We start from the raw sequence: 115,893 nt of genomic DNA on the forward strand, positions 1-115,893 counted from the left end.
GTTATATAACATTTCAGTTATGCAACATCTACCCATCTGAAGATCTGTTTTGCTTCTCCTGACAACTATGTCACATTTGTGACCAAGAAGGAGTTCTGGATGAGCAGCAGCAGTTCTCTTCCAACAGTGAAGTCATCAAAGCGAGCCTTGAAGTTATCCACAATTGGCCCAGCGTTGTCCGGTTTAGGGGCGGGTTTGGCCTGCAGGGGTGTTCTTGTCCTATCACGCTCTAGCGACTCCTGTGGCAGACCGGGCTCAATGCACGCTGACACGGTCGCCAGGTGTACGATGTTTTAAAAAGACAACTTAACGTCTATACTGATACACCATACTAGGTACGTACATACACTTCAATCATTAGAATATTTTTGTGCACTCTAGAAAACAACATATACTTAGTTTTACACATATTCAATAATAATTTAAGGTCAATAAAGGTTTTCTGCAAAATAATGAAAGCATACTGTTGTTCAGATAGAGCATGATCAGCAGGGCGGGCAAAAGAGTACACAACTGTATCGTCTGCATACAGGTGCAGGTAAAACTTTATTATTATTATATTTATATATTTCTGACAAAACAATATTATTAATGTATACAATATAGTTGTTTATTAGACCTTTTAACATATAACACAATATCTAGGTAGTAACAAATGTTAGATGCAACATTTGAACAACAATTTATACCCCCCTCGGGTTATGATGTACAGTTGAAGTCGGATGTTTACATACACTTAGGTTGGAGTCATTAAAACTAGTTTTTCAACCACTCCACAAATTTCTTGTTAACAAACTATAGTTTGGGCAAGTCAGTTAGGACATCTACTTTGTGCGTAACACAAGTAATTTTTTTAAACAATTGTTTACAGACAGATTATTTCACTTATAATTCACTGTAGCACAATTCCAGTGGGTCAGAAGTTTACATACACTAATGTCGTGTCTTTGGCATCATTAACTCTGAAGACATGTTTTTATCAAATAACTCTCTGTATTTATTATTACGTGATTAAACTGATTAATCATGTAACTGTAATTAACTAGAAGGTCGGGGCACCAAGGAAAATATTCAGATTACAAAGTTATAATTTCCCGAATATAACTTCCAGATATTATAATATCTGATCGATTTGTCTCCTCATTAAAGATGTGTTAGTTTACCTCGCGTCAGTCTCATTCCAAACGTCGTAAATTGTTGTTATCTGCATGAACCCAGTCTTCACTAAGTCATCCATATATCAATTGTCTTAAAATCATTATTTACTAAACTAAGTAATTCACAGAAAGCATACAAAACAGTAGGTATCGTTACAAAGCAATGGTAGAGGAATGTGCCCTAGTGGGCTAAACCGGCATGGCGGCTTGTTAAACAAACAAGGGGGGTGGGGGCAGCGGAGAAGACACTACAGAGTTGATAAATATTAACAATTGATATGCTAATCCTTTGCACATGAATGCTCACTCATTCGGAAACAATTGCAATCAATATATATATTAAGCTCAGTGTGTCGTCGTGATCTTTGTTGGAGAGTTTCATCCTCTCTCTCTCTCTCTCTTGGTTAGATGGATCTTTCAAAGCGACATTCATTAATGTCGTTATAGAATGGATGTTTCGTCGGTCTTCGCGTTCAATGATACCGAATCCCTAGCTGCAGACTAGTAATTAATATCAAAGACTTGTTATTATTCTGTATCGATAGTTTAACCACGTGGTATGGTTAAAGTTCAGTAGAGGAATGCATGGTCAAACCTTGGCCCTCTCTTCTCGAGGTAAGCTGGTCTTCAGAAAGAAACCCTGGGTGGGGGATCATATACTGAACGTAGAAAAGGCTGTCACATGACGCCTTGTCCTGTCTGTGTCCCTGGGGGCGTGCCGGTGACTTAGTTAAGCTTTGAACAGAAATACAATTATCTCACATTAACATCAGTACATAGCATCTCAACATATTCCAAATAGGTTTATCCTTATTCATTCAGTTGATACAACCATTTAGATGTAAGTCCCATAGCTGAGGCTATTATATAAACATTATTATGGTAATATGGCTATATTGTCTCTCATGAGTTTCACAACATTGTAACCAAACGGACCAGTTCGTAGCTGGATTCTTCACCGATCTTTTATACCTTCTCCAGAACATAAATGTTGTTCGGTTCCCCCTGTCCTGTGAGGTGGAAGAATTCCTTTGTCTCTCTATGAAACCCCTCTCTCTCCATACTGTGGCCATGAGGCAGGATATTCTCCTTCGGAATTTATGGCTGCCTTCACACAGCCTTGTGTCAGAAGTATAGAGATCGGGGGATGGTGCATAGAAAAGGCCTGGTGCAGAGGGAGGGGGTTTCAACTGTGCTCGCTGTACCCAAAGAGGGCAACGTCATGACACTAAGTTGACTGTGCCTTTAAACCTGCTTGTAAAACTCCAGAAAATGATGTCATGGCTTTAGAAGCTTCTGATAGGCTAATTGACATCATTTGAGTCAATTGGAGGTGTACCTGTGGATGTATTTCAAGGCCTACCTTCAAACTCAGTGCCTCTTTACTTGACATCATGGGAAAATCAAAAGAAATCAGCCAAGACCTCAGAAAAAAAATTGTAGACCTCCACAAGTCTGGTTCATACTTGGGAGAAATTTCCAACGTCTGAAGGTACCACGTTCATCTGTACAAACAATAGTACGCAAGTATAAACACCATGGGACCACGAAGCCGTCATAACGCTCAGGAAGGAGACGCGTTCTATCTCCTAGAGATGACCGTACTTTGGTGCGAAAAGTGCAAATCAATCCCAGAACAACAGCAAAGGACCTTGTGAAGATGCTGGAGGAAACAGGTACAAAAGTATCTATATCCACAGTAAAACAAGTTCTATATAGACATAACCTGAAAGACCGCTCAGCAAGGAAGAAGCCACTGCTCCAAAACCGCCATTAAAAATGCCAGACTACAGTTTGCAACTGCCCATGGGGACAAAGATCGTACTTTTTGGAGAAATGTCCTCTGGTCTGATGAAACAAAAATAGAACTGTTTGGCCATAATGACCATTGTTATGTTTGGAGGAAAAAGGGGGATGCTTACAAGCCGAAGAACACCATCCCAAACGTGAAGCATGGGGGTGGCAGCATCATGTTGTGGGGGTGCTTTGCTGTAGGAGGGACTGGTGCACTTCACAAAATAGATGGCATAATGAGGAAGGAAAATGATGTGGATATATTGAAGCAACATCTCAAAACATCAGTCAGGAAGTTAAAGCTTGGTCGCAAATGGGTCTTCCAAATGGACAATGACCCCGAGCATACTTCCAAATTTGTGGCAAAAAGGCTTAAAGACAACAAAGTCAAGGTATTGGAGTGGCCATCACAAAGCCCTGACCTCAATCCTATAGAAAATTTGTGGGCAGGTCTGAAAAAGCGTGTGTGAGCAAAGAGGCCTACAAACCTGACTCAGTTACACCAGCTCGGGTCAGGAGGAATGGGTCAAAATTCACCCAATTTATTGTGGGAAGCTTGTGGAAGGCTACCAGAAATATCTGACTCAAGTTTAACAATTTAAAGGCAATGCTACCAAATACTAATTGAGTGTATGTAAACTTCTCACCCACTGGGAATGTGATGAAAGAAATAAAATCTGAAATTAGTCATTCTCTCTACTATTATTCTGACATTTCACATTCTTAAAATAAAGTGATGATCTTAACTGACCTAAAACAGGGAATTTTTACTAGGATTAAACGTCAGGAATTGTGAAAAACTGAGTTTAAACGTATTTGGCTAAGGTGTATGTAAACTTCCGACTTCAACTGTATATGACATGATGATACATTGGCTATTTTAGTATTCCTTTTTATTTTTTATTTAAATTTTAATAATCCAAAAGTATATAATACAGATTATATTACAACTTCTTGTGTTTCGTCTTAATGATTGCTCTTTAGTAAATAGGAAACTCAACGTTGTGTTAGTTTGAGAAACATTAACTAGATAGTTGTTTTATGTTTGTGAAACCTTGAAATGTACACAATGAGAAGTGATTTTGTAACAACAAATTTTAATCTGTAATTGTATCAAATTTTGTATGTTTCAAACATTGTATGTTTGAATTAGCGCTCATAAACTATTTTCATCACTTCCTTGTAAACACATTCTTGTAAGTTGGAGCTACTCTACGTGATTATATGGGGCTGTTGTGCAGATTTGAGCACTTGACAAGACGTTGACATTTCTGGGTATGTCTCACCTGTAACATAATAATAATAATAAAGATTGTGCTAATAATAATATTGTTATATTATTTTTTTTAAATAATACAAATCTGTCAATCAACCAAATGTATTTCTTAAAACCCCTTTTTGCATCAGCAGTTGTCACAAAGTGTTTTGCAGATACCCAGTTTAAAAATGTAAGACCCATCAATGCATATGCCGAAGCACAGCATCTAGGAAACACTCCCTAGGAGTCATAAACCTAGGATTAAAACTAGAGAGGAACCATGCTCCGAGGGCTGTGCTGAGTGGACATTTAAGAGTACATGTGCACCTTATTGTTATTCAAGATGTTCCAACGTTCGTAGATGACCAACAGGGTCAGATAATCACCAGGGTGGCTTCTTTCATAACTGTTGCAAAACATTGAGACGTTGCTAAACATTTGTTACGCTGGTTACATTGAGAGAGATGGTAGAGAGAGAGAGAGAAATATTACCCGATTAAATAATAGATCATCACTCACACACACAGACATGGCTTCATAGTAGTTCATAGTTTCTAATCATAGTTTCTAGTCTGAGAGATTTTGATATAATAAGAGGATCAAATAGAACCTAAGAGAGCAGAAGCTATTGCTTGCAAACAGTATGAATAAAAACAATGGCTACTGCTCAATGGATAAATAGACTTCACTTCAAAAAAAACATACGTCAATGAAAACAATTAATACATATCATTCTTAAATAATGGATATATATCTATATACAAACATCACATTGAATATTCAACTCACCTTCAAAAAGCTCCATGAGGAAGGAAGGAGCACTGGAGCCCCCCAGGGGTGCGTGCTCAGTCCCCTCCTGTACTCCCTGTTCACCCACGACTGCATGGCCAAGCACGACTCCAACACCATCATTAAGTTTGCAAACGTCACAACAGTGGTAGGCCTGATCACCGATTCTGTTTGAATCATCCAACCCAGTTCTAAAAACTTTAGAAACCCTTTAATGGATTCCCTTTCATGCCTAGCCTATGAATATGTTAACTGATGACATTCCACCAAACCATGTTGTTCTCAAAACAGTGACTTGTATGGAGAAATTACAGTATCCACAATGACAGTTAGACAGGTTTTCATGTTTTTTCATGTTTCATACTTCTAGTCAATTCAAGAATGTTAGTAATAAGAAGTCATCTGCTCAGACTAGCCTAACTTGATATATAATCAAATTGAACTCTGGGTGAGGATTGATCTTCTGGACTTATCACAGAGAAACCGAGATCTGACATCAAATTTCATTCATTCGCAATCTATTTCCTTGCTTCAAGGAAATAGGCTCCCAAGTGGCGCAGCAGTCTAAGGCACTGCATCTTAGTGCAAGAGGTGTCACTACAGTCCCTGGTTTGAATCCAGGCTGTATCACATCTGGCTGTGATTGAGAGTCCCATAGGGCAGCGCACAATTGGCCCAATGTTGTCCGGGTTTGGCTGGGGTAGGACGTCATTGTAAATAAGAATTTGTTCTTAACTGACATGCCTAGTTAAATAAATCAAATAAAAATTAAGGAACAAATTTGCATACAGTATTGAAATAAACAAGTTCCCTAATCCCTAGAAACAAATAATATATTTGGTGAAATAGTACATTGTCAAATGCACAGTCTACCTGTGCTCCATGTGTTGGACATTTTCAACAATTACTGAACATGTATCAAATAATTTCGAACAATAAATGTGAGAAACCAATAATGGATTCCCAGTTTTCATCAGCAGTCCTTCGAATCACATTGGGGAAAGTGCAACTGCAGGTCACTGCGGGCTTGTGTTAGATTGTGTGACTTCTTGCAAACACTAGGTAACTGATTAGATAATTATTTAATGCTGCATTCATAACAATTCGGAAAACTCAGAACCTCCAAGTTAAAATGAATGTGTAAGTTATTTGCGTATAGCTTCCTATTGGTTGATTCTGATACTTTCCAAGTGGGCAACTCAGGTATTATTGCCACATTCAAGACAACTTGGAAACTCGGAACCTCTGAGTTCAGATTTGCCTAAGTTGTTTGCGTAGAGCTTCTAATTGATTGATTTTGATATTTTCTAAGTGGGAAACTTGGATCTCATATTCCTACAACGAGTTTCCAAGTCCGAAATGTTAGAGTATTCAAGTTCCGAGCTGTCTTGAATGCGACACATCTTCCTACAACGAGTTTAAGACAGAAATGTTTGAGTTTCCTAATCATTAATGCAGCATAACACCAGTGCAAAGTTTTAAGGTCTTATCCTCCAGGGTAAAAATATAATAAATATCAAGAGAAGGATATTAATAAGGTTGAATATTACAAAAGGCACGTCAGATCATAATGGCAGAGAAAGTGAAATCTTATGAAAAACAAATCAAGGGAACGATCATAGAAAACCTGAGCTTTGCTAAGCTTTGCTAATTGCTCAGTTCAACTTAATGAATAGTTGATTTCCTGCTGCATTAAATCAAAGACTGTGCTATTATGGTCACCTAGTTTACCATCAGTATTATTTTTAATCACATAGGGTTGAGTGCAACTGCAGAAACCCGGGGGCCTCAGGGGCAGCATGCACCCTGACTCTGGATGAGTGGTACCTCATTGGCCCAGGTTTTTAAATCCAGATCAAAATTACCCTGTGTTGTGTTAAATGTGGTCCCTCATTTTTGGATGTAGTTTTAAGACAAAATGGAAACAAATCTCTAACATATCACCTCATGTGCTATTTCCTCTCAAATTCTATTTTAGTGGTCAACAATGTGGTTTTTAAAATCTGTATTTTGTATTGTCAATTATTGTATCATTGCAGAGTGACACTTAAATATTGTATACCTTTCTAATGCTATGCTACAAAGTTCATGTTATACAGTATGATCCCATGACATTTGGTCTGAATATTTTCTGTCTTAGATTGAGGAACAAATTTGAATGGAGAAACAGGACTGAGACAACAAGGGATCATTTTGATCTGGATAAAAATGTTGCCCTGTAGGCTACCATCAGGGCAGCCAGGAGACACACAGCAGCAGTGACCCCCAGGACAGCAGTCACAGTCGGTCTGTACTGAGGAGAGAAAGTGGCTCTGAAGTTGAATTTCCCCCCTCTGTTAAATCATGTGATTTCTTTGAAACAGTAGATACCTGAATCACAAGCATTTACATCAGTATAAAGGTTTGACACACTCCACGGGGATAAACATGAAGAGCAGACCATAGTAAAGACCAAGTGAAGGATGTATAAAATATTACTAAAGACAGGGGAAGGCAGGTGTGCGTAAATGATGGCTCGAGAGGTTTGAGTGAGTGCTTAATGCAGGGCAGCCTGTGTTGGCTGCTGCATTCTGTAAGGAATGACGCTGGAGAATAGAAGCAGGTACGGGGAGTTGACATTTAATTAGGAACGGACATGCAACAGGACAGGAACAGCGTCAGAACTGGGAAACACAAAGACAGACGACAAACAATGCAGCAGCGGGGGACAGAGCTGGGGAACTGACAAATATAGGGGAGGTAATAAACAGGAGATTGAGTGAGTCCAGGTGAGTCCAATATCGCTGATGCGCATGACGAGGGAAGGCAGGTGTGCGTAAATGATGGTGGCAGGAGTGCGTAATGCAGGGCAGCCTGGCGCCCTCGAGCGCCAGGGGGGAAGAGCCGGCGCAGGCGTGACATATGTATTGATTTGAATATCAGTTTGACTCATGCAATTACAGGAGTTAATTGTGATATCTGTTTCCATTCTAAATAAATGTGCAAACATTTCTAAAAACATGTTTCCCTTTGTCATTACGGGTTATTGTGTGTAGTTGTCACGGGTGTCGTTGTGTAGCGATGACCAAAACGCAGCGGGAATGTGGATGCTCATCTTTATAATTTATTAAATAAAGAGAACCTCAAAAACAACTAAACAAAAGAACGACAGACGACAGTTTCACAGGCTAAGAACACTAGCAGTGCAAAAGACAACTACCCACAAAATCCCCAGGTGAAAACAAGCATCTAATATATGACTCCCAATCAGGAACAACGACGTACAGCTATTCCTGATCGGGAGCCACACAAACCACACAGAAATAGACAGACTAGAAAACCATAGAAAACCAACACTAGAACATATACTCAAACCCCAGACTACATAAACCAAACACCCCTTAAATAACACACACAACCCCAACCATACAAAACAAATACCCTTCTGCCACGTCCTGACCAAATTATAATACAATTACTCCCTCTGCTGGTCAGGATGTGACAGTAGTTGGGTGAGAGATTATATATATTTTTTATACATTTTGAATTTAGGCTGTAACACAACAAACTATGGAATAAGTCAAGCCACTGTAAGTATAAAGCAGACCTTATTAACAACAGGGCCTATTTTCAACAGTCTCTTTGACAGGTGACCTAAATCAAATACATTCTTACCCTGACCATATACACCATCGTGAGGCAGGGTTGTGCAGTGTTTCTCAACGTGATTTTTCTTCCTTGTGAGACGGCCTACATTAAACTAGCACTGTAGAACTGACTAAATGAGTGTCCATTAACCATCTCAGGGACCAGCTAGCAACATCCTATGAACCAGAGTTTGAGAACCAAAAAATTGGTGTTAAAAACAACACAATTTGGGGTATTTGGTAACCCAGCGCTGGGTAAAAATTAAGGACAAATCACACCCAGTTGAGTTGCATGGCTAATCCAACAAATTGGGTGTCTTGGATTACCCAAACAAGGGTTAATTTAACCATCAGTTGGGTATTTTTAACTCTCATGTTGGGTTGACAAAGCAGCTGGGTCATTTTGAATGTAAGGTTTTTTTCAAAAGGGGTCGCTTTTTAGGGGTGTGGCATTCAGCTAGATCTTATTGGCCACACTGTGAGAGTGAATGTCATCCCATTTGATCATAACAAGTTTACATACCGCAAATTCAAATTGTCCTTTATTTTATTTGCATTTTACACATTGGATGAATTATTACATATTATAATAAGGTATACCACCTTATTGTATCCCAACAATGGTTTAAGGGAACTCATACACCAATACACCCAGCATCAATAATCCAGCACCCAGCATCAATAATCCAGCACCCAGCATCAATAATCCAGCACCCAGCATCAATAACCCAGCACCCAGCATCAATAATCCAGCACCCAGCATCAATAACCCAGCAGTTTTTAAAGAAAACAACCCAACCCAACGCCTGCAACCCAGGATCAACTAAACAACCCAGCATTTCTTTGAGTGTAGTGTAGTGGGATGATGTGACTGGTGAAGACACTCTATTTTCTATATTTATCAAGCACTAGATGAATGAGAGACTTGTCCTGGATTCCATAACAGGAGAGCAAGCGTGAGTCTTCCAGAGTCTTGTATGTGTATTTCATCGTCAGGGTATCTGCATAAAGAGGTGAGAGTTCAGCGTACAGTTGTCGTTAATAAGGTGGTACACACATTGCTATAAATGTTATTATGAACTGTTTATCACAATGTCGGGAGTTCCCTTGTTTCCCTAGTGATAAACCATCAAATTCCATAAATATCATTATGTACATTGCCCAGTATGTTTGTTCTAATTCTGTATTGTAGAGTTCAACCTGCCTACCTATGTCCCAGCCTGGTAGTCTCTGGGAAATTTTCTGTTTCAGCTGCAGCACTGTGGTATTGTTCATCTCCTCCTCTGAATGGCCCACGTCGATTTCCATTATCTCCCCTCTCAGTCCATTCACTCTAACGTGGAATGTTGCTGAATGTGATCAAAACAAACGTTATTAATTCACGAATCAAGGTTTAGACTAAATTACATTCAAGGGCATTTATGTATATTTTGCAAGTCATGGTCATAAACATATTGAATTCGTGTAGATTTTTTTTTCTTTGAGACTTATCATCAGGGGTCTCTTGAGGCCCTGCCTGACTACAATAGTGAAGCATTCCAGATTTTACAACGCCTGGATAGGTTTTAAACATATCAGCTAACCACATCATCTGATATATCCATCTGATGCCCGACTACACAGTCGATGATGTGGTATGCAACCATTACTTGATGCAATACAACGTCTGCAATGTAGTCGGACAGGAACTCTGTGTTTGCTTTGACAGAGATTCATTGCTTGAAGGGGCAATCTTGTTAGACACAGAAAATCAATGACAAAAGACAGAAATAGTGCTGAGATGTTTTTATGAACATAACATTAGGTCAGGATCGAAATATTTTCTGTTATACCACAATGCTGAGTAGCTAACCCGCCATGTTAAGTCTATGGGAATGCTAACAGGCTTATGTTGACTTTGTAATGCTTATACTACTTGAAAATGCACGTTATTTGTCGCCTTTCATTTTTTCATACATTGATATCTTGATATTGCCCAGTGTATTGTACTCTGCATTCTACAGTTCCACCTGCCTACCTGAACTCCTCAGGTATTTCGCTGTTGTTTTTATATTGCCAAGCAATTCTACGTTTCATTTCTAATTGTAGCTTTAATATAGTCTATCATCATTGATTTCTTGACGTTGCCTAGTAAGTATGTGTGTTCAATTCTGCGTATAGTTCTACCTGCTTACCTGACTTCCTTGATGGTCTCTCTGGTACTCGCTCGACAACATTCTGTTTCAGCTGCAGCGCTCCGGTATTGTTCATCTCCTCTGTATGGCCCATGCTGATTGCCATTCGCTCCTGTCTCGGTCCTTCCACTATAAAAATATACAAATATAAATGCAGGAGCAGACTTAGCAACTTGGGTGCTCGTTTAAAATGCTGTTTACGTGCCCCCCATGGCCGCTACCCCCCAAAAGAAACATTTTCTTACAGACATTACCTGCTACGATTATTATTATTATCCCACAATTTAAATTTCTTTCATTAAATAATTATATATATACTGTATATATATATATGCATGCATACATACAGGCAGGCCATACAAAGCTGTTTCTACACACTTACAATTCTACTGACAATTATAATTTGACACTCACCTACTTCTCATTTATTCATTTGAAATGTTTGTAATGAACTCTGACTCTAACTTAGCCCTGGATGCATCTTCTGGCTGAACTTTGCCATTTTAATTTCTGTTTTACGTGTGTAACAGAGAAGTTAGACTCAGAAGGAATATCTCTCACCAAGGATTGTGTTTCCTGATGCACTCCTCCCAGCACAAGTTTTTCCCAGCGGCAATATCCTCATTCTATCTGTTTTAATAGAAAAAACACACCATATTTGAGAAACTAATGCACTTTAAATGACTGCCTTACTCATACAATGACTACTCCATGTTATCTGATACCAAACAGTTTAATACATTGTAATAGTGATGTTTTTCCCGGTGATTCAATGTTTACAGTATATGTGCAGTTCCATTTTTATAGATCTTGATACAGTACATTAGGTTCTGTTCCCTCTATCCAGGGCCGGGCCTAGCCTTTTGGGGGCCCTAAGTGAGGCAAAACATTTTAAAGGCCCTCTCTTTGGCAGGGGAGATAAATGTGCAGTTTAAAAAAAATGTCCTGCAATTCTACACATTTTGCCATGGGGTGGGGAGAAAAATGTGCAGTTTTAAAGCAAATTTCGTGCAATTCCACATGACTTGCGCCGTGGTCATATGAAATCATCTGACTGTGAGTGACTAACAATATCATTGGGGGCCCCGGAAATCAGGGCCCCTAGGTGCATGCCAGGTGTGCCCAGTCGGTATTTCAGCCATGATTACTACAAAGTTTAGACTACCTGAATACTAAATGATTTTACAATTTTAACATCAGAGTACCTGTCACATTTGACGAGTCAGTCAAGCCATATTGTATTGACCTGGTTATCAGATACCAAACAGTTTAGGCTACACCTGGCGACACATACCTCGTTAGAGTGATTCAATCATCGGGCTGAATTGTCAGGTTTGCACATGTTGCATTGTTGTGTTAAGTGAAATGCTTCAATACTAAATAGGAATACGAAAAGTATAAATATATCTATATTTTCATATCAGTGCGCATGATTCATGCCAATTCATTTCATGCAATTCTATTCATTTTGCCATGGGGCAGAGAGAAACATTTTCAGTTTTACAGCTAATTTCCTGCAATTCTACACATTTTGCCATAGGTTGGAGGCAAATGTTTACAGTTTTTAATATGATAACAGCTGATCAATGGGCTCCACCTCAGTCAGTAATTCAACCATGCTTATACAAGTTTAGATAGTCTAGCGGCCAGCTAACTTACCAATCTAAAAACAATGTTGCTTATATATATATATATATATATATAAGTTTGGACACACCTACTCATTCAAGTGTTTTTCTTTATTTTTAATAGTGAAGATATCAAAACTATGAAATAACACATATGGAATCATGTAGTAACCAAAAAAGTGTTCAACAAATCAAAATATATTTTATGTTTGAGATTCTTCAAAGTAGCCACCCTTTGCCTTGATGACAGCTGTGAACACTCTTGGCATTCTCTCAAATAGCTTCATGAGGTAGTCACCTGGAATGCATTTCAATTAACAGGTGTACCTTGTTAAAAGTTAATTTGTGGAATTTCTTTCCTTCTTAATGTGTTTAAGCCAATCAGTTGTGTTGTGACAAGGTAGGGGTGGTTTACAGAAGATAGCCCTATTTGGTTAACGACCAAGTCCATATTATGGCAAGAACAGCTCAAATAAGCAAAGAGAAATGACAGTCCATCATTACTTTAAGACATGAAGGTCAGTCAATCCGGAAAATGTCAAGAACTTTGAAAGTTTCGTCAAGTGCAGTCGCAAAAACCATCAAGCGCGATGATGAAACTGGCTCTCATGAGGACCGCCACAGGAATGACAAGAGTGTGCAAAGCTGTCATCAAGGCAAATATAAAATATATTTTGATTTGATTAACACTTTTTTGGTTACTACATGATTCTATGTGTGTTATTTCATAGTTTTGATGTCTTCACTATTATTCTACAATGTAAAAAAATGGTAAAATAAAGATAAACCCTGGAATGAGTAGGTGTGTTCAAACTTTTGACTGGTCCAGCATGTGTGTATATATTGGTCCACAGTCCCATGGGCTGCCAGTTGCCCATCCCTGATCTACATGGATCATAAAGGAGCTATTGTGTAACGGAGACATAGACTGAAGAGGAAGCGAGACATCCCACTCGCTGTTTTATATAAAGTGAATGAACTATGCAGACCAGACCCAGCTGCTAATGCATTGGTGTCAAAGGGAGAGCCACCCCCATTCTTCACTGGTAAACGGCCTGAGTGGGACATCTTCATTTATCCACCATCTTTGACGGAGATAAGAATGTGCAGTAAACTCACTCCACAGCTAGCTTAAAATGTCATCAATGGTGCTATCGAATTGGCTCCTTTTGTATAGCTCAACTGGTTCGTACACTGTCAAGCAGACCTGAGATAACTATAGTTTTAAATATGCTTTGTGGAAAGTAACTATTTTGGGAAAGTAACAAATAATTACTTTGGAGGTGACCCAGAAATTACTAATTTTAAAACTATTTGAATACAGATCTTAGAAAGTGACTACCTTTTTAAGAGTTTGAATTCCAATCCATCTGGCAGTGGATCATATTAGATCTACACAATACATGTATGTTTGAACATTCTGTACATTTCCATTCTCCTACACAGGACCCAGGTTTCTAAAGTCCTCTGCAACAACAACGTTGCTATTGTAGTAATCACAAAGTAATGTTTTAAAGATTAATATCTTAAAGCCCTCCAAACCATGTGCTAATGATCATATATTTAGACTAATTCAACTAATTGTTGTAGTTTTTCGTTCTTCATCAAATACAGCATTTGGCAGCCACCAAATAAATGACTTTTGTTTTCAAATCACTTAAATACCTTAATATTATTTTTATTTTTTCTGAGATGTATTCAATATACTTTCAAATATTATTAGATTTTCTGAGACCTTTATTTGATTATCAAAGGAAATAATTGCCTTTAGTTGATTCTCTATATTCGACAACTTTGAGTATTTGAAAGGTTGGTATTTTCAAATAAACGACAAAATGCAACTGTTTTCTAACCAGGTCTGGTGTGCATACTGTATGCAGAGAGATAACGGTACCTGATGGCTTAGTGGTAGCTGACAGAGCCGATACAGCTTGTGATACTTACGGATTTCCTGAGTGACCCAAGAATAGTCCTTCACCAGGATGTTGTAGAGTGCCTCCTTCTGGGGTTGAGTGGACATGGCTTCGTATAGCGCCCTCATTTTGTCCTGGCTGGTTCTGGCAGCCAGGATGTTAGAATTAACCTCTGGATGGATCAGTCCCTGTGAGAGCATGACATCTGCAATGGGCTCTACCGGACTGACCCTCTGAATAAGATCTGCCCTGTGATCATCTATAAACTGGGCTCCTGGTAAATATCATAGAGGTTGTGTCAATATGGAAGAATGCTAATACAAAAACGTAATATGTACTTATGTGTGTGTATATATACACACATATCTACAGAAGTGGTTCAAATTGGCATTTGGAATAAAATTCTAATTTGTATCCTATTTTTCCCAAAACTTTTAGCACATCTTACAACATACAGGTAGGTAACTGCCAAAATAAATGAAGCACTTGAGTAAATGAGGAATACAAAGTATATTGAAAGCAGGTGCTTCCACAAAGGTGTAGTTCCTGAGTTTTAAGCAATTAACATCCCATCATGTTTAGGGTCATGTATAAAAATGCCCAGTTGCCCATTATTTTGATTACCATGACTTTGAAAGAGAGGTCTCAAAGGAGCATACAATAGGTGGTTTAAATTGTGTGTGTGTGTGTGTGTGTGTGTGTGTGTGTGTGTGTGTGTGTGTGTGTGTGTGTGTGTGTGTGTGTGTTTCAGTCACCAGATCTCAACCTAATTGAACACTTATGGGAGATTTTGGATTGGCCCCTGAGACAGTGTTTTCCACCACCATCAACAAAACACCAAATTATGGAATTTCTCGTGGAAACATGGTGTTGCATCCAATGTTCCCTATTATTGTTAAGGGCACTGAGCAAATTTTAGGTCTTGTGAGCGGAAATGTCAAAGTTTCCGGCGCGTTTACAGTGAACACTGAGGCTGTACCCTTAATGTTTTAGCCAATAAGCTATTATGGCTATTTGAGCGTAATGTAGGCCTACCAACAAAACCAATGTGGCAAATCCCATAACATTGGAAATAGCTTTGAATTACTTTGATATAGCCTATATGGGGTGTTCAATGTAGGCCTACATCGCATGAGACTTTTAAAAAACGAGCTTGACATTAACTAATGATATTTTACTTGGTCTGTCACACCATCGGCCAAATAGGCAGTGGCGACCCGTCATTCAGGGCAGGTGGGGCACAACGCAACCTGTTTTGTTATTTTGCATGTTATTTTGGCATTAATATGTGTTCACATATCAGTTTGCAAACAATATAAAAATATATATGTCATTGAGTTAATAAAGACGCATACAAACAAGGCAGAGTTCCTCTGTCCAGTGTCTGTGTTCTTTTGCCCATCTTAATCTTTTATTTTTATTGACCAGTCTGAGATATGGCTTTTTCTTTGCAACTCTGCCTAGAAGGCCAGCATCCCGGAGTCGCCTCTTCACTGTTGACGTTGAGACTGGTGTTTTGAGGGTACTATTTAATGAAGCTGCCAGTTGAGGACTTGTGAGGCATCTGTTTCTCAAACTAGACACTCTAATGTACTTGTCCTCTTGCTCAGTTGTGCACAGTTTTCAGCTGTGTTAACATAATTGCAAAAGGGTTTTCTAATGATCAATTAGCCTTTTAAAATTATAGACGTGTATTAGCTAACACAACGTGCCATTGGAGTGATGGTTGCTGATAATGGGCCTCTGTACGCCTATGTAGATATTCAATTAAAAACCAACCGTTTCCATCTACAATAGTAATTTACAACATTAACAATGTCTACACTGTATTTCTGATCAATTTGATGTTATTTTAATGGACAAAAAATGTGCTTTTCTTACAAAAATAAGGACATTTCTAAGTGACCCCAAACTTTTCAACGGTAGTGTATGTTGTGTAGTAAGATGTCAGTAGCCCATGTACCTCCCCCTAATAATTTGGTCTATTTAACCCTCTTAATTTCGGCCTACTGTTCTGACTTGGTGGTGCACATGTAGCCTATAACCTGTTTTAGAGAAATGTAATCATTGAATATTGTAAGAGCTTTCATTTTCTGCTTATATGCCCCGTTTATTTATCCTACGGTTCTGACTTGGTGTACAGGGAGAACACTGTAAGAATGGTCCATGTTCTGAATTCTGTCGCTGTACATTTCAAAAGTGCTGAATAAATAGTTGTATTGACTACGCTCATTAATGTCTTAATCAAAATTACGGATTGTCTCTTATCCGCTTGTCGTCCCCTTATGCCATAGTTTGTACATCTCAATTGTCATTAGAAACCACATTTGTTTAAGCAAGTCAGCCATATCAGCTGTGTTTTTTTAAAGGCAGTAAATGATGCTGAATGAACTGTTTCGCTGCCAGACAAGGCTCTGCTGATAACCAGGTGTAGCAGTGGTAAGATGTTGGGCCTGCTTTGGAACAACTTTATGTAGGCCCTAACAGTCTGTGGGTACCGTTTGTCACCGTTATAGTGCAATTAATTACCAATTTCATGGTATCCATTTGATAGTTACAGTCTTGTTTTATCGCTGCAACTCCTGTACGGACTCGGGAAAGGCGAAGGTCGAGAGCCGTGTGTCCTCCGAAACACAACCCAAACAAGCCGCACTGCTTCTTGACACAATGCCTGCTTAACCTGGAAGGCAGCCGCACCAATGTGTCAGAGGAAACACTGTACACCTACCTGGTGACTGTATCAGCGTGCACTGCGCTCGGCCCACTACAGGAGTCGCTAGAGCGCGATGGAACAAGGAAATCCCCTGCCAGCCAAACCCTCCTCTAACCTGGATAACGCTTGGCCAATTGTGCCCTGCCCCTTGGGTCTCCCGGTCGTGGCTGGCTGCGACAGAGCCTGGACTCAAACCAGGATCTCTAGTGGCACAGCTAGCAAATGCGATGCAGTGACTTAGACCACTCCGCCACTCAGGAGGCCTCAATTAATGTATTGTTTAGTGTTGTGTTGTGGCTTTGCTGACATGCATCCCACTTTTTCATTTTTTTGCTCCACCAAGATTTACATGCTAAAATTGCCCCTCCAAATAGGTGACTATAAATAGCATTGTATTGTGTTTTATGATGAAGAAACCACTTTTCAAAATACAATTAATTATTATTACCATACAGAGAATTAGACAATGTAGGCTACCCCTCTGCCTATTGGCTTATTTGCATATTCAAGTCTGTCTCAAAATACAACACTGCCCCTTTAATTAAGATACACGCTTTTGACCTGCCTGGCTTTTCAAAAACAGCTTGAAATGTAGCCTACGTGTTTTGTGCTCTTGAAGGAAGCAATAACTCCTCCTTGCTGACCTATATTTATCTACACTTTATCAACAAATGCGGACACCCGCGGCACTGCGCTCTGAACTGATCTGAAAAGTGCATTCATTCGCGGGTGATTGAACGACCGCTCGTGGACTACCCCCGCCAATAGAATTCTACTCCGTTGCGCTCTGGCTTTGCCTACAACAAAATCAAAGACTCAATCTTGCAAAGTTAGATTTCTTTTGGTTTGTTGCATTGAAAAGGGGCTGATATGATGTTGATTCGATCACAGGAAAAAACGTTGATGTAAATAGAGCAAACTAATGGGGCGAACTCAGTGAAGTCCAATCTCTTGCGTCTCTGCGCGGCATGACATTTCTTCTGCGCTGGCAGTCCTGGGGTGAGCTGCGCGGCCGCGCACGTGCGCAGTTTATAGGGAACATAGGTCGCTGTAATATTCATATGTGAATACATACTGAATTATAATTGGATGCATTTTACCGCCGTACCATACTGTGCGGTGATTGGTTAAGACCACCCAGACGGTTAGGTCAGGGGCAGTTGATCGTGGTTGGAGATAGGCTAACAGGTAGTTGTAGCTAGTTAATAAAGAGTTATGTTAAGAAACATCCTGTAGTTCTGCGTTTTATTATTTTGTACAAAGTGTACAAAACAAAACATGGTGTCAGAGTAAATGGTCTTAAAAGATGGATTTTTCTGGAGTTCCTTCACCTCGAATGGACTGGGAGTCTACAAACATACCCGATGCATGGCGTAAGTACAAACAGCATGTGGAGCTAATGTTCACGGGTCCCCTGAAGGAAAGAGGAGAAGAGGGAAAATGTAGCTACCTGCTCCTCTGGATCGGTGAAAAAGGGAGAGATATTTACAACACATGGACACTTACCGAGGCTGAATCAAAGGTACTGAAAACATACTACGATCGTTTTGAAGCATATGTTGTGCCGAAGACTAATACAATTTTCGCTAGGTACAAATTCCATGAGAAAGTACAGGGAGCTAGCGAGTCTTTTGAACAGTTTGTGACTGAGCTGCGTCTGCTTGTGAAAGACTGTGATTATGCAAACAAGGATGAGATGGTCAGGGACCGTATTGTATTTGGAATACACTCACCGCGAGTGAGAGAGAAACTTTTGAATGTTGGGTCTGAGCTAACGCTGGACAAAGCTATCGACATAGCCAGATCTCACGAGCTAGCACAGGCTCAGATGAAAACCATTTCGCGCCGCAGCACGAGCGCATCACGTGAACAAGCAGTGCACGCAGTCAGGCAGACATCAAAGCACACCTCCGGTGCCCAGAGAGAGCGTTTCAGAACGGAGAGAGACATAACTCCAAAACAGAGCGACACAGACTCAAAACGCCCCAAAACATGTGGATATTGTGGATACAAAGTGCATGGCGAACAAGGAAATTGCCCAGCTAAAGGCAAACAGTGTACTAAATGTGGTAAATGGAATCACTTTGCAAAAGTGTGCAGAGCTTACCGTGGAAAAACAGTACACACAGTGAGTGAAGATGAAATGTCAATCAAAGAGTCAAATGATGATGAACTGTTTATTGATTCAGTGACACAGAAAAGTCACATATCAGAGACAGAGCAAGCCTTTGCTGACATTGAGATAGGAACACAAGGCACAAAACTAAAGTTCAAACTAGACACTGGTGCACAAGTAAACATTATTCCTCTGAATAAGTACCGCAGCTTGACATCTGAGTGCGAGCTACAGCCCACCATGCGCAGACTGACTGGTTATGGTGGTGAACAGCTCCCAGTAAAAGGCACATGCACTTTCAAATGCAAATACAAAGAAAGTGACATGATGTTGGACTTTTACGTTGTTGACACTAGAGCACCTGCAGTGCTAGGTCTTAAAGCATGTTTAGACATGGACCTCATCAAGCTAGTTTTATCAGTAACAGCACCAGTAGAGACAGAAAATGTACTGGAGGAGTTTGCTGATGTCTTTACAGGAATAGGATTATTCCCAGGAGAATGTACCATTCACCTTGACCCAGACGCAACCCCTGTGGTCTACCCACCGAGAAAGATTCCCCTTGCTCTCCGTGCCCGTCTGAAGAAAGAGTTGGAGAGCATGGAGCAATCTGACATAGTCACCAAGGTTACAGAACCGACTGACTGGGTAAACGCGTTAGTGGTGGTGGAGAAACCACGCACAGGCAAGCTCCGAGTATGCCTCGACCCAAGAGACTTGAACAAGGCTATCAAACGGCCCCATTACCCTTTACCGACACTAGATGGTATCACGCACAAGCTAGCGGGAGCACGCTACTTCAGTGTCATGGACGCTAGATCAGGCTACTGGGCTATCAAGCTCACAGAAGAGTCATCTAAGCTCACAACATTCAACACACCGTTTGGACGCTACAGGTTCCGTCGCCTGCCTTTTGGGATTATCTCAGCCCAAGACGAGTTTCAGCGAAAGATTGACGAAGTATATGAAGGCCTCGACGGAGTTGTGGCAATTGTGGACGACATCCTTGTTTATGGTCGAACCAAAGAGGAGCACGACCGAAACCTCCGCGCGATGCTGCAAAGGTCCCGCGAGATAGGAGTCCGGCTCAACCCGAGAAGAGCACAGTCAGCGCTACAGAGGTCAGCTACTTCGGACATCTTCTCACAGCGAATGGAATCAAGCCAGATCCACAGAAGATCTCAGCCATAAAAGAAATGGAGCCACCAAAGAACCGTGCAGAGCTGGAAACAGTGCTTGGCATGGTCAACTACTTAGCCAAGTTCGCACCCAGCCTCTCCAATGCTAATGCACCCCTGCGTCAACTGCTAAAGCAATCCAGTGAGTTTCTTTGGGACAAGCAACACGACATTGCTTTCCAGAATGTGAAAGACTTGATCACGAGAGAACCAGGACCAATCCTTGCCTACTACGACCCAAACAAAGAGCTCAGACTCCAAGTGGACGCGTCGAAGTATGGACTAGGTGCAGTGCTACTGCAAGAAGGAAAGCCCATCGGCTACGCTTCCAAATCTCTCACAGACTGTGAAATCAACTACGCCCAAATCGAAAAGGAGCTCTATGCCATTCTGTTCGGATGTAAACGTTTCCATCAGTACGTATATGGACGACAAGTCATTGTGGAATCCGACCACAAGCCCCTTGAGTCAATCATGAGGAAACCACTAGCTGCAGCCCCGCCAAGGCTACAGAGAATGATCCTTCAACTACAAAAATACGACTTCACAATCACTCACCGTCCAGGCAAAGACATCCCTGTCGCAGACACACTCTCCAGGAAGTTTCTTACCTACAAGGACAGCAGCCTCAGTGAGGGCATGGACATGCAAGTGCACACTGTGTACAGCAACTTACCAGTTAGTGACACGAAACTGAAGGAGATCCAAGCTGAAACAGACAAGGACTCACAACTCACACAGCTGAGGGAAGTCATACAGGATGGATGGCCTGAGGAGAGGAGAAAATGCCCTCAGAGCGTCTCAGAATTCTGGAACCATCGTGATGAACTATCACAGATCAACGGAATCATTTTCAAAGGAGAGAAAATCATTATTCCTACCAGTCTCAGAGAAGAGATTTTGACAAAGATCCATGCTGGACACATGGGCATGGAAAAGTGCAAACAGAGAGCACGGGACATTTTGTTTTGGCCTGGAATGTGCAAACAAATAGAGGACATTGTTGGTAGATGCACCATCTGTCTTGAAAGACGCCCCTCAAACACCAAAGAGCCAATGTTACCTCACTGTATCCCAGACCGACCCTGGCAGGTTGTGGCAACCGATCTGTTCACCTGGAACAACGAGGACTACATCGTAACAGTGGACTACTACAGCAGATACTTCGAACTCGACAAGCTTCACAGCACCACATCTGCAGCTGTGATACACAAGCTGAAAGCAGCCTTTGCCAGGCATGGCATTGTAGAGACTTTAATATCTGACAATGGGCCCTGTTACAAATCAAATGAGTTTGAATCCTTCACAAAAGCATGGGAGTTCACACATGTCACCACAAGCCCACATTACCCTCAAAGTAATGGCCTTGCTGAAAAATCTGTGCAGATTGCTAAATCACTCATGGACAAAGCAAAAGCAGACAAGAGAGACCCCTACCTCAGTCTCCTTGAATACCGCAACACTCCAGTTGACAATTTCAAATCACCAGCCCAGCTGTTGATGAGCCGCAGACTTCGCTCAACCCTTCCCAGCACCAACCAGCAGCTGCAACCTGAGGTCGTCAGCTACAAGGAAATGCATGAAAAACGTGCACAGAGACAACAACAACAAAAGCGATACTACGACAGGTCAGCTAGACCACTGCCACCACTGATCGACGGAGAGTCAGTTAGAATCCAGGAGCATGGCCTCTGGAAACCAGCAGTCGTCATCCAGCCAGCTGACACTGAACGTTCATATCACGTCCGCACAGCAGAAGGAGCAGTGTACCGCCGCAATCGTCGTCACTTACTGAACACAAAAGAACAACACACTGATGAGATGAACTGTTCCCCTGAAAGAGAATGTGATGGACTAAACACACACACAGCACAACATACACCATACTTACCTGCAACACCACAAGAGCTGTTGACTGACACAGAAGCATGCTCAACATCATATCGCACAAGGTCAGGAAGAGAGGTCAAGCCCAGAGCTCTCCTTGACCTATGAAATGTCAAAGGGTGTAGGCGGATCGCTGCCCTAAAAGAGTTCCAGACTGTAAACTTGTTATTGAAAGTTGACTTGACATGCTTTGGTATTGTATTTGTTTGAAATGTTAAGATGTAATTTCTACAGTGAAGCTGAGTTGCTGAGAATCCCTTGTTTGAAAAGTAACAGTATGTTGGATCATTGTTTCAGAGTCTATGTTGATTCAGTTGGTGTAGTATGCAATATAAATGGTTACTTACCTTGAGTTCAAACTACAGAGCATGTATCCAAAAGAAAAGCTTAGAATATGTAAAACATTTGTATTTTGTTTAAAAGAAGGGGGATGTAATATTCATATGTGAATACATACTGAATTATAATTGGATGCATTTTACCGCCGTACCATACTGTGCGGTGATTGGTTAAGACCACCCAGACGGTTAGGTCAGGGGCAGTTGATCGTGGTTGGAGATAGGCTAACAGGTAGTTGTAGCTAGTTAATAAAGAGTTATGTTAAGAAACATCCTGTAGTTCTGCGTTTTATTATTTTGTACAAAGTGTACAAAACAAAACAGTCGCATCCCTCCAATTGAGTACGACACTTGCATAATCTATGCCAAGGCGTATTAAAGCTGTTCTTGCCGCTCCTGGTGGCCCAACGCCCTATTAAAACACTTTGTTCAAGTTTCCGTTATTTTGGCAGTTACCTGTATATTTCATTTACTGTATATTCAAGCTACAATCAAATCAATACTGTCAAATCTGCATACAAAATGCCATTACCTATTAAGCAATTCCTATTTTACTTGAAATCATAAACTAAGGTTGAGCAAGAGAGGCTTAGATACATTTTACTAATATCATCGTGTCTAGTGACGAACTTGAGCGTGGTGTCTTTGGGGTCATAGCGCTTCTCACACTCCTGCTGCTGGGTTGTCATCGTGTTGCTCTCTGTCTCCAATGTCTATCAGTCGTTGCCTCATACACACAGGGCGGACTGTGAGATATGAATAAGAGAAGCCGATTTGACCCTCAACTATCCCTTGTACGTGTTTTTCCAACATAACTAGATTTCACTTTCTTTTTCACCTGCCATTTGCAGGAAGTCACATGGTATGAAGAAAATGCATGCTGTTGATGCCCAAGTATTTTACTCCTAGCTAGTGTTTGAAAAGTGTATTGTTATACTTTGTGCTGCTGAACTGATTCCTAGAGGCTAGCACCTATGCATATTGTCAAATTTCATGACTGTCCAACATTTGTATTATCTTGATCTTTGAGCATAACCGATCACAGTCACTGCAGATTAACTTCTATCAACTGACATTCTCTGACTCAGGGCCCATTTTAGCCTTTTGGGGGCCCTAAGCAAGCAAAACATTTTAGTGCGCCAAAACATTTTAGTGACCCCCCCTCTTTATGGCAGAGATTAAATGTATGTTTTAAAGTGAATTTCCTGCAACTCTACACACTTTGTCATGGGGCAGATAATTGTCTGTACAATTCTTTTACAAATTTCATGAAATTATTTAAAAAATTGCCATGGGGCAAGACACTGTTTTTTCTCAGCTTTACAGCTAATTCCCTGCAATTCTACCCATTTTGTCATGGGGAGAGACATTTTTCAGTTTTAAAGCAAATTTCCTGCAATTCTACACATGTACCATGACTTATGCCATGTTAATGATATCTGACTGAGAGTGACTAACAAAGTCAATGGGGGCCCCTGGGCTTTTGCCCTGCGTGCCTGGTCAGTATTTGTCCATTATCACAAGTTTAGATAGGTGGCTAGACTAACTTACCAATCAAAACATTGCTAGCTGGTTAATTGAGTGAGAAAATTTGCTGAAGCACAACCAAATTTTGAACTTTTACATTGTGTATTCTAACTGTCAACAGTTAGTTGAGACCCGGATTGAGTACCCCACCCACCCCGCCTGAAAATAAATATATACACTACCGTTCTTGTCCTTGTTTTTGAAAGAAAAGCAATTTTTTTTGTCCATTAAAATAACATCAAATTGATCAGAAATACAGTGTAGACATTGTTAATGTTGTAAATGACTATTGTAGCTGGAAATGGCTGATTTTTTTGATGGAATAGCTACATAGGTGTACAGAGGCCCATTATCAGCAACCATCACTTGTGTTCCAATGGCATGTTGTGTTAGCTAATCTAAGTTTGTCATTTTAAAAGGATAATTCATTGTTATTACAAGTTAACATAGTGTTAAAGCTAAATCCATGTTGAACAACAAATCCAGGGGACAATTAGAATACCTCAGCATCGCATTGCATTGCTCATTGCTTTAGTGTACTTTTTTCATTTGTACTGTTCAACACTTAATGAATAGTCGATTTCCCCCTCTGATAAATAATGTACAAACACCACCTACTTGATTAAGTAACAATTTATACCAGTGAACAAGACTGTGCCATAATGGACACCCAGTTTCCATCAGCAGTTATTTGACTCACTTTGGGTCGAGTGCAACTGCAGAACACTGGGGGCCTCAGGGGCAGCATGAACCCTGACTCTGGAGGAGCGGTACCTCCTGTAGGCCACCATCAGGGCAGCCAGGAGACAGACAGAAGCACTGGAGCCAACGTGGAGTCTGTACTGACCCCTGGTTCTGCACAAGTAGGGCCAGGGTCAAAGGTCAGGCTCGGGTCAGGGATTGTGTTCTGATGTAACAGGGGATCGCTGAGGGAGAGAAGACAAGAAAATAAACACTTTATTTATACTGATAAATAAATGACGTATTGCTCTCTGAGAAAGTGAAAGACCACTTAAAACTTGATAAAATAACAAAATGACACGTTCATATTGTGCCATACCAAAGATACTGAAATACTTCCTACTCAGCCATACTCACTTCTCAGTAGTCACTGTGCCTGTAGTAGAGGCAGCTGGAGAGTGGGGGTCCTGGTTGTCGATGGAGAGACCAATGTCAGGGTAATAACACAACCTCTTGTCAGGACAGAACACTAAACCCTTGTATCCTGTCACCTGGATGAATTAATGAATGAATGAATGTGAAATAATGTCATATCATGGTAGAATCTAATGGCCAAAATGGCAAAATCGGTGAATGCTCAAAAGTTACCTGAATGGTGCTTCCTACTGGGCAGTCCAACCAGTCAGAGCCCGACACCAGTATCTGATAGCGGTTCAGCCCAGTACACCTGTGTCTATAACAACGCCCCACCACGGAGTCACTGACAGACAGGGAGACGTTCTGACAGAAAGAGGAGATGGAGAGAAAATAAAATAAAATGGGTAGGTGTCACTTTCATACACTTTTTTCACAAATATATGTGGTGTGAGTCCACATAAAATACACACACACTGACCTCTCTGCTCAGGTTAGAGAAGAAGCATCGGCTGTCTATGCGGTACAACTCTCCACTCCACTCTGTTTCAGTCTCTCTCTCGTTCTCCTCTTTCCAGCACTCACTCTTAAGAAAACACAGAGAGAGAGGAGTAAAGGAAGAGGAGGGAGAAGTTTAAATAGAGCGAGAAGGTGAAGCTTGAGGAAGAGTGTTTGAAATACTGTTTTGTCATGGAGAACAGAGTTCAGGGAAACGGTCAAACTGAAGTGAATAAGAGCAGAAGACCCACCATTAGAGGTTTGTAAATGCGGCATCCGTCCAGGTGAGGGTCAGTCTGGCACTCCCCCTTGTGGCGGTGAAGATAATGACACCCTAAACCACTAATGGTAGAACACAAGTCAAACAGAGAATGAGGTAGAGGAACTGGACAGCTTTAGACAACGTTGGAGAATGGGATTTATTTTTTATTGTATGGTTAAGTGTGGGATATTCAAATAAAATAATAACACTACCTGCCCGTGCAGAAAAATGAGGAGGAGTTGTCATGGCAGGTGGACAGTAATCCAAACATTGCTCCCTCACCTACGAAAGATATACAAACAATAAATCACTATGGCCATTAATCAGGTACACACAGAATCACTCATACCACACGATATTCCTCTCTTACACTCTTTATCAATGACATATATTCTTTCTAACCCCCTTATCTGTTTGGTTCAGTTATATCCGTCTCAATGGACAGGCCGTCCCTCACCCTTTCCCCACACCAGGCTCTGTGCTCGGCTGTGGTTGACAGAGTACCAGCCCGTGTCCTGTAGGGCGGCCAGGGTGACCGGGTCGACACGCACCACAGCTGGATCCCCCAGGGCTGCAGCCATGATGGAACCCTGTAGCACCCTGGACTCCCAGTGAGAGGACAGACCACTGTAACCTACATCCTGGGAGATGGGGAGAGGAGAGGAGTGGAGAAAGAGAGAGAGAGAGAGAGAGAGAGAGGGAGGGGCAGAGTGTGTGTTAAAGAGCAGGGGAGAGAAAGAGAGAGATTGAGAGAGATAAGTGTGAGAAAGGAGTTATGGGTAACGAGGTAGAGAGAGAAAGGTAAAGCACAATATAAGACCACACAAACATATTAGGAACGACTCTGATATGAATAAAGTGTGAGAGTCCGGTATTCCATGAGTGTGACTACAGCGCCTATATTTCTGCACTACTATATAACATGTGTTAATGGCTAATGGCCCGGTCCGTACCAGGTTCTCCAGTGGTCCTCCCAGCTCAGGGTCAGTGGATAACAGGTGGTCCTGCAGGGCTCTGATCACTGATTGGGTGTAGATCCTGACCTGACCCGTCTCATCTGTGTTAGTCACCTGACCCCAGGGGGAGCATCCCATCCCAGCTACACAACACGACAACACAGAATCACATAACCACACAACACAACCGAGTATAACTCAACCACACAACACAACCGAGTATAACTCAACCACACAACACAATACGACAACACAGAATCACATAACCACACAACACAACCGAGTATAACTCAACCACACAACACAATACGACAACACAGAATCACATAACCACACAACACAACCGAGTATAACTCAACCACACAACACAATACGACAACACAGAAAAACATAACCACACAACAACCGCACAACACAACCGAGTATAACTCAACCGCACAACACAACCGAGTATAACTCAACCACACAACACAACCGAGTATAACTCAACCACACAACCACACAACACAACCGAGTATAACTCAACCACACAACACAACCGAGTATAACTCAACCGCACAACACAACCGAGTATAACTCAACCGCACAACACAACCGAGTATAACTCAACCACACAACACAACCGAGTATAACTCAACCACACAACCACACAACACAACCGAGTATAACTCAACCGCACAACACAACCGAGTATAACTCAACCACACAACACAGAATCACATAACCACACAACACAACCGAGTATAACTCAACCGCACAACACAACCGAGTATAACTCAACCGCACAACACAACCGAGTATAACTCAACCACACAACACAACCGAGTATAACTCTTTTTCTCCTCCAACCGCTTTCATTGGATTTCTCAAGATTCTAAAGCGCCCCGTTGTGACGTCATCACGTCCAACTGACATTCTATTTAAGCGAAATCATGCAACTTTTGACACAAATCAGCTAATAACTCAACTTTGCAACCACTTAGACAACATATTTCAAGCTTACCAGCTTCGTCTACTTCTCTGCTACACAAATCTGGCGTTTTGACCACTAACACTATTACATACCACAACTGTACAACTTCTAACAGCAACCACACAACGGCTTACCATATCTAGTGACAACAACCACACAACTTCTGACCACAACTACTGAACCACATAACTTCTGACCACATCTAGTATCCACAACCACACAATTAGATACCACAGCCGCACAACTTCTGACAACAACCACACAACTGCTTACCATATCTAGTGACAACAACCACACCATTTGTATTTTTTTTATTTCACCTTTATTTAACAAGGTAGCCCAGTTGAGAACAAGTTCTCATTTACAACTGTGACCTGGCCAAGATAAAGCAAAGCAGTGCGACACAAACAACAACACAGAGTTACACATGGAATAAACAAACGTACAGTCAATAACACAATAGACAAAAATCTATATACAGTGTGTGCAAATAAGGTAAGATTAGGGAGGTATGGCAATAAATAGTGGCGAAGTAATTACAATTTAGTAATTAAACACTGGAGTGATAGATGTGCAGAAGATGAATGTGCAAGTAGAGATACTGTGGTGCAAAGGAGCAAAAAAGAATAATAACAATATGGGGATGAGGTAGTTGGATGGGCTATTTACAGATGGGCTATGTACAGGTGCAATAATCTGTGAGCTGCTCTGACAGCTGATGCTTAAAGTTAGTGAGGGAGATATGAGTCTCCAGCTTCAGTGATTTTTGCAATTCGTTCCAGTCATTGGCAGCAGAGAACTGGAAGGAAAGGCGGCCAAAGTAGGAATTGGCTTTGGGGGTGACCAGTGAAATATACATGCTGGAGCGCGTGCTGCTACGGGTGGGTGCTGCTATGGTGACCAGTGAGCTGAGATAAGGCAGGGCTTTACGTAGCAAAGACTTATAGATGGCCTGGAGCCAGTGGGTTTGGTGACGAATATGAAGCGAGGGCCAGCATACGAGAGCATACAGGTCGCAGTGGTCAGAAGTTTACATACACCTTAGCCAAATACATTTAAACTCAGTTTTTCACAATTCCTGACATTTAATCCTTGTAAAAATTCCCTGTTTTAGGTCAGTTAGGATCACCACTTTATTTTAAGAATGTGAAATGTCAGAATAATAGTAGAGAGACTTATTTATTTCAGATTTTCTTTCTTTCATCACATTCCCAGTGGGTCAGAAGTTCACATACACTCAATTAGTATTTGGTAGCATTGCCTTTAAATTGTTTAACTTGGGTCAAATGTTTCAGGTAGCCTTCCACAAGCTTCCCACAATAAGTTCCTCCTGACAGAGCTGGTGTAACTGAGTCAGGTTTGTAGTCCTCCTTGCTCGCACATGCTTTTTCAGTTCTGCCCACACATTTTCTATAGGATTGAGGTCAAGGCTTTGTGATGGCCACTCCAATACCTTGACTTTGTTGTCCTTAAGCCATTTGCCACAACTTTGGAAGTATGCTTGGGGTCATTGTCCATTTGGAAGACCCATTTGCAACCAAGCTTTAACTTCCTGACTGATGTCTTCAGATGTTGCTTCAATATATCCACATCATTTTCCTACCTCATGATGCCATCTATTTTGTGAAGTGCACTTGTCCTTCCTGCAGCAAAGCACCCCCACAACATGATGCTGCCACCCCCGTGCTTCACGGTTGGGATGGTGTTCTTCCGCTTGCAAGCCTCCCCCTTTTTCCTCCAAACATAACGATGGTCATTATGGCCAAACAGTTCTATTTTTGTTTCATCAGACCAGAGGACATTTCTCCAAAAAGTATGATCTTTGTCCCCATGTGCAGTTGCAAACCGTAGAATGGATTTTTTATGGCGGTTTTGGAGCAGTGGCTTCTTCCTTGCTGAGCGCCTTTCAGATTATGTCGATGTAGGACTCGTTTTACTGTGGATATAGATACTTTTGTACTTGTTTCCTCCAGAATCTTCACAAGGTCCTTTCCTGTTGTTCTGGGATTGATTTGCACTTTTCTCACCAAAGTACGTTCATCTCTAGGTGACAGAACGCGCCTCCTTCCTGAGCAGTATGACGGCTGCGTGGTTCCATGGTGTTTATACTTGCGTACTATTGTTTGTACAGATGAACGTGGTAGGCCTTGAAATACATCCACAGGTACACCTCCAGTTGACTCAAATGATGTCAATTAGCCTATCGGAAGCTTCTAAAGCCATGACATCATTTTCTGGATTTTTCCAAGCTGTTTAAAAGCACAGTCAACTTAGTGTATGTAAACTTCTGACCCACTGGAATTGTGATACAGTGAATTATAAGTGAAATAATCTGTCTAAACAATTGTTGGAAAAATCACTTGTGTCATGCACAATGTAGGTGTCCTAACAAACTTGCCAAAACTATAGTTTGTTAACAAGAAATTTGTGGAGTGGTTGAAAAACTAGTTTTAATGACTCCAACATAAGTGTATGTAAACTTCCGACTTCAACTGTATATTCTCTCCAATTGCAATACTATTCTCTGTGATTCCACAATGATTATTTTCTTTAATTCCTCTTTCATTTTCTGCCATTCCTCTTTTATTATCCTCAGTTTGTAACGTGGGTCGTATAAAGGGGACCAAGGTGCAGCGTGTATAGTGCTCATAGTCACTTTTATTATGAAGACACTAGAACAAAACAACAAAACGACCGACAACAGTTCCGTCAGGTGAACATACACTAAACAGAAAACAACTACCCACAAAACCCAGGAAGAAAAACCCCTACTTAAATATGATCTCGAATCAGAGGCAACGAGGTTCAGCTGCCTCCAATTAGAGATCAACCCAAACAATCCCAACATAGAAATAGAAAAACTGGAACTAAAACATAGAAATATAAAACATAGAAAACCCCAAAACATAGAAAACCCCAAAACACCCCCTGTCATGCCCTGACCAACTCTACTATAGAAAATTACATCTTACTAGGGTCAGGACGTGACACAGTTCTTCTATTTTCTTCCATTCTTCTTCCGTACACTTTAATTCCTCCTCTTTTTTTCTTAGTTCATCCGGAGCATGTGCTTAGAATTACAGAGGGAAATGCATACATAAGTTTGACTGTAATTGGTCAAAAAGAGTTTAGATGAAGGAAGCATAGTTCAGTTTAGCCAAGCAGAAGGAACATTTAGGGCCACAAATCTGAAGGGACTGAACAGGAGCTGTTGAATTCAGGATAATTGAAGACATATAGGAGGATCCTTTAAGATGTGTGCTACAGTACGGGATGACTGTATGACAGAATGTTATCGCTCCAATGCAGCTGTTTCTTTCTCAATATCAAATCATTTCTGGGTAACAATTAAGTACCTTAGAGTGATTGTTTTAAATTAAAATGGTAATAAAATAAACATAAGTTGTTTCTTAGTGAAAAGCAATTTCTCAAGCAAGAATTTTGCTAAGACTGTCTGAGAATGGTCTGAGTGAGGGACATAATTGGAGAAGCCTAATGGGAGGAAAATGTAACCTGAAAACGAGCTGTTATTGGCAAAGAGGAGGGCAAACTTTCTTTATTATTGGCCTATTGTCCAAAACCCCACCCATGCAAAACAAGCTAAAATTTCAGGCGGTATTTTCAAACAGCTCTTACATAATTTTCACAATTTCACAGTATTATTCCAACCTAATAGTGTGGAAATATACAGTGCATTCAGAAAGTATTCAGACCCCTTGACTTTTTCCATATTTTGTTACAGTACAGACTTAATGTAAAATTGATTAAATTCATTTAATTCCTCATAAATCTACACACAATACCCCATAATGGCAAAGCGGGAATAGGTTCTTAATTTTTTTTGCAAATGTATTACAATAAACAAATATAATACCTTATTTACATTAGTATTTAAACTCTTTGCTATGAGTTTGGAAATTGAGCTCAGGTGCATCCTGTTTCCAAAGAGCATCCTTGAGATTGTTCTACAACTTGATTGGAGTCCAATCAATTGATTAAACATGATTTGGAAAGGCACACACCTGTCTATATAAGGTCCCACAGTTGCCAGTGCATGTCAGAGCAAAAACCAAGCCATGAGGTCGAAGGAATTGTCCGTAGAGCTCTGAGACAGGATTGTGTCGAGGCACAGATCTGGGAAGAGTACAGCATTGAAGTTCCCCAAGAACACAGTGGCCACCATCATTCATAAATGACCTGAGCACTCTAGAGCAGGTTTTCATCAAGGATCTCTCTGTACTTTGCTCCGTTCATCTTTCCCTTGATCCTGACGAGTCTCCCAGTCCCTTCCGCTGAAAAACATCCCCACAGCATGATGCTGCCACCACCATGCTTCACTGTAGGGATGGTGCAAGGTTTCCTCCTGATGTCGCTTGGCATCAGAGTTTAATCTTGGTTTTATCAGACCAGAGAATCTTGTTTCTTATGGTCTGAAATGTGCCTTTTGGAAAACTCCAAGCGGCTGTCATGTACCTGTTACTGAGAAGTGGCTTCCGTCTGGCCACTCTACCATAAAGGCCTGATTGGTGGAGTGCTGCAGAGATGGTTGTCTTTCTGCAAGGTTCTCCCATCTCCACAGAGGAACTCTGGAGCTTTGTCAAAGTGACCATCAGGTTCTTGGTCACCTCCCTGACCAAGGCCCTTCTCCCCCGATTGCTCAGTTTGGCCGGGCGGCCAGCTCTAGGAAGAGTCTGGGTGGTTCCAAACTTCTTCCATTTAAGAATGATGGAGGCCACTTTGTTCTTGGGGACCTTCAATGCTGCAGAAATCTTTTGGTACCCTTTCCCAGACCTATGCCTCAACACAACCCTGTCTCGGAGCTCTATGGACAACTCCTTCGACCTCATGGCTTGGTTTTTGCTCTGACATGCACTGTGAACTGTAGGACCTTATATAGACTGATGTGTGCTTTTCCAGATCATGTCCATCAATTAAATGTACCCCAGGTGGACTCCAATCAAGTTGTAGAAACATCTCAAGGATGATAAATGGAAACAGGATGCACCTGAGCTCAATTTCAAGTCTCAGAGCAAAGGTTCTGAATACTTTTGTAAATTTCTTTTTTTTATTTTCAATAAATTCGAAGAAAGATTATGGGGTATTGTGTGTAGATTGAGGAAAATGTTTTATTTAATACATTTTAGAAAAAAGCTGTAAAGTAACAAAATGTGGAAAAAGGGGTCTGAATACTTATTATTTTAGCCCCCTTTCTACACAATTTTGTCATATCCAATTGGTAGTTAAAGTTTTGTCCTTTCCCATCGCTGGAACTCCCGTACGGACTCGGGAAAGGCGAAGGTCGAGAACTTGCATCCTCCGAAACACAACCCCGCCAAGCCGCACTACTTCTTGACACAATGCACGCTTAACCCGGAAGCCAGCCCTGCCAGTGTGTCGGGGGAAACACCGTACACTTGGCGACAGTGTCAGCGTGCATGCGCCCGGGCCCGCCACAGGAGTTGCAAGATGGGACAAGGACATCCCGGCTGGCCAAACCCTCCCCTATCCCAAACGATGCTGGGCCACTTGTGTGTCGCCTCATGGGTCTCCCGGTCACAGACTCGGAAGGCCATGTATATATATTTGACATAGAAACACTGGATTTAAGGCATTTTATTTTTTACATGTTCATTAATTATGAAATTATGAAAAATATTAACATTCCACCCATGTGGCCACTAGGTCATTTGACTGCAGGAAAGGAATGTATTATACTTTTTAGAATTTATAATGCTAATAGAGCCCTTGTATATTTATAAAAGTTAGGTAAAATATATACTTTTTCTCAGCAGGATATCAACATCAAACTCACCAATTCCAATGCCCAGTATGGATAAGATGTCCTTTGTGTGAATTTCACTTGTCTTTAATGTCTTAAATAGGCTTTTCAGGTGAAAATCAGCAGTCTTCTGATCTTGACCACAGTGACTGTGGATATAGATGTGATATCTATAGCTTCTCTTATTGCATATTATTATAGTTTAATGTATTGATTTTAGATTGTAATCATTGTGTTAAGTGGGGGACTCAATCAGAAAATGTAAATACCCAAACCTTTCCACAGCCTCTCTGAAGTCCTTAGTCATGAAGAGGACCTGCAGAACACTGTTCAAATAACACGTTGCTCATTGATTAACTAAGCCATTGTAGTCTAAATAAATAAAGAATAATTCATTATTGTAGTACTATAACTGATCCACTTCAATGTAGACCTATAATAGTTCGATCTTGAGACAGAAACGTACTTCTTGCTTACCAAATATGCGGTCAAGTCTCATTTAAAACTTCTTCACGATGCCTTTGTCACATCCTTTTTTCTTTGGATGATTTTCCTTGGAATTAATTTTTTCATGTCTGAATAATCAAAAACTGTTCTGTTACAGAGAAAACAATAAAGCCATAATCTGTTAGATTTAAATGTCTATACCCCTTAATTTGACAAAAATATATTTAGGCCTACCTTATTGTAAACACATAATAGACTAATAATAATAGTATTATTATCACAACACTATAACAATTATAACATTGTAACAACAATGATACAACTACAACAATAACAATAATAACCACATTATTAATATTACTATGACTATCAGGCTAAATCATTTATGAAATAACAATGAGAATGTCGTAATGTATCTGGGCATCCTGTTTCGAAACTTGAAGCACAAGCATTTTGCTACACTCGCATTAACATCTGCTAACCATGTTTATGTGACCAAATACATTTGATTTTATTTTATTTACTAGGCTACTTACTTGGAGTTTTAATTTTATTTACAATAATTGTTCAGACCTATTTCGATAACCCAGCCCATCACCCCGTAAAGATGCACCATAGATTCATTTTTGTACATCTGTTTCGTTTTGAGGTTACTTCTGCAGCAACACTCATTTGTGGACAGCGATATGGAAAATGTCGTCTGTAATAAAATCTAATTGTAGACCTCGCATATGGATTCAAATTCCAAATATTTGAAGATTCGCCACAACAATATGTACGCATACATGAATAACTTACTAGTAGCTTCAGCAGTGCTGAAATAAAGCCTGGAAACGGACAGCAGGCGTCTTACAACACCGATATTCCAGTATGATTACTTGACTTGATTACTCTGTTAGTTTCATGTACATTTTAGCACTGAAATAACACTCAAAAAACCGTAGCCTACCAACAACTTACCGATTTCACCGATTTTTCAGCTTCGAGAAAGAGAAGTGCGACATATTTGTTTTTCAAAATTTCAGTTTCGATTTAGATTCACCTTACCTCGCTTGAAATCTACAGTAATACGCATATGTGGACAGATGTGGCGTATTGTATACGGGCAATTGAAAAAAATAAAACAAATATTGAGAGTTGTTATTAATAATGTGTATCCAAACAGATCGTTTTAAATTAGTATTCAAATTCCTGATTCTATGATCCCCTCTCTCACACACATATACACACATATATTTTTTTAATGAAGAACAACTTTTAGGTCATATAAAATGTCTAAGGGAGATTATAGAGCATGTAGCGAATCGTCGATTAAAAAAATCATGAAAAATAAAACGATAGAAGTGTCACGTCCTGACCAGCAGAGGGAGCAGTTGTTTAGTATTTGGTCAGGACGTGGCAGAAGTTGTGTGTTGTATGTAGTTTCTAGTTGTTCTGTTTCTGTGTTAGTCTTGTGACTCCTGATCAGGAACAGCTGGATATCGTTGTTCCTGATTGGGAGTCATATATTAGGAGTGTGTTTTTCCACCTGGGGTTTGTGGGTTGTTGTTTTAGCACTGCTTTATGTTAGCCTGCTAACTGTGCATGTCGGTCTATTGTTTCTTGTGTTCATTTTATTCGAATTAAATAGAAAGATGAGCATTCGCATCCCGTCTGCGTTTTGGTCATCCATTCACCACGACAGCTGTTACAAGAAGAGGAGAATAGACATTTCCAATCTTCCTTCTGGATCCCATACAAGGAGAACAGGCATGAGTATTCCAGCTGCATGTCTGTATGGTACTCCTACTGTTCCCTAAATAAAAAGGTGAGGAGGGTAGAACACATCATAGGATAACTTCACATATCAGCATTAGTTCATTTTAATTGACTTCACATTTATTTCCCTCTCATCAAATTATACTCAATACAATTGTAGTTTCTTTGTTCAGTGTGTAAACATTAAATTGGCCAACAGTCAATTCTCAGAGTGTGTTTTTGTGTGGTAGTTTTAACTGCCTACCTGAGCTCTGGGGTACTTTCTCAGTAATTGAGTTTCAGCTGCAGCACTGTCAATAATGATCATCTCTTTTTCTGTTTTGCTCACATCAATGATAATCAGTCAGTAAGAGTGCCTGTGAGGTACTGAAGTTTGTCTTTGTTAATGTCTATGTATCTGTAAGGAACCTGTAAAGCATCAGCATGCTTCTTCCGTTCGGCTGGCGGCTAGCCGAAATTGGCTAGGCAAACCGAAATAGTGTGCTCGCATACTCCATTTGAACATGGTTTCCCAAATTCTGTTATTTTGGACGCAGTATTTCTAGCTTACTGCAGTTATATTGCACTCTAACTGCAATCTTTTTTGTAAGGGTGCACCCGGGGGGGGCCAGGACCGAGTTTGGGAAACCCTGCCTTAAAAGACCTTCACTTGAAAAACGAGAAAAAAGCAGCAATAGTGCTGTTTGTCCATTTTGAGACACACTGTAGCCTCAAAATGGTCAGAATTAATCAAAGATAACTCAAGAAATCTGTCATTAATTTTGAAGTTTTTGCTGAGGAGATCTTAGTCGCACAATTTTACATCTAACTAAGATGTATTTCTCAATAAAAAAATGTGTTCATGAAAACGATTCGTCTCTCATTGAATGACAACAAAGAAGTCTACACCCCTTCGGTGATTGGTCAACTTTGCATTTCTCACCACTGAAATCTTCACAAGCATTATTGTGTATTTCCAGCGGCAGTACAAGTTAATTTGTCCTGCACTCAAGGGCAATCAGAGGTGTGGTGTGGTCTTATCAGGAAGTGCGTAGGCTGGCTGCTCTGACTGCCAAGGAAATACAGTGTTTTGAGGAGATCATTGCAACCTTGGCTTCCCCCAAGTACTGTGAAACTAAACCTGTGAGTACCCTTTAACTGGACTGCATGCAGCTGTCACTGACATGCGTTGACAATATTACATTTTTTTTAAAGCACTGCTTACAAGGTTGCAAATGTAGTTCCTTTCCCCGCCCCCACCAGCTCCATCTTAAAGTGCCCAGGCTGCAAGTCACTGTTACTAAGACCAGACACATCCAGTTTACGAGTTCATTGCAGGAATATTTTGAAGACAAAGGCCAGACCTACCAGTTATGCTGACAATGTCATAGGCAGTGGAAAAGTCCAGGGCTGGGCTTTGACCCCTGTGGCAACACTGGCTGTTCAAACCAGAAGCTGCAGCTGCTGCGGAAATGTCCAACCGTCACCTTATCGCAGGTACAGGGGGTCATCGACTGCCCGTCTATATGTGCCTGTCCCACCTGTGGCATACTATTGGAGCATGACAAGACCAGTTATAAAAATTTTGCAAAACACTTGGGTGAACTGTTGGAATCATGGAAATAGAATGATTATTCAAATTCTATAGTTAGAATATAATAGTTGGCACTTTGAATACAGTGTTTGACATGACAACAAATGAAAATACCAGGGAGGAGTTATTGTGACGGGGTAGGAACCAAAGTGTTGACAAATGTTTCCTATGGGCAGTGGTGGAAAAAGTACCCAATTGTCATACTTGAATAAAAGTAAAGATACCTTAATAGAAAATGACTCAAGTGAAAGTCACCCAGTAAAATACTACTTTAGTAAAAGTCTAAAAGTATTTGGTTTTAAATATACTTAAGTATCAAAAGTGGAAGTATAAATCATTTCAAATTCCTTATATTAAGCAAACCAGACGGCAAAATGTTCTTGTTTTTTTAATTTACGGATAGCCAGGGGAACACTCCAACACTCAGACATAATTTACAAACAAAGCATTTATGTTTAGTGAGTCCGCCAGATCAGATACAGTAGGGATGACCAGTGATTTTCTCTTTAAGTGCGTAAATTGGAAAATATTCCGATCCTGCTAAGCATTCAAAATGTAACAAGTAATTTTGGGTATCAGGGAAAATGTATGGAGTAGAAAGTACACTATTTTTCTTTGTGTAAAAAAATATAAATCGTAAAGTACAGATACGACTGAAGTAGTACTTTAACGTATTTTAACTAAGCACTTTACACCACTGCCTAGGGGACTCTATAATCTTTGTCTACATTTCATGTTTTCTCTTAGCTACTTCATGTAGCTAACATTCTTGCTTTGCGAATTCCTCTTTTATTTTGAAGATACTGTTGTGGAATATCTTGAGTCAAATATTTGCACAGGTACCGGAACTTGTGAAATCACTTTAGACTTTATTACAAATGTAACAGAGCTGAGCCCTTCCATGGAAAAGACTAAATTCTCATATTATAGAGTCCTGCCTTTATAGTATTCTGTCTTTGCATAACGTATAGAGTCCCCTCCCTCTATATGAAAATAGCTTCCCTTGACCTTTCGCCACCATTATCTTACCATCTCAGTTCTTGCTTGTTAACGCCCACATCTGACAGCTGTGTAGGTTATAATGGTAGCAGGCCCTGGTCCTATATGTTCCATTCCTTATATAGCCATTCTGTCTCAGCTCTTCAAAGTGGACAGCCTAGATGCTGCTAATAATGGAAATGTAATCATAGTCATGAGTTTAGCTCCCACAATACTGATAAAATAACATGCAGATGTAGGTCTGGTATTTATAACTTTTTAATTTAATTTTTTCATCACTGGTATTATCAGGCTGTATAGCTAGTTATGTTTGCTCTGACTCGGTACATTTATTAGCTAGCTACCAATTAGCATTAGCGGATAACAACATTCAGGCCCAACTTACTAAGACGAACTAGCTGTTTGTGATGTAAGAAACACAAACTAATAGTGTAATTATAGAACACTAGTGGATTTATATTAAGAAGCAAAGTGAAAACAGCATCATTGTCATCAACATTGTTGCATGTGCTGCATTGATCATGCAGAGACTGAACGCAAGAGTCTCATACTGAAGGAACAACAAATGCGCTCCTTGAGTGAAGAACATGGCTATGTGGAAAGTGGCATGGAGAGGAAGAGAGCGGAGAGATATGACTCAAGTAGCGAAGTAAACTATAAAAATTGCGTATTACATTTTAACAAACCAAACATTCAAATACCATTATAGAAGGTAAAGTAAAAACTGCAGGACACTGGGGGCCTTGGGGGCAGCATGCACCCTGACTCTGGAGAAACAGTACCTCCTGTAGGCGACCGTCAGGGAAGCCAGGAGACAGACAGCAGATGTGACCCCCAGGACTGCAGCCACAGTGGGGTCGGTACTGACCCCCAGTACTGTAGGGGTCAGTAAGTTCAGGCTCGGGTCAGGGGTTGAGTTCTGATGTCATGGAATTACTGAGCAAGAGAAATGTAAATAGGGACTTAGCAATTCATGCACAATGGAGCAGCATTATATATCAATATTTTAAAAATGTTTTATTTAACTTTTATTTATCCAGTAAAAATCCCATTGAGGTCAGAAGACCTCTTTTACAAGAGAGACCTGGTATGTAGACCTCTTTATCCATCACATTTACCAATTGGGTATAGAACTGTGATTGCTCTCTGATGGAGAAAGAGTGTTTACTATTTGACCCAATGGTAGACTAGCCTGGTACCAGATCTGTTTGGGTGTTTAGCCATTTCAGGTCAGGGTTCCAAACAAATGGCATGTACTGTATGTATGGAATGTAGTACTAACTAACAGGAAGCTGGCTAAAGTGTGTATTTCACACTTATGGTAGACTTCTAAAATACTTATCCATTAACAATGTGGAAATAAGGTATTGACAGTAATTTAAGTTCATATTAAGAAAAACTCACTTCTCAGTAGTCACTGTGCCTTTAGTCGAGGCAGCTGGAGAGTGGGGGTCCTGGTTGTCGATGGAGAGACCAATGTCAGGGTAATAACACAACCTCTTGTCAGGACATGCAACTAACCCCCTGTATCCTGTCACCTGGATGGATGAATGAATGAATGAATGAATGAATGAATGAATGAATGAATGAATGAATGAATGAATGAATGAATGAATGAATGTGAAATAATGTCATATCATGGTAGAATCTAATGGCCAAAATGGCTAAATGTGTATGATCAAAGTATTTTCTCATCTCCAAGCGCATCAAACTTACTTCAATTGTGCCTCTTACTGGGCAGTCCGTCCAGTCTGAGCCACAGTCTGAGCCAGATACCTTTACTGGCCCAATCAGCACAAGATTTAGCAAATCCTTATTGGGACAATGGTTAGGGTGTTTGTCATCAATGCTGGTGAGCTGAGTTCAAGACCCACCACGCGAGTCACCCTGCTGTCATGTTCTTAGCAATATATATTAATGTCATTACATGGCAACAGTTACAACACACCAATCTAATTAAATTGAGTTTCTCCTTGATACAGTTGAAGTTGGAAGTTTACATACACTTAGGTTGGAGTCATTAAAACTAGTTTTTCAACCACTCCACAAATTTCTTGTTAACAAACTATAGTTGTGGCAAGTCGGTTAGGACATCTACTTTGTGCATGACACAAGTAATTTTTCAACAATTGTTTACAGACAGATTATTTCACTTATAATTCACTGTATCACAATTCCAGTGGGTCAGAAGTTTACATACACTAAGTTGACTGCCTTTTAAACAGCTTGGAAAATTCTAGAAAATGATGTCATGACTTTAGAAGCTTCTGATAGGCTAATTGACATCATTTGAGTCAATTGGAGGTGTACCTGTGGATGTATTTCAAGGCCTACCTTGAAACTCAGTGCCTCTTTGCTTGACATCATGGGAAAATCAATAGAAATCAGCCAAGACCTCATAAATTATAGACCTCCACAAGTCTGGTTCATCCTTGGGAGCAATTTCAAAATGCCTGAAGGTACCACGTTCATCTGTAGAAACAATAGTACGCAAGTATAAACACCAGAGGTGGGACCAAGTCATTGTTTTACAAGTCACAAGTAAGTCTCAAGTCTTAGCACTCAAGTCCCAAGTCAAGTCTCAAGTCAAGACTGACAAGTCCCAAATCAAGTCTCAGGTCCTAAACAAGTCATAATGTGTTCTTCACCAAATGTAATACCATTTCATATTTTTAAGAAGAGAAAGAGATAGCATATTAAATTTACGCAAATCATGAATGATTTTAAAAATATATACAGTGAGGGGAAAAAAGTATTTGATCCCCTGCTGATTTTGTACGTTTGCCCACTGACAAAGAAATTATCAGTCTATCATTTTAATGGTAGGTTTATTTGAACAGTGAGAGACCGAATAACAATTAAAAAAAATCCAGAAAAACGCATGTCAAAAATGTTCTAAATTGATTTGCATTTTAATGAGGGATACCGCCGTGTTCTGTCTCCTAGAGATGAACGTACTTTGGTGCGAAAAGTGCTAATCAATCCCAGAACAACAACAAAGGACCTTGTGAAGATGTTGGAGGAAACAGGTACAAAAGTATCTATATCCACAGTAAAACGTCCTACATTGACATAACCTGAAAGGCCGCTCAGCAAGGAAGAAGCCACTGCTCCAAAACCACCATATAAATGGACAATGACCCCAAGCATACTTCCAAAGTTGTGGCAAATGGCTTAAGGGCAACAAAGTCAAGGTATTGGAGTGGCCATCACAAAGCCCTGACCTCAATCCCATAGAAAATTTGTGGGCAGAACTGAAAAAGCATGTGTGAGCTAGGAGGCCTACAAACCTAACTCAGTTACACCAGCTCTGTCAGGAGGAATGGGCCAAAATTCACCCAACTTATTGTGGGAAGCTTGTGGAAGGCTACCCGAAACGTTTGACCCAAGTTAAACAATTTAAAGGCAATGCTACCAAATACTAATTGAGTGTATGTGAACTTCTGACCCACTGGGAATGTGATGATAGAAATAAAAGCTAAAATAAATAATTCTCTCTACTATTATTCTGACATTTCACATTCTTAAAATAAAGTGGTGATCCTACCTGACCTAAGACAATTTTTACTAGGATTAAACGTCAGGTATTGTGAAAAACTGAGTTTAAATGTTTTTAGCTAAGGTGTATGTATGTAAACTTCCGACTTCAGCTGTAGATGGGAGTCTGTAGGATTTTCCCTTGAGCATGAATTATGACCACATTTCCACTACCTCAAACATTGTCAGTATTTATTCATTCCATATAGCTGAGAATTCTATCAAAATCTAGACCAAACAAACGTGTCATTGACAAACTCATTTTAATTAATCAGGTGTGTTGTAACTGTTGCCAAATAATTGCATTAGCTTATATTGCTAAGAACATGAGCATAGGGTGACTCCCATAGTGGTTCTTGAACCCAACCCACCAACACCAAGGATAAACACACTAACCACTGTCCCAATAAACAATATTGCAAGTGCATGTACTTATTGGGCCAGTATAGTTAGGCCCTGTCCAGACAAAACCATAACCTCTCCTCCCTAGGCACTTATGTAGATGAAACAACTTGATAGGTGTAAGCAATTGGGTGGATGCACTTGCCTTGATAGACCGTTCCAATGCACTTGATAGACCGTTAAAAATGAACCTTCACCCAGTCTCTCAGACAGTTTTATAGAGTTGCGGTCAATCTCCCAGTAGTCAACAAACTGTGGATGGAGGCGCAAGACGGAAATGCAAGATCAAACAGATTATCAGCACATCAGACCCCAATTTGAGTCACCTAAAATGCTAATGTGTTAGCGTCATAGTTTTTGTGGAAATAGGTTTTATTTGTTCGTTTTTTATGTATCCGGCAGTTGACCAAAATAACTTCTCTGAGGAATCTCCAGTAGAAGGCACCATTGAAGTTAGTTTGATAAGCTTGGAAATGAGACAATATTTTTAGCAAACACATTTTAACTTTGGAACAGTCTATTTAGAAGAAGAGTTCTTCCCTCCATATAAAAACGTCAGGTCTTGTTAAGAGCATGACCATCACCCCGTTCATGAACACCAGGAACGGCAACATCATCCACTCTTGCCATCTCTGCCTGGGGTTACTGGATAAATTCCAGCTGTGAATGTTGATGACAAGAAAGCAAAAGCATAAAATGATGTATCGGGCAGCTGCTGTAGCCTAGATCGCCATACCGACTAAAGAACACGTTTTCATTCTATATTCATTATTTCTCATTAGAGATGTAATGAATTGTATTTTCACCGGCAAGTACAGTATCAGTCTCATCAGTATCATGTGTGGTTAAAGGGGCAATCCGCAGTTGAAACAATAACAAAGTGGTGTCCCCGGGGGGGCTGGAGAAATGTAACCACTCTCAAATTCATAGATAGAGCTATGGATGCAAGGTCTGATTAACCACGATATCAAAACGATATGTTTAAGCATGTTTTGAGGCTATGTGTACCAGTGTACCTTGGTCTCTGTATGCAGTACTCCACCCAGTACTAAAGTTGTTATCAATGATATAGTCTCGAAAAAAACAGACCTAGGCAACAGCACTACTTTATGACGGAACATTGTGTGGGACGCAACCCATCTGCCGAGGAAGACTATTAATGATACCTAAAAATAATCTGTCTTTAAACCTGAGCTGTGAGGCTGTGATTTGACAACCTGCAAAAGTACAGTTTCTTTATGCTTATTTAAAGATGGTGGCAGTTAGCCTAGTGTTGGGCCAGTTACCGAAAGGTCGCAAGCACTTAACCCAAATTGCACTGGATAAAAGTGTCTACTAAAGGGCCTCCTGAGTGGCGCAGTGGTCTAAGGCACTGCTTCACAGTACTAGAAACGTTATTACAGACCCGGGTTCATGTGACACAACCGGCTGTGGACGGGAGTTCCATAGGACAGCGCACAATTGGCCCAGCGTCGTCCGGGTTAGGGGAGGGTTTGGCCGGGGTTGCTTTACTTGTCCCTGGTCTTAAGTTGAGCGGTGTTTACTCAGACACATTGGTGCGGCTAGCTCCATGTTAAGCTGACGGATGTTAAAAAGTACGGTTAGGCGGGTCATATTTCAGAGGTTGCATGACTCCACCTTCGCCTCTCCTGAGCCTGTTGGGGCGTTGCAGCGATGAGACAAGTTTGTAATTGAAATTGGGAGCAAAACAGGGGGTGAAAAAATTAAGTGTCTACTAAAATGTAAGAAAAATATTTTGCGTTTTAAAATGTCAGACCAAGGATTATCTCTAAACCTCTTGTGAAGTATTTCAAGAATTAAGATGACTAAGTTATTTTCTACATACAAAGCATCTTTAATATACAGTACTTTGTAAACACTTGGACAAGAAAGTAATCTGAGTAAAATGATGAACGATGTTGAACATTAGAGGCTAATAACAGGACTTCAGTTAAAGTTAGTTGTTAAACATATATAAAAAGATAAGACGGGTTAAATACAGCATTGTTCCCAAAATCAGAATATATTCCATACATTCCTCTTTCAGTTTTCAAATTGGACAAAACAGAAACATCAAATTTAGCCATCTCACTTCTTTTCCATTCCCGCCTCTCCTTCCCTGTAACGGCTGTCGAAGGGATTAGACCAAGGCGCAGCGGGTTGCGTGCTCATCATATTTTATTTATAAAGTGAACACGACAGAACAATAAACAAAGAACACCAGTCCAACAGTTTCGCAGGCTATACACAAAAGCAATGCAAAAAAAAAACAACTACCCACAACGAGACAGGTGAAAACAAGCTCCCTAAGTATGACTCTCAATCAGAAACAACGATGTACAGCTGTTCCTGATTGAGAGCCACACCAGGCCAACAAAGAAATACACAACCTAGAATCCTAGAATACCAAAGCAAGAACATACACCAAAAACCCCGGAACACATAAATACAACACCCCTCTACATACACATAACCCCCAAACCACATAAAACAAATACCCCCTGCCACGTCCTGACCAAACTACAATAACAAATAACCCCTATTACTGGTCAGGACGTGACATTCCCTGAAGTTCCTCTTTCTTCTTTTCTTGTCTTTAACCAAAAGCTCCATCTCTTCTACACTTCTCTTTTCATTCTTCTTGCATCGTTATTTTGTGTGTGTGTATGTGAACCGTAGCATTTATTGACACATGTGGAGTCGGGACATAGTTTGCTTCTTCTTAGACATACCAACGGTGCGACCACTGCAACCAATGATCTTGGTGTGCTTGCCACGGACACCCCAGAAGCGCCTGAAACCACAGTGAGCCTTGTTCTTCTTCTGCCTCTCAAGAATCTCTCTCAGCTTGTTGTCCTGAACGTTAGCAAGGACCTGGCTGTAATTGGCATCCTTTTCGTCCTTCTCCATCAAGAGTTCATTGAACTCTTGATGGATGTGAGAAGAATGTGATGGGATGGTCTCACACCTGTTTGTAGAGCTGGAAGACTCTCCGTACTTGATCAGACTTGTCTTTGTCTCACCGAGATGCGTTTCTCCCTTTACCACGACACCCTCACTGTCCTTATCTACCCTTCTCACTACATCATCCTGTTCTATTTTCTCCACAACATTATCCTCTTCTTTCAATGATGAATACCTGATGGGCAAAATATAGTCATGATAAAACACACGGAGTTTGCCTAATTTCTGACATATCTCTGGACTCTGCTGTTTCTCTGTTATCAAAGCCACATCATATCGTCTTGTTTCATCCACATCCTCTCTCCTGTGTGCAGCATCCTCCTTTCTTCTCCCTATCAAATCATCATCATCTCTTCCTGTATCTGCCTTTCCTACATTTTCCGTTCTTCTGACTGCAGCATGTTGTCCCTGTCCTTTATTTCCATCAACACCGTGATCATCATCTCCACTTGTCTTTACTTGAACATGCTCTCCAACCTCTGTAACCTCATCCTCTCGGATTGAACCGTGAACTTGGTTGGTTCCGTGGTTCTCACGATCTGAAGCATGTGCTTTGCGCGGGAAGGAAAATGAAAGACATCAGTGATACAGTTTCAAGGCAATTGATAAAAAGAGCACAGTTCATGAATAGTTCATAAATGAACTTACATTTCCTGTACATCAGTAGATAAGCACTCCAAGAACTAGAGAGAGAATAGTTTGTTACCTTACTTACTAATTGATTACTAATTGGAACGCCTGTTAATGTTCTGGTTCATACATTTGGCGATAAACTTTGGATACATAACTGGAAACACAAACACACGTGAATAAAAAAATCGTACCTTTCAATCAGTGGAGCTGGTTGGAGCTGTAAGGGAGGAGCAGCAATGCGTCAAAATTAAATAAATAAAACACATTGCCAATGGCCTTACATAGGATTCTGACAGAGTAGCATGGTATTTGTGGTGATTCCCCACCAAATATATGCAAATATGAACTATAATCATATCTGTTCTTGAAGTGATAACCCCCTTGTCTGATTCACTCCAGCGGTGATTTTATGATGTCAATCTTGGTGGGCAAAACAACCAATTTCTTTAGATGCGTGCCAGCGAAGCCACTGCACAACTCTAAAAAAGACATAAAATGCACTATGACGGTGACCACAAACTGTTAGGGTCTACATCAAGCTGTCCCAACAGGGGAGCTTATGGCTGACTTGCTTAAGTAAATCTGGTTTCTACTGACTCCTTGTGGATTTGTGTAACTGGATAAGAACCGCATTCTCCTTCAATAATAACCAATGTCGACATGAGTTTAGACTTTAGTTTAGATACACCAACCTTATTACATTTATGTTCAGTAAATTCATGATGTTTGTTCTTTTATAATCAACACGTAACTGTAAGTATAAGCAAGTGCAAGCAAACGAGCTGCGACGAAGTAGGCCTATTCATTCAGCACTTTCAAAATGGACAGCGACAGAAGTTCAGATAGATGTTAGTTCAGGTCATTTCAGCAAGATGTTGAGGCCTTAACTTTACTCTTCTTTAAGTCACAACGGAAAAAAGAAAGAGAGAGAGACCCAGACTCAGCGGTTAGCCTACCATTTGAAGTATTTTATTTGGCCTACGTGGTCTAAAAAGGAAGGACAATTCAATTACAAGGATCCACTTTTATAGACAATATACAGATGCACTGACAGCGCACTGCGCAAACAAAACAACCCTCACAATGTCAACTGGAATTGCAAGGGTCTATTACTAAACTTTTGTTGAACAAAAGTATTTGAATGGGAAGAAACTGTCACTGGCAAACATGGTTACGAGAAGGGGATACTATAATATACTGTTGTTGGGTCTGTAACTTACAATGCAGATGTACAAACTATGGCGTATAGAACGATAAGTGATTAAGAGGCAAGCCGTAATTTGAATTAAGACATGAGCGAGCTGAGATGGATGTAGTCTATATGCCGCCTATTCGTTCAGCACTTTTGAAATGGACTGCGACATAATTCAGAACATGGGCCGTTCTTACAGTATTCTCCCTGTACACCAAGTCCCAACAGTAGGCTAAATTAAAACTCATACAATGGGGGCACGTAAGCAGACAATGAAAGCTGTTACAATATTCGATGATGACATTTCTCTAAAACAGGCCATAGGCTACATGTGCACCACTAAGGCAGAACAGTTGTACAAACAGGCCCTGCAGTGCTGCCTCACAATTGCCACACAATGTAATGCATGCTATAATTCTGGCAAGCACATACCTATTCTCCTGTTGTTGGTTGTGAAGGTTGATAGCTCATCTATATGCGGTGTCTAGCTGAGCCACAATGTTTGATTTCCCCAGCAATCCGAGTTTAACCTCCCTGGGCAAGGTGGGACGTTTGTTATAAATGCTATAACTTCAATTTCTCAAACATATGACTATTTTACACCATTTTAAAGATAAGACTCTCGTTAATCTAACCACACTGTCCGATTTCAAAAAGGCTTTACAGCGAAAGCAAAACATTAGATTAAGTCAGGTGAGTACCCTGCCAAAAATAATCACACAGCCATTTTCAAAGCATGCATATATGTCACAAAAACCAAAACCACAGCTAAATGCAGCACTAACCTTTGATGATCTTCATCAGATGACACTCCTAGGACATTATGTTATACAATACATGCATGTTTTGTTCAATCAAGTTCATATTTATATCAAAAACCAGCTTTTTACATTAGCATGTGATGTTCAGAACTAGCATACCTACCGCAAACTTCCGGTGAATTTACTTAATTACTCACGATTAACGTTCACAAAATACATAACAATTATTTTAAGAATTATAGATACAGAACTCCTTTATGCAATCGCGGTGTCAGATTTTAAAATAGCTTTTCGGCGAAAGCACATTTTGCAATATTCTGAGTACATAGCCCGGCCATCACGGCTAGCTAATTTGACACCCACCAAGTTTGGCCCTCACCAAACTCAGATTTACTATAAGAAAAATTGGATTACCTTTGCTGTTCTTCGTCAGAATGCACTCCCAGGACTTCTACTTCAACAACAAATGTTGTTTTGGTTCGAAATAATCCATAGTTATATTGAAATAGCTCTGTTTTGTTCGTGTGTTGAGGTCAGTATCCGAAGGGTGACGCGCGGACGCATTTCGTGACAAAAAATTTCCAAATATTCCATTACCGTACTTCGAAGCATGTCAAACGCTGTTTAAAATCAATTTTTATGCGATTTTTCTTTTAAAATAGCGATAATATTCCAACCAGGCGACGTTGTATTCGTTCAAAGAGACAAAGACAAACATGGAGTCCTCTCGTGCACGCGCGCTCCAGTGTCAGTGTTCCCTGCCTGACCACTCACAAAATCTCCTGCTGTTTTTCGCTGTTTTCTGCAGAGCTCTCATTCCACTTTCTGGCGCCTTCTGAGAGCCAATGAAAGCTTTAGAAAATGTCACGTTACAGCAGAGATGCTGTATTTTTGATAGAGATGCCCTAGAAGGACAACAAATTGTCAGACAGGGCACTTCCTGCATGGAATCTTCTCAGGTTTTGGCTTGCCATATGAGTTCTGTTATACTCACAGACATCATTCAAACAGTTTTAGAAACTTTAGAGTGTTTTCTATCCAAATCTACTAATTATATGCATATTCTCGTTTCTGGGTAAGAGTAGTAACCAGTTTAAATCGGGTACATTTTTTATCCGGCCGTGAAAATACTGCCCCCTAGCCCCAACAGGTTAACAACATTGTCTTTATGTGATGCACAATTCTCATGTTTTGAGCTAGACAGATGTTTTAAATCCTTGAACCCAGACTTGGACCACACACCCTCCCCACTGAATAGCAGGCAGGGGAAGCAAAATAGGGATTGGTTTGAGATGCCAAACCATTCATTGTTGAATTTGCGATTTCCGACTTGTTGTGAAATGTTTATGTCCAATTAAGTTTTATCCTCAATTTCTCTTCAAATGACAAGGATTGAAAAGGATGTGCCAGTAAAATGTCAACATGATTCATAATGATGACTGCTTGTCAATCTTGCGAGCTAAGATTTTGAAAATATGATGTTGACATAATCAGTCTAATCAAAGCTACGGTAGATAAAACATGATTTGACGTCTTTTTATCAGTGGCCAATGACCTTGAGCCTTCTTGGATGGGCAGTTCTAATGTAACTCTATGGCAGCACCCAAGGGGCTTGAATTTTCTAGCTCTCCCAGTAGAGTTGGCAGTGACATAGTGTCCCCTTGAGTGACAGAACACTGAGCCAATCACAGCACAACTAGAGAACATTACCAACCCCTACGCTCCGTATTTTCCGCTGGCTGCCCCACCACCACAGAAATCACTTAGCTAGGCTGAAACACCTGCATTTTGGAGCTGCCTTCCTCAAGAAAGAAAAAAATAGACCATGTTTGTATGCGGCTTTATCAACTCAACGATTTTTAGTTTTTACATTGTTTGTAAACTGACGTCTGACACGTATTAATGCCACCAGCCCTGAACAACGGGTTGCCACTGATTCACTCACAGACCCAAATAAAATGGCAAATACAATTTATGATATTAGAAAAATGATGGTATAGGCTGTATTCAATGAAATAAATAAAATAATCTCGCATACCTTTGTGACATATGAGTCATTGAATTCATACCAGTTATAATCTTCAAAGGACTTGATCTTAGCAGTGTAGTGTCCACCTCTGAGACTTCCGAAATGGTCCACAATCGCATAGAGTTCATAGTCACATTTCTGTTCAGATAAATCAAAAGACATGCCAATAACTGAACTACAGATGTAAAAACAGACATCACTAAATATGTTATTTTTCTGATGGGCAATAAAGTGAAGGCGATATACAGTACGACATAATTATCTGTTTAATTTAGTATAGCTACATTGCGAAGACCTAAATGTAGACTTGTATGAGAACAGAACCTGTTGAATAAAGGTTTTGTAAGTAGTCTACCTCTGTCTTTAGTGTGTGAGGCACATCCACGTAGCAGTTGATTTTGACATATGACATGCTGTAGTAGTCAAATTCAAACCGCTTGAGGAGCAGAGTAAGAATTTCTGGGTGATATTCCATCTTGCATTCCTATAGGTGACAGTGGGAGGCATTGTAATACAATACCTTCTACAGTGAAAAGCTTGATTTCCATTTTTAAGAACCTTTGGTACAATAATTAAAGCTGTACTAAGCAGAAATGCTCCGCCATTTCCTGGTTGCTTAAATTCTAATAGGTTGCCTAATTTCAGTTTGTGTCAAAGTAAGCACGTATAGCATAGAGAATAATTGTACCATCTAAATTGCTGTGAAATACTGTATCTTTTCCATACCCAAAAATATAATTTTTTCAGCTGTTTGAAGCTGGTGTACAACACTGAAAGTAAAAGATGCGAAAACTAAACTTCAGAACAGGAAGCATATTAATAGTGCACAGAACTACCGCTTCTTAGATATGATTTCACTGAGAATTTTATATATATATATAAAATTCTCTTTAATTTGGTATACTAAATGTCACTACTCACAATGGTTGCATCTGATTTCTTTTCACATTCATCACAGTACACTTGGTTTTCCCCACTGACAGTTGAAGACTTGAAGAACTCCTTAAAGCCATCTTTCTGAAAGCACAGAAACACAAAATGTTATCTTTCTCCAACATACTGATATATTTGCCTGAATTTGTTTTTATTGTCATATTATATCAACTTATAATATTAACTACAATACCATGATCATGAAAACTGAGACAAATAGTAGAGTAAGCCTACACACATGCCAAATTACGACATAATACATTCCCACTGGACGATTATGCTAATATTGAATAACAATAATATAGGCTATGGCATTTAAAGTGTTAGCCCTGTCATGATCATGTGATATCTGCCATCATAAAACAATGTTTTTTTGCTTTCGGTTAAGATATATTTTTCCTACCACACTGTAGGTTTTGTAAGAGCCAGAGGGATCTGCTATTGAGAGGGGCAGTGTCCAAAATGGACCAAATCCATCACTCATCACATGTTTTCCTAAACAGGTAGTGATGTGCCTCAGTTGTCCTTTGAAGATCTGGAGACAAACTTTTGTCAGTCTTGTCATATCATAACTTGTAAACATTGCATGGTTAGCTATCAGGTTTTGTCCAAGATGAGGTAAGTAATGCTGTATGCCTACCTTTGACACTTCAGGATTGACCATGCCTAAAATCTTCTCTAAATACTCAGCCGCATCACATTCCTTGTATACTGGGGGGGAACAATGAAGGGTCTTCTACTACAAATAACTGCAAATACAATACTTAATACTACATAACATCACAAGCTGTACATCTAACAAAGTGTATTATTTAGCATCTACGAAAGCTCAACTCACCATCATCAATGCCTAGTATTGATGAGATGCCCTTTGTGTTCGTTTCAATTTCACGTAAAGTTGTAAACAACTTTTTCAGCTGAAGATCAACAGTGTCTTCTTCTTGGTGAGGCCTATTACTGTAAAAAAAAAAAAAAGACTGATTTTGTTAAGATATACAGTATACGAGATGTTTAGTATTAATCTCAATGTACTGTGTAATGATAATGTTTCAATAGTAGAGACATGAGACATGTATTTAGTTAGATACATGTCTCTGGTATGACTCAATCTATTTCTAATACTTTCACATACAGTATCATTGGCACACAGAGTAAGAATGAAAAACCTTTCAACAGCCTCTCTGAATTCTTTAGTCATGAAGAGGACCTGCAGAACACTGTTCAAATAACACGTTGCCCCTTGATTAACCAGGCCATGCATGGTGTTCTAAAAAGGAATAGAGTTATCAATTAGTGCATAAATGATCAAATACAGATATAGCTGCATTGTGTTGTACTGTACATACAGTAAATCACATACCTGTTCCTGGGGTGGGAAGTATTCTTTTGAGCCTCGGTAGTGTCTTGTTGAAATGTTCAGCTCCATTGTTTTCAGTAGTTTTCACAGTCCAAATAAACGCAATAGAACACCCACTTGATGACCTGTAAATGTAAGATTTGATAAACATGAATTGCGCTTTAGGTTATATGGAATTCACATACGCAAGATTTCCAACTCCAGAATGTTTCCACTTGCATTGATAGGCTAATGAAAGAATGCAATGGGATTATCAAATCAAATGCAGTATTTCAATTTGTCAGTTGAGTTATCCAAAAGTGTTTCTAGTTTGTTTAGTCAATAGAGCAATACAAGAAAATCGAATTTAGGCTAGACTATACATATTGTAACGACCCTGGGTTTATAAGCGCGGAAATCGACTCGGCCGCTAGAGCATGCTTTTGCGGCACAGTCGATAGCGCGCCGGACTTCGGGCTTGAAGGTCGAGGTTTCGAAACCTGCTCGCTGCTGTTTCATTACAATATTATTCATTCCAAATGTACCGATTTATTCGTGTATTCTTGTAGCCGAAAAGCGTCCCTTCGAGTTGTCACCTCTAAGGAAAAACAACGACGATGAACCGGCTAAGCTGCTACTGTCACTTCTAAAACTTCACTTTCGATTTCGGCTATTCCTGTCAGTATCACACGGCTGCAATAGAACAAATATGAACGCCTTTTTAAATGTTCCTTTTTAGCAAAGTTGTCCTTGTGAAGGCACACTCAGAAAATAATTCAACGTTGAATTGTTTTTCAATCACATCAAACGAAACTCTATCCTTAAAGGGGCAATCTTCGATTGGCACATACATTTTGGACTTGAATTTAAGATATATAGGCTTGGCTCTATGATTCTTGAAGAATATAACTTTAAATGCATGAGTTGATCAGATAATGCAATGTTTTAATCGTTTATTGAATAATTACAGTTAGGTTTCAGGCGGCCCAACTAGTGTTTCTAATCACACTTGGACACACATTTATGCTTCTGCATTAATTCTCTGCATGGACGAAAATAAATGAATAAATAGTCAACCAAAATATTTAAATATGGATACTGTAACTGTTATTTTTCCAAATGAATGAGTCACAGAAAGAGTTCAGAATTTGGAGAACATTAATTTATTGTTGTTGTTGAAGACTTCCCTACAGTAAAGTCACAGATAAAAAGAAAATATAGTTGAGAAGTTCTGGTACAGGTTCAGAGAATAAACAAAAATGCTTTCTGGCCACATGTTGTTTATATTTTGGTTAAAAAAGAGGCCATACATTTATCAACATCCGCTCCTTCGTGTGCTTTGGCAATGGGATTGGCAGTGAGATTAATATTACAAGCCTACAGTATTAAAAAGACGTCAAAATGCAGGCAGAGATGCTCTCTTCTGTCCATTCGTCAATGTCCCCATCCTCCAGGCACCCTCATCACTAGCTGAATGACAGACTGGTTCTGGATCCCATATGAGGAGAGCACGGATGAGTCCTCCAGCTGCTTATCTGTGAAGATCAGTCGCAGGGTCTCCAGATTGTCCCCTAAAAAGGTCAGATGTTTTAGTCAATACAGTTGACAACTAATATCATTTCCTTCATCACTGCTCAACCATTACCCCGCAATTAAACGAAATACTTAATTTAGTTAATAATCGAATTACATTTAATGAAACTCTCATAATGATTAATGATTCCACTGTGGAATGAATATCTCTCTACCTGAGTTCCCCGGGAGTCTTTCAGAAATTTTATTTTTCAGTTGCAGTACTGTCATACTGTTCATTTGTTCTTCCGTATTGCTCAGGTCTATTACCATTTTCTCCCCTCTGAATCCAATCACTACGACCTGGTAGATCTTTCCCATGGTTCTGAATATGTGCGCGAGCTGCTCAGGTCTCCGAGTTTTTCTGTCGATTGGTGTAACTGTTTGTATGCGAGAGAATGAGGAAGGCAAAATGCTCCTCCTTCTCAGAAGCAACGACAAGTTGTCTACCTTATCACATGACAAATAATAAACAGACCTACGTTTTGAGTACATAAACTAAACTGAAAGTAGGTACAGTGACTTGGGATCTCGGGGGGATACCATCACACTCAAATAAATGACCAGTAAACAAGTTTGACTGACATTTGGTAACTGAGATCCGCCAGCTACTACAGGTGTATCTGCATTACAACGCTGCAGTTTAAAATGTTATGAGAACATCCTCAAGTGAATGCAGTCAACATAATTTACCGTATATCACGTGTCTTCTTGAAACTTGAAAGTGAAAGCTTCTGATTTTGAATAACAAGTCCAAGGGATATACAAGGGCTTAGCGGGACTCACAGCGGGACATTTTATCCCGCGAACGCGGTACCGGCACAGCATTCAAGGGAGAGCACACCTGCCTCCGGTGGTCATATCATCGTCCCACGAGTGAGCGTGAAGAAGTAAGATTACTGTACAAGACGGTGAAGATAGAGAGCAACACGATGACAACCCAACAGCAGGAGGAAGAAAAGCGATATGACCCCGGAGACGCCACGCTCAAATTCGTCAACCGACAGGACGATTTAGATCGTAAGCAATCCATTTAATCAATAAACCAACACTAGCCAGGTAAAATAAAACAAGAAAAATGTGGTATTCATTATTACTTGGCCCCAACTAGTCAATGTCCTCTTCGTTCCTGGAGGAAAAGAGTCAGTGGTGTAATGTGCGCAGGTAAAAATACTTTAAAGTACTACTTAAGTAGTTTGTGGTATCTGTACTTTACTTGACTATTTATATTTTTTACATCTTTTACTTTTACTCCACTACATTCTTAAAGATAATGTACTTTTTACTCCATACGTTTTCCCTGACACCCAGAAGTAGCTACTCGTTGTATTTTGAATGCTTAGCAGGACAGGAAAATCGTCCAATTCACGCACTTATGAAGATAACATGTGGTCATCCCTACTGCCTCTGATCTGGCGGACTCACTAAACACAAATGTTTCGTTTGTAAATTATGTCTGGGTGTTGGCGTGTGCCACAAGTAAATCGTGCAATCTTGTTTGTTTAATATAAGGAATTTGAAATGATTTACACTTTAACGTTTGATACTTAAGTATATTTGAGCAATTACATTTTCTTTTGATACTTAAGTATATTTAAAACCAAATACTTTTTGACTTTTACTCAAGTTGTATTTTACTGGGTGACTTTCACTTTTACTTGAGTCATTTTCTATTAAGGTATCTTTACTTTTACTCGAGTATGACCTTTGGGTACTTTTTCTACCACTGAACATGTTTTCCAGAGTTTTCCATTATTCAATTTCCTCGTTTTGTTCTCAGCCCTAGATGATGACACTGAGACTCTGAAGGCAGAGATGTCTTGTGGTCATGCGGTAACCCCGGAGTCACTGACCGGATGGTGTCGCAGCCTACTGGACCAGGTAGAACCTACTCGCTATTCCTTAAAAGGGGCAATCTGCATTTGAAATAATAACAAAGCAGTTTTGGTAAAAAACGGAGGGTTTGGGCTGGAGAAATGTAACCTCTCTCAAATTCATAAACAGAGCTATGGATGCAAGGGCTGACCGTGATATCAGAATTATAGCTTTAACCATGTTCTGAGGCTGTACAGTGTTTATTTACATTTACTTTGTTTACAGAGTAAAACAAGTGTACATTTGGGGTTCTGATGGGGTATGACCAATGTGTAGAAACCCTGGATGACTGACAGGGGGCACTGTGTTGAAGCCACCTTGCAACTCCTCAATTGTAAAAAATATTTAGAAAACTATAGAAATGCATTTATTATTGTTTACATTTGTTTTTGACATGTTTATTTTATTACAGACACCTTAATGCATACTTTTAAATTATATTATGTGAGCTTAAAAAAAGAAAAAAATATAAGAACATTTTCCTTAGAGTATATATTTTTGGTACTAATGTTACTGGGGGAAAAAATACTTAAACATGTAATTTGTCCTACAGCATTTCATTGAAATACTGTAGGATTCCATTCATTTCTATGGAGGACTGCTCCTACTTGGGAGTGGCAATATGCCCAACCGGTGGCTTCAAAGCCGCTCAATGGCCCAAGCATAGCATCAGCATTGGGTATGACAGTTGAACTAAGCTCATATACTGAGTGTACAAAACATTAGGAACACCTTCCTAATATTGAGTTGTACCCCCTTTTCCCTCAGAGCAGCCTAAATTCTTTTTACAGGGTGTTAAAAGTGTTCCACAGGGATGCTGGCCCATGTTGACTCCAATGCTTCCCATGGTTGTATAAAGTTGGTTGGATGTCCTTTGGGTGGTGGACCATTCTTGATACATACGGGAAACGATTAAGCATGAAAAACCCAGCAGCATTGCAGTTCTTGACACAAACCGGTGTGCCTAGCACCTACCACCATACCCTGTTCAAAGGCACTTAAATATTTTGTCTTGGCACACATACACAATCTCAAGGCTTAAAAATCCTTATTAAACCTGTCACCTCCCCTTCATCTACACTGATTAAAAAGGATTTAATAGAATAAATAGGATTTAGTAGAATTAAAACCACCAGGTTTCCATCATAGACTCAATTGAATAAAAAATAATTACAGGGGGCAGTTCAGAAAAATGAATCCCATGCAAATCTTCCTCTGGAATAAGGCACTTTTGGAAAATAATTACATAACCAACGTCTCTAGTAATACTATAGCTGTCTCTCTCCCCCCCGCCAAACTTTCCATGTCAGGGCCCTGTTGCATAAAACAGCTTCATTTTCTACAATCAAGACAAGAACATAATAAACCACGTTTCGTGTAGTTACCTTTTTCCTCAACTTGTTCATATTACTTTCTAGTACGTCGAGCTAGCTTACAAAGTAGCTACAGCTAACTAGCCAGCTAGCTTTGTAGCCATGGATTGTGCACCTTCCATTGTTTAGATAAGTAGCTACTTAAGATAAGTAGCATAAGTGTCCTTATGACCTCAGTGTGGAAATATAATAATAAAAAATACGTGCACTGCCCCTTTAAAAATCAGTGAGTCTATAGGGCCTATCATTTATCATAAATTAATATTAAATAGGTGTCACGGTTGTCGTAGTGTTGAGACCAAAACGCAGCGGGGTTATGTGCACTCATCTTTTTATTAACTGGACAAAGGTAAACCACAACGACGAATAACAGGCCGGTAAGGCACAAAGCTATACACAGCACAATCTCCCACAAAAACCCATGAAAACAAACTCCTAATTATAGGACCTTCAATCAGAAGCAACGATAACCAGCTGCTTCCAATTGAAGGTCCAACCCCAATAAACTAAACATAGAACTAGACTAGACTAGACAGAACATAGAAATACACTAACATAGAACAGTGCCCAAAAACCCCCGGAATACATAAATCCAACACCCCTCTACATACACACCCCGAACCATATAAAACAAATACCCCCTGCCACGTCCTTACCAAACTACAATAACAAATAACCCCCATTACTGGTCAGGACGTGACAGTACCCCCCCCAAAGGTGCAGACCCCGGATGCACCTCACAATTAAACCCCCCCCCAAAAAAGGGAGGGAAGGGAGGGTGGCTGCCGTCAACGACGGCTCCTGTGCTACACCCCCCCTCCCCAAACCTCCTACATTGGAGGTGGCTTAGGCTCGGGCCTCAAACCACCCCCTGACCAGTCCACTCCTCCCAAGTACCTCGCCCTGACACGTCACTGTAGACCCTGTACTAAACTTTATGAGCTCTGGACTGTAGTACGACTCACTCGGTTCCGGACTAGACACTGTTGCCGGACACTCTGGACGAGACACTGTTGCCGGACACTCTGGACGAGACACTGTTGCCGGACACTCTGGACGAGGTACTACTGTTGCCGGACACTCTGGACGAGGTACTACTGTTGCCGGACACTCTGGACGAGGTACTACTGTTGCCGGACACTCTGGACGAGGTACTACTGTTGCCGGACACTCTGGACGAGGTACTACTGTTGCCGGACACTCTGGACGAGGTACTACTGTTGCCGGACACTCTGGACGAGGTACTACTGTTGCCGGACACTCTGGACGAGGTACTACTGTTGCCGGACACTCTGGACGAGGTACTACTGTTGCCGGACACTCTGGACGAGGTACTACTGTTGCCGGACACTCTGGACGAGGTACTACTGTTGCCGGACACTCTGGACGAGGTACTGTTGCCGGACACTCTGGACGAGGTACTGTTGCCGGACACTCTGGACTGACGCACTGAAAGCCTGATGCGTGGTGCTGGTACTGGATGTGCCAGTTTGGGGACACGCGCCTCAGGGCTAGTGCGAGGAGCAGGAATAGGCTGAGTTGGACTGGGCTGATGCACTGGAAGCCTAGTGCGTGGGGCTGGTATTGGAGCTACCAGACTGGAGACACGCACTTCAAGGCTAGTGCAAGGAGCGGGAACAGGCTGAACTGGATTGGGCTGACGCACTGGAGGCCTGGTGCCGGTACTGGATATACCGGGCCGTGGAGGCGCACTGGCAGTCTAGATCGCACCTCCTGCACAACCCGTCCTGGCTGGATGGAACTAGTAGCCCTGCACAAGCAAAGTGCTGGCACAGGGCGAACTGGTCTGTGCAGGGGCCTGATGGTTGCCGTGCGTAGAGCGGGCGTAGAGTAGCCTGGACCTAAGAGGCGCACCTGTGACCAGATGCGCTGCGCAGGCATCCTCCTACCAGGCTGGATACCCACTCTAGCACGGCACTTGCGAGGGGCTGGGATCACTCGCACTGGACTGTGCGTGCGTATGGGCGAGATCGTGCGCACTTCCGCATACCTCAGCGCCCTCCACTCCATACGTTCTTCCCAAAAAGCACGGGGAGCTGGCTTAGGGCTCACCCTTGGCCCAGCCAAACTACCCGTGTGCCCCCAAAAAAATAATTATTGGGGGTGCCTCTCCGGCTTCCTCGCCAGCCGTGTTCCCCGGTAGCATTCCCAGTCCTCACCCGACTTCCTCCATGGGCCCTCTCCAGCCAGAATCTGCTCCCATGTCCAAAACTCCCGATAGTCCATATTAGTGTTCCGTTGCTCCTTACCCCGCTGCTTGGTCCTTGGTTGGTGGGAGATTCTGTCACAGTTGTCGTAGTGTTGAGACCAAAACACAGTGGTGTTATGTACACTCATCATTTTATTAACTGGACAAAGGTACACCAAAAAAAAAAAAACACACCAACGACTAACAGGCCAGTGAGGCACAAAGCTATACACAGCACAATCTCCCACAAAAACCCATGAAAACAAACTCCTAATTATAGGACCTTCAATCAGAAGCAACGATAACCAGCTGCTTCCAATTGAAGGTCCAACCCCAATAAACTAAACATAGAAATAGACTAGACTAGACAGAACATAGAAATACACTAACATAGAACAGTGCCCAAAAACCCCCGGAATACATAAATCCAACACCCCTCTACATACACACACACCCCGAACCATATAAAACAAATACCCCCTGCCACGTCCTGATCAAACTACAATAACAAATAACCCCTATTACTGGTCAGGACGTGACAATAGGTTGACATAGATTCAAACTAACCATATTAATCGAACAAATTATATATTTTAATATGAATTACATCATGCATATTAAATATATTGCACTATTTTGATATCCAATGTCCATCCATTTTCCTTAAACTTTTCTTCTTTGTCCTCCCAGGGTCAGTTCAAGTTTTTGTGCCCTGCACTTGAGGATGGCACCTTTGTGAAGTGTGGTGCTGAGTGGTCTTACCAGGAGGTACGTAGGCTGGCTGTTCTGACCACTGAGGAGATGGAGCACTTTGAGAAGACCATGGCAGCTTTGGCTGCTGCCACATACTGTGAATACAAATCAGTGAGTGCATGTTTTATTGTTCAAATTCTTTGCAAGGTTGTTTTTACTACTGTATAGAATATTATTATTATTTTATTTATTAAACCTATATTTTATCAGGGAGTCATACTGAGACCAAGGTCTCCTTTACAAATGAGCCCTGAATTACATAAATTACAGAAAATACACACAACAATATAAATACAAAATGCAAGCAGAAATAAACAAACACATTCATCAGTAATAGGTCCTCAATCAGCTTTCTGAATGAACCTAGAGCAGGCCTGGGCAATTATTTTCCATGGAGGGCCACATTAGAATATATTTTTGCCATTGCGGGCCAGAATCATATTACAGGATTATACATCATGTGTATGACTATGTTGACAGATATATCTACGGTAAACCACATCCAGATATGCTATATATTTTACATTTTTAACATGCACAGAAATAAACTACCTCCATGTTCTCCTTTTGGTAGGTATTTCATTATTAAACATGCAATGAACTACACTGAGTGAAAAGTACACTGTGCATTCCGCACCACGGACAGAACTCTTCTTAATGGGTATGCACAAAAACACAAGAAAGAGAGAGAGCTCAACATTACATTTAAACTACTCAAGTGTGAGGAGTGAAGTCTCTGATGGGCATTGACTAGAGCAGTGAAGCCAGGTATAGTTTCTGACGCCGCTATGTGCAGGATTGCTGAGAGGTAAGAGTTAGTTGCAGGTCAGTGGGAGCGTTATCCACATTTGAAGGTGAAAGGAGAGGAAACCAACAGCATGTCATTTTCCAGCACTTTGAAATCCTTAAAATGACGAGAAAACTCACCGTTCAAAGCACGCAGCAGCGATGTATACTTCTCCCGCTTGTCGTCTGATTGGGAACAGACTAGTAGGGTCGGAAAGTCTGTGAGATTGTTGGCTTCTACTTGACGGGTCAGGAGGAGTAATTTTCCCTTGAAGGATTTGACAAGGCTGTACATCTGATGTGCAAAAAGGCCCTTCCCTTGTCATTTGGAATTCAGTTCATTCATGAGGGTCATGATGTCCACGGTGAAGGAAAAATCAGCCAACCATTCTTTATCTTGCAGTTGAGGGAAATCCACATATTTTCCATTCATTTTTCAAAACTCAGCAATCTCTGACTTCAGGTTCCACACCATTTTAAAGCATCTTCCCCAAACTCAGCCATCTCACGTTTGTGTGGTGGGGGAAATCTGCGTGACCCGACTCTGTCTCTTCCAACAGTAAGACAAACTGCCTGTGGTTTAAAGACTTTGCTCTTATGAAGTTTTCCACTTTAGTGACTGTATCCACAACATGGCTCATTTTCAGGACACATTTACAGAGCACCTCCTGATGAATAATACAATGCAGGAAAATAATTTGCTGATCTTGGTTCAGCACAGCTACTTGATCTTGTATCCTTTTCAAAAAGTCAACGTTTTTTCCTCTCAAGTTTGGGCACCCATCAGTGGTCACACTGGATAACTTTTCAAAACTCAGTCCCAGCTTTGCCACACACTTATTAACCTCCTCCAATAAATCTTTCACTGTGTTTGTGCACTTCATTGACTGCACTGAAGCAAGCTCTATAATTTCAAAGTCTGGAGTTATGCCACGTAAGAATATCAACAACTGCACCGCATCACGTGCATCACTGCTCTCATCCAAGGCTAAGGAGAAATAGGTGAAATCCTTTACCTTGTCCTTCAACTGTTGTTCCATATTCTCTGCAATGTCCTTAACACGTCGTGTCACTGTTCGTCTTGACAGGGAAACATTTTCAAACAGCTCTTTCTTGTCGGGGAAAAGTATTGCTGCAGAGTCAATTAAATATTCTAGCAATTTTGTGGGACAGAACATAGCTAGCTCTCGCAATTCTGTTGTTTGCTGAATGCAGTTTTGTGAAAAGTCCTTGCTGCTTTTGCAACTGAGAAAGCAACTCTTTCGATGCACTTGCCCTCTTCTCAGAAGACATATTACTGTATTTCTCTGCATTCTTCGTCTGGAAGTGTCGGGATAAGTTGTAGTCTTTCAAGACAGCGATGCACAATAAACACACAGCTTTCCCTGATACCTCAATAAAGAAATATTTTAATGTCCACTCTTGCTGGAACACACTACATTCATTGTCTACCTTCCTTCTCTTTGAAATGTTTGAAAAACTCATTTTTGCGCAATTTCTAGCTAGCTACTATTTGTAATTGTGACGTGTGGCAGCCTGTCAGTCACTTTCTGTCCTCGTGCAGTTGTTATTTATACGTGCCTTCACGTGTAAATCATTACACAAAGGAAAGGCTTGGGCTTTTAATTTGAATAGCAAATACATTTTTCAAAACTTTACTATCGCAAATTCTTTATGTGATCTGAACATGATTCCGCGGGCCGTATTGAATCAGGTCGTGGGCCCCATACTGGCCCCCCGGGCCGGCCTTTGCCCAGGCCTGCCCTAGAGTCACCAAAACATAAAATGTAAGGACATTTAGAAAATTGTTCCACAAATAAGGTGCAAGAAAACTAAAGGCTGATTTACCTAACTCAGTTGAGACCTAAGGAATTTACAGCATTAACCATCCCTGAGACCGGGTGTGGTAACTCGTATGTCTAAAGTTTAGTAAAGATGTTAGGTACATTGGAACTTTTTGTAAAAGGGATTTATAAATGAAAACATAGCAATGTATCAACCTAGGTGACATCAGAGGGCCAACAAATTTTCTGGTAGAGAAAGCAGTGATGAGTACTAAAATTGTTGCCTGTAATAAAGCGCAGTGCACTGTGATAAACTGCATCTAACGGCTTTAATGAAGTGTCAGTAATAATAAGGCATAATATACATACAACTACAGAGCTATGAACAGGTGGGTGGGGACAGATCACCTCTTAACTACAGTACATAGCTTTCCTCAGAGATTCTTTACTGTGTTATCCAAAACGAGTAATTGCACATGTTTTATTCAGTTATATCATTATGAATCTCTGCATGCAGACAACAATAGGGATTTACTCATCTCCCCCGCTTACCCTACCCTCTTTTATAACAGTGCCCTGTCTGCGAAACCTTCGTAGAGAGAGAGGACCTCACCAACCTCAGTGTCCTCTGCACAGTGTGCACTGCAGACAAAGGTCAGAGGTATGAGTTCTGCTGGCAGTGCCTGAAGCAGTGGAAAGGTCCCGGGCCACGCTCTGACCGCTGTGACAACGATGGCTGTATCAACCAGGACCTGGAACTGCTGAAGAACTGTGAAACCACGTCTCTCCCTCAGGTGGCAGGTGTCACCGACTGCCCCTCCATTCGCGCCTGTCCCACCTGTGGCCAACAGGTGGAACACGACAAGACTGGTTGTAAGAATATTCTCTGTCCAAGGTGCAATAAAGAGTTCTGCTTTGTGTGCCTTAAGCTCACGGAGGATTGCTTGGAGACCAGCTCATATTTCACAGCCTGCTCTGCTGGTGTTGCCCCAAGGCAGACCTCTATACCCACCTGGAAGAGAAACTGAAAAATTAGACACCTCTTATTCACTGCATATTGTAAACTCTGCTTACATTGTCTCCAACAGAACACGTAGGTAGAAATCTTGCTCCGCATACAAATTTCATCTCCATATATTGTACAACGAGAGTTTGTGTGCAGTGCTTCATGGGAAGCATAATGTTTTCTTTTACCATCTTATATTATAATCTTAGATATTATACAAAGCGAGTTTCATAGTGTGTAGACTCAGTGCTTTATGTTAATTATGATTTCCATATCATCTTATCATTATTATCATGTTGCTTATGTGCGTCGTCATGTAATGTAATAAACTACTGACAAAAGTAACAAACTTCATCTGTTTGTTATTGATGTTTTTGTACACCATAACAACAATGGAAATCAAACTGACGTCTTCATTTCGGGACACAGATTTGTGAGATCAGAATAATAAAAGGAGGAAAAAAATGCTTATACCAGTAGCAAACATCTACCCAATAATACAGTATTTTACTGGTAAAACAAAACCCTTAAACTCAAAAGTCCCATTTATACCGAGACTGTGCAGATCTTAACTGATGTCTTATCAAACATCCCATTATATGTAAAAGGACTAGGCTAACACATAATGCATGAAAGATGAGCTTTTAAGCATCAGTAACACGTAGCTTTCAATATACAGTAAATCTAAGTGGTATAGAAGTGGAGAAATGCTTAGTTTTAAAACAGTGACAGTAATAACTGTTCATTTTGTGCCACTAAACAATCCTTGACAATGCAACAACAATAATAAAATATTAGAATACGAACAAATTCAAGGACATTGTAATATCAAAGGGCAAATTCATGGACATAGATGTGGATGGACGAATATTTAAAATATGTATACTCTTCTGAGACAAATATCAAGAACAGTCTGACAGTGAGATCTGTAGGCCTATACACTGGATAGGTTATCAGACATGCAGGGACAGATAGTGTAGTGCAGGGGTACTCAACTACTATTTGAGAAGGTTCAGTGACACAAATTTCCTAGGTGGCAGAGGTCCGGATGGATATCTTCCTTTATCTGCGCTGTGGTACAGCATAGTAACAAACATAGTCGTCTACGACTTAGGAAACATGTTATATAACATTTCAGTTATGCAACATCTACCCATCTGAAGATCTGTTTTGCTTCTCCTGACAACTATGTCACATTTGTGACCAAGAAGGAGTTCTGGATGAGCAGCAGCAGTTCTCTTCCAACAGTGAAGTCATCAAAGCGAGCCTTGAAGTTATCCACAATTGGCCCAGCGTTGTCCGGTTTAGGGGCGGGTTTGGCCTGCAGGGGTGTTCTTGTCCTATCACGCTCTAGCGACTCCTGTGGCAGACCGGGCTCAATGCACGCTGACACGGTCGCCAGGTGTACGATGTTTTAAAAAGACAACTTAACGTCTATACTGATACACCATACTAGGTACGTACATACACTTCAATCATTAGAATATTTTTGTGCACTCTAGAAAACAACATATACTTAGTTTTACACATATTCAATAATAATTTAAGGTCAATAAAGGTTTTCTGCAAAATAATGAAAGCATACTGTTGTTCAGATAGAGCATGATCAGCAGGGCGGGCAAAAGAGTACACAACTGTATCGTCTGCATACAGGTGCAGGTAAAACTTTATTATTATTATATTTATATATTTCTGACAAAACAATATTATTAATGTATACAATATAGTTGTTTATTAGACCTTTTAACATATAACACAATATCTAGGTAGTAACAAATGTTAGATGCAACATTTGAACAACAATTTATACCCCCCTCGGGTTATGATGTACAGTTGAAGTCGGATGTTTACATACACTTAGGTTGGAGTCATTAAAACTAGTTTTTCAACCACTCCACAAATTTCTTGTTAACAAACTATAGTTTGGGCAAGTCAGTTAGGACATCTACTTTGTGCGTAACACAAGTAATTTTTTTAAACAATTGTTTACAGACAGATTATTTCACTTATAATTCACTGTAGCACAATTCCAGTGGGTCAGAAGTTTACATACACTAATGTCGTGTCTTTGGCATCATTAACTCTGAAGACATGTTTTTATCAAATAACTCTCTGTATTTATTATTACGTGATTAAACTGATTAATCATGTAACTGTAATTAACTAGAAGGTCGGGGCACCAAGGAAAATATTCAGATTACAAAGTTATAATTTCCCGAATATAACTTCCAGATATTATAATATCTGATCGATTTGTCTCCTCATTAAAGATGTGTTAGTTTACCTCGCGTCAGTCTCATTCCAAACGTCGTAAATTGTTGTTATCTGCATGAACCCAGTCTTCACTAAGTCATCCATATATCAATTGTCTTAAAATCATTATTTACTAAACTAAGTAATTCACAGAAAGCATACAAAACAGTAGGTATCGTTACAAAGCAATGGTAGAGGAATGTGCCCTAGTGGGCTAAACCGGCATGGCGGCTTGTTAAACAAACAAGGGGGGTGGGGGCAGCGGAGAAGACACTACAGAGTTGATAAATATTAACAATTGATATGCTAATCCTTTGCACATGAATGCTCACTCATTCGGAAACAATTGCAATCAATATATATATTAAGCTCAGTGTGTCGTCGTGATCTTTGTTGGAGAGTTTCATCCTCTCTCTCTCTCTCTCTTGGTTAGATGGATCTTTCAAAGCGACATTCATTAATGTCGTTATAGAATGGATGTTTCGTCGGTCTTCGCGTTCAATGATACCGAATCCCTAGCTGCAGACTAGTAATTAATATCAAAGACTTGTTATTATTCTGTATCGATAGTTTAACCACGTGGTATGGTTAAAGTTCAGTAGAGGAATGCATGGTCAAACCTTGGCCCTCTCTTCTCGAGGTAAGCTGGTCTTCAGAAAGAAACCCTGGGTGGGGGATCATATACTGAACGTAGAAAAGGCTGTCACATGACGCCTTGTCCTGTCTGTGTCCCTGGGGGCGTGCCGGTGACTTAGTTAAGCTTTGAACAGAAATACAATTATCTCACATTAACATCAGTACATAGCATCTCAACATATTCCAAATAGGTTTATCCTTATTCATTCAGTTGATACAACCATTTAGATGTAAGTCCCATAGCTGAGGCTATTATATAAACATTATTATGGTAATATGGCTATATTGTCTCTCATGAGTTTCACAACATTGTAACCAAACGGACCAGTTCGTAGCTGGATTCTTCACCGATCTTTTATACCTTCTCCAGAACATAAATGTTGTTCGGTTCCCCCTGTCCTGTGAGGTGGAAGAATTCCTTTGTCTCTCTATGAAACCCCTCTCTCTCCATACTGTGGCCATGAGGCAGGATATTCTCCTTCGGAATTTATGGCTGCCTTCACACAGCCTTGTGTCAGAAGTATAGAGATCGGGGGATGGTGCATAGAAAAGGCCTGGTGCAGAGGGAGGGGGTTTCAACTGTGCTCGCTGTACCCAAAGAGGGCAACGTCATGACACTAAGTTGACTGTGCCTTTAAACCTGCTTGTAAAACTCCAGAAAATGATGTCATGGCTTTAGAAGCTTCTGATAGGCTAATTGACATCATTTGAGTCAATTGGAGGTGTACCTGTGGATGTATTTCAAGGCCTACCTTCAAACTCAGTGCCTCTTTACTTGACATCATGGGAAAATCAAAAGAAATCAGCCAAGACCTCAGAAAAAAAATTGTAGACCTCCACAAGTCTGGTTCATCCTTGGGAGAAATTTCCAACGTCTGAAGGTACCACGTTCATCTGTACAAACAATAGTACGCAAGTATAAACACCATGGGACCACGAAGCCGTCATAACGCTCAGGAAGGAGACGCGTTCTATCTCCTAGAGATGACCGTACTTTGGTTTGAAAAGTGCAAATCAATCCCAGAAGAACAGCAAAGGACCTTGTGAAGATGCTGGAGGAAAAAGGTACAAAAGTATCTATATCCACAGTAAAACAAGTTCTATATAGACATAACCTGAAAGACCGCTCAGCAAGGAAGAAGCCACTGCTCCAAAACCGCCATTAAAAATGCCAGACTACAGTTTGCAACTGCCCATGGGGACAAAGATCGTACTTTTTGGAGAAATGTCCTCTGGTCTGATGAAACAAAAATAGAACTGTTTGGCCATAATGACCATTGTTATGTTTGGAGGAAAAAGGGGGATGCTTACAAGCCGAAGAACACCATCCCAAACGTGAAGCATGGGGGTGGCAGCATCATGTTGTGGGGGTGCTTTGCTGTAGGAGGGACTGGTGCACTTCACAAAATAGATGGCATAATGAGGAAGGAAAATGATGTGGATATATTGAAGCAACATCTCAAAACATCAGTCAGGAAGTTAAAGCTTGGTCGCAAATGGGTCTTCCAAATGGACAATGACCCCGAGCATACTTCCAAATTTGTGGCAAAAAGGCTTAAAGACAACAAAGTCAAGGTATTGGAGTGGCCATCACAAAGCCCTGACCTCAATCCTATAGAAAATTTGTGGGCAGGTCTGAAAAAGCGTGTGTGAGCAAAGAGGCCTACAAACCTGACTCAGTTACACCAGCTCGGGTCAGGAGGAATGGGTCAAAATTCACCCAATTTATTGTGGGAAGCTTGTGGAAGGCTACCAGAAACATCTGACTCAAGTTTAACAATTTAAAGGCAATGCTACCAAATACTAATTGAGTGTATGTAAACTTCTCACCCACTGGGAATGTGATGAAAGAAATAAAATCTGAAATAAGTCATTCTCTCTACTATTATTCTGACATTTCACATTCTTAAAATAAAGTGATGATCTTAACTGACCTAAAACAGGGAATTTTTACTAGGATTAAACGTCAGGAATTGTGAAAAACTGAGTTTAAACGTATTTGGCTAAGGTGTATGTAAACTTCCGACTTCAACTGTATATGACATGATGATACATTGGCTATTTTAGTATTCCTTTTTTATTTTTTATTTAAATTTTAATAATCCAAAAGTATATAATACAGATTATATTACAACTTCTTGTGTTTCGTCTTAATGATTGCTCTTTAGTAAATAGGAAACTCAACGTTGTGTTAGTTTGAGAAACATTAACTAGATAGTTGTTTTATGTTTGTGAAACCTTGAAATGTACACAATGAGAAGTGATTTTGTAACAACAAATTTTAATCTGTAATTGTATCAAATTTTGTATGTTTCAAACATTGTATGTTTGAATTAGCGCTCATAAACTATTTTCATCACTTCCTTGTAAACACATTCTTGTAAGTTGGAGCTACTCTACGTGATTATATGGGGCTGTTGTGCAGATTTGAGCACTTGACAAGACGTTGACATTTCTGGGTATGTCTCACCTGTAACATAATAATAATAATAAAGATTGTGATAATAATAATATTGTTATATTATTTTTTTAAATAATACAAATCTGTCAATCAACCAAATGTATTTCTTAAAACCCCTTTTTGCATCAGCAGTTGTCACAAAGTGTTTTGCAGATACCCAGTTTAAAAATGTAAGACCCATCAATGCATATGCCGAAGCACAGCATCTAGGAAACACTCCCTAGGAGTCATAAACCTAGGATTAAAACTAGAGAGGAACCATGCTCCGAGGGCTGTGCTGAGTGGACATTTAAGAGTACATGTGCACCTTATTGTTATTCAAGATGTTCCAACGTTCGTAGATGACCAACAGGGTCAGATAATCACCAGGGTGGCTTCTTTCATAACTGTTGCAAAACATTGAGACGTTGCTAAACATTTGTTACGCTGGTTACATTGAGAGAGATGGTAGAGAGAGAGAGAGAAATATTACCCGATTAAATAATAGATCATCACTCACACACACAGACATGGCTTCATAGTAGTTCATAGTTTCTAATCATAGTTTCTAGTCTGAGAGATTTTGATATAATAAGAGGATCAAATAGAACCTAAGAGAGCAGAAGCTATTGCTTGCAAACAGTATGAATAAAAACAATGGCTACTGCTCAATGGATAAATAGACTTCACTTCAAAAAAACATACGTCAATGAAAACAATTAATACATATCATTCTTAAATAATGGATATATATCTATATACAAACATCACATTGAATATTCAACTCACCTTCAAAAAGCTCCATGAGGAAGGAAGGAGCACTGGAGCCCCCCAGGGGTGCGTGCTCAGTCCCCTCCTGTACTCCCTGTTCACCCACGACTGCATGGCCAAGCACGACTCCAACACCATCATTAAGTTTGCAAACGTCACAACAGTGGTAGGCCTGATCACCGATTCTGTTTGAATCATCCAACCCAGTTCTAAAAACTTTAGAAACCCTTTAATGGATTCCCTTTCATGCCTAGCCTATGAATATGTTAACTGATGACATTCCACCAAACCATGTTGTTCTCAAAACAGTGACTTGTATGGAGAAATTACAGTATCCACAATGACAGTTAGACAGGTTTTCATGTTTTTTCATGTTTCATACTTCTAGTCAATTCAAGAATGTTAGTAATAAGAAGTCATCTGCTCAGACTAGCCTAACTTGATATATAATCAAATTGAACTCTGGGTGAGGATTGATCTTCTGGACTTATCACAGAGAAACCGAGATCTGACATCAAATTTCATTCATTCGCAATCTATTTCCTTGCTTCAAGGAAATAGGCTCCCAAGTGGCGCAGCAGTCTAAGGCACTGCATCTTAGTGCAAGAGGTGTCACTACAGTCCCTGGTTTGAATCCAGGCTGTATCACATCTGGCTGTGATTGAGAGTCCCATAGGGCAGCGCACAATTGGCCCAATGTTGTCCGGGTTTGGCTGGGGTAGGACGTCATTGTAAATAAGAATTTGTTCTTAACTGACATGCCTAGTTAAATAAATCAAATAAAAATTAAGGAACACATTTGCATACAGTATTGAAATAAACAAGTTCCCTAATCCCTAGAAACAAATAATATATTTGGTGAAATAGTACATTGTCAAATGCACAGTCTACCTGTGCTCCATGTGTTGGACATTTTCAACAATTACTGAACATGTATCAAATAATTTCGAACAATAAATGTGAGAAACCAATAATGGATTCCCAGTTTTCATCAGCAGTCCTTCGAATCACATTGGGGAAAGTGCAACTGCAGGTCACTGCGGGCTTGTGTTAGATTGTGTGACTTCTTGCAAACACTAGGTAACTGATTAGATAATTATTTAATGCTGCATTCATAACAATTCGGAAAACTCAGAACCTCCAAGTTAAAATGAATGTGTAAGTTATTTGCGTATAGCTTCCTATTGGTTGATTCTGATACTTTCCAAGTGGGCAACTCAGGTATTATTGCCACATTCAAGACAACTTGGAAACTCGGAACCTCTGAGTTCAGATTTGCCTAAGTTGTTTGCGTAGAGCTTCTAATTGATTGATTTTGATATTTTCTAAGTGGGAAACTTGGATCTCATATTCCTACAACGAGTTTCCAAGTCCGAAATGTTAGAGTATTCAAGTTCCGAGCTGTCTTGAATGCGACACATCTTCCTACAACGAGTTTAAGACAGAAATGTTTGAGTTTCCTAATCATTAATGCAGCATAACACCAGTGCAAAGTTTTAAGGTCTTATCCTCCAGGGTAAAAATATAATAAATATCAAGAGAAGGATATTAATAAGGTTGAATATTACAAAAGGCACGTCAGATCATAATGGCAGAGAAAGTGAAATCTTATGAAAAACAAATCAAGGGAACGATCATAGAAAACCTGAGCTTTGCTAAGCTTTGCTAATTGCTCAGTTCAACTTAATGAATAGTTGATTTCCTGCTGCATTAAATCAAAGACTGTGCTATTATGGTCACCTAGTTTACCATCAGTATTATTTTTAATCACATAGGGTTGAGTGCAACTGCAGAAACCCGGGGGCCTCAGGGGCAGCATGCACCCTGACTCTGGATGAGTGGTACCTCATTGGCCCAGGTTTTTAAATCCAGATCAAAATTACCCTGTGTTGTGTTAAATGTGGTCCCTCATTTTTGGATGTAGTTTTAAGACAAAATGGAAACAAATCTCTAACATATCACCTCATGTGCTATTTCCTCTCAAATTCTATTTTAGTGGTCAACAATGTGGTTTTTAAAATCTGTATTTTGTATTGTCAATTATTGTATCATTGCAGAGTGACACTTAAATATTGTATACCTTTCTAATGCTATGCTACAAAGTTCATGTTATACAGTATGATCCCATGACATTTGGTCTGAATATTTTCTGTCTTAGATTGAGGAACAAATTTGAATGGAGAAACAGGACTGAGACAACAAGGGATCATTTTGATCTGGATAAAAATGTTGCCCTGTAGGCTACCATCAGGGCAGCCAGGAGACACACAGCAGCAGTGACCCCCAGGACAGCAGTCACAGTCGGTCTGTACTGAGGAGAGAAAGTGGCTCTGAAGTTGAATTTCCCCCTCTGTTAAATCATGTGATTTCTTTGAAACAGTAGATACCTGAATCACAAGCATTTACATCAGTATAAAGGTTTGACACACTCCACAGGGATAAACATGAAGAGCAGACCATAGTAAAGACCAAGTGAAGGATGTATAAAATATTACTAAAGACAGGGGAAGGCAGGTGTGCGTAAATGATGGCTCGAGAGGTTTGAGTGAGTGCTTAATGCAGGGCAGCCTGTGTTGGCTGCTGCATTCTGTAAGGAATGACGCTGGAGAATAGAAGCAGGTACGGGGAGTTGACATTTAATTAGGAACGGACATGCAACAGGACAGGAACAGCGTCAGAACTGGGAAACACAAAGACAGACGACAAACAATGCAGCAGCGGGGGACAGAGCTGGGGAACTGACAAATATAGGGGAGGTAATAAACAGGAGATTGAGTGAGTCCAGGTGAGTCCAATATCGCTGATGCGCATGACGAGGGAAGGCAGGTGTGCGTAAATGATGGTGGCAGGAGTGCGTAATGCAGGGCAGCCTGGCGCCCTCGAGCGCCAGGGGGGAAGAGCCGGCGCTGGCGTGACATATGTATTGATTTGAATATCAGTTTGACTCATGCAATTACAGGAGTTAATTGTGATATCTGTTTCCATTCTAAATAAATGTGCAAACATTTCTAAAAACATGTTTTCCCTTTGTCATTACGGGTTATTGTGTGTAGTTGTCACGGGTGTCGTTGTGTAGCGATGACCAAAACGCAGCGGGAATGTGGATGCTCATCTTTATAATTTATTAAATAAAGAGAACCTCAAAAACAACTAAACAAAAGAACGACAGACGACAGTTTCACAGGCTAAGAACACTAGCAGTGCAAAAGACAACTACCCACAAAATCCCCAGGTGAAAACAAGCATCTAATATATGACTCCCAATCAGGAACAACGACGTACAGCTGTTCCTGATCGGGAGCCACACAAACCACACAGAAATAGACAGACTAGAAAACCATAGAAAACCAACACTAGAACATATACTCAAACCCCAGACTACATAAACCAAACACCCCTTAAATAACACACACAACCCCAACCATACAAAACAAATACCCTTCTGCCACGTCCTGACCAAATTATAATACAATTACTCCCTCTGCTGGTCAGGATGTGACAGTAGTTGGGTGAGAGATTATATATATTTTTTATACATTTTGAATTTAGGCTGTAACACAACAAACTATGGAATAAGTCAAGCCACTGTAAGTATAAAGCAGACCTTATTAACAACAGGGCCTATTTTCAACAGTCTCTTTGACAGGTGACCTAAATCAAATACATTCTTACCCTGACCATATACACCATCGTGAGGCAGGGTTGTGCAGTGTTTCTCAACGTGATTTTTCTTCCTTGTGAGACGGCCTACATTAAACTAGCACTGTAGAACTGACTAAATGAGTGTCCATTAACCATCTCAGGGACCAGCTAGCAACATCCTATGAACCAGAGTTTGAGAACCAAAAAATTGGTGTTAAAAACAACACAATTTGGGGTATTTGGTAACCCAGCGCTGGGTAAAAATTAAGGACAAATCACACCCAGTTGAGTTGCATGGCTAATCCAACAAATTGGGTGTCTTGGATTACCCAAACAAGGGTTAATTTAACCATCAGTTGGGTATTTTTAACTCTCATGTTGGGTTGACAAAGCAGCTGGGTCATTTTGAATGTAAGGTTTTTTTCAAAAGGGGTCGCTTTTTAGGGGTGTGGCATTCAGCTAGATCTTATTGGCCACACTGTGAGAGTGAATGTCATCCCATTTGATCATAACAAGTTTACATACCGCAAATTCAAATTGTCCTTTATTTTATTTGCATTTTACACATTGGATGAATTATTACATATTATAATAAGGTATACCACCTTATTGTATCCCAACAATGGTTTAAGGGAACTCATACACCAATACACCCAGCATCAATAATCCAGCACCCAGCATCAATAATCCAGCACCCAGCATCAATAATCCAGCACCCAGCATCAATAACCCAGCACCCAGCATCAATAATCCAGCACCCAGCATCAATAACCCAGCAGTTTTTAAAGAAAACAACCCAACCCAACGCCTGCAACCCAGGATCAACTAAACAACCCAGCATTTCTTTGAGTGTAGTGTAGTGGGATGATGTGACTGGTGAAGACACTCTATTTTCTATATTTATCAAGCACTAGATGAATGAGAGACTTGTCCTGGATTCCATAACAGGAGAGCAAGCGTGAGTCTTCCAGAGTCTTGTATGTGTATTTCATCGTCAGGGTATCTGCATAAAGAGGTGAGAGTTCAGCGTACAGTTGTCGTTAATAAGGTGGTACACACATTGCTATAAATGTTATTATGAACTGTTTATCACAATGTTGGGAGTTCCCTTGTTTCCCTAGTGATAAACCATCAAATTCCATAAATATCATTATGTACATTGCCCAGTATGTTTGTTCTAATTCTGTATTGTAGAGTTCAACCTGCCTACCTATGTCCCAGCCTGGTAGTCTCTGGGAAATTTTCTGTTTCAGCTGCAGCACTGTGGTATTGTTCATCTCCTCCTCTGAATGGCCCACGTCGATTTCCATTATCTCCCCTCTCAGTCCATTCACTCTAACGTGGAATGTTGCTGAATGTGATCAAAACAAACGTTATTAATTCACGAATCAAGGTTTAGACTAAATTACATTCAAGGGCATTTATGTATATTTTGCAAGTCATGGTCATAAACATATTGAATTCGTGTAGATTTTTTTTTCTTTGAGACTTATCATCAGGGGTCTCTGAGGCCCTGCCTGACTACAATAGTGAAGCATTCCAGATTTTACAACGCCTGGATGGGTTTTAAACATATCAGCTAACCACATCATCTGATATATCCATCTGATGCCCGACTACACAGTCGATGATGTGGTATGCAACCATTACTTGATGCAATACAACGTCTGCAATGTAGTCGGACAGGAACTCTGTGTTTGCTTTGACAGAGATTCATTGCTTGAAGGGGCAATCTTGTTAGACACAGAAAATCAATGACAAAAGACAGAAATAGTGCTGAGATGTTTTTATGAACATAACATTAGGTCAGGATCGAAATATTTTCTGTTATACCACAATGCTGAGTAGCTAACCCGCCATGTTAAGTCTATGGGAATGCTAACAGGCTTATGTTGACTTTGTAATGCTTATACTACTTGAAAATGCACGTTATTTGTCGCCTTTCATTTTTTCATACATTGATATCTTGATATTGCCCAGTGTATTGTACTCTGCATTCTACAGTTCCACCTGCCTACCTGAACTCCTCAGGTATTTCGCTGTTGTTTTTATATTGCCAAGCAATTCTACGTTTCATTTCTAATTGTAGCTTTAATATAGTCTATCATCATTGATTTCTTGACGTTGCCTAGTAAGTATGTGTGTTCAATTCTGCGTATAGTTCTACCTGCTTACCTGACTTCCTTGATGGTCTCTCTGGTACTCGCTCGACAACATTCTGTTTCAGCTGCAGCGCTCCAGTATTGTTCATCTCCTCTGTATGGCCCATGCTGATTGCCATTCGCTCCTGTCTCGGTCCTTCCACTATAAAAATATACAAATATAAATGCAGGAGCAGACTTAGCAACTTGGGTGCTCGTTTAAAATGCTGTTTACGTGCCCCCCATGGCCGCTACCCCCAAAAGAAACATTTTCTTACAGACATTACCTGCTACGATTATTATTATTATCCCACAATTTAAATTTCTTTCATTAAATAATTATATATATACTGTATATATATGCATGCATACATACAGGCAGGCCATACAAAGCTGTTTCTACACACTTACAATTCTACTGACAATTATAATTTGACACTCACCTACTTCTCATTTATTCATTTGAAATGTTTGTAATGAACTCTGACTCTAACTTAGCCCTGGATGCATCTTCTGGCTGAACTTTGCCATTTTAATTTCTGTTTTACGTGTGTAACAGAGAAGTTAGACTCAGAAGGAATATCTCTCACCAAGGATTGTGTTTCCTGATGCACTCCTCCCAGCACAAGTTTTTCCCAGCGGCAATATCCTCATTCTATCTGTTTTAATAGAAAAAACACACCATATTTGAGAAACTAATGCACTTCAAATGACTGCCTTACTCATACAATGACTACTCCATGTTATCTGATACCAAACAGTTTAATACATTGTAATAGTGATGTTTTTCCCGGTGATTCAATGTTTACAGTATATGTGCAGTTCCATTTTTATAGATCTTGATACAGTACATTAGGTTCTGTTCCCTCTATCCAGGGCCGGGCCTAGCCTTTTGGGGGCCCTAAGTGAGGCAAAACATTTTAAAGGCCCTCTCTTTGGCAGGGGAGATAAATGTGCAGTTAAAAAAAAAATGTCCTGCAATTCTACACATTTTGCCATGGGGTGGGGAGAAAAATTTGCAGTTTTAAAGCAAATTTCGTGCAATTCCACATGACTTGCGCCGTGGTCATATGAAATCATCTGACTGTGAGTGACTAACAATATCATTGGGGGCCCCGGAAATCAGGGCCCCTAGGTGCATGCCAGGTGTGCCCAGTCGGTATTTCAGCCATGATTACTACAAAGTTTAGACTACCTGAACACTAAATGATTTTACAATTTTAACATCAGAGTACCTGTCACATTTGACGAGTCAGTCAAGCCATATTGTATTGACCTGGTTATCAGATACCAAACAGTTTAGGCTACACCTGGCGACACATACCTCGTTAGAGTGATTCAATCATCGGGCTGAATTGTCAGGTTTGCACATGTTGCATTGTTGTGTTAAGTGAAATGCTTCAATACTAAATAGGAATACGAAAAGTATAAATATATCTATATTTTCATATCAGTGCGCATGATTCATGCCAATTCATTTCATGCAATTCTATTCATTTTGCCATGGGGCAGAGAGAAACATTTTCAGTTTTACAGCTAATTTCCTGCAATTCTACACATTTTGCCATAGGGTGGAGGCAAATGTTTACAGTTTTTAATATGATAACAGCTGATCAATGGGCTCCACCTCAGTCAGTAATTCAACCATGCTTATACAAGTTTAGATAGTCTAGCGGCCAGCTAACTTACCAATCTAAAAACAATGTTGCTTATATATATATATATATATATATATATATATAAGTTTGGACACACCTACTCATTCAAGTGTTTTTCTTTATTTTTAATAGTGAAGATATCAAAACTATGAAATAACACATATGGAATCATGTAGTAACCAAAAAAGTGTTCAACAAATCAAAATATATTTTATGTTTGAGATTCTTCAAAGTAGCCACCCTTTGCCTTGATGACAGCTGTGAACACTCTTGGCATTCTCTCAAATAGCTTCATGAGGTAGTCACCTGGAATGCATTTCAATTAACAGGTGTGCCTTGTTAAAAGTTAATTTGTGGAATTTCTTTCCTTCTTAATGTGTTTAAGCCAATCAGTTGTGTTGTGACAAGGTAGGGGGGTATACAGAAGATAGCCCTATTTGGTTAACGACCAAGTCCATATTATGGCAAGAACAGCTCAAATAAGCAAAGAGAAATGACAGTCCATCATTACTTTAAGACATGAAGGTCAGTCAATCCGGAAAATGTCAAGAACTTTGAAAGTTTCGTCAAGTGCAGTCGCAAAAACCATCAAGCGCGATGATGAAACTGGCTCTCATGAGGACCGCCACAGGAATGACAAGAGTGTGCAAAGCTGTCATCAAGGCAAATATAAAATATATTTTGATTTGATTAACACTTTTTTGGTTACTACATGATTCTATGTGTGTTATTTCATAGTTTTGATGTCTTCACTATTATTCTACAATGTAAAAAATGGTAAAATAAAGATAAACCCTGGAATGAGTAGGTGTGTTCAAACTTTTGACTGGTCCAGCATGTGTGTATATATTGGTCCACAGTCCCATGGGCTGCCAGTTGCCCATCCCTGATCTACATGGATCATAAAGGAGCTATTGTGTAACGGAGACATAGACTGAAGAGGAAGCGAGACATCCCACTCGCTGTTTTATATAAAGTGAATGAACTATGCAGACCAGACCCAGCTGCTAATGCATTGGTGTCAAAGGGAGAGCCACCCCCATTCTTCACTGGTAAACGGCCTGAGTGGGACATCTTCATTTATCCACCATCTTTGACGGAGATAAGAATGTGCAGTAAACTCACTCCACAGCTAGCTTAAAATGTCATCAATGGTGCTATCGAATTGGCTCCTTTTGTATAGCTCAACTGGTTCGTACACTGTCAAGCAGACCTGAGATAACTATAGTTTTAAATATGCTTTGTGGAAAGTAACTATTTTGGGAAAGTAACAAATAATTACTTTGGAGGTGACCCAGAAATTACTAATTTTAAAACTATTTGAATACAGATCTTAGAAAGTGACTACCTTTTTAAGAGTTTGAATTCCAATCCATCTGGCAGTGGATCATATTAGATCTACACAATACATGTATGTTTGAACATTCTGTACATTTCCATTCTCCTACACAGGACCCAGGTTTCTAAAGTCCTCTGCAACAACAACGTTGCTATTGTAGTAATCACAAAGTAATGTTTTAAAGATTAATATCTTAAAGCCCTCCAAACCATGTGCTAATGATCATATATTTAGACTAATTCAACTAATTGTTGTAGTTTTTCGTTCTTCATCAAATACAGCATTTGGCAGCCACCAAATAAATGACTTTTGTTTTCAAATCACTTAAATACCTTAATATTATTTTTATTTTTTCTGAGATGTATTCAATATACTTTCAAATATTATTTGATTTTCTGAGACCTTTATTTGATTATCAAAGGAAATAATTGCCTTTAGTTGATTCTCTATATTCGACAACTTTGAGTATTTGAAAGGTTGGCATTTTCAAATAAACTACAAAATGCAACTGTTTTCTAACCAGGTCTGGTGTGCATACTGTATGCAGAGAGATAACGGTACCTGATGGCTTAGTGGTAGCTGACAGAGCCGATACAGCTTGTGATACTTACGGATTTCCTGAGTGACCCAAGAATAGTCCTTCACCAGGATGTTGTAGAGTGCCTCCTTCTGGGGTTGAGTGGACATGGCTTCGTATAGCGCCCTCATTTTGTCCTGGCTGGTTCTGGCAGCCAGGATGTTAGAATTAACCTCTGGATGGATCAGTCCCTGTGAGAGCATGACATCTGCAATGGGCTCTACCGGACTGACCCTCTGAATAAGATCTGCCCTGTGATCATCTATAAACTGGGCTCCTGGTAAATATCATAGAGGTTGTGTCAATATGGAAGAATGCTAATACAAAAACGTAATATGTACTTATGTGTGTGTATATATACACACATATCTACAGAAGTGGTTCAAATTGGCATTTGGAATAAAATTCTAATTTGTATCCTATTTTTCCCAAAACTTTTAGCACATCTTACAACATACAGGTAGGTAACTGCCAAAATAAATGAAGCACTTGAGTAAATGAGGAATACAAAGTATATTGAAAGCAGGTGCTTCCACAAAGGTGTAGTTCCTGAGTTTTAAGCAATTAACATCCCATCATGTTTAGGGTCATGTATAAAAATGCCCAGTTGCCCATTATTTTGATTACCATGACTTTGAAAGAGAGGTCTCAAAGGAGCATACAATAGGTGGTTTAAATTGTGTGTGTGTGTGTGTGTGTGTGTGTGTGTGTGTGTGTGTGTGTGTGTGTGTGTGTGTGTGTGTTCAGTCACCAGATCTCAACCTAATTGAACACTTATGGGAGATTTTGGATTGGCCCCTGAGACAGTGTTTTCCACCACCATCAACAAAACACCAAATTATGGAATTTCTCGTGGAAACATGGTGTTGCATCCAATGTTCCCTATTATTGTTTAGGGCACTGAGCAAATTTTAGGTCTTGTGAGCGGAAATGTCAAAGTTTCCGGCGCGTTTACAGTGAACACTGAGGCTGTACCCTTAATGTTTTAGCCAATAAGCTATTATGGCTATTTGAGCGTAATGTAGGCCTACCAACAAAACCAATGTGGCAAATCCCATAACATTGGAAATAGCTTTGAATTACTTTGATATAGCCTATATGGGGTGTTCAATGTAGGCCTACATCGCATGAGACTTTTAAAAAAACGAGCTTGACATTAACTAATGATATTTTACTTGGTCTGTCACACCATCGGCCAAATAGGCAGTGGCGACCCGTCATTCAGGGCAGGTGGGGCACAACGCAACCTGTTTTGTTATTTTGCATGTTATTTTGGCATTAATATGTGTTCACATATCAGTTTGCAAACAATATAAAAATATATATGTCATTGAGTTAATAAAGACGCATACAAACAAGGCAGAGTTCCTCTGTCCAGTGTCTGTGTTCTTTTGCCCATCTTAATCTTTTATTTTTATTGACCAGTCTGAGATATGGCTTTTTCTTTGCAACTCTGCCTAGAAGGCCAGCATCCCGGAGTCGCCTCTTCACTGTTGACGTTGAGACTGGTGTTTTGAGGGTACTATTTAATGAAGCTGCCAGTTGAGGACTTGTGAGGCATCTGTTTCTCAAACTAGACACTCTAATGTACTTGTCCTCTTGCTCAGTTGTGCACAGTTTTCAGCTGTGTTAACATAATTGCAAAAGGGTTTTCTAATGATCAATTAGCCTTTTAAAATTATAGACGTGTATTAGCTAACACAACGTGCCATTGGAGTGATGGTTGCTGATAATGGGCCTCTGTACGCCTATGTAGATATTCAATTAAAAACCAACCGTTTCCATCTACAATAGTAATTTACAACATTAACAATGTCTACACTGTATTTCTGATCAATTTGATGTTATTTTAATGGACAAAAAATGTGCTTTTCTTACAAAAATAAGGACATTTCTAAGTGACCCCAAACTTTTCAACGGTAGTGTATGTTGTGTAGTAAGATGTCAGTAGCCCATGTACCTCCCCCTAATAATTTGGTCTATTTAACCCTCTTAATTTCGGCCTACTGTTCTGACTTGGTGGTGCACATGTAGCCTATAACCTGTTTTAGAGAAATGTAATCATTGAATATTGTAAGAGCTTTCATTTTCTGCTTATATGCCCCGTTTATTTATCCTACGGTTCTGACTTGGTGTACAGGGAGAACACTGTAAGAATGGTCCATGTTCTGAATTCTGTCGCTGTACATTTCAAAAGTGCTGAATAAATAGTTGTATTGACTACGCTCATTAATGTCTTAATCAAAATTACGGATTGTCTCTTATCCGCTTGTCGTCCCCTTATGCCATAGTTTGTACATCTCAATTGTCATTAGAAACCACATTTGTTTAAGCAAGTCAGCCATATCAGCTGTGTTTTTTTAAAGGCAGTAAATGATGCTGAATGAACTGTTTCGCTGCCAGACAAGGCTCTGCTGATAACCAGGTGTAGCAGTGGTAAGATGTTGGGCCTGCTTTGGAACAACTTTATGTAGGCCCTAACAGTCTGTGGGTACCGTTTGTCACCGTTATAGTGCAATTAATTACCAATTTCATGGTATCCATTTGATAGTTACAGTCTTGTTTTATCGCTGCAACTCCTGTACGGACTCGGGAAAGGCGAAGGTCGAGAGCCGTGTGTCCTCCGAAACACAACCCAAACAAGCCGCACTGCTTCTTGACACAATGCCTGCTTAACCTGGAAGGCAGCCGCACCAATGTGTCAGAGGAAACACTGTACACCTACCTGGTGACTGTATCAGCGTGCACTGCGCTCGGCCCACTACAGGAGTCGCTAGAGCGCGATGGAACAAGGAAATCCCTGCCAGCCAAACCCTCCTCTAACCTGGATAACGCTTGGCCAATTGTGCCCTGCCCCTTGGGTCTCCCGGTCGTGGCTGGCTGCGACAGAGCCTGGACTCAAACCAGGATCTCTAGTGGCACAGCTAGCAAATGCGATGCAGTGACTTAGACCACTCCGCCACTCAGGAGGCCTCAATTAATGTATTGTTTAGTGTTGTGTTGTGGCTTTGCTGACATGCATCCCACTTTTTCATTTTTTTGCTCCACCAAGATTTACATGCTAAAATTGCCCCTCCAAATAGGTGACTATAAATAGCATTGTATTGTGTTTTATGATGAAGAAACCACTTTTCAAAATACAATTAATTATTATTACCATACAGAGAATTAGACAATGTAGGCTACCCCTCTGCCTATTGGCTTATTTGCATATTCAAGTCTGTCTCAAAATACAACACTGCCCCTTTAATTAAGATATACGCTTTTGACCTGCCTGGCTTTTCAAAAACAGCTTGAAATGTAGCCTACGTGTTTTGTGCTCTTGAAGGAAGCAATAACTCCTCCTTGCTGACCTATATTTATCTACACTTTATCAACAAATGCGGACACCCGCGGCACTGCGCTCTGAACTGATCTGAAAAGTGCATTCATTCGCGGGTGATTGAACGACCGCTCGTGGACTACCCCCGCCAATAGAATTCTACTCCGTTGCGCTCTGGCTTTGCCTACAACAAAATCAAAGACTCAATCTTGCAAAGTTAGATTTCTTTTGGTTTGTTGCATTGAAAAGGGGCTGATATGATGTTGATTCGATCACAGGAAAAAACGTTGATGTAAATAGAGCAAACTAATGGGGCGAACTCAGTGAAGTCCAATCTCTTGCGTCTCTGCGCGCCATGACATTTCTTCTGCGCTGGCAGTCCTGGGGTGAGCTGCGCGGCCGCGCACGTGCGCAGTTTATAGGGAACATAGGTCGCATCCCTCCAATTGAGTACGACACTTGCATAATCTATGCCAAGGCGTATTAAAGCTGTTCTTGCCGCTCCTGGTGGCCCAACGCCCTATTAAAACACTTTGTTCAAGTTTCCGTTATTTTGGCAGTTACCTGTATATTTCATTTACTGTATATTCAAGCTACAATCAAATCAATACTGTCAAATCTGCATACAAAATGCCATTACCTATTAAGCAATTCCTATTTTACTTGAAATCATAAACTAAGGTTGAGCAAGAGAGGCTTAGATACATTTTACTAATGTCATCGTGTCTAATGACGAACTTGAGCGTGGTGTCTTTGGGGTCATAGCGCTTCTCACCCTCCTGCTGCTGGGTTGTCATCGTGTTGCTCTCTGTCTCCAATGTCTATCAGTCGTTGCCTCATACACACAGGGCGGACTGTGAGATATGAATAAGAGAAGCCGATTTGACCCTCAACTATCCCTTGTACGTGTTTTTCCAACATAACTAGATTTCACTTTCTTTTTCACCTGCCATTTGCAGGAAGTCACATGGTATGAAGAAAATGCATGCTGTTGATGCCCAAGTATTTTACTCCTAGCTAGTGTTTGAAAAGTGTATTGTTATACTTTGTGCTGCTGAACTGATTCCTAGAGGCTAGCACCTATGCATATTGTCAAATTTCATGACTGTCCAACATTTGTATTATCTTGATCTTTGAGCATAACCGATCACAGTCACTGCAGATTAACTTCTATCAACTGACATTCTCTGACTCAGGGCCCATTTTAGCCTTTTGGGGGCCCTAAGCAAGCAAAACATTTTAGTGCGCCAAAACATTTTAGTGACCCCCCTCTTTATGGCAGAGATTAAATGTATGTTTTAAAGTGAATTTCCTGCAACTCTACACACTTTGTCATGGGGCAGATAATTGTCTGTACAATTCTTTTACAAATTTCATGAAATTATTTAAAAAATTGCCATGGGGCAAGACACTGTTTTTTCTCAGCTTTACAGCTAATTCCCTGCAATTCTACCCATTTTGTCATGGGGAGAGACATTTTTTCAGTTTTAAAGCAAATTTCCTGCAATTCTACACATGTACCATGACTTATGCCATGTTAATGATATCTGACTGAGAGTGACTAACAAAGTCAATGGGGGCCCCTGGGCTTTTGCCCTGCGTGCCTGGTCAGTATTTGTCCATTATCACAAGTTTAGATAGGTGGCTAGACTAACTTACCAATCAAAACATTGCTAGCTGGTTAATTGAGTGAGAAAATTTGCTGAAGCACAACCAAATTTTGAACTTTTACATTGTGTATTCTAACTGTCAACAGTTAGTTGAGACCCGGATTGAGTACCCCACCCACCCCGCCTGAAAATATATATATACACTACCGTTCTTGTCCTTGTTTTTGAAAGAAAAGCAAATTTTTTGTCCATTAAAATAACATCAAATTGATCAGAAATACAGTGTAGACATTGTTAATGTTGTAAATGACTATTGTAGCTGGAAATGGCTGATTTTTTTTATGGAATAGCTACATAGGTGTACAGAGGCCCATTATCAGCAACCATCACTTGTGTTCCAATGGCATGTTGTGTTAGCTAATCTAAGTTTGTCATTTTAAAAGGATAATTCATTGTTATTACAAGTTAACATAGTGTTAAAGCTAAATCCATGTTGAACAACAAATCCAGGGGACAATTAGAATACCTCAGCATCGCATTGCATTGCTCATTGCTTTAGTGTACTTTTTTCATTTGTACTGTTCAACACTTAATGAATAGTCGATTTCCCCCTCTGATAAATAATGTACAAACACCACCTACTTGATTAAGTAACCATTTATACCAGTGAACAAGACTGTGCCATAATGGACACCCAGTTTCCATCAGCAGTTATTTGACTCACTTTGGGTCGAGTGCAACTGCAGAACACTGGGGGCCTCAGGGGCAGCATGAACCCTGACTCTGGAGGAGCGGTACCTCCTGTAGGCCACCATCAGGGCAGCCAGGAGACAGACAGAAGCACTGACCCCCAGGACTGGAGCCAACGTGGAGTCTGTACTGACCCCTGGAACTGCACAAGTAGGGCCAGGGTCTAAGGTCAGGCTCGGGTCAGGGATTGTGTTCTGATGTAACAGGGGATCGCTGAGGGAGAGAAGACAAGAAAATAAACACTTTATTTATACTGATAAATAAATGACGTATTGCTCTCTGAGAAAGTGAAAGACCACTTAAAACTTGATAAAATAACAAAATGACACGTTCATATTGTGCCATACCAAAGATACTGAAATACTTCCTACTCAGCCATACTCACTTCTCAGTAGTCACTGTGCCTGTAGTAGAGGCAGCTGAAGAGTGGGGGTCCTGGTTGTCGATGGAGAGACCAATGTCAGGGTAATAACACAACCTCTTGTCAGGACAGAACACTAAACCCTTGTATCCTGTCACCTGGATGAATGAATGAATGAATGAATGTGAAATAATGTCATATCATGGTAGAATCTAATGGCCAAAATGGCAAAATCGGTGAATGCTCAAAAGTTACCTGAATGGTGCTTCCTACTGGGCAGTCCAACCAGTCAGAGCCCGACACCAGTATCTGATAGCGGTTCAGCCCAGTACACCTGTGTCTATAACAACGCCCCACCACGGAGTCACTGACAGACAGGGAGACGTTCTGACAGAAAGAGGAGATGGAGAGAAAATAAAATAAAATGGGTAGGTGTCACTTTCATACACTTTTTCACAAATATATGTGGTGTGAGTCCACATAAAATACACACACACTGACCTCTCTGCTCAGGTTAGAGAAGAAGCATCGGCTGTCTATGCGGTACAACTCTCCACTCCACTCTGTTTCAGTCTCTCTCTCGTTCTCCTCTTTCCAGCACTCACTCTTAAGAAAACACAGAGAGAGAGGAGTAAAGGAAGAGGAGGGAGAAGTTTAAATAGAGCGAGAAGGTGAAGCTTGAGGAAGAGTGTTTGAAATACTGTTTTGTCATGGAGAACAGAGTTCAGGGAAACGGTCAAACTGAAGTGAACGAGACCAGAAGACCCACCATTAGAGGTTTGTAAATGCGGCATCCGTCCAGGTGAGGGTCAGTCTGGCACTCCCCCTTGTGGCGGTGAAGATAATGACACCCTAAACCACTAATGGTAGAACACAAGTCAAACAGAGAATGAGGTAGAGGAACTGGACAGCTTTAGACAACGTTGGAGAATGGGATTTATTTTTTATTGTATGGTTAAGTGTGGGATATTCAAATAAAATAATAACACTACCTGCCCGTGCAGAAAAATGAGGAGGAGTTGTCATGGCAGGTGGACAGTAATCCAAACATTGCTCCCTCACCTACGAAAGATATACAAACAATAAATCACTATGGCCATTAATCAGGTACACACAGAATCACTCATACCACACGATATTCCTCTCTTACACTCTTTATCAATGACATATATTCTTTCTAACCCCCTTATCTGTTTGGTTCAGTTATATCCGTCTCAATGGACAGGCCGTCCCTCACCCTTTCCCCACACCAGGCTCTGTGCTCGGCTGTGGTTGACAGAGTACCAGCCCGTGTCCTGTAGGGCGGCCAGGGTGACCGGGTCGACACGCACCACAGCTGGATCCCCCAGGGCTGCAGCCATGATGGAACCCTGTAGCACCCTGGACTCCCAGTGAGAGGACAGACCACTGTAACCTACATCCTGGGAGATGGGGAGAGGAGAGGAGTGGAGAAAGAGAGAGAGAGAGAGAGAGAGAGGGAGGGGCAGAGTGTGTGTTAAAGAGCAGGGGAGAGAAAGAGAGAGATTGAGAGAGATAAGTGTGAGAAAGGAGTTATGGGTAACGAGGTAGAGAGAGAAAGGTAAAGCACAATATAAGACCACACAAACATATTAGGAACGACTCTGATATGAATAAAGTGTGAGAGTCCGGTATTCCATGAGTGTGACTACAGCGCCTATATTTCTGCACTACTATATAACATGTGTTAATGGCTCATGGCCCGGTCCGTACCAGGTTCTCCAGTGGTCCTCCCAGCTCAGGGTCAGTGGATAACAGGTGGTCCTGCAGGGCTCTGATCACTGATTGGGTGTAGATCCTGACCTGACCCGTCTCATCTGTGTTAGTCACCTGACCCCAGGGGGAGCATCCCATCCCAGCTACACAACACGACAACACAGAATCACATAACCACACAACACAACCGAGTATAACTCAACCACACAACACAACCGAGTATAACTCAACCACACAACACAATACGACAACACAGAATCACATAACCACACAACACAACCGAGTATAACTCAACCACACAACACAATACGACAACACAGAATCACATAACCACACAACACAACCGAGTATAACTCAACCACACAACACAATACGACAACACAGAATCACATAACCACACAACAACCGCACAACACAACCGAGTATAACTCAACCGCACAACACAACCGAGTATAACTCAACCACACAACACAACCGAGTATAACTCAACCGCACAACACAACCGAGTATAACTCAACCACACAACACAACCGAGTATAACTCAACCACACAACACAATACGACAACACAGAATCATATAACCACAACACAACCGAGTGTAACTCAACCACACAACACAACCGAGTATAACTCAACCACACAACACAATACGACAACACAGAATCACATAACCACACAACACAACCGAGTATAACTCAACCACACAACACAATACGACAACACAGAATCACATAACCACACAACAACCGCACAACACAACCGAGTATAACTCAACCGCACAACACAACCGAGTATAACTCAACCACACAACACAATACGACAACACAGAATCACATAACCACAACACAACCGATTGTAACTCAACCACACAACAGCAAACCCACAGCAAAACAAAACAGATATCTTTACAACAGGGAGAGAAAAATCGAACAGGTTGAGCCATGACCAAAAGATTGGACAAAACACACCATAAAGTAGCACAATAAAATATAGCCTTATAATACAAATGATAACAGAAGCAAGGCTACTGACGTTGTGAGTAGGAGCAGTCTCTCCAGGTGCTGAAGAGTTCTTTGGAGAAACCCAATGCATGGAACAACTCATGGATCACTGTCTGGAGAGAAGAAGGAAAGGAGATGCTAATCTCTCTCTCTCTCTCTCTCTCTCTCTCTCTCTCTCTCTCTCTCTCTCTCTCTCTCTCTCTCTCTCTCTCTCTCTCTCTCTCTCTCTCTCTCTCTCTCTCTCTCTCTCTCTCTCTCTCTCTCTCACACTCTCACTCTCTCACACTCTCACACTCACTCTCACACTCACTCTCACACTCACTCTCACACTCACTATTATTTTACCTGCACAGTGCCTTGGTGGCTGTACCCCTCCCCGGTCAGTCTGTCCCTACAGATGACCACCACTCCAGCCAGAGGTCGACCCTGGGAGTCAGTCTGGCAGTGCACTGCATAGGCCAACACACTGGGCTGGGATACATGAATAGTGAAGAGGAAAGAGTGATACATTGACAGTCAACTTATTTTATGACCTGAGTTCATTACTGATCGCATTGCTTTTCATTGGTGAGGGTATGCTGGTGAGGATATCTGCTGATCTTAGATCTGTACCTAAGGACAACCAGAGCTATATTGACAGTCACAAACTAAGTTGATTTACAGTGAACATAACATTGTCTCCGCTGTGACCCCTCACCTCCGCTCGACACTTGTCGGTGCTCTGTGCGTGGAGGTAAAGTAGGAAGTCAGTGTCAGGAAGTCCCGCCCCCTCAGGCCTTATCACAGTCGTGGTTGGTGCATCAGGCTCTGAGTACACGGAACAACCACTCAGGTGATCATCTGGGATCTGCCAATCAATGGTGGTGCATCCTCACTGGCAGGTCATGATTTCCATCAAAGGACTAATAATAATACAGCATCTCCCTGTCTGTGTGATATGAGAGAGGGTTCAGATGCTGCTACTCACAATGACATCCAGACAGGTCTCCGTCCTGTAGTTCTCATTGGCTCGGCCACACCTGCGGAAATGGAAATCTTTGATTGGTTGAAATGATTCACAGACCAATAACAGTAGAAAATCCGAATATACTGTATCAGAAAGTCTCAGACAAGAGAAACATACTGTATAAACAGAGATAGTATTTTACTATGTAAAGAAATGGGCAAATACACACACATAGCTAGGTATACAGTTGTAGCACACAGACTTGTTATAGTTGGCAGCGCTGGCGTTCCGCCATATGAACTTGCAGTACTTGTTGATGTCTCTGCTGAGCAGCAGATGACCAGGGACTCTGTTTACTGTCGGGACAGCAGGTATTAAATGATCAGTGAAACACTTAGCTATCCCCACATGATTACAACATTTCATTGTTATTACACACAAACGTCACACCAAAGTCACAAACATGCAGTCAAAAACACACACAATAATGTTCCTTCTGACAAACATCCACACACAATAATGTTCCTACTGAGAAACATCCACACACAGTAGATATACTGAACAAAAATATAAACGCAACGTGTAAAGTGTTGGTCCCATGTTTCATGAGCTGAAATAAAATATCCCATATTTCCGTACAGACAAAAAGCTTATTTCTCTCAAATTTTGTGCACAACTTTGTTCACATCCCTGTTAGTGAGCATTTCTCCTTTGCCAAGATAATCCATCCACCTGACAGGTGTGGCGTATCAGGAAGCTGTTTAAACAGCATGATCATTACGCAGGTGCACCTTGTACTGGGGACAATAAAAGGCCACTCTAAAATGTGTTGTTTTGTCACACAACCCAATGCCATAGATGTCTCAAGTTTTGAGGGAGCATGCAATTGTCATGCGGACTGCAGGAATGTCCACCAGAGCTGTTGAATGTTCATTCCTCTACCATAAGCCACCTCCATTGTCGTTTTAGAGAATATGGCAGTACGTCCAACCGGCCTCACAATCGCAGACCACGTATATGGCATCGTGTGGGCAAGTGGTTTGCTGATGTCAGCGTTGTGAACAGAATGCCCCATGGTGGCAGTTGGGTTATGGGGCAGGCATGAGCTAAGGACAATGAACACAATTGCATTTTATCTATGGTAATTTCAATGCACAGAGATACCGTGAAGAAATCCTGAGGCCCATTGTCGTTCAATTCATCCCCCTATCATCACCTCATGTTTCAGCATGATAATGCACGCCCCATGTCGCAAGGATCTGTACACAATTCCTGGAAACTGACAATGTCCCAGTTCTTCCATGGCCTGCATACTGACCAGACGTCACCCATTGAGCATGTTTGGGATCGACGTGTTCCAGTTCCCGCCAATATCCAGCAACTTCGCAAAGCCATTGAAGACGAGTGGGACAACAATCCACAGGCCACAATCAATCAATCAATCAATCAAATGTATTTATAAAGCCCTTTTTACATCAGCCGATGTCAAAGTGCTATACAGAAACCCAGCCTAAAACCCCAAACAGCAAGCAATGCAGATGTAGAAGCACAGTGGATAGGAAAAACCCTCTAGAAAGGCCGGAACCTAGGAAGTAACCTAGAGAGGATCCAGGCTATGAGGGGTGGCCAGTCCTCTTCTGGCTGTGCCGGGTGGAGACTATAACAGTACATGGCCAAGATGTTCAAACGTTCATAGATGACCAGCAGGGTCAGATAATAATAATCACAGTGGTTGTAGAGGGTGCAACAGGTCAGCACCTCAGGAGTAAATGTCAGTTGGCTTTTCATAGCCGATCATTTAGAGTTAGAGACAGCAGGTGCGGTAGAGAGAGAGTCCAAAACAGCAGGTCAGGGACAAGGTAGCACGTCCAGTGAACAGGTCAGGGTTCCATAGTCGCAGACAGAACAGTTGAAACTGGAGCAGCAGCATGACCAGGAGGACTGGGGACAGCAAAAAGTCATCAGGCCAGGTAGTCCTGAGGCATGGTCCTAAGGCTCAGGTCCTCCAAGAGAAAAGAGAGAGAGAGAGAGAGAGAGAGAGAGAGAGAGAGAGAGAGAGAGAGAGAGAGAGAGAGAGAAAGAGAGAGAGAGAATTAGAGGGAGCATACTCAAATTCACACAGGACACCAGATGAGACAGGAGAAATACTCCAGATATAACAGACTGGCCCAAGCCCCCGACACATAAACTATTGCAGCATAAATACTGGAGGCTGAGACAGGAGCGGTCGGGAGGCACTGTGGCCCTGTCCGACGATAACTCTATGTGAAGGAGATGTGTCACGCTGCATGAGGCAAATGGTGGTAACACCAGATACTGAATGGTTTTCTGATCCACGCCCCTACCTTTTTGTTGTTGTTGGTATCTGTGACCAACAGATGCATATCTGTATTCCCAGTCATGTGAAATCCATAGATTAGGGCCTAATTTAATTATTTCAATTGACTGATTTCCTTATATGAACTATACATCTTTGAAATTGTTCCATGTTGCGTTTATATTTTTGTTCAGTACAGATCCACTCAAACACACAGAGACAGACACTCTCCTCTCCTACCTGACAGCAAGTTGGACACGATGCCCACAGCCTCCCTGACTGCTGGCTCCAGTCTCTCGCTTTCCACCTGAAACAGGGCGGGGCTATCCCTCGGAACCCAGGTGTGGATCCTGATTGGCTGTGGTTGGTTTGTGGGTGGAGCCAGCTCTCTCACGCGCTTCCTGTGGTGTCTCTGGGATGAAGAAAGTTGAAGCGCAAATGAAGGAATTTGAAAAGAATTAGCTGTGTCCTCTGAAGCAGTAAGTGGAGTCTGTTGCCCAACGTTGCTACTGGCCGTCGTCTTAGGGTGAAGTCCGTCTGGATCAGTGGGTGTGGTGACCACTGTGACCGACTGCTGAACCTCGTCAAAGATACACTTCTCCAGAGCGCCAGGGAGCCATATGACCACCACCACCATCCAAACCCACGGCCAGCTGAGGGAGGGGAGCGAAGGCATAATCATAGCCTTTCCACAGGAGCCGCCCCTCCACAGAAGCCTCATCTCGGGGAAGAGATCACAGAGATGGATCTGTTGGACTGACATGACATCAGCAGTAGATCTAACAGCTACTAGCTTCATCCCGCAACTAGCCATTTAAATGACCATCTACAGTGGGGGAAAAAGGATTTGATCCCCTGCTGATTTTGTACGTTTGCCCACTGACAAAGAAATGATCAGTCTATAATTTTAATGGTAGGTTTATTTGAACAGTGAGAGACAGAATAACAACAAAAAAATCCAGAAAAACACGTCAAAAATGTTATAAAATGATTAGCATTTTAATGAGGGAAATAAGTATTTGACCCCTCTGCAAAACATGACTTAGTACTTGGTGGCAAAACATTTGTTGGCAATCACAGAGGTCAGACGTTTCTTGTAGTTGGCCACCAGGTTTGCACACATCTCAGGACGGATTTTGTCCCACTCCTCTTTGCAGATCTTCTCCAAGTCATTATGGTTTTGAGGCTGACATTTGGCAACTCGAACCTTCAGCTCCCTCCACAGATTTTCTATGGGATTAAGGTCTGGAAACTGGCTAGGCCACTCCAGGACCTTAATGTGCTTCTTCTTGAGCCACTCCTTTGTTGCCTTGGCCGTGTGTTTTGGGTCATTGTCATGCTGGAATACCCATCCACGACCCATTTTCAATGCCCTGGCTGAGGGAAGGAGGTTCTCACCCAAGATTTGACGGTACATGGCCCTGTCCATCGTCCCTTTGATGCGGTGAAGTTGTCCTGTCCCCTTAGCAGAAAAACACCCCCAAAGCATAATGTTTCCACCTCCATGTTTGACGGTGGAGATGGTGTTCTTGTGGTCATAGGCAGCATTCCTCCTCCTCCAAACACGGCGAGTTGAGTTGATGTCAAAGAGCTCCATTTTGGTCTCATCTTACCACAACACGTTCACCAGTTGTCCTCTGAGTCATTCAGATGTTCATTGGCAAACTTCAGACGGGCATGTATATGTATTCTTGAGCAGGGGGACCTTGCGGGCGCTGCAGGATTTCAGTCTTTCACGGCGTAGTGTGTTACCAATTGTTTTCTAGGTGACTATGGTCCCAGCTGCCTTGAGATCATTGACAAGATCCTCCCGTGTAGTTCTGGGCTAATACCTCACCGTTCTCATGATCATTGCAACTCCACGAGGTGAGATCTTGCATGGAGCCCCAGGCCGAGGGAGATTGACAGTTATTTTGTGTTTCTTCCATTTGCGAATAATTGCACCAACTGTTGTCAACTTCTCACCAAGCTGCTTGGCGATGGTCTTGTAGCCCATTCCAGCCTTGTGTAGGTCTACAATCTTGTCCCTGACATCCTTGGAGAGCTCTTTGGTCTTGGCCATGGTGGAGAGTTTGGAATCTGATTGATTGATTGCTTCTGTGGACAGGTGTCTTTTTTTACAGGTAACAAGCTGCGGTTAGGAGCACTCCCTTTAAGAGTGTGCTCCTAATCTCAGCTCGTTACCTGTATAAAAGATACCTGGGAGACAGAAATCTTTCTGATTGAGAGGGGGTCAAATACTTATTTCCCTCATAAATTGCAAATCAATTTATAACATTTCTGACATGTGTTTTTCTGGATATTTTTGTTATTCTGTCTCTCACTGTTCAAATAAACCTACCATTAAAATGATAGACTGATTCTTTCTTTGTCAGTGGGCAAACGTTCAAAATCAGCAGGGGGTCGAATACTTTTTTCCCCCACTGTATATGAAAAAAAATTACTTTTAATGTTACAGATTTCTATTTGTAACAAAAGTACAAGTCTAAATTGTTAATATAAATGGTAATTTAAATGGCTAGTTGCAGGACAAAGCTAACATGCTACCAGATAATCCTAAATTAATTGTTTAAATAAGTGTGGGATTAGAGGTGATTTTAGAGGGAAATCCAAATATATTTTAGGAAAACTACCGCATTTCAGCAGTCCACTTGGACACTATTGCGCAATAATGCTGTAGTTGCCTTAGTAACATTTACTGTATTCACTCAAACATGTATAAATGGTGAGCCAATATACAACTGAAGTATCGACTGATGTAGATAATGACACTTGAATTAATCAAGAGTCTGACCTGTTTTTCACTAGAGGAACCCGTTTCAGACTGCGTAATTAGTCTCCATAACTTTTCTACACAACTTCCTGAAAAAGGGTAAGACTAAATCAGCGTTTTTCAATTCCCCTTTGCTATTAGTCAAAAAGTGCTGTATAGTGGACCACTTTAGCCTCCGCTCTAGTCGTCACTATTTTTTAAATCAACATCTAGCCAATTTGAATTCCCCACTGAATCGGGTGTTTCATGAATCGGTTATAATTACCTGGGAACGCAATGTCCAGCCTCGCGACGACGCCATCAAAAATCGAGTGCAGAATTTTCTAAATTAAATGGAATTCCTCAACATACTCGTCAGTATTCTTCTGTAAATTGAACGGCTTTTCCTCCCGACTCACCTTCACTCTTCTCCTAACGGTGCACGTTGCAAGCGACCAAACAGCTCTGCACCATTGACACCCAGGTATTTAAATGTACTTTGTCGTCATGGCGCCCTGGAGAGACTGATGTGACATGTCTTTGATACATTCCCAGAAGACAGAGGACAATGGCTTATAGACCACCTCCTTATCTAAAAACGTACCACTTCTTTACTTTTCCTAACATTGCACTTTCACTTCTTCCACCCACACACACAAAAGAGTTAAGAGTCCAAATAAAAGTGCAAATTGTTTAATCTCTGTGGATTCGTTCATATCTTTGCCTATGTACAGTGAAATAGACCCTATTATTATTTTTTAAATCACTCTACAATCTTATTATTAGATTGCAATCATCCAGCCACTCCATGTATAACTGAATACATTCAGTACAACCAGGTAAACAGAACAATAAGAAAATAAAATTGAAAGTACATTTCTGGAGGACAAAAGCGAAAAAACAAAATAATATGATATACAAAATGGCACACTGAAAAGTCGCTTAATTCGCTATTTGTTCATCGTGTCAAAGTGTGGTAGAGTGGGTTCGATTCACAAAGGGGTGAGACTTCAAGTCAAGGCTGTTGTGCCTGTTGCCCCTGGGGGCCTCGTCGTTCTGCGTGCACTGCACAAGTCTAACCCAACCTCAGGCACTGAGAGAGATTGTCTTGTGAGTCTAGACACAATGTGTACTAGAGAATTACATTATAAACATTCATACATCACATTTAAGTGCATACATTACACACACAAGTTATGCCATATATACACTAACAAGGAGGGTCCCCAAAATTATTGCCAGTTTGCAGAACTGCATGGAATTTATCAATTATAAAAGCAATATAAAACAGTCTGTCTGTGAGAAGGTAGGTGTGTCTTTTTGTGTATACACACACACACACACACACACACACACACAACATGACCAAAAGTATGTGGACACCTGATCGTTGAACATCTCATTCCATAATTATGGACATTAACATGGAGTTGGTCCCCCCCCTTTGCTGCTATAACAGCCTCCACTCTTCTGGGAAGGCTTTACACTAGATGTTGGAACATTGCTGAGGGGACTTGCTTCCATTCAGCCACGAGAGCATTAATGAGGTCGGGCACTGATGTTGGGCGATTAGGCCTGGCTCACAGTCTGCGTTCCAATTCATCCCAAAGGTGTTCGATGGGGTTGAGGTCAGGACTGTGCAGGCCAGTCAAGTTCTTCCACACCGATCTCGACAAACAATTTCAGTACGGACCTCCCTTTGTGCACGGGGGCATTGTCATGCTGAAACTGGAAAGGGCCTTTCCCAAACTGTTGCCACAAAGTTGGGAGAACAAAATTGTCTACAATGTCATTGTATGCTGTAGCATTAAGATTTACCTTCACTGAAACTAAGGAGCCAAGCCCGAACCATGAAAAGCTGCCCCAGGCCATTATTCCTCCACCAAACTTTACAGTTGACACTATGCATTGGGGCAGGTAGCGTTCTCCTGGCATCTTTCCCGTCGGACTACCTGATGGTGAAGCGTGATTCATCACTCCAGAAAACGCGTTTCCACTGCTCCAGAGTCCAATGGTGGCGAGCTTTACATCAGTCCAGCCAACTCGTCTGCTCTGCCATGGAAACCCATTTCATGAAGCTCCCGAAGAACAGTTATTGTGCTGACTGACGTTGCTTCCAGAGGCAGTTTGGAACTCGGTAGTGAGTGTTGCAACCGATTATCAAGCGCTACGCGCTTCAGCACTCGGTATGGCCTACCACTTCGCAGCTGACGCTCCTGGACGTTTCCACTTCACAATAACAGCACTTACAGTTGACCGCGGCAGCTCTAGCAGGGCAGAAATTTGACAAACTGACTCGTTGGAAAGGTGGCATCCTATGACGGTGCCACGTTGAAAGTCACTGAGCTCTTCAGTAAGGCCATTCTACTGGAGACTGCATGGCTGTGTGCTCGATTTTATACACCGGTAAGCAATGGGTGTGGCTGAAACAGCAGAGTCCACTAATTTGAAGGGGTGTCCACATACTTTTGTGTGTATATATATATATATATATATATAGCCTATTTGTGACAATATGCATGCAGTAAGTGTGTGTAATCATTCAAATTCATCATATTCAAGAAGCTTCTAAACAAGGCACTTAATATTAGAACATCTTCCATAGCCTTACACTGCCGCCCTATACTCACCCTCATAAATACTAAAACACACATGACGTAGTCACACACACAAGTCACAAAGACAAGCTCGTTCATGTGTTAAAAACAAAACCACTCATTTGACAGTAGCTGATATATTAGAGCATGAGGATTCGGGAGGAAGATTCTCTGTGCAAAGTTCACCACTTTCAGACTACACACATTCATGACTACACGCACGCGGAGGCAGGCACACGTACACACTTTCTCAAGGAGGTCCCACGCTCAATAACATAAAAGCATTGAATACTAGATTTCTACAGTCAGTCAAAACCAACCCAATGTAATTCAAAAGGCACTACATCAGCACAGAGAGGGGGAGAGCCTTGAGGTGCTCCTGTGCGCGAGCACTGTGCACATAATTTAGGGAGGGGGGGTGGCAGTGGGGTTTGGATAAGGTCAGGGGTCAAGGGTTAGCAGGGGGACGTCATCCTCCGAGGTCATGTCCTCCGAGAGGGGGATAAGCAGCACCTCATCCTCCGAAGAGGAGGAGAAAGAGGGGGATGTGGAGAGGGGCAGGGAGTTGGTGGGGGGGGAGGAGAACGGGGAGGCGCGGAAGCGAGAGATACCGCGCCCCAGAGAGTGGAAGAGCGAGGCTAGGGAGGGGCTACTGGAGGTGGGAGGGGCAGCCACAGGGAAGCTCTGGGGGGTGGCTGGGATAGAGACGAGGGGTGGAGGGAGGGAGGCGGGAGGCGGCGGTATTGGTGGGTGCTGCACCGTCTGAGGGAGCAAGCCTAGTTTCTGTGGCAATGGCAGATTGACGGCTTCCACAGCCAATGAGGAAGTTGCGGGAGTTGATTGACTGGGCTCTACACCAGTAGAGGTGGGATCTGTCTGCTGGGGGGCAGAACTGGAAGGCTGGGAGGGCCTGGAGGCGGGTCTAGGGATTAAGCCCCACCTCCGCATGCGACGGACAGCCCGGCGGACGAATCGGGGCCGGCGACGGCGACGTTGAGTGTTGGCGGTGTCCTGTCTGAGGAGCTGGAGGATACCTCTCAGAGTAAGAGAGGAAGACTGATGGGGGAGAGAGAGAAAGAGAAACACAGAGACAGAGAGACAGACACAGAACAAGAAAAATATTAAAACCTTGAGATTTCATTTGTTGAATTTGAAAACGTGCTATACAAATACGCTTATTTCTTAACCTGTTTGGGATAGGGGGCAGTATTTTCACGGCCGGATAAAAAACGTACCCGATTTAATCTGGTTACTACTCCTGCCCAGAAACTAGAATATGCATATAATTAGTAGATTTGGATAGAAAACACTCTAAAGTTTCTAAAACTGTTTGAATGGTGTCTGTGAGTATAACAGAACTCATATGGCAGGCCAAGACCTGAGAAGATTCCATACAGGAAGTGCCCTGTCTGACAATTTGTTGTCCTTCTAGGGCATCTCTATCAAAAATACAGCATCTCTGCTGTAACGTAACATTTTCTAAGGCTTCCATTGGCTCTCAGAAGGCGCCAGAAAGCGGAATGACGTCTCTGCGGTCTCTGGGCGAAAAAAAGCAGGAGTTTTTGTGAGTGGTCAGGCAGGGAACAATGACAGTGGAGTGCACGAGACGACTCCATGTTTTTCTTTCAGTCTATGAATGAATATAACGTCGCCCGGTTGGAATATTATCGCTATTTTACGAGAAAAATCGCATAAAAATTGATTTTAAACAGCGTTTGACATGCTTCGAAGTACGGTAATGGAATATTTTGAAATTCTTTGTCACGAAATGCGCCCGCGCGTCACCCTTCGGATACTGACATGAATGCACGAACAAAACGGAGCTATTTGGATATAACTATGGATTATTTCGAACCAAAACAACATTTGTTGTTGAAGTAGAAGTCCTGGGAGTGCATTCTGACGAAGAACAGCAAAGGTAATCCAATTTTTCTTATAGTAAATCTGAGTTTGGTGAGCACCAAACTTGGTGGGTGTCAAATTAGCTAGCTTGTGATGGCCGAGCTATCTTCTCAGAATATTGCAAAATGTGCTTTCGCCGAAAAGCTATTTTAAAATCTGACACCGCGATTGCATAAAGGAATTCTGTATCTATAATTCTTAAAATAATTGTCATGTTTTTTGTAAACGTTTATCGTGAGTAATTTAGTAAATTCACCGTAAGTCTGCGGTGGGTATGCTAGTTCTGAACATCACATGCTAATGTAAAAAGCTGTTTTTTGATTTAATTCTGAACTTGATTGAACAAAACATGCATGTATTGTATAACATCATGTCCTAGGAGTGTCATCTGATGAAGATCAAAGGTTAGTGCTGCATTTAGCTGTGGTTTTGGTTTTTGTGACATATATGCTTGCTTTGAAAATGGCTGTGTGATTTATTTTTTGCAGGGTACTCTCCTGACATAATCTAATGTTTTGCTTTCGCTGTAAAGCCTTTTTGAAATCGGACAATGTGGTTAGATTAACGAGAGTCTTGTCTTTAAAATGGTGTAGAATAGTCATATGTTTGAGAAATTGAAGTTATAGCATTTTTAAGGTATTTGTATTTCGCGCCACGCTCTACCATTGGATATTGGTGAGGCGTTCCGCTAGCGGAACGTCTGTCCCTAACAGGTTTAACATTATCATTTAAGTTTAGGATTTGCGTAAGATCCCCATTAAATTAAGCTACAACACAGTGAAACACATTGTTTTAGTTAGTCCTCTTTACCTCCTCCAGCTGTCTGCAGCAGCTAATCAGACAACTCTAGGATCAGGTCTCCCCTGTCCGTATAATATTACTCATTACGATCTAAAAAGCTAAACCGATCCTAGATCAGCACTCCTACAGGCCCTGGTATAACTCCATCTATGAGACCGTGCTCCTGCTGCTACTCTCATAACGCAGGCTGATGATAATGAGTCAACCAGTGAAGCTGAACCCTCAGTGCCCCTGACAGGTCAGATATACAAGGCTAGTCATGAGGAGTCAGAGGACCGACGGTCCTACTGAGGAGATTTCAAATAAACGAGGTTAGTGAAGGATTCCCGTTGTAAAGGAAGGAAACCAGAGAAAGGAAATCTCAAGTAATCTGTTATTTGAGGCCTTCAATTAATTGTGCTCCAATCAGAGCACAGTGGGACAAAGTTGCCGTTAGTTCCTGATCTAAGGTCACTTAGGGTTAGGATCGGGGGACACTGTTAGCTGATCCTAGACCTGTTACTAGGCTCTCACCTCGTTGGGGTTCTCTGTGGGGAAGTCCTCCACTGGAGGGATGACGCCCTGGGCAATCAGCTGACCGTAGGAGGGAGGAGCCTGCTGCTGGATCAGCGCCGCCTCTTGGCGGCTGATTGGAGCAAACATACTGCAGGAGGAAGACAGACAGAAACATATGGGGGTCTGGTCCAATAAGACAATTTGGACACAGATCAAGGGAGGCGTTTGTGGGTGATGAAGTATCAACATGTAGTAAACCTGACGTGTGAGGTGCATGAGGGATACCTGTATTCTCGAGTGCGCAGTGAGTAGAGCTTGCAGGTGCAACCCATAGCGATGACCAGCAACAGCCCGCAGACCAGGCTGCCAACGGTTGCCGCGGTGATGACCTTCCGAGGCAGGGTCACGGTGCAGTTCAGCTCGTCTGTCCCGTCCTTACAGTCCACCTGGCCGTCACAGCGCCAGCTCTCAAACACACACCTGGGGAAGAGACAAAACGGTCAAGATGGCGTATACACTTACACACATCAAAAACACACCACGCACGCACCCTCACACATCCTCCTCTACCTGTCACTGTCGCAGTGGAAGGTCCCAGGTTGACATATAGAACAGTCCCTCTCATCGCTCCCATCAGAACAGTACAGCTGGTAATTACACCTCTCCTTGGCAGGGAAACACACCGGACGCCCTAGGAAGCTATGCCCCGCCAGCAGCGCCCTCTGCCCAGCCACTCCACAGGCAAACTGGTCCCGGGGACATCCCCTGCACCCTGCTTCGTCACGTCCCGTCTCGGGACAGTCCCAGTGCCCGTCACACTTCTGTTCCTGGGTGTAGCAGCCTCCCGCGGCACCCCCACATTTACCTTCCCAGGGGGGGCAGTAGCCCCCGACACGGTAGGTGGCGTTGAAGCCCAGCCCCTCAGAGCCGGGGAGCGTACGATAGGTCAGGGAGAGGAGGCCGGTGCGGGACTCGACCTGGATGGCCTTGTAATTGGACGCATTAGTGATCTGTCACAGAGGGAAAGGGAGGGAAAGGGTAACTTAACTTTCCCAGTGATTTCCGAGGTACAAAAGTTGGCTTTAACCACAGATCTAGGATCAGACCACTCTACTCTCTGAAAGAAATTATAAATATCTGACTTCGTTTCAGTTTATTAGGGGCAACGTCTACAAAACCCTATTACACACCCCCCTCCCCCCCACACTCACAGTTTTGATAAGTTCCCCGGTGCCCTGCTGTCTGTCAGTGATGGTGACCGTGTCTCCAGGCCCCAGCTCCAGCAGCCGCAGGTCCAGCTTCAGAGGCCTAGAGTCCTGGGGGTCCAGGGTCCACACACAGAACAGAGGGGGGCCCCTGATGGAAGGAGGGGCGAACGTCCCATAGAAGGTCTGGAGGAGGCCCCCGCAGGTGATGACCTTGGGAGGCAGGGTCACGGTGCAGTTCAGCTCGTCTGTCCCGTCCTTACAGTCCAGCTGGCCGTCACAGCGCCAGCTCTCAAACACACACCTGGGGCAGAGAAACAGTTCAGGTGACGTATACACACACACACCGAAACACACCACACGCATGTCACATCGAAACTACACTAACACACATATCAAAGCTCACAAACAAACATTAAACGCATGCACACACACACTAAGTTTTTTTCTGGATCAAAAGGGGGCTTAGGTGGTGGGCATGGTAGTGGGCATGGTAGTGGGCGTGACAATGGGCGCGGTTGTTCCTGTGAATTTGAGATCATTTTTTTTAGACCCCCCATCTTGGCAGTGTAGACATTTTTAAGCCAACGTCCTGCAATTCTACACATTTATCCATGGAGTTAAGAGAAATTTGCCATGGCCAACACAGTGTTATTTTGCTCAAACCAAATCAAATCAATACTGCTAAATTCTTGCTTTTAGAACTTTCAATTCTCTTTCACTGTCTATTTTATTTTGATGATTGTTAGTTCTCAAAGATATATATACAAAAAATACTTTTTATATATATATATATATATATATATATATATATATATATATATATATATATATATATATATATATATATATATATATAGAATCATGTAGTAACCAAAAAAAGTGTTTAACAAATCAAAATCTATTTTACATTTGAGATTCTTCAAAGTAGCCACCCTTTCTCCTTGATGACAGCTTTGCACACTCTTGGCATTCTCTCAACCAGCTTCACCTGGAATGCTTTTCCAACAGTCTTGAAGGAGTTCCCACATATGCTGAGCACTTGTTGGCTGCTTTTCCTTCACTCTGCGGTCCAACTCATCCCAAACCATCTCAACTTGGGTGAGGTCAGGTGATTGTGGAGGCCAGGTCATCTGATGCTTTGAAGAATCTCAAATATATGGATTTCATTGGCAGAAAAATGAACCCCCCCCCCAAAAACACACACACTCCTCTACCTGTCACTGTCGCAGTGGAAGGTCCCAGGTTGACATATAGAACAGTCCCTCTCATCGCTCCCATCAGAACAGTACAGCTGGTAATTACACCTCTCCTTGGCAGGGAAACACACCGGACGCCCTAGGAAGCTATGCCCCGCCAGCAGCGCCCTCTGCCCAGCCACTCCACAGGCAAACTGGTCCCGGGGACATCCCCTGCACCCTGCTTCGTCACGTCCCGTCTCGGGACAGTCCCAGTGCCCGTCACACTTCTGTTCCTGGGTGTAGCAGCCTCCCGCGGCACCCCCACATTTACCTTCCCAGGGGGGGCAGTAGCCCCCGACACGGTAGGTGGCGTTGAAGCCCAGCCCCTCAGAGCCGGGGAGCGTACGATAGGTCAGGGAGAGGAGGCCGGTCAGGGACTCGACCCAGAGGGCCTTGTAATTGGACGCGCTGGTGATCTGTCACAAAGGGAAAGGGAAGACGGTGAAATGATTAGAATGAGTAAATTAACTTGGGTAATTGAACTGAACAGTCTTGTGACAAACTCTAGAGGTAGAAGTTGGCTTTCACCACAGATCAACAATAAGACTAGCCTACTTCCAATCCGAGAGTAATTCAATAATATCTGACCCCGTATCAGTTTATATGGGGCCACTTTACCTAACTCTAAGACACAAACACACCCCAGGCACACTCACAGCTTTGAGGAGTTCCCCGGTGCCCTGCTGTCTGTCAGTGATGGTGACCGTGTCTCCAGGCCCCAGCTCCAGCAGCCGCAGGTCCAGCTTCAGAGGCCTAGAGCCCTGGGGGTCCAGGGTCCACACACAGTACAGAGGGGGGCCCCTGATGGAAGGAGGGGCGAACGTCCCATAGAAGGTCTGGAGCAGGCCCCCGCAGGGCCACTCAATGGGGGCCCGGGTCACACTGGGGTGGGCTCTGTGAGGCTGGTGGCTGGGGAGTCCACGAGGCTGGAACTGCCAGAAGTCATATATAGGATTGGCTGGCTCCTTTTCCTTGGTGTGGTCCCCATCCTCGTCTACTTGCTTCTCTGTCTCCTCCTCCTCTTTCTCCAGCTCGCCCGGTGCCTTCCCTACTGTTTCCCAATCCCTCCCTCTGCTGTTACTCCCCCTGTTCTTCTCTCTTCCTGTCTCCCGCGCCCTGTAGGACTCTGGCGTGGCGATGGCCACCACTGTTTTGCCATGCTCAGGATCCAGGTTCAGGATCTTCATCGCTCCATCACAGTCTTGCTCGTCTATGCCCAGGCCCACCCCTTCACCCAGGCACTCCACCCGGCCGTTACAACGCCACGACAGGGGCAGGCAGCGCCCGCCCAAACACTCAAAGTCCACACCCGTACAGTCACCGGAGTCTAGAGAGAGAGGAGTGGCAGGGAAAGGGGGAGAGAGGGAGAAGAGCTGATATTTCTATTAGCTATATTGAGTTTCCTGGTACTCAAAGAGAGTTATAACGAGTCTACTAGGTCATGATTAACAAGTGATATAGCCTAACATCACAGCACCATACCTCTGACATAGCCCAGGCGGAACGCAGACACAGGCAATAAGTGTGGCAGGAAGTGGTGCGTCACTGTAATGTTTCCCCCCATCAACTCCATGGGTTTTGGCAGGTCGGAACCACAGAGGGTAATGGGCTTGCCAGCCGATGATGTCACCGAGACCCATTCCTTCTTACACCGTGTGGAAAACTGGGAGAAACTGAAAGAGCGACGGGAAAAAGAGATATAACAAAGAAGTAAGCAAACAATCAAAAACGACATTATTTGGCTATGAAGCCATTTTCCTTTACACGATGTGACATTTCTAAAGTCCAGTCCGGACGCAACCCCTACACCGTACCCCCCGGGCACTTCATGTAGATCTGGAAGTATTGGATAAGTATATTTAAAGAACATGGTAGTAGCTCCACCTTGTCCACTGATAGGCTGGACAGACTCTTCCTCCAATTGCTTACACCTACCTAAATCCTTCAGATGTGCACTAGTGCCAAGAGGGTTAAAGACTAGAAGTTGTTTGGGGACAAACGTTGATGCACCCTGACCCACCAAATAAGGCCCTAAGAGAGCGGTAAAGACAGCGAGTGGGGAGACATTACCTGAGAATAACAGGCTCTCCTACATGTGCCTTGATAATCCAACTACAGTAGAAGGGCCGAAGGCGGTAGGACGAGCTGTGGTGCACAAAGCTTCTGATCTCTCCTCTCGCAGCCTCCAGGACTTGGGGAGATCGTCCACAATGAGCTGGGAGAGAGAAGAAACCTACAGTATATTAGACTGGGAGGGGCGACCTAAGAACACATATATTCGTTTTCCTGTCGCAAAACATTTTGCTACGGTATTCCTGGTCTGATTAAAATCAGGCTGTAATACACTATTAATTGATATATACAGCCTGAAACATTGGAGTGCAAAATCATGTAAAAGAACCGGAGGTGCCACCGCTGATTGTCAATTACAGCTGAGACTCCCACGCCTACCCATGTTGATCACAGAACTATGAGTATTGTGTAAAACTGGTGAGAGGCAGATGGGTCCCTTTGATAACATGAATAGAGACATTAGCAAGAGAGAGGGAGGGGGGAGGGGTAGCGCTCTTACCAGTACTGGAGACCAGCTCCAGGCTGCTGTAGGCTGTGAATCAACAGGCAAAAAACAGAGTTAGAGGTCTGAATCGGGAATTACTAAAGATCTGACTAGTATTTGCACACAGTACATTTGACACTAGATACTGCTTACAAAATACAATGTTTACAATACTTGTTGGCCTAAAGCAGGGCTCGCCACCCCTGTTCCTGGAGAGCTACCCTCCTGTAGGTTTTTGTTTCAACCCCAGATGTAACTAACCTGATTCAGCTTATCAACCAGCTAATTATTACAATCAGGGGTGCTAGATCAGGGTTGGAGCGAAAACTTACAGTACGGTAGCTCTCCAGGAACAGGGTTGGAGAGCCCTGGCCTTAAGTATTGTTCTTTACCACCTGACATATCGACCGACAGACAAACAGGCAGATAGGTCACATTTAAAGTAAAACCCACCAGTTACAAACAAAATGTTGATGACACAAAGGTTGAAAGAGACAGTCATTCTGACGATGGTGCTCCTCTGAAATGATGGTGCTCCTCTGAAATGCGGGTGCTCATGAAAGAGCAAAAATGGTGAAAAGAAAGGAAACTAGAACGGGAAAAACATCTAGGCAGATCCCCCTCAGTCCGCCTTGCTGAGTGGCCCCATCATCGCTAATGTCTCGTTCAGGAAGACTTCACCTGAGAAAATAAAAAGGCCAAACCTAGTCAGCAAAAATTGCTATTTTGACTTCCCCGGTCGCAGATCTGTTTGTGCTGTCTTGCCAAGTCCTATGGCCATTGATACACCAAAAAATGGCAAGACAGCACAAAAATATCTGGGACCAGGGTATATTTTTAGAGGAACAGGGAATGACAGAAACATTGCTACAGAACTTGCTTAAGCCTTTACTTATGACAGCCAGACATCTGAAGTTGAACGCTTAATCAATTATTTGGTGACATATGAATATATTTAATATAGTTTTATCTAAAGTTTAATGTTTTTATTTTTCTGAAATTCTTTGAGGATGGTCCTGCCCTTGCTCCTCTGAGGAGCCTCCACTGATGTAAACATTGGGTTCTTGATAAAAATAGAAAACCATAACATTGAACATTATTTAAAACACCCTGTTTTGTAATGAAGGTCTACACTAGACTCAGCAGCACTCTGTAGGGTAGCGCCATGGTATTGCTGGAGGACAGCTAGCATCTGTCCTCTGGGTACATGGACTTCAATACAAAACCTAGGAGGCTCATGGTTCTTACCCCCTTCCATAGACTTACACAGTAATTATGACCAACTTATGGAGGACATCCTCCAACCTATCAGAGCTCTTGCAGCAAGAACTAACAGGTTGTCCACCCAAACAAAGGATCAGAGAATGACTAGTACTGAAAGCATTAGCTACAACTAGCTAGCACTGCAGTGCATAAAATGTGGTGAGTAGGTGACTCAGAGAGAAGACAATACTTGAAAAGTTATTAACACATTTTTTTCAAAATGAAGGAGAAGCAAGAGAGGGAGCTAGCTGGAAGTTGGAAGTTTACATACACTAAGTTGACTGTGCCTTTAAACAGCTTGGAAAATTCCAGAAAATGATGTCATGGCTTTAGAAGCTTCTGATTGACTCAAATTATGTCAATTAGTCTATTGGAGGTGTACCTGTATTTCAAGGCCTACCTTCAAACTCAGTGCCTCTTTTCTTGACATCATGAGAAAATCTAAAGAAATCAGCCAAAACCTCAGAAAAGAAATTGTAGACCTCCACAAGCCTGGTTCATCCTTGGGAGCAATTTCCAAACGCCTGAAGGTACCATGTTCATCTGTACAAACAATAGTACGCAAGTATAAACACCGTGGGACCACGCAGCCGTCATACCGCTCAGGAAGGAGACACGTTCTGTCTCCTAGAGATGAACCTACTTTGGTGTGAAAAGTGCAAATCAATCCCAGAACAGCAGCAAAGGACCTTGTGAAGATGCTGGAGGAAACAGATACAAAAGTATCCATACAAAAGTATCTATATCCACAGTAAAACGAGTCCTATAGCGACATAACCTGAAAGGCCGCTCAGCAAGGAAGAAGCCACTGCTCCAAAACCGCCATAAAAAAGCCTGACTATGGTTTGCAACTGCACATGGGGACAAAGAAAGTACTATTTGGAGAAATGAAACAAAAATATAACCATTTGGCCATAATCACCATCGTTATGTTTGGAGGAAAAAGGGGGAGGCTTGCAAGCTGAAGAACACCATGCAACCGTGAAGCACGGGGGTGGCAGCATCGTGTTGTGGGGGTGCTTTGCTGCAGGAGGGACTGGTGCACTTCACAAAATAGATGGCATCATGAGGTAGGAAAATTGTGTGGATATACTGAAGCAAAATCAAGGTATCAGTCAGGAAGTTAAAGCTTGGTCGCAAATGGGTCTTCCAAATGGACAATGACCCAAGCATACTTCCAAAGTTGTGGCAAAATGGCTTAAGGACAACAAAGTCAAGGTATTAGAGTGGCCATCATAAAGCCCTGACCTCAATCCTATAGAAAATCTGTGGGCAGAACTGAAAAAGTGTGTGCGAACAAGGAGGCCTACAAACCTGACTCAGTTACACCAGCTCTGTCAGGAGGAATGGGACAAAATTCACCCAACTTATTGTGGGAAGCTTGTGGAAGGCAACCCAAAACGTTTGACCCAAGTTAAACAATTTAAAGGCAATGCTACCAAATACTAATTGAGTGTATGTAAACTTCTGACCCACTGGGATTTGATGAAAGAAATAAAAGCTGAAATAAATCATTCTCTACTATTATTCTGACATTTCACATTCTTAAAATAAAAAGTGGTGATCCTAACTGACCTAAGAGTGGGAATTTTTACTAGGATTAAATGTCAGGAACTGTGAAAAACTGAGTTTAAATGTATTTGGCTAAGGTGTATGTAAACTTCCGACTTCAACTGTAAATTTCGTAGTATACATTTTTTCACTTTGTTAGCGTTGAATGCAGCTAGCTAGTTTAGCCTACTCAAACACCCGGCTTAAACAGAGAGGGATGCTATGTTAGCTAGCTGGCTATCTAACACTGGCACTCTTCCAAGGCAAGGTAAGCTTTTATTTGTATTAATTTTTGCCACCGGGGCCCACCGGTGTAACTGCTAAACTGCTTGCTGCTCACTGTACTGCATGATTGTAACAGGTTTACTAACGCATTAGTTCTAGTAGCCATCTTGACTATGACGTGACAATGATGTAGGCTGTGTAGCGGTTATGATATAGCTTGGATAGGTTTTTTGCCTTGTCACAGACAGCTGATGTGTTGTGCACTGAACTCCACAAGCGAAGTGAAACGGTGAGAGGAGAGTGCATAGATAGATGCGAGAAGAAATTATATATATATATATATATATATATATACACAACGAGTTGTTTGTAAGTGGCTGCTATGAAAGTGAACTGTGTTTGCATGTGATCAGGGGTGAATTAATTGCGCCGATTCTGTTAAAATATGTCTTAAAATGGAACGGTGATAAACATACCTGAAATTGTCCAATAGAAACTCTCATTTGCAACTGTTGGATTAATAATTACACCCTAGATCAGTGGTACACAAACTTTTTATAGTCCCGTACCCCTTCAAACCTTCAACCTCCAGCTGTGTACCCCCTCTAGCACCAGGGTCAGGTCACTCAAATGTTGTATTTTTGCCACACACACACGATATGTTTAATAAATGTAAGAATTAATGTGAGTTTGTGTCACAACCCAGCTTGTGGGAAGTCACAAAGAGCTTTTATTAGGACCAGGGCACAAATAATATTATATTAATAATCAATAATTTTGCTCTTTATTTAGCCATCTTACATATAAAACCTTTGTGAATAAATCACCACAGGTTAATGAGAAGGGTGTGCTTGAAAGGATACACATAACTCTGCAATGTTGGGTTGTATTGGAGAGTCTCAGTGTTAAAATCATTTTCCCTACACAGTCTGTGCCTGCATTTAGTTTTTCATGCTAGTGAGGGCCGAGAATCCACCCTCACATAGGTACGTGGTTGCAAAGGGCATCAGTGTCTTAACAGCACAATTTGCCAAGGCAGGATACTCTGAGCGCAGCCCTATCCAGAAATCTGGCAGTGGATTCTGATTAAATTCAATTTTCACATAAGCACTTGCTGCAATTTTGATGAGGCTCTTGTTCAGATTTCAGTAAGTTGACTGGAGGCAGGGCATGAAAAGGATTACGAATCCAGTTGTTTGAGTCATCTGTTTTGGGAAAATACCTGCGTAATTGCACACCCAGGTCACTCAGCTGCTTCACAATATCACATTTGACAATGTAGGTAAGCTTAAGTTCATTTGTACACAAAAAAAAAATCATACAATGATGGAAAGACGTGTTGCGGAGAGTCCCTGTAATCCTAGATTCAGATCATTCAGGCGAGAAAAACATCACCCAGATAGGCCAGTCATGTGAGAAACTCGTCATCATGCAAGCGGTCAGACAAGTGAAAATTATGGTCAGTAAAGAAAACTTTAATCTCATCTCTCAATTCAAAGAAATGTGCCAATACTTTGCCCCTTGATAACCAGCCTTCTGTATGTTGTAAAAGCGTTACATGGTCGCTGCCCATATCATTGCATAATGCAGAAAATACACGAGAGTTCAGGGGCCTTGCTTTAACAAAGTTAACTATTTTCACTGTAGTATCCAAAACGTCTTTCAAGCGGTCAGGCATTCTCTTGGCAGCAAGAGCCTCTCGGTGGATGCTGCAGTGTACCCAAGTGGCGTCGGGAGCAACTGCTTGCACGTGCGTTGTCTCCCTGTCATGGCTTTTGCACCATCAGTACAGATACCAACACATCTTGACCACCAAAGTCCATTTGGTGTCACAAAGCAGTCCAGTACTTGAAAAATATCCTCTCCTGTTTTCCAGTGGATTGCAGAAGAGGATGTCTTCCTTAATTGACCCCCCATAAACGTAACTGACATATACCAGGAGCTGTGCCAGGCCCGCCACATCTGTTGACTCATCCAGCTGTAACACATAGAATTCACTGGCTTGTATGTGAAGCAGTAACTGATTCAAAACTGGGTATCTGTTGCTTTTATACCTGTCTAACTAGTCGAAAGGCATAGTTTTTCTCGCTCAAAAAACTCCTGTGGCTTATTTTTCAAATGGGCATGTTTCATTTCTAAATGTCTGTGCAAGAGTGAAGGTTTCATTGAGTTGTGAGATTGTTATATGTGCAAAAGTACTCACTGTAGCTGAGGAAAGACACAACTCCCAATATAAGTGAACCCCAAATCAATGTACTTCTCATCATATTTGCGCATATTTCTTTACATTTCTTTAACCATTTATCAATTTTCGAGCAGACGGAATGACCAGCAGCTACCTTTGGCTACATACGGACCATTAGCGGAATTCCCGCGAGAGATTAACGGTTAATGTGATTGGATGTTGATTATTTGACTAGGCTACCTGTATTAGGGCTCCCGAGTGGCGCAGCAGTCTAAGGCACTGCATCTCAGCGCAAGAGTCAGTCCCTGGTTCGAAATCAGGCTGAATAACATCCGGCCGTGATTGGGAATCTCATATCGCGGCGCACAATTGGCCCAGCGTCGTCCGGGTTTGGCCGTCATTGTAAATAATAAATTGTTCGTAACTGACTTGCCTAGTTAAGTAAAGGTAAAAAAAAATTGAAAAATAAACATCACCCAAATGTATAGCCCAGTTGGCAAATCTAAATGGACTGTTTGAAAATGTGAATCATATTTTTATTTGGCGTACCCCAGTTTGGGTATAGCCGCCCTAGATCATCTAGATGCAGGCAAGATTGTGTAAATCGATATTTCATGCGTCATGGTCTGTCACCTTGATTACTCAATTCTCTCGACCTGTTGTAAACTCTCTCTTGATTACTTTCATGGTCTGTCACCGTGATTACTCAATTCTCTCGACTACGTTGTAAACTTTCATTCTTAGGCTAGGTTGTAGCAACCTCATGACGGGAAAAGGTACTGGGACATTTTGAGTATCATGTGACTTAGTAGCCTTAACCTATCGATGTTACATTGAGCTGGGTGAATGGAATATGAATGACAGTCATCCAATATTCTGTAATATAAATAAATAACGCCATGTTCATCTTAAACGACACAGATCGTGACTCTTAAGTATTATACACAGCCATGTCCTGCCTTGCCAGTAACGTTGGCTAACTAAATGACGCAGCTAGCTAACCTTATGCTGTATGATTTACCAGCAAGCTAATCCTAAACATAAAAATGCTTTTCAATATCACGTTTTTCTGTGTCAATTTAATTCTAGATTATGTGAAATCATGTACATTCCTTCTAGACCTTCTGAATGCCTGCCCCCGCAAACTTCCTTGACGAGGAAGGGATTCATCACACCAATTCTGTTGCAAAACGTTTTGTACAGACACAGTTTACGAGAGATTCTATTGGACAAATTCAACTAGGTCCCGCCCCGTTTCGTTTGCTCAGTTTGGTTCTTAAACTGTAAACGTTTTACATTATAGAACGTAATGAATACACCCCTGCTTCACTCTCTCGCCTTGTGGCTAATGCTAACGATAGCTCTGACTAACTTCCATCTTCCTTTCGTTACGTTTTCCTAAACGTGCCACGCGATATAAAAGCATGAGTATATACATACAAACACTCTGATGTACAGATTAATTAAAAACGGCGATAAATTCTGTATATAAATGCCTGTAACAACGAAGTTAGCAACCTTACCCTTTCTGTCGTCTTTCTTGTTGATAGGCAGAGTTCTGGGCAACTTCCGTATTGTTTACTTGGAACAGGAGAGGGGGTGGGGCTAGAAGCTCAGACAGGCTTCGGCTGTCACAACGCCCCAAACAAACTCCAATGTTAAAGAACCAAACCAGTATACAAATCATTTTCTCAGATTTAACATGAAATGTAACTTGTTCCTCTGTTCACGAATTCGTTTCAATGGTGTTAATATCGACAGTTTTGGATGAATTTTTGTTATCATGTTTCACCACCAGGTGTCAGAATTGATTAGGCTAGTGAGGCGATCCCTCAGATTGGGTATACCACAGTGGAATTGTATTATAGCAGACGGCCTTTCATCCGAGAATACAATGTAACATTCTTTGCATTAGTACGTTTTGTAATCTGCAAGGTAACGTGCATTTGATGCATTTCGTCAATGGACTGAGACAACGTGGATTGAAATCAAATGACTACTGAATTGTCTGCCTAACTTGTTCTTGTAGTTCTTTTTGATAATTTACACTATCCTGGGGTGTTTTTTTTTATTTATTATGATAAATTAATGTTCATATTTATACGGACACAGCGTCTACAGCTGTTTCTTTACCTCTCTGAGATAGGCTTCACACATCTGTAAGATGGAAATGAAGTGGGCTGAGAACAAACCCCTCTTCACATTATTCAAGATATTATTGAAATATTATTTTGAAATTATAAGTAAATGTAAAAACAAAAAAGAAATACACACCATAAAACTTTTTGACAAATTGAAAATGTATCTCGATATGTAATACCCTGTCTGTTAGGTTTATGCACTCTTGTTTGTATATTTCTATTTTAGTATTTTTTTTGTTCATAATAAAAAATAAAAATTAAAATGTATTGTTTAATTTCACCTTTATTTAACCAGGTAGGCCAGTTGAGAACAAGTTCTCATTTACAACTGCGACCTGGCGAAGATAAAGCAAAGCAGTGCGTCCCAAACAACAACACAGAGTTACACATGGAATAAACAAACATACAGTTAATAAATAATACAATATAAAAAACATCTATATACACTGTGTGCAAATGAGGTAAGATTAGGGAGGTAAGGCAATAAATAAGCCGTATTGGCAAAGTAATTACAATTCAGCATTTAAACACTGGAGTGATAGATGTGCAGAAGATGAATGTGTAAGTAGGGATACTGTGGTGCAAAGGAGCAAAAAAATAAATAACAATATGGAGATGAGGTGATGAGGTAGTTGGATGGGCTATTTACAGATGGGCTATGTACAGGTGCAATGATCTGTGAGCTGCTCTGACAGCTGATGCTTAATGTTAGTGAGGGAGATATGAGTGTCCAGCTTCAGTGATTTTTGCAATTAGTTCCAGTCATTGGCAGCAGAGAACTGGAAGGAAAGGTGGCCAAAGGAGGAATTGGCTTTGGGGGTGACCAATGAAATATACCTGCTGGAGCGCGTGCTGCTACGGGTGGGTGCTGCTATAGTGACCAGTAAGCTGAGATAAGGCGGGGCTTTACCTAGCAAAGACTAATAGATGACCTGGAGCCAGTGGGTTTGGCGACGAATATGAAGCGAGGGCCAGCCAACGAGAACATACAGGTCACAGTGGTGGGTAGTATATGGGACTTTGGTGACAAAACGGATGGCACTGGGATAGACTACATCCAATTTGCTGAGTAGAGTGTTGGAGGCTATTTTGTAAATTACATTGCCAAAGTCAAGGATCTGTAGGATAGTCAGTTTTACAAGGGTATGTTTGGCAGCATGAGTGAAGGATGCTTTGTTGCGAATTAGGAAGCCGATTCTAGATTTAATTTTGGATTGGAGATGCTTAATGTGAGTCTGGAAGGAGAGTTTACAGTCTAACCAGACACCTAGGTATTTGTAGTTGTCCACATATTCTAAGTCAGAACCGTCCAGAGTAGTGATGCTGGACGGGTGGGCAGGTGCGGGCAGCAATCGGTTGAAGAGCATGCATTTAGTTTCACTTGCATTTAAGAGCAGTTGGAGGCCACGGAAGGAGAGTTGTATGGCATTGAAGCTTGTCTGGAGGTTAGTTAACATAGTGTCCAAAGAAGGGCCAGAAATATACAGAATGTTGTTGTCTGCGTAGAGGTGGATCAGAGAATCACCAGCAGCAAGAGCGACATCATTGATGTAAACAGAGAAAAGAGTCGGCCCGAGAATTGAACCCTGTGCACCCCCATAGAGACTGCCAGAGGTCCGGACAACAGGCCCTCCGATTTGACACACTGAACTCTGTCTGAGAAGTAGTTGTTGAACCAGGTGAGGCAGTCATTTGAAAAACCAAGGCGGTTGAGTCTGCCGATAAGAATGTGGTGATTGACAGACTCGAAAGCCTTGACCAGGTCGATGAATACGGCTGCACAGTATTGTCTTTTATCGATGGCGGTTATGATATCGTTTAAGACCTTGAGCGTGGCTGAGGTGCACCCATGACCAGCTCGGAAACCAGACTGCATAGTGGAGAAGGTACGGTGGGATTCAAAATGGTCGGTGATCTGTTTGTTACCTTGGCTTTCAAAGACCTTAGAAAGGCAGGGTAGGATAGATATAGGTTTGTACCAGTTTGGGTCTAGAGTGTCTCCCCCTTTGAAGAGGGGGATGACCGCGGCAGCTTTCCAATCTTTGGGGATCTCAGACGATACGAAAGAGAGGTTGAACAGGCTAGTAATAGGGGTTGCAACAATTTCAGCGGATAATTTTACAAAGAGAGTGTCCAGATTGTCTAGCCCAGCTGATTTGTAGGGGTCCAGATTTTGCAACTCTTTCAGAACATCAACTATCTGGATTTGGGTGAAGGAGAAATGGAGGAGGCTTGGGAAAGTTGCTGTGGGGGGTGCAGGGCTGTTGACCGGGGTAGGGGTAGCCAGGTGGAAAGCATGTCCAGCCATAGAAAAATGCTTATTGAAATTCTCAATTATCGTGGATTTATCGGTGGTGACAGTGTTTCCTAGCCTCAGTGCAGTGGGCAGCTGGGAGGAGGTGCTCTTATCCCAGAACGTTTTGGAGTTTGTGCTACAGGATGCACATTTCTGTTTGAAAAAGTTAGCCTTTGCTTTCCTAACTGCTTGTGTATAGTGGTTTCTAACTTCCCTGAAAAGTTGCATATCGTGGGGGCTATTGGATGCGAATGCAGCACGCCACAGGATGTTTTTGTGCTGGTCAAGGGCAGTCAGGTCTGGAGTGAACCAAGGGCTATATCTGTTCTTGGTTCTAGATTTTTTGAATGGGGCATGCTTATTTAAGATGGTGAGGAAAGCACTTTTAAAGAATAACCAAGCATCCTCTACTGACGGGATGAGGTCAATATCCTTCCAGGATACCCGGGCCAGGTCGATTAAAAAGGCCTGCTCGCTGAAGTGTTTTAGGGAGTGTTTGACACTGATGAGGGGTGGTCGTTTGACCCTAGACCCATTACGGATGCAGACAATGAGGCAGTGATCACTGAGATCCTGGTTGAAGACAGCAGAGGTGTATTTAGAGGGTAGGTTGGTCAGGATGTGTAACGGTCGTCGTATGGAGTAGACCAAGGTGCAGCGGGTTGAGTGCTCATATTTACTTTTATTGAGACACTTAATAACAAGACAACAACAAGAAAACAAAAGAATGACAAACAGTCTTGCAGGCTAAACACAGCAGTGCAAAAACAACTTCCCACAAAAGACAGGGGAAAAAAAAGGGCTACCTAAGTATGACTTCAACGATGTTGAAGATTTATTTTTATTTTGGAACTTTTTTTCCCGTTTCTGTTTTAAAACAGATAAAAAAATACAAACTTGGTGAAGGCGTGTGGTTCCTGATTGAGAGCCATACCAGGCCAACAAAGAAATACACAACATAGAAAAACCATAGAAATACAAAACATAGAACAATACCCAAAAACCCCGGAACACATAAAACAAACACCCCTCTTACATAAGAACATATCCCAACAAACCCCGAACCACATAAAACAAACACCCCCTGCCACGTCCTGACCAAACTACAATAACAAATAACCCCTTTACTGGTCAGGACGTGACAGGATGATATCTATGAGGGTACCCATGTTCACGGATTTGGGGTTGTACCTGATAGGTTCATTGATAATTTGTGTGAGATTGAGGGCATCTATCTTACATTGTAGGACGGCCGGGGTGTTAAGCATGTCCCAGTTTAGGTCACCTAACAGTACGAGCTCTGAAGATAGATGGGGGGCAATCAATTCACATATGGCATCCAGGGCACAGCTGGGGGCAGAAGGTGGTCTTTAACAAGCGGAAACGGTGAGAGACTTGTTTCTGGAAAGGTGGATTGGATGGATTGGATGGATTGGGTGGAGATGGAGGAACTCTCTCTCTCAATTCAATTAAATGACCTTATTGGCATGGGAAACATATGTTTTCATTGCCAAAGCAAGTATCACAACCCTAGAATCACAATCCAGGCTGTATCACAACCTGGGAGGCGCACAAATGGCCCAGCGTGTAGGCCGTCATTG

At 41.5% G+C, this 115,893-nt stretch overlaps 8 protein-coding genes across 10 annotated transcripts; 1 reads left to right on the forward strand and 7 right to left on the reverse strand.

Annotated features, from left to right (window-relative positions):
* Positions 1-9,149: 9,149 nt before the first annotated feature.
* On the reverse strand, positions 9,150-14,827 carry LOC123743758 (uncharacterized). The gene is made up of 5 exons (XM_045721754.1): positions 14,371-14,827; positions 11,360-11,428; positions 10,799-10,927; positions 9,833-9,973; positions 9,150-9,625 (listed from the first exon to the last, which is right to left on the reverse strand). Exons 1-5 carry the CDS (start codon positions 14,537-14,539, stop codon positions 9,510-9,512), a joined length of 624 nt encoding a protein of 207 aa, XP_045577710.1. The 5' UTR covers positions 14,540-14,827; the 3' UTR covers positions 9,150-9,509.
* A 10,061-nt stretch (positions 14,828-24,888) lies between these two features.
* On the reverse strand, positions 24,889-27,180 carry LOC123743872 (leishmanolysin-like peptidase 2). The gene is made up of 8 exons (XM_045722582.1): positions 26,907-27,180; positions 26,411-26,594; positions 26,166-26,235; positions 25,943-26,033; positions 25,675-25,779; positions 25,428-25,559; positions 25,197-25,330; positions 24,889-25,024 (listed from the first exon to the last, which is right to left on the reverse strand). The coding sequence occupies exons 1-8, from the start codon at positions 27,045-27,047 to the stop codon at positions 24,889-24,891; spliced, it is 993 nt and encodes a 330-aa protein (XP_045578538.1). The 5' UTR covers positions 27,048-27,180.
* Positions 27,181-44,208: 17,028 nt separating this feature from the next.
* Positions 44,209-52,914, reverse strand: LOC106608801 (ubiquitin carboxyl-terminal hydrolase 26). Its single transcript, XM_045721755.1, has 12 exons — positions 52,771-52,914; positions 52,250-52,371; positions 52,056-52,156; positions 51,728-51,846; positions 51,530-51,600; positions 51,293-51,424; positions 50,878-50,973; positions 50,312-50,440; positions 49,966-50,094; positions 46,166-46,191; positions 45,990-46,024; positions 44,209-45,892 (listed from the first exon to the last, which is right to left on the reverse strand). The coding sequence occupies exons 2-12, from the start codon at positions 52,313-52,315 to the stop codon at positions 45,060-45,062; spliced, it is 1,737 nt and encodes a 578-aa protein (XP_045577711.1). The 5' UTR covers positions 52,316-52,371; positions 52,771-52,914; the 3' UTR covers positions 44,209-45,059.
* A 239-nt stretch (positions 52,915-53,153) lies between these two features.
* ubil (Ubiquitin-like protein) lies at positions 53,154-54,163 on the reverse strand. Its single transcript, NM_001141322.2, has 2 exons — positions 53,974-54,163; positions 53,154-53,796 (listed from the first exon to the last, which is right to left on the reverse strand). The coding sequence occupies exons 1-2, from the start codon at positions 54,116-54,118 to the stop codon at positions 53,660-53,662; spliced, it is 282 nt and encodes a 93-aa protein (NP_001134794.1). The 5' UTR covers positions 54,119-54,163; the 3' UTR covers positions 53,154-53,659.
* Positions 54,164-54,418: 255 nt separating this feature from the next.
* Positions 54,419-63,937, forward strand: r1441 (Probable E3 ubiquitin-protein ligase RNF144A-A). Of its 2 annotated transcripts, none has more exons than XM_045721350.1 (4): positions 54,419-54,961; positions 55,578-55,678; positions 59,945-60,118; positions 63,150-63,937. In XM_045721350.1, the coding sequence occupies exons 1-4, from the start codon at positions 54,952-54,954 to the stop codon at positions 63,603-63,605; spliced, it is 741 nt and encodes a 246-aa protein (XP_045577306.1). In that variant the 5' UTR covers positions 54,419-54,951; the 3' UTR covers positions 63,606-63,937. The 2 variants fall into 2 exon arrangements, with proteins under 2 accessions (XP_045577306.1, NP_001134826.2); NM_001141354.2 differs by having other exon boundaries at positions 54,541-54,817; positions 63,150-63,936.
* A 9,915-nt stretch (positions 63,938-73,852) lies between these two features.
* LOC106608843 (uncharacterized) lies at positions 73,853-83,936 on the reverse strand. The gene is made up of 6 exons (XM_045721756.1): positions 83,138-83,936; positions 79,075-79,317; positions 76,057-76,125; positions 75,501-75,629; positions 74,536-74,676; positions 73,853-74,328 (listed from the first exon to the last, which is right to left on the reverse strand). The coding sequence occupies exons 1-6, from the start codon at positions 83,157-83,159 to the stop codon at positions 74,213-74,215; spliced, it is 720 nt and encodes a 239-aa protein (XP_045577712.1). The 5' UTR covers positions 83,160-83,936; the 3' UTR covers positions 73,853-74,212.
* A 703-nt stretch (positions 83,937-84,639) lies between these two features.
* Positions 84,640-94,426, reverse strand: cirop (ciliated left-right organizer metallopeptidase). Its single transcript, XM_045722550.1, has 15 exons — positions 94,120-94,426; positions 91,322-91,837; positions 89,027-89,120; positions 88,786-88,837; positions 88,516-88,665; positions 88,164-88,289; positions 87,850-87,931; positions 86,815-86,960; positions 86,321-86,504; positions 86,076-86,145; positions 85,853-85,943; positions 85,585-85,689; positions 85,339-85,470; positions 85,108-85,241; positions 84,640-84,935 (listed from the first exon to the last, which is right to left on the reverse strand). The coding sequence occupies exons 2-15, from the start codon at positions 91,800-91,802 to the stop codon at positions 84,677-84,679; spliced, it is 2,106 nt and encodes a 701-aa protein (XP_045578506.1). The 5' UTR covers positions 91,803-91,837; positions 94,120-94,426; the 3' UTR covers positions 84,640-84,676.
* A 1,789-nt stretch (positions 94,427-96,215) lies between these two features.
* LOC106608847 (low-density lipoprotein receptor-related protein 10) lies at positions 96,216-111,600 on the reverse strand. 2 transcript variants are annotated; one of them, XM_014207019.2, is made up of 12 exons: positions 111,379-111,600; positions 105,085-105,312; positions 104,647-104,679; positions 104,145-104,307; positions 103,557-103,747; positions 102,731-103,401; positions 102,051-102,490; positions 100,840-101,137; positions 100,199-100,638; positions 99,914-100,108; positions 99,647-99,776; positions 96,216-97,486 (listed from the first exon to the last, which is right to left on the reverse strand). In XM_014207019.2, the coding sequence occupies exons 2-12, from the start codon at positions 105,131-105,133 to the stop codon at positions 96,872-96,874; spliced, it is 3,225 nt and encodes a 1,074-aa protein (XP_014062494.2). In that variant the 5' UTR covers positions 105,134-105,312; positions 111,379-111,600; the 3' UTR covers positions 96,216-96,871. The 2 variants fall into 2 exon arrangements, with proteins under 2 accessions (XP_014062494.2, XP_014062495.2); XM_014207020.2 differs by having other exon boundaries at positions 96,217-97,486; positions 104,145-104,289.
* Between the last annotated feature and the right edge of the window lie 4,293 nt (positions 111,601-115,893).

Source organism: Salmo salar, chromosome ssa07 (genome assembly GCF_905237065.1).
Source record: "Salmo salar chromosome ssa07, Ssal_v3.1, whole genome shotgun sequence".
In the NCBI taxonomy this organism is placed as follows: Eukaryota; Metazoa; Chordata; class Actinopteri; order Salmoniformes; family Salmonidae; genus Salmo; species Salmo salar.

Bases quoted from the DNA above. Each gene is read 5' to 3' on its own strand.
- ubil (NM_001141322.2), bottom strand. From the start codon at position 54,118: ATGGGAAAGATCTACCAGGTCGTAGTGATTGGATTCAGAGGGGAGAAA. The intron at 53,797-53,973 runs GTAGAGAGATAT...TGACCTTTTTAG, and splicing joins AAGACTCCCGGGGAACTCAG to GGGACAATCTGGAGACCCTG.
- LOC123743758 (XM_045721754.1), bottom strand. From the start codon at position 14,539: ATGCTCTCACAGGGACTGATCCATCCAGAGGTTAATTCTAACATCCTG. The intron at 10,928-11,359 runs GTGAGAGATATT...ATATTTTTATAG, and splicing joins ATCAGGAAACACAATCCTTG to TGGAAGGACCGAGACAGGAG. The intron at 9,974-10,798 runs GTAAGCAGGTAG...GATCACATTCAG, and splicing joins GAGACCATCAAGGAAGTCAG to CAACATTCCACGTTAGAGTG.
- r1441 (NM_001141354.2), top strand. From the start codon at position 54,730: ATGACAACCCAACAGCAGGAGGAAGAAAAGCGATATGACCCCGGAGAC. The intron at 55,679-59,944 runs GTAGAACCTACT...TTGTCCTCCCAG, and splicing joins GTCGCAGCCTACTGGACCAG to GGTCAGTTCAAGTTTTTGTG. The intron at 60,119-63,149 runs GTGAGTGCATGT...CTTTTATAACAG, and splicing joins CATACTGTGAATACAAATCA to TGCCCTGTCTGCGAAACCTT.
- LOC106608847 (XM_014207019.2), bottom strand. From the start codon at position 105,133: ATGACTGTCTCTTTCAACCTTTGTGTCATCAACATTTTGTTTGTAACT. The intron at 101,138-102,050 runs GTAGAGGAGTGT...TCTCTGCCCCAG, and splicing joins TTCCACTGCGACAGTGACAG to GTGTGTGTTTGAGAGCTGGC. The intron at 100,639-100,839 runs GTGAGTGTGGGG...CCTCTGTGACAG, and splicing joins CCGGGGAACTTATCAAAACT to ATCACTAATGCGTCCAATTA.
- LOC106608843 (XM_045721756.1), bottom strand. From the start codon at position 83,159: ATGACAACCCAGCAGCAGGAGG. The intron at 75,630-76,056 runs GTGAGAGATATT...ATATTTTTATAG, and splicing joins ATCAGGAAACACAATCCTTG to TGGAAGGACCGAGACAGGAG. The intron at 74,329-74,535 runs GTAGGCAGGTTG...CTCTTTATGCAG, and splicing joins ACTACCAGGCTGGGACATAG to ATACCCTGACGATGAAATAC.
- LOC123743872 (XM_045722582.1), bottom strand. From the start codon at position 27,047: ATGGGATGCTCCCCCTGGGGTCAGGTGACTAACACAGATGAGACGGGT. The intron at 26,236-26,410 runs GTGAGGGACGGC...TATCTTTCGTAG, and splicing joins GAGCCTGGTGTGGGGAAAGG to GTGAGGGAGCAATGTTTGGA. The intron at 25,025-25,196 runs GTGAGTATGGCT...TCTCTCCCTCAG, and splicing joins GGCACAGTGACTACTGAGAA to CGATCCCCTGTTACATCAGA.
- LOC106608801 (XM_045721755.1), bottom strand. From the start codon at position 52,315: ATGGAGCTGAACATTTCAACAAGACACTACCGAGGCTCAAAAGAATAC. The intron at 50,441-50,877 runs GTGAGTAGTGAC...TGTCACCTATAG, and splicing joins AGAAATCAGATGCAACCATT to GAATGCAAGATGGAATATCA. The intron at 46,025-46,165 runs GTACGATTTTTT...TTCTCTCTCTAG, and splicing joins CCAGCTCCACTGATTGAAAG to TTCTTGGAGTGCTTATCTAC.
- cirop (XM_045722550.1), bottom strand. From the start codon at position 91,802: ATGAGGCTTCTGTGGAGGGGCGGCTCCTGTGGAAAGGCTATGATTATG. The intron at 88,666-88,785 runs GTGAGTAGCAGC...ATTGATTGGCAG, and splicing joins AGACCTGTCTGGATGTCATT to ATCCCAGATGATCACCTGAG. The intron at 87,932-88,163 runs GTAAAATAATAG...TCTTCTCTCCAG, and splicing joins GCCACCAAGGCACTGTGCAG to ACAGTGATCCATGAGTTGTT.